This window comes from Rhinichthys klamathensis, unplaced genomic scaffold (genome assembly GCF_029890125.1).
Source record: "Rhinichthys klamathensis goyatoka isolate OS25496 unplaced genomic scaffold, OSU_Roscu_1.1 h1tg000578l_1, whole genome shotgun sequence".
Classification (NCBI taxonomy): domain Eukaryota; kingdom Metazoa; phylum Chordata; class Actinopteri; order Cypriniformes; family Leuciscidae; genus Rhinichthys; species Rhinichthys klamathensis.
Window position 1 is genome coordinate 747,861 of NW_026607042.1, and position 144,179 is coordinate 892,039.

The 144,179-nt window shown below is 43.5% G+C and overlaps 2 protein-coding genes and 1 long non-coding RNA gene across 3 annotated transcripts; 2 read left to right on the forward strand and 1 right to left on the reverse strand.

Annotated features, from left to right (window-relative positions):
- Window positions 1-8,116: 8,116 nt before the first annotated feature.
- gmppb (GDP-mannose pyrophosphorylase B) lies at window positions 8,117-23,630 on the forward strand. Its single transcript, XM_056239983.1, has 10 exons — window positions 8,117-8,302; window positions 8,826-9,014; window positions 9,110-9,190; window positions 9,276-9,324; window positions 9,405-9,547; window positions 12,258-12,416; window positions 14,522-14,600; window positions 18,173-18,300; window positions 18,917-19,099; window positions 22,832-23,630. The coding sequence occupies exons 2-10, from the start codon at window positions 8,886-8,888 to the stop codon at window positions 22,961-22,963; spliced, it is 1,083 nt and encodes a 360-aa protein (XP_056095958.1). The 5' UTR covers window positions 8,117-8,302; window positions 8,826-8,885; the 3' UTR covers window positions 22,964-23,630.
- Window positions 23,631-24,483: 853 nt separating this feature from the next.
- lmcd1 (LIM and cysteine-rich domains 1) lies at window positions 24,484-106,880 on the forward strand. The gene is made up of 6 exons (XM_056240013.1): window positions 24,484-24,687; window positions 45,318-45,406; window positions 56,704-56,959; window positions 82,407-82,727; window positions 106,092-106,307; window positions 106,454-106,880. Exons 1-6 carry the CDS (start codon window positions 24,661-24,663, stop codon window positions 106,580-106,582), a joined length of 1,038 nt encoding a protein of 345 aa, XP_056095988.1. The 5' UTR covers window positions 24,484-24,660; the 3' UTR covers window positions 106,583-106,880.
- A 722-nt stretch (window positions 106,881-107,602) lies between these two features.
- On the reverse strand, window positions 107,603-108,040 carry LOC130075399 (uncharacterized). Its single transcript, XR_008805484.1, has 2 exons — window positions 107,920-108,040; window positions 107,603-107,871 (listed from the first exon to the last, which is right to left on the reverse strand). It is a non-coding gene; the product is annotated as an uncharacterized LOC130075399 (long non-coding RNA).
- Window positions 108,041-144,179: the final 36,139 nt, after the last annotated feature.

A 144,179-nucleotide genomic window follows, 5' to 3' on the forward strand; every position in this document is an offset into this window, starting at 1 on the left:
TTCTTACGTTTCGCCTTCGAGGGTCTTGTTTATCAATACGCCGTTCTCCCGTTCGGCTTATCTCTGGCGCCCCGTACATTCACGAAGTGCATGGATACGGCGCTCGCCCCCCTGCGAAGCCAGGGGCTGCGCATTCTGAATTATCTGGACGACTGGCTGATTTTGGCCCAATCACAGACGGAGCTTCTGTCGCACCGCGCAGTTCTCCTCGACCATTTGGAAACGCTGGGCCTCTCTGTCAACTGGACAAAGAGCTCCCTTCATCCCAGTCAATCGATTTCCTTCCTAGGAATAGATTTGGACTCGGTCACGATGACGGCTCGCCTGTCTACACAGCGCGCGCGCAGTGTTCAGCGTCTAGCCGCCTCGTTCCAGATGGGCACCCGCAGGCCTCTGAAAACTTTTCAGAGGATGCTGGGTTACATGGCCTCAGCCTCCGCTGTACTTCAGCTGGGCCTTCTGCACATGCGTCCGCTTCAGTTCTGGTTGAACAGCCGTGTACCCCACCGCGCGTGGAACACGGGTCGCCAGCTGATCAGGGTTACGCAAACGTGTCTCACGGCGCTGCAGCCATGGACAGTAGCAGAATGGTTTCGTCTAGGCGTCACGATGGGGACCTTTTCCTGCCGAAAAGTCATCTCGACAGATGCATCCAACACGGGTTGGGGTGCAGTCTGCGAGGGCTCACCGGCCTTCGGCCACTGGTCGATTCAGGAAAGCCCATTACATATAAACTGTCTGGAAATGCTGGCGGTCGAGAACGCGCTCTCGCACTTTCTCCCGCGCATCCAGGGACACCACGTCCTGATCCGTTCGGACAATATGGCCGTGGTCTCCTATCTCAACCGTCAGGGCGGTGTCAGATCCAGAAATCTCTGTCGACTGACGCACCGCATTCTAGTTTGGTCTCAGAGCCGCCTGCTCTCGCTCAGAGCGACGCACGTGCCGGGCCATCTGAACGACGGTCCAGACATACTGTCCAGGAACCTCATCTCCACAGGAGAATGGTCCCTGAACTCACAGACGGTCCAGTTACTGTGGCGACTATTCGGCAGAGCAGAAGTAGACCTCTTCGCGTCAGAAGAGAACGCTCACTGCCCAATATATTTCTCGAAGAGTGAGGACGCGCTAGCCCAGGAATGGCCTCGCCGCCCGCTCTATGCATTCCCTCCGATCGCTCTGTTACCACAGGTAATTCAGAGGATCAGGGACACACGCCACTCGGTGCTCCTCATAGCCCCGCGTTGGGAGAGTCAGAATTGGGTTCCGGAGCTCACGCAGCTGTCACAGACAGCCCCGTGGCCCATCCCAGTCAGAGCAGATCTCCTCTCTCAAGCTCGCGGCACGATCTGGCACCCCCATCCACAGCGCTGGGCGCTGCATGCATGGGTGATCAACGACTATTCGTTGATTTGCCAGAGGGAGTAAGAAACACTGTCATACAGGCTAGAGCACCTTCCACGAGAAGGCTCTATGCGTCTAAATGGTCTGTGTTCTCAAAATGGTGCACCGACAAACAGCTGGACCCACGGTCGTGCGAGGTGCCATCTTTGCTTGTTTTCCTTCAAGAGATGCTGGACAAGGGCAGGTCCCCCTCCACTCTCAAGGTTTATGTGGCAGCCGTCGCGGCGTTCGCGGAACCCCGACGCGCTCAGTCATTGGGCAAAGACGAGTTAGTCATCCGCTTCCTCAGGGGAGCTAAGAGGATGAACCCTCCGCGGCCCCCGTCGGTTCCGGTTTGGGATCTTTCTATAGTCCTTGAAGCTATGAAAGCACCCCCGTTCGAACCGCTCGAGTCTGTGGATCTGAAATACCTCTCGCTCAAAACCGTTTTCCTGACGGCTCTGTCCTCAGTTAAACGCGTTGGGGATCTTCACGCGCTCTCATCCAGCGCCGCGTGTCTTGAGTTTGGACCGAATGATTCGATTGTCATTCTCAAACCTAGGCATGGCTATGTCCCGAAGGCGATTGGTACCCCGTTCAGGGCTCAGATTATCTCCCTATCGGCTCTGCCTTCATCCGATAGTGAGCGCGATGCCAATCTCCTTTGTCCGGTGCGGGCTCTGAGATTGTACACTACGCGCGCTGCCGCGTTCAGACGCGCTGAGCAGCTTTTCGTGTCGTTTGGGGGGCGCACCAAGGGTCTGGCCGCCTCAAAACAGACACTGTCTAGATGGATAGTGGACGCTATCGCCTCTGCTTACGCATCTAAATGCCTGCCCTGCCCTCTGGGCATCAGGGCGCACTCCACTAGAGGCATGGCCTCATCGTGGGCATGGTCCTGTGGAATTTCCATTCATGACATTTGTGTGGCCGCGGGATGGGCCTCCCCGTCCACTTTTGTCAGGTTTTATAACTTGGAAGTTCCCGCCTTGCAGGCAAAATTACTAGCTGTCTGACGAACAGCTCTCTAAGAAGCTGCTTTTCTGGAGGTCCCTCACAACCGGTTCGCCCCTTGTGCTCTCCTGTAATGCTTATACACTTCATGTGCCCGCTCTGCTGGCCCCATACATGCTTATGTGTACACTTCATGAGCCCGCTCTGCGGCCTCTTTGTACATTCACTCCACGTTAAGAAATTCCCCCGGTATATCCCTGGGTTTTTCATGAGTGGATTCGTAGCGCGCACGGCGTTGGCCAGGTGTTCCCGCAGCGTAAGCTAGCTTACGCAATACGAGAGAACCTCTCGTAAGAGAACGAATCGGTTACCTAACGTAACCTCGGTTCTCTCTAGAAGAGGGAACGAGTATTGCGTTCCCGGCCGTGCTTGCGCTACTAGCGTTTCGCTTCACGCTGAAATAAATCAACATATAAGCCTGGGAGAGCGCCTTATATACACCATGGCCACGCCCATTCTGGCGGGTCATGACGCAATGAGCGCGCGGGCGCCTCTCATTGGAAGCGGGTTCAGCCCCGCTCTCCCATAGGCTTAAGCAGTTCTCTCTGAGCGAACCAATGAGCTGCTAGCTAGCCCGCTCTAGGTCTGCCGCAGAGGAACTGCGTTGTGTATGGATACAAAATTATGAAATAATTTTTTGGCTTCAATATCTCAGCAAAGATGAATCTTTCCCGCAGCGTAAGCTAGCTTACGCAATACTCGTTCCCTCTTCTAGAGAGAACCGAGGTTACGTTAGGTAACCGATTCGTTTTCAGTCAGAACACATTCACACAGCAGGATTGTGAATCGCCGACAGGTCCAGATATTTAGCATGCCAAATATCTCACGGGCGTCGGCGACTCGTCGGCGATTCTCTCAGATCGCGTCTTTGCTCATTCACACTGCGTGATTGTCACTCGCGTGAACGAGCACCGATTTGCCTGTGATTTCGGGCATTTGTCGGCGATTTCTCAAAACCTGTCGGCGAGCCAAAATCGGGGCTAAAATCGTGCAGTCTGAACCCGGCATAACTCCAATAGAGTTTACAATGTCTTTAAATGCCAATCCCAATGCATCTTTTTCGTTATCAACATGTATATTAAAATTCCCACGATCAGGACTTTTATCTGCAGCCAGTACTAACTCTGATAGAAAATCAGCAAATTCTTTGATAAAGTCTGTATGGTGCCCTGGTAGCCTGTATACAGTAACCAGCACAAATCTCAAACGTGATTTATCATTTACACTATAGTGTTACATTAAGCACCAACACTTCAAAAGAATTATATTTGAAACTAGACTTCTTAGTAATTCTGAAAATATTACTATAAATTACAGCAACACCTCCCCCTTTTCCTTTCAGACGAAATGTTTATAACAGTAATCTTGGGGGGTGGGCTCATTTAATCGTCTGGTTTTAGCCAGGTTTCTGTCAAACAGCACATCTAGGTTATCGTCTGAAATCATATCATTAACAATAAGTGCTTTTGAAGAAAGGGATCAAATATTCAGCAACCCAGGCTTTATCATTTGTTCATCCGTATTATATCTGTTTTGTATTTGTTGAACATCATTTAAATTTTTACCCTTAAATGGGTTTGGGAGTTTTTTGTATTTCCTAATTCGGGGAACAGACACAGTCTCTATATGATGATATATAGGTGAAAGAGGCTCTATGAGATGGGATTTATCTGACCTCATTGATGTGAGACAGCTGGCAGACGGTCGGTTTAGCCAGTCTGTCTGCGTCCTGACCTGAGCCCCAGATTGTCATGTTTGAGCTCTAAGACTATGTGCCATATTACTAGAGAGAAGAGCAGCACCATCCCAGGAGGGATGAATACCATCTCTTTTCAACAGGACAGGTAAGCCCCAAAAACTTTTCCAATTGTCTATGAACCCTATATTATTTTGCGGAGACCACTTAGACAGTCAGCCATTGAGTGAGGACAGTCTACTAACTATCTTCACGTCCTGCTGCTAACAGATACACACACTGCGTCCAAAACTTACTTCATAACCCTTAAAACAGTATGTTCTATAATGCACTGTATATTAATTTTTCTAAATCTAGGAAAATTTAATGATTTTCCTTCTCAAATCATTCAATTGAGAATGAAAATGCTCATTTGATATCGATTACAGTTCATAATAAGTGCAGCTGAAGATGACCTCTGAATCAGTGCTTGTGCACGTCCAGATCCATCATCCCACAGTCAGTTTCGGTCGAATGCCTGAAATAAAGTCTGTGGTTATCACAGGCTCAAGATATTTTCATTTTTTAAGCCTTTATGTCTCTTGTAATAGATGATTGCTATTAAAGTGGTTGGGAACATTAAACTTAATCACAGAAAACAGGAAAACATCTCAGAGTCTCATTCCCTACACTGGGAACCATTGCTATATGTGTAACTCAGTAACTGATGCTATAGAAGCACCTCAAGGTGTGACGACTGTCTGAAACACATGTAAAATAAAGGATCTTTATGGGCATTAATGGTTCCCTGAAGAAACTTTAACATTCATGGAACCTTTCCATTCAACAAAAGGTTCTTTAGATTATTAACACATTCATTACACTAAGAAAAAATATTCTTTTAAGAACTGTTCAATGACAGGCTGTTAGTGGAAACTAACAGTTGTTATTTTATGGTATAGAGTCACAGCGATGCATCCGCTTATAGTGCTAGTGGCGCCCTCTTTCTTCAGCCACGCGGATTTAGACATTTCAACTTATTTTTTTATGTAGACATAACTACATTTTTGTAAATTGTCTAAATGTAAGTTTCTTTGTCCTCAACTATAGGCTGAAAGTTGAATGAACAAGTTTGATTGTTTTTCAACTCAAAAAAGCAGGTTGAATCAACTTGCACTATATTATTTTAATTATCACTAATGTCTGTGGTAAAAATGTGAAAAAATTTGAATGTTATTTTAAAATCATCTGCAGAGATTCATTAAATTAAACCAAAAATTTTAACTGAATAAGACAGCAATTTGCAAAATTTCTACAGTAATACTATGTTGAAATAAATTCCAGATATAAAAAATTAAATACTATCGTAGCTGAACACATACTCAACTTTAAGTTTAACTTTAAGCCATCTATACAAAAGATGAAACTTGGTAATAATTTTGTCGTAAACATAAATCATGTAACATAAACTGCAGTGAATTATAAACAGCAGAGAGTATCAGTGTGTGTAAAGAAACTTTACAGAAGAAAACATTGTATTTTTTCAGAGACAACCTGTGTTTTTTGTTTTATGAGGGACAAAGTGTGTTTGTTGGGTGAAACCTTTAGTGTTCTGGAGAATGAGTTGATCTGAGACATGAATGACGTGTTCTGGTAGTTTTAGTGCGTTATGAATGTGGAATTAACTGCGGTGACGCTGAAAGTTGGATCGGAGAACTGAGGGAAGAGTTTTGAAAAGTGACCTAAATATTGAGAAATCTGTCCTAGCAATTGTATAAAAAAAACTGCAATAAACTCAGAGATTTGAGTTAACTTAAACATTTGTTAAAAAAAAAAAAAACATTATTATGTTAGAAAATGTTCCAGTGGGGTCTGAGCCCTAACGAACAGCACATAAGAGAGAGAAGAAGAGCCTGAACACCTCTCGGTGAGTGAGACGTCCAGACAGGGCTTGAGCCAACATGTTGCTATGGAGGAAAAAACAGGATGGTTGGATGTCCAATTGTCCTATAAATGATTACTATTAAAATAAGCCGAAAAATATTTACTTCAGTGGCAAAAGCTGGATCTTTATTGTGTGTAATCCTGACCAGGACATCTGTAGTTCTGTAGTGTAGATCACAAGCTGTTCTCCGCTTCCCACTGATACGGCCTTAAAGGCAGGGTAGGCAGTTTGTTTCTAAAACACTTTTTCCCAAATTTGTTTAAACTGTCTTTATATACCAATACATATCTAAAATGTAAGTACTCTGAAAAGGAGAGTATAAAAATCGAGTGTCTGTGGTCCTCTCAGGGCTGCAATAAACACAGCTACTCTTTCATTCGGAATGAGTGCAATGATTGGCTGGGCGACTGTCACTCTCCCTCGCTACCATGGCAACCACCCCTGCTGCTACAGGAGCCGCCCACATGCGCGCACCCGGTTGACTCGCTCATTTCGAAAGAGGAGAGGCACGTACCGGCCGGAAGCTAGGAAGTCTCACAATTATGGCAGAGAAAGAGCAGTCAAATCCCCAGTAGCACCTGCACCTGCATATACAGTCAGCGCAGGCAAACAAGGCAAACACAGGTGATGTCACTTCCTGCACTGCGCTCCTCTCCGCTCGCGCTGGTGAACGCTCCTCCAGCTGAGCGGTCGGCATCACGCGTTCATGTGTTTTGGGGATGTGGCTTTGGGAGGGGATGTGGTTTCTCTGTTGGATACTTTCAAAATCCAGCAGTTTTCTGCTAGTCTCTCAAATTTACCTGCCTTTAGGGCCACCTTATTCTGTTCAGTTCTTTACGTAACGGTTTGACACTGTTTATGACCCTTTAAAAATGCTTGTTATTTGGCTACAGTCACAAGTGTAATGAGTATGAACATATTATTATCATTTCCACATCTCTCAAAAATATATATCCCAGTCTGGGACTTCAGATCATCCCTTCAGTGTTTCTGTGGGTTCAAAATCCTCTACCAAGATACGCCGCCCATCGGTACCGCCCGCCGCGGTGTTGAGTCCAGACTCCAGCCTATAGAGGGATGGAGACTGTGCAGAGACAGGACCGCCGCGGATCTCTGACTCGGGTCAGGGACATTATGGGCTAGAAAAGAAGAAAACATTTTATGTTGGTTTAGCCTATGTCTATTTGCAGTAGCCCATAGATTATAACACACTTTGGAACACTTTTTTATTACTTCAAATGATCTCATAATTTCGACTATGAATGCCATAAATTCGACTTAATATGTCATAGTTATAACTTTTTTTTAACTTGTGTTTCATAATTTCAATTTTGCAGGTTGCCCACTGAAACATCACATGCCAGATTAAACGTGAAGATGGACAAAGACACGCATAAAAACAAATACATAATGGTGCAACGTATAACATTTAACAGTTTATCTGGTTTAGATGATTTATGTTAGTATTGTGTGTGTCTGTGCTGCAATGACACCTAGTGGCGATGCAACATCGACCAAAAGAAAAAGTTTTCAGTGATTACAAAAATACGCCGTCAGATATAATTAAATTACTATGATTACATTTGAATACATGATTAAATTAGGGCATCACTGTGCCCTACTCACAAAACTCTTGAAATATTAACATAATTTAAAATATGAAGCGTTTTACATATTATATATATGTATGTATGTATGTATATATATATATATATATATAGATAGATATATATATATTGTCCTAAACTAATTTTATATAATTGTTATTATTTTTCTTCTGGCTTTTATTCACTTCTGCGCCACGTTGTTGTGAAATGATTGGTCCATGAGGCAGCGTGTGTCATTTCAATGGGGGAATACTACAGCCAATTTAAACTGTTAGTCCATTATTTTGTTTATAATTACCTTTATAACGTATTCTTTCGTAAAATAAATTAATTCGAAATACTCTTCAATCATTTAAATGATGTTGGTACGTCGTAAAATATACCGTACTAAGCGGAAACCTCCTGAGATTCCCCCGCAGTAACTGGTACGGTCCATTGACCCGTGACGTCACGCCGCAGTTCTAGCTCTGGCCCCGCCCTCAGGCTGGCTCGTCATCACTGACTGTACGGAACTGAACTCACTTCATTACAGAATATCATAGAGCCGTAAACTTGTCAGATAGACACACCATTACAGATTAATAGAGTTTATTTGTGGAAGTGAGTTTAAAATACATGTTTTGTTGATGTACTGAGCGTAATCATCAAGTAAGAGCAGCAGGTGTATCGTTTATTTGGGTGAGTTTATCATCAATCAAATGAAACATGACCTGTACAGTTTTACTTTATTGTAGTAATAATAATAATAGTAATAGTATTAATAATTTGTTAAATTGCATTATTTATATGTTATAATTTTTTTAATCGGTAAATATTATATGATTAGAAATACGTTTTTCAGACAAATATTATCATCATTTTTTAAATGAATGAGTCGCGGTCGCTATGAATCAAAAACAGCACACAAGTGTCCAGCATACACGGGAACTCCTTCAGTACTGTTAAAAAGCAGACTTTACTATTATTAAAAATTGTGGAAATATTAATAATAAAGAATGACTTGGTGTGTCCAGGCTCTGTATAAGATAGATGATTTTCAGGTATTACAGGTGTGCTGCGTCACGTGGGCGTGTTGTGTTGTGTTCATACAGGTGTCAAATACTTTCAGTGTACACTAGTGTCCGGATGCTTTTATAAATATTGATATAATGAGGACCCGTTAGAGCGGATAGTTCCTCATGTTTGTCTTTGTGTTTCTCAGGTATTGTCCCACATGATCGCTCCTGTCTGCTTTGACTGATCCCTGCTCTGCTGACCCATAATGAAAGCCCTGATTCTCGTCGGCGGCTACGGCACACGGTTACGCCCGCTCACACTCACCGTGCCCAAACCACTGGTGGAGTTCTGCAACAAACCCATCCTGCTCCATCAGGTGGAGGCGCTAGTCAAGGTATAGCCGACACACACCCCTCCATTCGGGAAGATCGAGCCTTTTCTGGAGCATTACATTCATATGATGTTGATTGCTGGTGTGTTTGTGTTCAGGCTGGAGTCCGTCATGTCATTCTGGCTGTGAGCTACATGTCTGATCTATTGGAGCGAGAGATGAGAGCTCAGGAGCAAAGGGTATTTAATGAACATCCGTGTTTATGATAGCCAGTCATATGTGGAGAATACCAAAGTAACACAATCTCATTTGTGATTTTGACAGCTTGGAATAAAAATCTCGCTTTCACATGAAAAGGAGCCTCTAGGCACTGGTAGGTGAACATGTTCTCATCGCTGTGATGGCACAATCCTCAGCCAGCGTGACGCTGTAAATGTGTGTGTGTTCTTTCAGCTGGTCCTCTGGCTTTGGCTCGAGAGCTGCTGACCGACAGCGAGGAGCCGTTCTTCGTCCTCAACAGCGACGTTATCTGCGACTTCCCCTTCGAGGACATGCTGAAGTTCCACCAGCAGTGTGGCAGAGAGGGCACGATTGTGGTGAGGAATCCATTTCACACACACACACACACACTCTGCTTATTACACACACACACTCTGCTTATTACACACACACACTCTGCTTATTACACACACACTCTGTTTACTACACACACACACTCTGCTTATTACACACACACACTCTGCTTATTACACACACACTCTGCTTATTACACACACACACTGCTTATTACACACACACACACACACACACACACACACACACACTCTGCTTATTACACACACACTCTGCTTATTACACACACACACTCTGCTTATTACACACACACACACACACACACTCTGCTTATTACACACACACACACACACACACACACACACACTCTGCTAATTACACACACACTCTGCTTATTACACACACACTCTGCTTATTACACACACACTCTGCTTATTACACACACACACTCTGCTTATTACACACACACACACTCTGCTTATTACACACACACTCTGCTTATTACACACACACACTGCTTATTACACACACTCTGCTTATTACACACACACACTGCTTATTACACACACACACACACACACACACTCTGCTTATTACACACACACTCTGCTTATTACACACACACACACACTGCTTATTACACACACACACACACACTCTGCTTATTACACACACACTCTGCTTATTACACACACACACACTCTGCTTATTACACACACACTCTGCTTATTACACACACACTCTGCTTATTACACACACACACTCTGCTTATTACACACACACACTCTGCTTATTACACACACACACTCTGCTTATTACACACACACACTCTGCTTATTACACACACACTCTGCTTATTACACACACACACTGCTTATTACACACACACACACACACACTCTGCTTATTACACACACACTCTGCTTATTACACACACACACTCTGCTTATTACACACACACACTCTGCTTATTACACACACACTCTGCTTACTACACACACACACTCTGCTTATTACACACACACACTCTGCTTATTACACACACACTCTGCTTATTACACACACACACTGCTTATTACACACACACACACACACACACACACACACACTCTGCTTATTACACACACACTCTGCTTATTACACACACACTCTGCTTATTACACACACACACTCTGCTTATTACACACACACACTCTGCTTATTACACACACACACTCTGCTTATTACACACACACACTCTGCTTATTACACACACACTCTGCTTATTACACACACACTCTGCTTATTACACACACACACTGCTTATTACACACACACACACACACACACACACACTGCTTATTACACACACACACACACACTCTGCTTATTACACACACACACACACTCTGCTTATTACACACACACACACACACACACTCTGCTTATTACACACACATACACTCTGCTTATTACACACACACACACTCTGCTTATTACACACACACACACTCTGCTTATTACACACACGCACTCTGCTTATTACACACACGCACACTCTGCTTACACACACGCACACTCTGCTTATTACACACACACACTCTGCTTATTACACACACACACACTCTGCTTACACACACGCACACTCTGCTTATTACACACGCACACTCTGCTTATTACACACACACACTCTGCTTATTACACACACACACACACTCTGCTTATTACACACACACACACACACTGCTTATTACACACACACACACTCTGCTTATTACACACACGCACACTCTGCTTACACACACGCACACTCTGCTTATTACACACGCACACTCTGCTTATTACACACACACACTCTGCTTATTACACACACACACACACTCTGCTTATTACACACACACACACACACTGCTTATTACACACACACACACTCTGCTTATTACACACACACACTCTGCTTATTACACACACACACACTCTGCTTATTACACACACACACACACACACACACACTCTGCTTATTACACACACACACACAGCATCACACAAACATGCCAAATATTATAAATGAAAGGATCACATTGTAAAAGATTTAATACTGTGTACATAAAGATCCGGCTTGTCCCGTAGATAATCTGCTTACGCGCTTTAACCTCACACACACACACACACACACACACAGCTTTAACCTCACGCACGAGCAGATCCGTTTCCTCTCTGGAGAAGCGTTCAGTCTTTCCGCTTGCAAATTCCTCCATGTAATAGCGAATCCGCCATGCGAGCGCAACTGGCTTTGAAAGGGAATGGGAGATGAGACTCTGATTGGTTTATTGCACGTTACGCCCAAAACACACCCATTTCTCATTAAGAGAATAGAGATAACACACACCCATTACTCATTAAGAGAATATGGATAACACTTTTAGACCAGCGCCGGGAGCGCCGACCATTTTTCCCGTCATTAAACTAGCAAAAGTGGATTCAGACACTGCGCTTTAGACCATGCGCTTAGATCTTAAAACAGGGCCCTTGGTCTCGCTGTCAGAGATTTGAATTTGACTTAAACCTGCATGAGAAGTTTCAGAGATTCTTTCAGTGAACAAGTACATTTTTAGATCCTAACGTGATATGTTGTAAATTTCTATCTCTCTGAATTCTTGCCTCAAACATCTTACATCTGTAAAGGAGTATAAAGGACGTTTCTCACCTGATGCTCTGTTACTCGCCCACATTAACATCTGGCTGATGTTTCAGGTGACGAAAGTGGAGGAACCGTCTAAGTATGGCGTGGTTGTTTATGAAGGGGACACTGGACGAATACATCGCTTCGTTGAGAAACCGCAAGTGTTTGTCTCCAACAAAATCAACGCTGGGATGTACATCTTCAGCCCTGCCATGCTGAGGAGGATCCAGGTCAGGACCCACTCTCACAACACCATCATCCCTTTAAACTGGCTTTTCAAAAACATTTTTTTTTTTTGGTAAAAACTGTGATCAATATATGTACTGCTTAAAGTAAATGAAGCATATTTTTAGTACTGTAAACTACATTATTTCGCATTGTTGCGACAATTTTCATCACCAACTCGTACTGCCTTTCATTTATAATGTGCCTAAAAGTAATTAAATTGCTTTGTTTAAAAAATAACTGTAATAAAGGGTCTAAACATGACATGAAAGCATTTAACTTTAGTAAAGTAATTTTCTTGATTGAAGATCGAGTTATGATCGTTATAAAAATTGCAAGGTCAAAAAAAGGTTTAAAATGAAACGCATACATGGATTACATACAATTATTTCTAATTCAAAATAACATCAATAACAAGCATTTAGAAAATGGTTAGGGTGAATTTGCATTAATCACTCTAAACTTCAGATGCAGCTTTTCTGCCACTTCTGCTGTGCAAAAGTGGAATTTGTTGATACTGATTTCACAATTGCCCTAATTGTGGCAGTTATTGATTAACTGTAAGAATTTGATATAAAAGATTAGATATTTAATACGGTTAGAAAAAATTACCCTTATAAAGATAAAAATGCCACTGGAAATCAACTTCTGAACTGAACATGGAGAGTTTGGGAAGCTTTGGGAGTCGGCTGTTCACGACAGGCCTAAACCAGCCAAGAAACACTCCAAATATCATGTAGTTATCGACAATATCAAGGTTGTTCGTCAATACATGTATTTTAAAATATTAGGGTGAAATGTGACATGTTTTGTGTGATGTCATGTGCTCTATATTTTCAGGGTTTAATAGCAGGAAAATCACTTCATAACTAGTTGAACATTGTGTTAAGCTATTAAATGGAGTGATTTGCGTTAAACAAAGCTAGGAGTTCAGATGTAATCCTCGGCTCCCTCCAACAATCAAGAGCTAATCTGATGCACAGTATTTACATTAATGTGTTGGGAAGAATCATTTATCCAAAAACGACATATACCGCATTCAACTATTTTTATTAGTGCATGCATTCCCTGGGACTTGAGCCCATACCCACTGCTAGCACCATGCCCTGCGGTTTGAGCCGAAGGAACACGGCATTAACGCCAGCTTCTAATGTGGGTCGGTTGCTGTGTCCGGAGAGCACTTGTGCAGTTTGCTGTGAAGGAGAAATGCTGTCCCCAGCACATAACTTTCTTTATTCTTTATTCTGTAAATCCATCCATTCTCACAGCGCGTGTCCTCGGTAGGTTCTGTAGGCGGGATGCTGGAGCTCTTCCCAGCGAACTATTGGCAGGGAAACACCCTGAATGGATGGCCAGTCCATCGCACGACATAAGCGCAATAATGTAGACCAAAGTTTCTTATCAAAAATGTTGTCAAACGTCAAATTTTTGGAAGAAATTATATTTTTGTAAATGTAATTAGGTACCTAGGTAGATAGCTAACCAGCTTGCAGTCTTGACATACAGGAAAAAGGCTCTAAAAGGGCATCTAGTACAATATTAAGTATTTGGGTAAGTAGTAGTTTTGAGATTAAATTAAAAATGAATCCTCAAACCCTTGAATAGGGCTGATTGATATCAGCCCATGACATCAACTTCTTACTTCAGCCTGGTGACCAAAGTTGCCAGTGCTGGTATTTTCCTCTATTCCTTTTAAGACGTGTGACTGCATAGGCCATTGTTGACCAATGAGAAATTGTGAACATTTCACACTCCTCAAGTTCGTCTAGCATACATCAGTGTAGCTCAAACAGTAGAGCATGTGCCAGCAAAACAGAAAATCGTGGAGTTGCATTCCCAGGGAGTGCGTGAACAAGACAAACATTACACAATGTAATGCTATGTAAGTTGCGGCGTCTGCCATTTGCATGAATCTAAATGTAAATGTAGACAGCTTCTCAAACTTCAGATTGGCTAGGTGGCCTGTAACAGATAAGCGCGATATCTCTGCTCAGGTCAGTTATGCCACTCATATATTTCAGGGAATAGGATTATTTTCTGCATACTTCAATAAAAACTTGTTTTAATTTATTGCTGAAGTTTCCAACATTTTCTGTATTTTGTACTTCAGTTGCGACCCACTTCCATTGAGAAGGAAATATTTCCAGTGATGGCAGAGGAGGGACAACTGTACGCCATGGAGCTGCAAGGTAAAGGATCACACACTCTTTCACCTGACACACCTACTTAGAGCCATCATACAAGCAATGATACATTTAAAGGCACAGTATGTAAGTTTTGCTGCTAGTTTTGCAGCCAATGGAAAGCAATCTGACGGGTCTCAGGTAGAAATCATGTTCGTGGATGAGCGTATTAAAGTTTTATGAACATAACTGTGGTAAGAAGCAGGGTGTATTTTACGTTGCTGGTTTTATTATTATCCACCGTTGCCGCAGCCGCTCCAGTCGTTTTGTTGTTTACGCATATTTTATGATTAAAGCTGCAGTCCGGCGTTTTTCCTCTTTGTCGCTATCTCTGTTCGAAATCTGCAATTGCAGTCATTCGCGGAATAATCAACTTTACGTGAGTTGTACTTCAACACCCTCGTCACGGCACAGCGCGGATGAACACCGAGCGTTTGAGGAGACTGTGAGGCTGTCAGTCTCCGCGCCGGTGTGGATACTGGCATTCAGAATCACAGATTATTCTTTTTGGAAGTATGACCAACATAATAATTTTCACCGGAAAATGTCATCTGAACAAGTAAGAAACATCCACTTTTGTTCTGGTTCTGACATTGCAGTAAATCGCGGTGATTAAATCTAATAATCGCTTATACGTTACAGTGTTTCCCCTACAATGTATTTAGCAGCGGCGCAGCGCCGCCACTGGATTTTCAGCGCCGCTGCAAAATCTTCACGTGATCAGTAATATCACGACATTCACTTACACACCTAAAAACCCTGAGACACGGCGACCGCCGGCGCTGCTAATGCGGTGGCTCTGAATCCACTTGTTGACAAGAAAGGAGGAAAGAGCCACATATGGAAATATTTTCGATTAGGCTAATGTCACGTTACCATAAGGGGCCGTTCACATAGCGCGTTTTTCTGCGCGTGCAAATTCGTTATTTCAAATTTAGGCGCGCGGGAAGCGTGCTCGTTTTTCCAGGCCGCCTCTGTTCATGGTTGCATAACAACGACAGACGCCACAGGAGAGCAAGCGCTTTTGGAAAGGAGTAGCGGCACTCTCCATGAGGACGAGGAAGTATCAGCAACGAATTTGATTTCTAGCCCTTGCATTAGCTTTACTACTAGATATATTCATGGAGATGAGAAATAAAAAGCCGCACTGTACAGCTTTCGAGCTTTCGATGTTGTTTCGAAGGCCGAAGCTGATCGGTTGGTTTTTGTCACATGGCCTGTTGAGATGAGATGTTACGATGTTTTCATCTCGCCACGCGCGCCTACAATAAAAAAAAAACGAATTTGCGCGCAAAAAACGCGAAATGTGAACGGCCCCTAAAGTGGACTCAGGTGCGGTTTTATCGGGGTAGTTTTACGAGTAGGAGTACATGAGCACATGAACATGAATTAATGTTTGTGAATGTTATTTAATACAAACACTTGATTGTTCATGTTTGTTCACTTCATTCATTGTGCATTAAATAATGTTAACATAAAACTTTTGATTTTAAAAATGTTAGAAAAATTAAGTGCTCACAGTTTGGGTGTGGCCTTTGCCATTAAGATAAAATGTTCAATAAATTCTAAATAATCTTTTTCTGGGTTGTGCCATTTCATTTCTCCCCTATCAATATCTACCTTATAGCTGAAAATTAAGAAAAAACTAAAACGTGAAAAATCCTGTCTAAAATTATAAAATGAAGGTTTCTGTTTGTGACCAGTTCAAGGTACGTGCTGCAATAATCATGCCTTGAATCTGTTGATGGTATGTCATATTTGTATGTCTCAAAATGTCCATTTCTATCCACAAAACTTGCCAGAAGTCATGGTTTCCGGCTTAAACCATGACTTCTGGCAAGTTTTGTGGTTGTTTAAAAAAAGAAAAATCTTCCGGAGGTACATGCCCCCGGACCCCCCCGCGCGCGACTTGGTAACATCCTCCGGCACGTGACAGCACCGCTGCTGGAAAAATTTCTAGGGGAAACACTTAAGTTTTTGTAAATTTTAATCCAAAAATCGTACATATAGTGCCTTTAACACCATATAGCATCCAAACGTCAGGTCCTTTATTTATGTGTTCATTCATATACCTGCCTCTGGCCCTGTCAGCCTTTCTAGTGGTGTAAACGTGGTCCAGAATATCACTGCCTCTGGGACATGTAGTTCTCGTTAGAGATTTGCTTTGCTAGAATCCCCAAGAGTAATTATAAGAGAGAGTGTGTTTCGTTGCTCCGTGTCTGTGACCAGTTCAGCGCTGCGCTCACACACGCGTCTGGAGGAATATACACATTCACGAGAATGAATGAGGAAAACTCCTGCGGCGAGTAGAAAGTCTTAAGGCCCGTTCACACCAAGGACGGTAACTATAAAGTTAATGATTAAGATCTAGTTATAAAAATCATTCTCAATATTAAAGAATAGCAGAGTTATATAGCACAGCTATAACGATAACTGCTCAGAGAAACAATATCGTTGGAAGAATCACTCTCAGAACGCTTTATCCAGCTGATGAACGATAAAACACTGACAGCCAATCAGAATCCATCCTGCTATAATGAGCTTGTGCATTTAAAGCAACAGACAAGAATGCTTAAAAATGAACAACGATATGATTATAGTTATCTTTATAGTTATCATTGTTGGTGTGAATGGGCCTGTAAGAAGAGCACCTCCAAATTAGGAGAGCACATCGACTGTACACCAGCTTTCATTTATGTTAAAACACACTCCAGCGCCTGACCGCCTCTTGTTTTGCCCGTTAACTTCCCGATGCGATCCGCTCTGAACAGCTGGAGCCAGGTAGATGAAGCACATCGTCGGGACTGGCTTTACTCACACAGGTTTCAGGGAAGCACAAAAGGCCTTATTTGTGCAGTTGAGGAGAAGACGTTCATCCGTTTTGCTATCAGAGATTCGCTAGATGGATACTTGGGAAGTATCCAGTTCGGAAGCCACGTTCCCCCACGCTTTCCCTGTTTGCATCCGATTATGCTATTAAACTGTCAAGTCAAGTCATCTTTATTTATATAGCCCTTATACAATACAGATTGTTTCAAAGCAGCTTTACAGAGATAACAGGAAAATAAAGCTACAAAGTTTGTTTCTACTGTACAGCAGATCTGGAAGAAAATAGCGTCACAGTCCAGCTTAAGTAAGTTCAGTGATGGTTCATTTCTGTTGTAAAAAAGTTATTTAGTTAATTTATTTATATATATATACAGTATATATTCTGGAGAAAACAGAAGAGATGTCATCGTCCAGCTCAGTTCAGTTCTCATATAATGCTGTCAATGCTGGCAGATCAATAATATTGTTGAATATTAAGTGTCCACAACTAAGCAAGACAAAAGCCAGGACAATTATCCAGTTCCTTCTGGTTGATATGATGTGCACCTCAGCACCACCGACTAGAATGTCCAACAAAATGTCGGAATAATCGAAACCCAGAAAAATATTGTCAGGTGTGCAGTTTGTCTTTGGAAGAACTGATCCGAAAAGAACGACTAAACACACTAAACAAACAAACAAAAACAGGAGAAGAATTGGAGAGCCAAGAACGGTTTTGTTGCTAACTAAGCTAACCGTCTGTGTTCCAGGTTTCTGGATGGACATCGGCCAGCCCAAAGACTTCCTGACAGGCATGTGCATGTTCCTCCAGTCCGTTCGGCAGCAGGCGCCCGAGAGGCTGCGCATGGGACCAGGCTTCCTCGGGAACGTCCTTGTGGTGCGACATATAACTGACACATACATTACTGGAGTTCTAATGTATAGTAACCATGAAAGCTTACATATGTTGTATTTCTCCCAACAAACTGTATTGTGCTTTTAAAGGAGTAGTTCACTTCAAAATGAAAATTCTGTCATCATTTACTCACCCTAAAGTTGTTTCAAATTTCTGCTGAACACAAAAGAAGATATTTGAAAGAATGTGGGTAACCAGACAGTTTATGGCCCCCATTGACTTATATAAGATATTTTTTCTGGTTACCCACATTCTTCCAAATATCTTCTTTTGTGTTCAGCAGAAGTTTGAAGCAACTTTAGGGTGAGTAAATGATGACAGAATTTTCATTTTGAAGTGAACTATTCCTTTAAGTATATTGCAAGCCAGGGGTGTCCAGTCCTGCTCCTGGAGGGCCACTGTCCTGCAGAGTTCAGCTCAATCCCCAATTAAACACACCTGAACTGCTAATCAAGCTCTTCCAGGCAGGTGTGTTGAGGCAAGCTGGAGCTGAACTTACAGGACCCTCCAGGAACAGCACTGGACGCCCCTGTTGGAAGCAGAATATGGTACATGTACTAAAACTATATGCCATTAACCTCCACCCAACTGGTTACAGGACCCAACTGCAGTGATCGGGGACAACTGCACCATCGGGCCTAATGTGACGATTGGCGCTGGGGTGGTTCTGGAGGACGGGGTGCGGGTGAAGCGCTGTACGGTTCTGAAGGGGGCGCACATACGCTCACACTCCTGGCTGGAGTCATGCATTGTGGGCTGGAGCTCATCGGTGGGACAGTGGGTGAGTTCACACTTTCAGCAAGAGAGCCACCAACTGGTTTTAGAAGTATTTTGCCCAATTTCAAGCACCGTCCTTCTCCCTGGGTCAGCTCAAGGCTTGGCTACATCTCTCAACAATACAAGAGTTTGGTGGCTACAGCCGGTCATCAGATGGGCACCCCCCTTCCTTGGTGTTTCGTCGATTTAAGCCCATAACACCTCGGAAGGGCTCGACAGTAGATCCAGCGTCCTGGATCTACCCCTACTGACCACCACCCAACTCTATGCCGTTTTTAGTCTTTCAACAGGTTTGCTCTGCCACCACACCTCCCGCTGTATCCAAATCCAAATTGATGCTGTTTCCGCCTGTTCAGTGACATTGCCTTTCAGCCGTTTCCTGGCCATCCCTTCAATCCCCTTCAATCCCCAACAATCCAAGGGTTCTCCAGAGAGACTGTCCAGCAAAACCTCTGCAGCCGAACTCTACTGGTAGATTCCAGGCCTTCCATCCTTTTTGCTGGCTCTCGAGGATAAGGCCTTGATATTTTTGGAGCTTACGCTCATGTACCTCCTCCCTCCTCTCTTCCCAGGGTACTGTTAACTCTATGAGCACCACCTGCTTGGTTACCTCTAGACCAGAAGACAATATCTGGTCTGAGGCTAGTGAGTGCTATCTCCTCTGGGAATTTGAGCTGCTTCTTCAGGTCTGCCGCATCTCCCAGTCATTTGCTGAGGCCAGGAACCAAATCGAAATGGTCCTGTCCTGTCCTGACGAAATGGATAAAGTGGTGCCCGTCGGAAAGTTGTTTACCCTTCTTCCTTGCCTGTTCCACACCATCCGCCAACTGAGACAGGATCTCATTGTGACGCCACTGGAATTTCCCGTCTGCCAAACTTGACCGGTATGCTGAACGTGCTCAAGATTGGCTGGCTTTCCACACAGCGTGCAGCTGGGGCTCTCTGCCATCCCCCAAATATGGAGGTTTGATGTAGTAGGCAGGACATCGTAGACAGAACACATCAAGAACTTTAATCGACGTCCTTCCATGGTCCAGATGTCCTGCCATGTCAGGGCCCTTTCTCGTTCGCCCTCCCACCTTGTCCAGCTGCCCTGTGTTTTCATGGCAACAGCCTTGACATGCCGGGTTGCCTCCTCTGCTTTAAGGACCTCCCTCTGCACCATGCCGCGACGTTCTTTTGGGTCAGCTTTTTTCCAGCTCGTTCTGGTGGAGCAACCCAGTCCAAGCCTGCCCAGAGCTACTGTCCCAACGATGTCAGCATTATGCAGTCGATCTTCAGGTACTGATTTTGCCGTGATGGTGAGGTCGTCCATAAATGCTCTTAAAGGTGCCTGCTGGATGCCACTTGCCAACACTGCGCCTCGACGCAACTTCTCTGCTTATTTAAAGAGAAGGTTCATCGCTGCCGAAAACGAAATCACAGAGATTGTGCAGCTAGTGACAATTCACACCTCTAGCCTCAGCCTCTAGCCTTTACCAGTGGTGGTAAAGTCTCCACAGGTGAAGCGCATGTTGAAGTTGTCATAGTAATGCTGGAAGAGCTTCTGGAAACGCTCTGGGACATGGTAGGTCTTCAACATCAAATCCACCAGCTTGTGGGGTATCCTCCTAAAAGCATTTGTTAAATCCAGCCTCAGAACTGCCAGGTCACCACGGTTCTTCTTCGCATCTTCAATAATCTTGGTGATTATGATGGTGTGCTTAAGACAGCCTGCTACCCCTGGAACTCCCCCCTTTTGGACGGACGTGTCTCTGCTTTACGGGTCCATAGTGACCGCAAAAGGGAGAACAGCCAGGAGGAGATGTGTTTTATGAGGTTCTCCATCTCCTCCAGGCTGTCCTCCCTTCTGGGGTCACTATGGACCTGACGAAGGTGCTCCTCCACCTCCTCCTTTGTTGCTTTCAACTCCCCTGATCTTACATCGCCCAGAAGTTTCGACAGATATTTGAAAGGATTCTTGGTTAAATCTGTCCTCTTCTTCATTAGTCGTTTCCTGTCCCTACGGTGACATTCAGCTCTTCGCAAGATCTTAATGCGCTCTCTCAAGTTGTCACAGATTTCCTCTATCATTCTCTCACTGTTGCTTCACGAAATGTCTTCCTCAGCCTCCGCAGATCCCCTTCTAAGGATTGCTATTTCCTTTTCATGGGTCTGCTTTTCTTTTGGCTGGGTGTTTGTTTTGGCCTTCAGCTCTTTCTTTCCGAAGCGATCAGCGCCTATGCTCCAAATAATGGAAGCCATAGCCTTGAGCTTTTTACCCACATCTCCTGTCAAGGCTGTTTCCAGAACCTCATCCACATCGTGATCAAACCTCTCCCACTCCTTCCTTGCCACTGCAGTTCACTGATTCCTTTCGGGCCACTCCTACACATATGTCCTGTCCAGGTCGTCTAATGTCCTGTGTACCCTCCATCTCTGTCTGGTGCTTTGTGTCTGACACGTTGGCGATGCCGTTCCTGCTCCCATCTTCATCATGTGCCTGGAGATTCCGGGGGCTGCGGTTTGCCTCCTGCCCCGGCCTCTCCTCGTCTCACCAGGTTTCCCTGTGCGTTGTACATTATGTTCATGTTACAAGCACTTCATCTTTGACTGATGTATCTTCAGACCCCTCTCATTTTTACATATCTTCCCACATCTGCAGACCCGGGATAAATCGTTTAACTGTTCCATAGTCGATTGTCCATCATGAGTGGTCATATCAATGGTCTGTCCTGTGGGCCGATCATCCTCCCCCGTTCTCGCTCGACCCTGGGGGTATCTTGTAATATACCTTTTCATAGCGATTAGCAATGGGTCCCTCCTCGTGAAGGTTGTGCTTCGGCCTGCCAAACCTCCACACCCCAGCTTTGGTCTTTCCCAAATGTCAGCCGTCTTTCCTAGCTGTCACCGTTCTTCCTCGGTCGCCAACTTGTCTTTCCAAGTAGTCACTGGGTCAACCAGAAAAAGATATGCAAAAACGATGTGATCATCGCAGCTGGCCCACCTTTACAGGTACTCTGCCCTGCCCCGTCTGTGAGCCAGTGGCATCGCTCTCTCCTCTCCTTCTCTCCTCCTTTCATGCACCATTTATCAAAGCACAAAAGAAAAAAAACAAATCAAGTCAGCTTAATTTCTATACTTTATACAAAACAGATCATTTCAAAGCAGCTTTACAGTGATAACAGGAAAATAATGATTCAGTGATGCAAAAAGAATTGCAAAAAGACAATAGTAAACAGTCATTTATTCAGTTTGGTTGTGAAATTATGAAATGAGTTCAATTCAGCTCTGTAGAAAACAGTGATGTCATCGTCCAGCTCAGTTCAGTTCTCAAACAGCAGCGCCAGTACAGGCAGATCAATGATACTGTTGAATATTAAGTGTCCCCAACTAAGCAAGGCGACAGTGACGAGAACCCAAACTCCATCAGTGGAGAATAAACCTCGGGAGAAACCAGACTCAGTCGCTCAGTTCTCCTGGCCACTAATCACTACTCGTCTCATAAAACATTGTGAATGATGATTAAAAAAAGAAAATGAGGGAAACAAGTATTAAACTATAGTCTATAAGCAATACTTTTAAGGATCAAATAAATGTATTATAAACATTTTATAATAAACACAAACATGGTAATGGGTGGTTATTACTGAGATGTTTTGAACCCTACTCTTGTTTTCCACCCTCTGTTGTACAGTAAGTAGGTTTTCTGTGTGGTTTGTGTGATGAGGTGTGGCTCTGTGCTTGTGTTGGGCAGGTGCGGATGGAGAACGTCACAGTTCTGGGCGAGGATGTGATTGTGAACGATGAACTCTACATCAACGGTGCCAATGTTCTGCCTCATAAATCCATCACAGACTCTGTTCCTGAACCGCGAATCATCATGTGAAACACCTTTCACGCCCCTCACGAAGTGCCCGAGTGTGTGTGTGTGTGTGTGTGTGTAAAAGGTTCAGGCTGAGAATGAGCATGATGGGAAAGGTATTGTTTGTGGAGTATCTGAAGTATGCAGTTACTGATTGTGCTGTTTCTCCAGGTAAATCTCATCTATAGTAGATGTTCTCCAACTAAAGGCTGCATCACACATTTCTGACCCGTAAAGTGCTGTTGTTATTTCCCTCTGCGTTGTGTCCTCTATTACTGACAATAAGACCAGGACTCCCCTCCCTTTGGTTCATCTTGTTGATTTTGAGATGCCATTAGGCTGTCTAGTAATTACGTTGGTATTTTTTTTTTCATTTTTTTTTTTTAATTTTTTTTTATAAAGGGAGCCATGTATTGCTTTCTGGATAAAACACTGTGCCTGTAGAAAGAATGACAAGTATGTTTATGTATCAGATAACGCAGTAGCTGATTACTGTGATGACTTCCAGTAGTATGTACTAAATTATGCAAATCACATTTTATTCATCACTCAAGATCATGCAGAAATGTGATGGATATCTCCTGTGCAGATGAACAAAGATGAAAACAGACTCATGAAGTGATGTCTCTGTACACAGATTAAGATTTTGATGTCTTTTCTATCAAAAAAAAATATAAACCCATGAAACATCTTTTTGGCGTTTTCTTTTGGAGTTGTTTTTACTTAAAAGCAATTTAAACCTTTTAACTTTTAAATGTTTGAAGTTGCTGCAGCTTTTGGGAATGTAAACAGAAAGAAGACCGCAATGATTCATGCATATGAAATGTAGATTAAACCATATGGAGATGTCTTGAATGTCCTAGCAACATAGGGCATTACAAATCACGTGGAAATCATAAATGTGTTCAGTTGAAACTATTATAAGAATTCTTTACTATTAAATTGTGAAATACCAAAACAACACCAGTATTATACAGTCATTTATAATTTAAAATAATAACATTGAACATGTATGTGCACATCAAAGTTCACAAAAAGTGGCTAATTCTTGTAAATACATTCCCTGAAACTAGTTTTCAGGTCCATGGCTCGATGCATTTGGCTTTTGCAGTTATTTGGAGTAATTCTTAGTATTTAGTGTTAATCATGATGTCTCATTCCTGCACGAGAGACCACGGGCATCTCTAGTTAGTTAAAAGCGTCTGAAATAAATCAGAAACACACACACACACACACACGGGCAGAAAACGCCAGGCGATGAAGAACCGGTCCATCTTTCTGACACTGAACGGACATGTGTGCGAGTGACCAGGAGGCAAGTTATTATATTGCATTTGAAATTATAGGAACTCTTGTTGAGTGCTTACAAGATACTGTATGTAAATTTATTAACGTGGATTTATTGCAATTGGATGCTGTGCAACGACACTTTTTTTAAGGACAACACACGAGCTAGAGTGCTGTTGTTACTCAGCACATCTCTTCTAATCTCATCAGCTCTGTAAACAAAGGTTGACACAGAGTAGACTCAGCACAGTTAGTTTCGTCTAATCTCGCATTCACGGGTGATGTAATGTCTCATATTCCTGCACAGAGGAAGCGGTCAGTCCGACAGAGGCTCTCAGTTCGTCAAACACACACACCTCACCAAACACTGACTGAACTCAGCGCTACTCCACAGAATTTAAGGCTTGAATAAATAAGACTTATTTTCTAGCACAATGGATATGATCGCGAGGGATCAGAAGGTAAGTTATCTCACTCTCAAACAATTCAGCGCAACTCGTCAATGCGCGTTGAGGTTTTAACTGTACAAAATGGTGTTTATTTTCATTGATGAATTCACATTTGTTGTATTGCTAACACCACATTTAAAACTTGAGCTTTCAGTTTTGACCTTTCTAAAGTGAAAAGAAACGCGTTTGCGCAGTAATTATGTTTGCTTTGGCCTCACACACTGGGTGGGGGCTTGATGTGATGTTGATTCCCGTGTACAGTAAGTTAACAGACATACGAAAACAATAAGTGCGCCGGGTGTGAAGTTTCGATAAGATTTTATTTAGGCTACTCAAAGTTTAGCATTAGGAACTAATATAAACGTCCCGTTTTTGGAATTCATTTTGCGCCAAAACGAGACGGCTGGAGCTGAGGTCCAAGATCAACTGAATGATTAATCATATTCATAATCATAACACATGCTTTTTTAGATTTTTATTTGCCGCTGAACAATTGTTTAGTTCTTGAGTTAATTGGCATCTGTAGTCCAGGACACTCACAAACTCTTTGAAAATGAGTATTTAGTATTTGAATACCAGCCAGTGTTGGCTGGGATACACGAATGAATGCATATGAACACTATCTGACTGCATAGGTCCATCATGAATGACTGGGATTTACTGTATCATCCTTTCTAATACCAGAGCTAAAGTAGGAGTGCAGCAGTTGTGTGGTAAAAGTGTGAATGTCATGACCCTCGTAGAGACTGGGAAAAGGTACATATTTCCATTTTAAAAAATCCTTTTGAAGAGGAATGTCGGAAGAATAACTAATGTTGAAATGTTTCTTCCCTCCATCAAATCAATTGCATGCCTGTAACTCAAGAAGTATTAAAGATATCTCAATATCCTTTTACATTCTGGTTCTTAACAAACTTTTCTTTTGGCATCTACATTTTGAAGCCCCTATGGTCTAATCCTAGAGATATGGGGATCTCAATGTGGCTCCATGAGTAAATTGCAGAAATATGCAGATACAGAAAACCACATGTTGCCACTTTTCATGCAGCTAATAGTTAGCTACTTATTGTTTTTAAAGAGGAATGTCTGAAGTAAAAAAAAAAATGTTGAAACTAAATGTACCTTTATTGACATAAAAGCAATAATGTCTTGATTTTTGATTGTCTATAGATTGTTATTAATAATAAAGAAAACATGGCATTTCAGCTGGTACGATACCTTTATTTCTCTTTTGGATTTCAGAAAGGTTGATCTATAAAGCTCCGGAAAGAATCAATTACTGTAATTACTAAATGCTAGAGCTCTTTAAAGCGGGCTGGATTCTGATTGGCTGTCAAGTGTTTTTATCGTTCATCAGCTGAAAAAAATCATGAGTCCAATGATATCTTTCCTCTGTGCCGTTATTGTTATTGTGCTGTGGACTCTGCTATTCTTATATTTAAAATGATTTTAAAACTATATCTTTATCGTTAATAAAATGAAATAAGATATCCCAGATGCCCCTTTATCCTTGAAAACTGATTCAAATATATGATCTTTTGAATGCAGGATTGAGAGCAAGTTACTGCACCTCCACCATTTCAGTGTATTTTTGGCACTCGGGTATGGTTTAGTGTAGTTGTTTTGCAAAGTGACCTACATTTGGGTTTTGACTACTGAAAATGTGTACAATTTAACAATTCATGCATGGAGCCACATTGAGATCTCCATATACGGCTTTAATAATGACGATTCTAAAAGAAATCTAAAAGGATATTTAGATATATGTAATACTTCTTAAATTACAGGCATGCAAACTTTGGGGGAAAAACTAACTTTCCCTATTTTTTTTTAACTGTTACCATTGGCCAGAATATTACCAAAATCAGAAATGTTATTCTGCTTTATACCATGCGCTATTTCCACCATCCTCAAACCCCAGAGTCCAGGCCGACCTTCTGCTTGACCTGCACTTCACAACAACACAACCACTTTCAGTACAACAACACCTGACATGTCTCATGTGCCATGAGGAAATGACTCAAGCAAGAAAGCTAGTGTACTTTCTACTTTTATTGACTGTAGTTTTGAACTATTTTGAAATAGTTTACCAAGCTACAAACTAGTCGTGATTCAATGATCTGTAGCTTCACCAGAACCTGAACTTGGTCTTGAAAGTGACCAAGTTGATGATGAAGCACGACAGGGAGAGCGCACTGTTGGAAATCTGTGTAGCCTCGGTTGATTCGGATGACTATACGTCCTCTTTTTCCCAGACTGTCCACATGAAAAACTGCTATTGTGAAAGCGGTCATGCGGACCTGGGTCCCGACCCGAGACTACCTGAAGGAGGAGTGCTGAGTTGAGCTGTGGTGCGAGTCACGTGACACGGACTCAGGTGCGCGCATGTTCAGGAAGCAAAGTAACCTGAGTACACGTTTTAGCCGATGATGACGTATTTAGTTAAAAAATGCATGCAAGAGATGATAGACTTGATGGTTTATCTTGGATAAACAAGCGAGAGTGAGCCTGGAGTGTTTATTATTATAATGAGGAATATTGTGACGTGTTCGTTCCCGGAAGAAACTCAAGACTACAATGGAGGCGTTTCAGGAGTTCAGAAACACTGACACTGATATAGAGAAGAACTCCCGCTGGAGGGACTTAGGAACTTAGCAGAGCTTTTTCATGATCAAACAGCAACATTACACACTAACGAATGTTAATAGCATAAAGGGTAATCTTAATCTTTTATAAATAGTATATTTATACTTATAAAACGGATAGTTCCGGTCCTTGATTCTGATTGGTTGAGCCAATCTGATTCAAAGCCGTTGTAAATTACTCAAACACACACCTGTGACCGCATTACATTAGTGACACACAAACACACACACACACACACACACACACACACACCTGTGACCGCATTACATTAGTGTTACACACACACACACACACACACACACACACACACCTGTGAGCGCATTACATTAGTGTTACACACACACACACACACACACACACACACACACACACACACACACACACACACCTGTGAGCGCATTACATTAGTGTTACACACACACACACCTGTGACCGCATTACATAAGTGTTACACACACACACACACACACACACACACACACCTGTGAGCGCATTACTTTAGTGTTACACACACACACCTGTGACCGCATTACATTAGTGTTACACACACACACACACACACACCTGTGAGCGCATTGCATTAGTGTTACACACACACACACACACACCTGTGAGCGCATAACATTAGTGTTACACACACACACACACACCTGTGAGCGCATTACATTAGTGTTACACACACACACACACACACACACCTGTGAGCGCATAACATTAATGTTACACACACACACACACACACACCTGTGAGCGCATTACATTAGTGTCACACACACACACACACCTGTTACTGCATTACATTAGTGTTACACACACACACACACACACACACCTGTGAGCGCATTACATTAGTGTTACACACACACACACACACACACTTGTGAGCGCATAACATTAATGTTACACACACACACACACACACACACTTGTGAGCGCATAACATTAATGTTACACACACACACACACCTGTGAGCGCATTACATTAATGTTACACACACACACACACACACACACACCTGTGAGCGCATTACTTTAATGTTACACACACACACACACACACACACACCTGTGAGCGCATTACTTTAATGTTACACACACACACACACACACACACACCTGTGAGCGCATTACATTAATGTTACACACACACACACACACCTGTGAGCGCATTACATTAATGTTACACACACACACACACACACCTGTGAGCGCATTACATTAGTGTTACTGTGCAACAGTAACTGCCGTTTGTGATGCTTTGTTGCTGCATGTGTTGCTTGGCAACCTCTTTAATGATAATGATAGCTAATGCATTAAATAATGCATTAACTAAATTTAGCAAACTTTTTTTTAGTTTTTATCATGAAAAAGTAAACGTGTACTCAATGTCCTCTTCTTTTGAAAAACACAATATGGTCACAAGGTCAAAAGGTTTTAAAGGCTTTGTTTGCATGGTTGCATGTTTTGTTGTGGTCTGTTTGTCTCTGTGTGCTGTTATTTCTGTCATATTAAGCTCTGTGATGAAAGATAAGCCATCTGAATCGAGTGAGAATTGAGCTGGACAGCTTGTTATTATGGATTGTGTTTCAAGCTATTGTTGAGTGATTTAAAGTGAATGGCTGAGGTGTTTGTCATCATCTGATCAGTGTTTCTGCAGCCGTGAGAAGGGAAGAACACTTTTATTCATGCCATCACTGTAAAAAAACCATTGTCCTGTATTACAGTAAAAAAAAGTGTAATAGTGTTTTATTTCAAAAGCATTTTTTAAATATTTTCTTTAAGTAGTAAGAACTTGTTCTTGAAATGTCCTTGAACTGTTTCATAAGATTCACCCAGAAGAGTTCCCAAATTATTCAGTTTTTTCACCATCAAACGTGTTTGTTTTGTATAATGTCCTTTTTTTTCCCTTTTAAAAAAATATATATTTCATTTGGATAGCTAGTTTGCTGAATACATGAATCGGTAGTCTTTAATGTTGTATCAGTAGTCTTTATTTAATGTTGTGTGAGAAATGTGATATGCTAATTGTGACAAAATTGTTTAATATGGTCAGAGACAATTTATATAGAGACATGCCACTTCCTCAATCCTCAATACAACTATATAGGGAAAACCCGTACCGCCAAAGATGGCGGTTGTATGCAAATGCCCCGCCCCTCCCGCTGGAAAGCCAATCGTCTGCTTTTAACAGTCAAGCCGGGAAACATGTAAGCCTATCGTCTGGTTCCACTGACGCATGCGCACAGTTGAGGTTTGCGACAGCGGAGACGAGAACCCTTGCGCATGCGTAGTAAACGTATAACCTGTGGGGAAAAAGACCTTTTAAACCTTATTTTGGGGCAAAGTCATCAAACTTTTTCAGCGATTTTTATCATATTTTACTGCTGTTTCTATACAAGCAGTTTTTATGTCCCGGTGACCAGTGAAAGTGCAGTTCTGACTCTCTGCCCATTCATTTAGATAGGAGCCTGGTCTTGTTAGTACGAAATAGCTGCCCGGAGGCGTTGCCAAGATGGCGGCCGAGTGGCATGACTTGCCTAAAAGGACTTTGATATGGTTGACCAGCATTAGCCTCACTCTTGTTACCTGTTAAAACTGCGTGATGTAAAGAATTAAACAAGTATAAATCAAAACTTTTATTTTTTAAACACATTTATTGTAAAAACTACAACCTAGGCAATGCAACTGAAAACCAAAGTGACACTGTTACGTCCTCTGATGGCATAGAGGTATGAGGAAGACGTAAAAAAATGGAAAACATAATGAAATGGAAAACACACTCCTATAGTTTTAGTCTCTGGGGAGGAAGTTACTGTGGGTGAATGACGCCAAGACAACAAATTACTGCAAGCAGGTGGTTCGCTTTATTTCCAACACGAACGTTATAATTTACATAAATGAAAACAAACAAATAAACTTAATTACAGCTATAGACACAACTTAAAAGAATTGAAAAAATATATAATTGAAATAAGCCACAAAGAGAAAGAATATGAGCGGTGCTAAACAAACAAAATAACAAAACAAAAAAACAGACTCTCTAAACTAACTGAAAATAAAAACAGAAATAAAAAATTCTTCAGCGCTTAACACGCCATAACTAAAGCTTCACTAACTAACCAAACAAAAGTTACACAGTTCCACACGCTCCTTCCCTAGTGTGTCTAACAATGGTAACCCATGTAAGATGTAGGTCACGTGACATACTTTCCTTTTCTCTTCTCTCCGGGCTGGTGCAGGCAAGAAGTCCTCTAGTAAGCAAACACAATCAAATAAGCACGCAAGCGAACCACCGCAAAGTCAGTATTTCTCAACAAGCATAAGCCAACAAACACACCAAACTCCTCCTCTTCCGTTCTTCAGAGTGCCTTAAATCCTGAACCACAGCCGATGATTGGTGGTCTCCGACCAATAGCAGCACCTACAAACTTAAAGATAGCAGAGAGCGGGAAAACAGAAAGAAACCAACAGCAGAAGGGAGAAATGCAGTAACCAATAAAAAAAGGGGAGGGACAAAAAATGCTAGCACGTAACAGACACATTTAATAGAAAAACTTGAAATAACTATAACTTCTTAAATGTGAACTACTTGGAAGCACTGAAGCACCCTTTCATTTATGGCACTCAGTCTGTTTGGATAGGAGTGTTTTAGCCCATCTTGACTCCTCTTTGCTCAAAGCCTCCAGATCTACAGAAATATCACAGCGAGAGCATCTCCTCTTCAGGACGTCTACAGGGTTCAGTTCTGGCCTCAGGCTGAGCTGTTCAACACTCATCTTTTACCTGAAGACATGCTTGTGTGGATTGAGATGTTGTGGATCTGAAAGGGGAAAGCTCTCATATGAAGGTTCTGGTGCTTGAAGCCCTAAAGCCGAGTCCCAGCTGAAGAAAAGCAGCCTAAAGCGTGATGATGCTCCTAAAGCCCGAGTCCCAGCTGAAGAACAGCAGCCTAAAGCGTGATGATGCTCCTAAAGCCCGAGTCCCAGCTGAAGAACAGCAGCCTAAAGCGTGATGATGCTCCTAATGCCCGAGTCCCAGCTGAAGAACAGCAGCCTAAAGCGTGATGATGCTCCTAAAGCCCGAGTCCCAGCTGAAGAACAGCAGCCTAAAGCGTGATGATGCTCCTAAAGCCCGAGTCCCAGCGGAAGAACAGAAGCCTAAAGCGTGATGATGCTCCTAATGCCCGAGTCCCAGCTGAAGAACAGCAGCCTAAAGCGTGATGATGCTCCTAAAGCCCGAGTCCCAGCTGAAGAACAGCAGCCTAAAGCGTGATGATGCTCCTAAAGCGTGATGATGCTCCTAATGCCCGAGTCCCAGCTGAAGAACAGCAGCCTAAAGTGTGACGATGCTCCTAAAGCCCGAGTCCCAGCTGAAGAACAGAAGCCTAAAGCGTGATGATGCTCCTAAAGCCCGAGTCCCAGCTGAAGAACAGCAGCCTAAAGCGTGATGATGCTCCTAAAGCCCGAGTCCCAGCTGAAGAACAGCAGCCTAAAGTGTGACGATGCTCCTAATGCCCGAGTCCCAGCTGAAGAACAGAAGCCTAAAGCGTGATGATGCTCCTAAAGCCCGAGTCCCAGCTGAAGAACAGCAGCCTAAAGCGTGATGATGCTCCTAAAGCCCGAGTCCCAGCTGAAGAACAGCAGCCTAAAGCGTGATGATGCTCCTAAAGCCCAAATCCCAGCTGAAGAACAGCAGCCTAAAGCGTGATGATGCTCCTAATGCCCGAGTCCCAGCTGAAGAACAGCAGCCTAAAGCGTGATGATGCTCCTAAAGCCAGAGTCCCAGCTGATGAACAGCAGCCTAAAGCGTGATGATGCTCCTAAAGCCCGAGTCCCAGCTGAAGAACAGCAGCCTAAAGTGTGACGATGCTCCTAAAGCCCGAGTCCCAGCTGAAGAACAGCAGCCTAAAGCGTGATGATGCTCCTAATGCCCGAGTCCCAGCTGAAGAACAGCAGCCTAAAGCATGATGATGCTTTTAATGCCCGAGTCCCAGCTGGAGAACAGCAGCCTAAAGCGTGATGATGCTCTTAACGCCCGAGTCCCAGCTGAAGAACAGCAGCCTAAAGCGTGATGATGCTCCTAAAGCCCGAGTCCCAGCTGAAGAACAGCAGCCTAAAGCGTGATGATGCTCCTAAAGCCCGAGTCCCAGCTGAAGAACAGCAGCCTAAAGCGTGATGATGCTCCTAAAGCCCGAGTCCCAGCTGAAGAACAGCAGCCTAAAGCGTGATGATGCTCCTAAAGCCCGAGTCCCAGCTGGAGAACAGCAGCCTAAAGCGTGATGATGCTCTTAATGCCCGAGTCCCAGCTGGAGAACAGCAGCCTAAAGCGTGATGATGCTCCTAAAGCCCGAGTCCCAGCTGGAGAACAGCAGCCTAAAGCGTGATGATGCTCCTGATGCCCGAGTCCCAGCTGAAGAACAGCAGCCTAAAGCGTGATGATGCTCCTAAAGCCCGAGTCCCAGCTGAAGAACAGCAGCCTAAAGCGTGATGATGCTCCTAATGCCCGAGTCCCAGCTGGAGAACAGCAGCCTAAAGCGTGATGATGCTCCTAAAGCCCGAGTCCCAGCTGGAGAACAGCAGCCTAAAGCGTGATGATGCTCCTAAAGCCCGAGTCCCAGCTGGAGAACAGCAGCCAAAAGCGTGATGATGCTCCTAAAGCCCGAGTCCCAGCTGGAGAACAGCAGCCTAAAGCGTGATGATGCTCCTAATGCCCGAGTCCCAGCTGAAGAACAGCAGCCTAAAGCGTGATGATGCTCCTAAAGCCCGAGTCCCAGCTGGAGAACAGCAGCCTAAAGCGTGATGATGCTCCTAATGCCCGAGTCCCAGCTGAAGAACAGCAGCCTAAAGCGTGATGATGCTCCTAAAGCCAGAGTCCCAGCTGGAGAACAGCAGCCTAAAGCGTGATGATGCTCCTAATGCCCGAGTCCCAGCTGGAGAACAGCAGCCTAAAGCGTGATGATGCTCCTAAAGCCCGAGTCCCAGCTGGAGAACAGCAGCCTAAAGCGTGATGATGCTCCTAATGCCCGAGTCCCAGCTGGAGAACAGCAGCCTAAAGCGTGATGATGCTCCTAATGCCCGAGTCCCAGCTGAAGAACAGCAGCCTAAAGCGTGATGATGCTCCTAATGCCCGAGTCCCAGCTGAAGAACAGCAGCCTAAAGCGTGATGATGCTCCTAATGCCCGAGTCCCAGCTGGAGAACAGCAGCCTAAAGCGTGATGATGCTCCTAAAGCCCGAGTCCCAGCTGGAGAACAGCAGCCTAAAGCGTGATGATGCTCCTAAAGCCCGAGTCCCAGCTGGAGAACAGCAGCCTAAAGCATGATGATGCTCCTAATGCCCGAGTCCCAGCTGGAGAACAGCAGCCTAAAGCGTGATGATGCTCCTAAAGCCCGAGTCCCAGCTGGAGAACAGCAGCCTAAAGCATGATGATGCTCCTAAAGCCCGAGTCCCAGCTGGAGAACAGCAGCCAAAAGCATGATGATGCTCCTAAAGCCCGAGTCCCAGCTGGAGAACAGCAGTAAAGCATGATGATGCTCCTAAAGCCCGAGTCCCAGCTGGAGAACAGCAGCCTAAAGCGTGATGATGCTCCTAAAGCCCGAGTCCCAGCTGAAGAACAGCAGCCTAAAGCGTGATGATGCTCCTAAAGCCCGAGTCCCAGCTGGAGAACAGCAGCCTAAAGCGTGATGATGCTCCTAAAGCCCGAGTCCCAGCTGGAGAACAGCAGCCTAAAGCATGATGATGCTCCTAAAGCCCGAGTCCCAGCTGGAGAACAGCAGCCTAAAGCGTGATGATGCTCCTAAAGCCCGAGTCCCAGCTGAAGAACAGCAGCCTAAAGCGTGATGATGCTCCTAAAGCCCGAGTCCCAGCTGAAGAACAGCAGCCTAAAGTGTGATGATGCTCCTAAAGCCCGAGTCCCAGCTGGAGAACAGCAGCCTAAAGCGTGATGATGCTCCTAAAGCCCGAGTCCCAGCTGAAGAACAGAAGCCTAAAGCGTGATGATGCTCCTAAAGCCCGAGTCCCAGCGGAAGAACAGCAGCCTAAAGCGTGATGATGCTCCTAATGCCCGAGTCCCAGCTGAAGAACAGCAGCCTAAAGCGTGATGATGCTCCTAAAGCCCGAGTCCCAGCTGAAGAACAGAAGCCTAAAGCGTGATGATGCTCCTAAAGCCCGAGTCCCAGCTGGAGAACAGCAGCCTAAAGCGTGATGATGCTCCTAAAGCCCGAGTCCCAGCTGGAGAACAGCAGCCTAAAGCGTGATGATGCTCCTAAAGCCCGAGTCCCAGCGGAAGAACAGCAGCCTAAAGCGTGATGATGCTCCTAAAGCCCGAGTCCCAACTGAAGAACAGCAGCCTAAAGCGTGATGATGCTCCTAAAGCCCGAGTCCCAGCTGAAGAACAGCAGCCTAAAGCGTGATGATGCTCCTAAAGCCCGAGTCCCAGCTGGAGAACAGCAGCCTAAAGCGTGATGATGCTCTTAATGCCCGAGTCCCAGCTGGAGAACAGCAGCCTAAAGCGTGATGATGCTCCTAAAGCCTGAGTCCCAGCTGGAGAACAGCAGCCTAAAGCGTGATGATGCTCCTAAAGCCAGAGTCCCAACTGAAGAACAGAAGCCTAAAGCGTGATGATGCTCCTAAAGCCTGAGTCCCAGCTGGAGAACAGCAGCCTAAAGCGTGATGATGCTCCTAAAGCCCGAGTCCCAGCTGAAGAACAGCAGCCTAAAGCGTGATGATGCTCCTCCACAGTTATGCTGTTCTTCTACTGGTGTGCCAAACATACCTTTCACAAAGACCGTAACACATTTTTACACATGGTTTTGGGAGACTGGATATACGTTTCTGCTAAGTTTACCTGGGCTTGGATGTGTTTAGTCTTCCCACACAGCCCCAGAGCCAGACAGACGGAGAATATGGGAGATGTGTGTCCTGTACCAAACAATCAACTCTTTTAATGTTGCCTGTTGACAGCCTCCCTGACCAGTTTTCTCTTTGGTACATCAAATGTCTTTTGAATTTTTCGTAGCCTTCACCTGAGTGACAACTTTCAACAATGACGTTGATCGCAAGCTCTTCGTTGCCCATGGCTCTTGTAGTAGCAGCAACAAGATGTCAGATCAATCTCACAAAAACAGGTTTATTTGGAGTTAATTCAGCTGAAGACAGGTATTTCACATGAGCTTGACGATTAGTTCATTCTGAACACAGCCACAAACCCAGTTATAAAATGGTGCACACTTATGCAGTTAGGTTGGTTTAAGTTTTTATTTTTATCTTTTTTCTCTGAAATGTTACTGGTTTTTAGTGGCATTGCATAGGGTTTAATCTCTACATTAAAAGTGCAAAATTTCTAATATGATTTTTCTTTGTTTCATTTTTTTATATCATGTTTAACCCTCTGGGGTCTGAGGTGTTTTCGGGGTCCTTGAGATGTTTTGGCATGCTCTGACATTTCTGCTTTTTTCAGTTGCTTATAAACATATTAATGGCACAGGTGAAATTACACTCTATATAGCACACACAGGGCTACCATAATATGTGAGCAACATGCATGTACATGTTTGTATTTTTGAGAGAATATTGTTTATGCGTGGTTATTGAAAAAACTAAAAAATAAAGTTTCTAATATAAGGCCACAAATAACATACTAAATATCTGTCCACAAGACTTTTGACTAGTGGATGTTGTCGCCTAGAGTTTTTGCTTCAAATTGATCTGTATAATCATTCTGCCTAATCATTCACATAAAACAATAGATTGTTTTAAATTGTGAAAAACATTTTTTTGTTTGCAAAGGCAATATGCGGATGGGCGGAACGGCCCAACCCCCTCATGAATAATTAGGCAGTTCTCACCTGAGCAGACTGCATACTAATGAGCCTTTCATTCAGGGGTGTCACACAAGAAAGAATGCAAGGACAATATATATATAAATAAATAAATATTTATACACACACACACACACACACACACATATACACTACCGTTCAAAAGTTTGGGGTCAGTGAGAATTTTATTTTTATTTTTTGGAGGAAAGAAATCAATACTTTTATTTATCAAGGAATAATTAATTTGATCGAAAGTGACAGTAAAGACATTTATAATGTTACAAAAGTCTTTTGAACTTCCTATTCATCAAAGAATCCTAAAAAAAAAAAAAAACTGTACAACTGACAGACCAACAACTGTTTCAACATTGATAATAATAATAAATGTTTCTTGAGCATCAAATCCTCATATTATACTGATTTGTGAAGGATCATTTGACACTGAAGACACTGACACTGGTGATGCTGAAAATTCAGCTTTGATCACAGGAATAAATTACACTTTACTATATATTCACACAGAAAACAGCTGATTTACACTGGAATAATATTTAATACTATAACTGATTTTTGTTGTATTTTTAATCAAATAAGCGCAGCCATGGTTAGCAGAAGATAATTCTTTTAAAAGTATTTAAAATCGTACCGACCCCAAACTTTTGAACGGTAGTGTATATATATATATATATATATATATATATACAAACAATCAAAATATAAATGAAAGCCAAAAGCACATTTTTAGTCACACCTTTTAGCCATCCACATACCATTTTTAGCCATCCACCGCAGTAAAAATAAACCAGTCGCATTTCAAAGTCGTTCGCGAAATGACCGCCAGGTGGCGCAAAGGGACATTTAGCAAAACGTAAGTGGGGCTAATGTCTGTAGCCTAAGGATGAAATACTACAAGTTATGGTAATTTCCAAATAAGCCTACAACAAACATTTATAGCCTACTCCGTAATTGTTGGTCATACAGATAAGATATAATCTTTTAAAACTGTAAAAGGCTAAAGTATAGGCCTACACTCACAGGCTAAAGACAAAACGTTTTCTCGCTCATGTGAGAAACAGACGTTTGGGTATTTTTCAGTGAGAAAATTCATAGCCGAGCGGTAGAACTTACGGTTCATCATCAAGATGACACGGGTTCAAATCCCGCTTAAACATGGTCTGTTGTAAGTTTTATATTTATTTAGATTTGTCTAGCTCTAAAACTCTGTTACACCATACAGTTTTTTTGCTTATATTTATAAAATAGAATTATCATGGATTTCCATTACACTAAGGAACAAAATAGTATCCAACAGAACGACTTTGCATCTGTATAATAATAGGCTACCAATCGTAATTTCAAAAGCAGTTCTGTAAAAAATAAATTATATATAGCCTATATATATATATATATACTATTTTTTTTTTTTTTTCAGGACTGCCAACTCTCACGCATTGAGCGTGAGACTCACGCAATTGACCCAAATCTCACGCTCTCACGCCACACCCCCGATTTCTTACGCTGAAGTGTCAACCCGGTCGGTCAAATTCCTAAAAGATATACACTCACCGGCCACTTTATTAGGTACCCCATGCTAGTAACGGGTTGGACCCCCTTTTGCCTTCAGAACTGCCTCAATTCTTCGTGGCATAGATTCAACAAGGTGCTGGAAGCATTCCTCAGGGAGTTTGGTCCATATTGACATGATGGCATCACACAGTTGCCGCAGATTTGTCGGCTGCACATCCATGATGCGAATCTCCCGTTCCACCACATCCCAAAGATGCTCTATTGGGTTGAGATCTGGTGACTGTGGAGGCCATTTTAGTACAGTGAACTCATTGTCATGTTCAAGAAACCAATTTGAAATGATTAGAGCTTTGTGACATGGTGGAAGTAGCCATCAGAGGATGGGTACATGGTGGCCATAAAGGGATGGACATGGTCAGAAACAATGCTCAGGTAGGCCGTGGCATTTAAACGATGCCCAATTGGCACTAAGGGGCCTAAAGTGTGCCAGGAAAACATCCCCCACACCATTACACCACCACCACCAGCCTGCACAGTGGTAACAAGGCATGATGGTTCCATGTTCTCATTCTGTTTACGCCAAATTCTGACTCTAACATCTGAATGTCTCAACAGAAATCGAGACTCATCAGACCAGGCAACATTTTTCCAGTCTTCAACTGTTCAATTTTGGTGAGCTCTTGCAAATTGTAGCCTCTTTTTCCTATTTGTAGTGGAGATGAGTGGTACCCGGTGGAGTCTTCTGCTGTTGTAGCCCATCCGCCTCAAGGTTGTGCGTGTTGTGGCTTCACAAATGCTTTGCTGCATACCTCGGTTGTAACGAGTGGTTATTTCAGTCACTGTTGCCCTTCTATCAGCTCGAACCAGTCTGGCCATTCTCCTCTGACCTCTGGCATCAACAAGGCATTTCCGCCCACAGAACTGCCGCTCACTGGATGTTTTTTCTTTTTCGGACCATTCTCTGTAAACCCTAGAGATGGTTGTGCGTGAAAATCCCAGTAGATTAGCAGTTTCTGAAATACTCAGACCAGCCCTTCTGGCACCAACAATCATGCCACGTTCAAAGTCACTCAAATCAACTTTCTTCCCCATACTGATGCTCGGTTTGAACTGCAGGAGATTGTCTTGACCATGTCTACATGCCTAAATGCACTGAGTTGCCGCCATGTGATTGGCTGCTTAGAAATTAAGTGTTAACGAGCAGTTGGACAGGTGTACCTAATAAAGTGGCCGGTGAGTGTAGTTTATCTATAGATCTACCTGTTGAGCCACTCGTGATCGACTAGTTATACCGCAAATTAGTTAAAATATCCCGTAATCTATCTAGAGCGAGCGTGCATGCGAGACAGATATTGTGCTCCAAACCATGCGCGCGCATGGCAGAGAGGTCTGATACTGGGATTTCCTTCTCGTCTAAACATCCCTGCTTCTGCTGAATTATTTTAATCCCCTCACCCCTCCCTCCACAGCTAATCAATGCTATAGGCTACTTCACCAATATCAAATATATAAAATAGAGATATGCAACAGGCACGTTTAAACGACAAACAATAAAATCAAAACCAGCGTTTCAGTTGTTCATTAGTTCCAGTGGCCCTAATGCATGCACGGCTTTTCAAAATTTCACAAAGCGTGTTGAGATTATTTTGAATGAAATATTGAAGTTTATAATTAAGTGTTTTGGCACACCACGCCGAGTGGCCCTATGCATTTTTCTAAAGTCGGGTTTTATTCTGGCATGGTGAGTTAGTGTTCGACAAACGCGGCGGCGCGTTCATTTAGATTAATTTATTTTTCTCATTATTACAGCTAAAATAACTTAATAGGCGACTCCGTAATCAGTTGCTGGACAAATGTGTTAATGTTCCTCTTTCATATGGAGAGTGTCGGATAGCCAGCCTGATGAGCAGGCAAAATTATTGTAAGGATAAATCTGTGTCTAAATGTAGGCCCCATATCTTATTAAATTATAAATATTGTAGTTTATTTATTGTAGCCTATTTAAAGTTTTTTTCACACAAAATTTCAATTGAAGTTATTGTAAGGTGAATTCAACAAGGCATGCTGTGTCTTTGAAGCAACAATTAAAGGCTAAATAATTTTTTCGTGATTTGTATGGCTGACACGCAGCGACATATACAGTATTATCAGCTGTATGGTGTGTTTTTACCCTGAAATGTTTAATTTCGAGAGAGACCCAGCGCGCGCAGCGAGGGAAACTAAATAAACTTGTTAAAAAGAGATCCAGCGCGAGAGAGGCAAAGAAAAACGCATGTTTTTAATTTAATTATGTTTCTTTGGACAATTTTCGTTTTGTACTGTTTTAATTGTTTAATTTAGATTAGCCTAGTGTTTCTTATTTTGCATCGCAAAAGAAATAAACTCTAATCCCGATGCAACCCTGTTTTAAATTTAAAAAAACTGTCCCGACACTTTATTTAAACCTTGAAATGTTCGAACTTGGTTTCAAACTTAAGTAATTTTAGTGTTCTTTTACATTACACAATAATTTAGCAGACTAAAGACGAGCTTCTTCATTTTCATTTTCTGATGCAATCGGCTGACAATCTTCCTTCAGTTTTTGTCATTTGTGCAGCGGCTGCGGTTCTACAGGAATGTAGCAAATTTATGTTGTAATGATAATTAAACAAAACTCTTGACTTTAAATAAGTAAACAGTTATAAACAGTTACTTATTTAAGCATCAAGGTGGTAAAATATAAACGCTGTAGGACAACATCGGTTAACAACATGTACATTGAGATTCGATCTCGGCTCGATTGAAGCTCCTCGAAGCTCGTGTTGTTGTGTTGATCACTGAGCTACCGTCTGTACGCTGTTAAAGTTGTAAAGCCTCATTGATGTAGCCTAAATGTTTTTATTGCAATGTTTTATGTTGAAATGTTTTCATTATTTATTCAATTACATTTCAGTAGCCTAATTTCAGTATTGTGATTATGAATTATTTTAACTACGTTTCACTTGTTGAATTCATCTGCTACCAGCTTTCAATCGCTCTGAATCAGCCGCGGTGCGGCAGCAGATTACGCATTAGAGAGAATAAACCGGAATAAACGAACACTTTTCAGAGTCTATGATTGTTGCGCCTCTTAGCGGTAAAAGGCAGCAAATACACCACACATTTTACCGCCGTGGTGGAACGGCTGATGTGGGCATTGTCATGGCTTGCCTCGACATTTGCGTTTGAATAGCGCGCGTCCTCCGTGGGCGTGTCGGATTAATGAAGTGTAATGAGCTGGGAAAAAAAATACTGACAGCACTCTCTTTTCATACAGATTGCATAAACTGAGAATATTTGTTTTTTATATAAATTACTTCATTTAAAAGAAGAGAATTCAAGCTTCATAAAGAAAAATCTCTCGTGCCTGTGTGACAAGTAATCGCGGAGTTACAGTTAATCTTAGGACGCGTTTCAGAATGGACTTCACTGACAGAGAGAACGCAGAACTCGCATCATGTTTGTTTATCTTTATTTGGTGAAAAGCACAACACTTTGTTTTTATTGTGAGTATCCACAAAAAAAAAAGAAACTTAACAGGATCTAATGATGTATCACACTTACCGGTATATGTAAGATCAAAATCTACCGAGTATTTTGAGTCTCTTTTGCACTGATAAGAAAAAAAGCGAGACAATCGCGCCGGCGCGATAGCCGACCCCAGGGGGTTAATGTCCACTGGACATTGTTACGTTTTTTTTTTTTTTTTTTTACTATTTCAATACACATGCTGAAAGAGTGAGAGTAAAAACTAGGTTTGTTTAGTTTATTTGGGCAGTTCTATCCAGCCAAGCCGGATCATTTGTTTGGATGACCAAAGGAAAATCGGGGACGTTTTGAGTAATCCTGCTTAAGCCTTCGTGCAAAATGGAAATACTCATGTGAATTTGTAACACTTACAGTTGTAATTGAAATTATTCAACCCCCATTCAAAATCTGGTTTATTGGCAAAATTTACAGTCTTTCAAAAGAATGGTAATCGCCCTTCACAAACAAGGAACAGGATATAAAAAGATAGCGAAGTCATTAAATGTTCCTAGAGACACCGTTGGAAGCATAGTTCGCAAGTTCAAAGTTAAAGGAACAGTGGTTACACTACCTGGACGGGGCAGAAAAAGGAAACTATCAACGGTTGCAACCAGGTTGCAACGGTTGCAACCAGAGGAGGCAGGTTCAGAAAAACCCTCGAGTGACTGCAAAAGACCTGCAGCAAGACTTGTTTGCAACAGACACTGAGGTTTCAGCTTGCACAGTAAGGCGTGTACTAAACACATGCCAGAACTCCAAGACGTACACCACTACTGACCCAAAAGCACAAGAAAAGTGCTCAAAATCATATAAATGAGCCACAGAAGTTTTGGGATTCTGTTCTGTGGAGTGATGAAACTAAACTGGATCTTTTCGGCCCTATGGATCAGCTGGAGATAGAAGAATGAAGCATATGCTGAAATGAACACTGTTAAACAGTTAAGCATGGTGGGGCTTGGTAATGCTCTGCGGCTGCTTCGCATCCTCTGGCACTGGAAACCTGCAGCGTGTGGAAGGCAAGATGGTTTTATTGAAGTATCAGGAAATCCTAGGAGAAATCGTCATGCCGTCAGTGAGGAAGCTGAAGCTTGCGTGTCATTTGACCGTCCGACAACGATCCCAAGCATACCTCAAATTCCACCAAGGCTTGGTTGCAGAAGAAGTCCTGGAAGATCCTACAGTGGCCATCACAGTCACCTGACTTGAACCCCTTAGAAAATCTCTGGTGGGATTTAAAGGCGGCGGTTGCAGAACGCAAACCCAAGAATATTACTGAACTGGAGGCCATTGTTAATGAGGAATGTCAAGTTAAGTCAAGTCACCTTCATTTATAGAGCTTTTAACAATATGGACTGTTTCAAAGCAGCTTTACAGTGATAATAGGAAATTAAAGTAACAGAGATTGTTTTGGCTTTACAGCAGCTCTAGAATAAAGTTATTGTCCAGCTAAAGTTAGTTTTGATTGATTCACTTCCGTCGCAACTTTCATTAGTTATTAACTTAGGGGCCGCTAACACGACACCGCTCTAACAGAAAACCCTTAACACGCTCTGACCGCTCATCCGCACAACAGCAGTGCCTGGGGCTTGAGAACGCAAACCTTGAAATGGGTTCCACGGTGCAAGCCTTGAAGAAAAAGAAAAAAATATATATACATATGTATTTTTTTTTTTATCTCTGCGCAAGCTTTAAAAACGCAAACCTGTGAAAACGCTGACGGCGTGCACATGCGTATGACGTGTTTAGTCTATAGATATGCGCGTTTGAATATATATGTGCGCAGGCGTGTAGTCTTTCTCTACAAATTGACCTCAACAAATTACTTGTCTGGCCTTAAAAATTTATGAAACAGATTTATTTATCGCTTCCACGTAGCCATGTGAACCGGAACTATTTTGGCAATGATTATCTGTACAGAGGTAAAGGGAAGGAGGCCTTCACAGGGAGAGACTAGTGACACTTTAGGACTGCGTTGTCGTCGCGTCCAGACGCAGGTCCTTCATCAGATCTGGAGTGTGTGTGTGTGTGTGTGTGTGTGTGTGTGTGTGTGTGTGTGTGTGTGTGTGTGTGTGTGTGTGTGTGTGTGTGTGTGTGTGTGTGTGTGTGTGTGTGTGTGTGTGTGTGTGTGTGTGTGTGTGTGTGTGTGTGTGTGTGTGTGTGTGTGAGTGTGTCCAGGCGCAGGTCCTTCATCAGATCTGGATACGGCCTGGATCCGGCGGACTGCGGTAAACCTCGGGATAAACAGAGAGACAAATATTAGCGTAGATGCCATTCTTCTTATGATGTAACGAGTACATCAGGATTTATGGGAAGTGTTCCCGGTTCCGGCTGACCTAACCTATGCAGCCTAACATTGAATTATAGAAGTCGATAATGTGTTATGTGTATGCTAGTTCAAAGAGATGTGTTTTTAGTCTAGCTTTGAACTGATAGAGTGTGTCTGCTTCCCGGACAATGTTAGGAAGACTGTTCCAGAGTTTTGGTGCTAAAAAGGAAAAGGATCTACCGCCAGCAGTCGATTTTAAATATTCTAGGTGTTATCAACTTTGAGATCGCAATAGACGTGAAGGACTATAATGCGTTAAGAGCTCGCTCAAGTACTGGGTAGCTAAACCATTTAGTGCTTTGTAAGTAATCAGCAATATTTTAAAATGTATACAATGTTTAATAGGGAGCCAATGCAGTGTTAATAGAACCGGGCTAATATGGTCATACTTCCTGGTTCTGGTAAGAACTCAAGCTGCTGCATTTTGGACCAGCTGTAGTTTGTTTATTAAGCGTGCAGGGCAACCACCCATAAGAGCATTACAATAATCTAGCCTTGATGTCATGAACGCATAAACTAATTGTTCCGCATTTGTCATTGAGAGCATATGACGTAATTTAGATATATTTTTAAGATGGAAGAATGCGGTTTTACAGATACTAGAAACATGACTTTCAAATGAAAGATTGCTATCAAAGAGCACACCCAGGTTCCTAACCGACGACAAAGACCTGACAGAGCAGCCATCAAGTGTTAGACAGTATTCTAGGTTATTACGTTAAGTAGTAGGAAATTACTAGTCATCCAGTTTTTTCAGCTATGCATTCCGTTAATTTTGTGAATTGGTGAGTTTCGTCAGGGCGTGAAGAAATATAGAGCTGAGTATCATCAGCATAACAGTGAAAACTAATGCCATGCTTCCTAATGATATCTCCTAATGGTAGCATGTACAGAGTGAACAGCAACGGTCCTAGTACTGAGCCTTGTGGTACGCCATACTGAACTTGTGATCGATAAGACATCTCTTCATTTACTGCTACAAACTGATAACGGTCAGATAAGTATGATTTAAACCATGCTAATGCAATTCCACTAATGCCAACATAGTTTTCTAGTCTATTTAAAAGAATATTGTGGTCAATAGTATCAAATGCAGCACTCAGATCGAGTAACACTAATAGAGAGATACAACCACGATCGGATGATAAGAGCAAATCATTTGTGACTCTGATGAGAGCTGTCTCAGTACTGAATGGTAAATGGTACGGTCTAAATCCTCGCAGATATCATTTCTTTCTAAAAAGGAACATAGTTGTGAGGATACTGCCTTTTCTAGTATGTTTGACAGAAAAGGTAGATTTGAGATCGGCCTCTAATTGACTAATTCTGTTGGATCAAGTTGCATTTTTTAACAAGAAGTTTAATCATAGCCAGCTTAAAAGTTTTTGTTACATATCCTAATGACAAAGATGAATTAATGATATTAAGAAGAGGATCTATGACCTCTGGAAGTATTTCTTCAATAGCCTAGTTAACAGGGTATAGGGTTAACAGGCTAGCGAGATACTAGCATGTTGTGCTAGCGATTACGGTTTAGATAAAAGCTAGCGATGTCAGATTAATGTGATCGCCCATTTAGATGTATTAAATATAGTTATTTTTTAAACAAATTAAATTGAAAATTAATCTTAACCTCAGAATCATTTACATTTTAATTAATATGTGTTTCATGAGATGTCTCTGCAGTGAGTTAAGTAATTTGCTATTCTGTGAATAACTGCTATTCTGTAAATACTTTGTCCTTTTCCTCTGACCTTTCTCTCTTTCTTCTTTTTTCCCAGATGTCGGTGGGGCCACTGCCAGCAGGAAAGGGTGCAGCATGTCTGACATGTAAAGGGATCTGCTCTGGATTCCAGCCACATTCCTGGAGGTAATTTATTCTCTTGACTAAAGATGAAAAAAGAGAGGAAAGGGCTTCCACGCCTGCCTCAGTTCTCTGGATGTGTATGTGGAAAACTGGATTAATGAGTGTGAGTTATGAGTGCTTCTGTGTGAATTTCCATGGGCTCAATGTTTTCAGAATGTCACGACTTTGGTGTTTGCCTAATTAATCTGTCTATATTAATTATATGATAAATATATAATACTATAAACACTGTCATTTTTTATATCAAAAATCAAATCTACTTTACTGCTATGGGGGGACTTACCTGGGGCCTGTACCAGTGACTAGCTGAACAAAACCATGGTTACAAGATTGGTTTTGATTTGACAAAACCAAACACATCCAAGCCGGCTTAAGTGGTACGACTACACTGCTGCTACTACAAAATTTTCCTGGTTAACTCAGGATTTGGCTTTTTCATCAAACAGCTTCATCACATGACCACTGTCTGCTAATAGGATTAGCGTGATTTCACGTGTGGTCAAGACTTCGTCTTCGGGTCGCTTGAGAGACACTGTTTCATTAAGGTCCCTGGCCAGAGAGGATTGTCACCGCTATGATATTAAATCTGGTCTCTCCCAAAACTTTGCGCTTCTAAACTGCCGTTCACTTCTTCAATGATTTAATTACTAGTTACTAATTACTACTAATAGTTCTGCCCCACTGGGGGTCCGGCGAGGTGTCCCTCAAGGGTCTATCCTTGGTCCGGTCCTATTTACCATTTACATAAACACCATAATGGCAAAATACACCTCTATGCAGACGACACAGTACTATATTGTTCCCCCCCCACCCCCCCACCCTAGCTCAAGCTTATCATTCACTACAGCAATCTTTTAATTTATTGCAGGCTACCTTAATTGATCTTAGACTGGTTTTAAACGCTGGTAAAACTAAAGTGATGCAGTTCACAAAGTCTCGCACAGTACCCGCATCAACCGCCCTAGCCATTTCCACACTGGATGGGAAGTGTGTTGAAAATGTTTCATCTTATAAATATCTTGGTCTGTGGATTGATGAAAAGCTAACCTTTAAAGTTCATATTGATAAATTAGTGAGAAAGCTGAGAGTAAAGCTTGGTTTTTATTTTAGAAATAAATCCTGTTTTACTCTCCAAGCTAGGAGGAAATTGATCAGTGCCACTTTCTTACCAGTCTTGGACTATGGGGATGTTATTTATATGCATGCTGCCTCTACCACGCTGCACACACTTGACACAGTCTACCATGGTGCATTACGGTTTATTACGAACGCCAAGTCACGCACTCATCACTGTCGTCTTTATGAGGCGACTGGTTTTAGCTCTTTAGGTCGGCGTAGATGGTTCCACTGGCACATTTTTATTTATAAAGTCATTAACGGTAATTTTCCCAGCTATCTTTACTAGTCTGTTGACCTGGAATTACTCCATTTACAATCTCCGCTCCGTTAACATTCTGGCTCTAAATATCCCACGCATAACAACTGAATTTGGTAAGACTGCTTTTAGTTATGCTGCTCCTTGGTGTTGAAATTTGCTCCAAAAAGTATTGAAGCTTTCTGTTTTTATCCCATTTGAACATTTTAAACAATTACTTAAATGTTCCAAATTTGAACAATGCACATGTTTTCAATTACCACTTTAAGTCATTCTTAAATTGTTTTCCATGTACTGTAAATTTGTTTTGTTTGTTGTGTTTATGTGATTCTGTGTAACTTGTGTAATTGTTGCCCCAGGGCTCCCTTGTAAAAGAGATTTGAATATCTCAATGGGACATCACCTGGTAAAATAAAGGATAAATAAAAATAATAATACTGATACTCAATTGGATATGTTGCTCCTCATGGAAACCTGGCAGTTACTAAATGACTACTTTCATCTAAACCTCTTTACTCCCTCTGGATATAAATGTTTATCAAAGCCACGTCTCTGTGGTAGGGGTGGTAGTATATGCAATGCTATGAAAATTGTCATGACTAAATTTCCTAATGTGACATCTTTTAAACACATGGCTTTTAAATTGCTTGCTCACACCTCTCTAATTTAGTATATCTGTCATGATTCTGCCATCATGTCCGTGATTTTCTAGTATTGCGGCAGGATCATGACAGACCCATGTTCTGCGTGCAAGCACATGGCCTTGTGTTTTGGTCATGTGCTTGTGTTGTCTCGTCTCTTAACCCCACCCCTTGTTATCCTGATTTAGTCATTATTGCTTTATCTGTGTCACCTGTCATGTCATGATTAGTCTCCCTATTTTATCCCCTTGTGTTTCGCTGGCTTTGGTCAGTTCATTGCCAAACGTTACTTGTGAGTATCCTGTCAAGTCTAGTCATTATTAGTAGCCTAGTCATTGTTAGTATTGAAAGACGTATTGTTTGTTTCTTGTTCAGTCTTTTTCTAGTACTGCCTTGTCAGTCTTATATCCCTTGTTTCGTCTGTTTTGCCCCCTCGTGGGTTTTTGTTTTCTGTTTTTATCCTTAATAAATCCTTTGAGTCATCTGCTGTCTGCGCATGGGTTCTCCTTCCATCCACATAACAATATCGTCCTCCTAAGTCTCTGTCAAATTTTTTCTCTGAACTTAATGAATTACTCACTCTGGCCTATGCTGTATCCACTTATGTTATCCTGTTCAGTGATTTCAATATCCTCTGTCTGATCTAATACCAGTGACCTTACATTAACTTTGGATAATTTCAGTCTTGTACAACATGTCAACTTTCCTACTCACTGCCGTGGTCACACACTTGATCTTGTTTGCACTTCAGGAATTAATAATGTCTCTGGCTCACAAACTGGTATTTCTGATCATAAGCTGATAACAGTTAGATTTGCTTTCCCTCTTCCTGAACCTCTTCACAAAACTATTATTAATTATCGCAACGTTAAATCTGTTGATCCTCTGTCATTCTCAGACTCCATTAAAGCTACAATATGTTGGGGGGTTTTCGCCGCTAGGGGTCGCTAACCTCTTACATCTTGAGATGCTACAAAGGCTTGGATTGATGACGCAGTGAATAGGCAGAATCATGGAACTTGTTGTCATGCCGATGGATCTAATAATGTTTAAGGATGAGTGAATACATTCATGTTTTTAACATGACTGTGGTGTGAAGCAGGGTGCGATTTCTAATGAGAGAGTCCCGCAGATATAAAGGAATGAGGACATTTTATTCTACCGAACTACACGCAAGTGCTGAATTACTACTCACACAGTCAGTTTATTTGACGAATTAAACTTGTGAGGAAACGCAGCGCTGTTTCACTTGGTCCAATGTTACACTATCATACTAAACAGCATTCGAGCGTGTTGAAAGTTATAATGTGTTAGTTTGTTTGCTGTATGAGACTAGCAGTAAGCTAGATCAACATTAGAATAACATACTGATCATATTCTAACATTTCATCATATTGAGCTATATAACATTTATTTGTTTTATGTACATTTGCTCACCTGTCTAATAAACTACATGCGAGATCGGCGTCTCTGTGAAGTCTAAGTTTGACGCGAAGCTCTCGGCATCTCAAAAACGCCACGCTGATATTGATCCTCGTTTTATTTCTCCGTTTGTCCCAAAGTCTGCCTGCCATGATCCATAATGTTTGAATGAAACAACAACAGTATGAGCGTGCCGCTAGACGTTACGCAGTTTTTGGATATTTTGAGACAAAATTCTTACATATTGTACCTTTAATGCATCTTCTCTGTCTTACTCTGATTTCTCTTGTCCTTCTGCTGTTTTTTTTTAACTTACAACTATGATAACTAAGCTGGTACCTTCATCTCATGCATCACCCTGGTATACACCTGAGCTACAACTGCTTAAATAAATTTGCAGAAGTCTCGAGCACCGATATAGGAAACGTGGCCTGGAAGAGCATTATCAAGATTTCTGTGCTCACCAGCTGAAATACAAGTCTGTTCTTAATGCCACACGTACAGCATACTACTACTCCATAATTTACACTGCTGAAAGTCGATCTAAGTCGACATTATTTTCAACTGTTAACAAACTTATTAACCCTTCAACGTTTTTTGAAAATAAAATCAAACCTATTAATGAAAGATTTTCATCAAACTCATCAGAAGTTTCGTCTAACTGGTCCTTACCCAAGCCCATAAAGCACATCCTCTAGCTTTACTCTCACCAACCCATCCTCTCTTAGTAATTGCTCAAACTAGCTCATCTACTTGTCAGTTAGATCCAGCACCTACCTCCTAAGCTGCCTATCTGTTATCTCATCTCCTATTGCTCATTTGATCACCTGTTCTATTTCTTTCAGGTCTGTCCCACTATCATTAAAACGGCTGCGGTCACTCACTCCTATTTTAAAGAAACCAGGGCTAGATTCTTCTGCTATGAATAATTTTATACCTATATCTAATCTTCCTTTCATTTTTAAGCTGCTTGAAAAGGTAGTTACCTCGCAGTTACATGCTCATCTCTATGCTGACAATCTTCTCGATCCCTATCAATCTGACTTTCGGTCAGGCCACAGCACTGAAACGGCGTTGGTAAAAATGACTAATGACCACTTAATATCTGCTGATTCTGTTGTCTTACTGTTCTCATAATGCTTGACTTAACAGCAGCTTTTGACACTGTAGGTAGTGCTTTATCTTGGTTTATATCATATCTTGCTGAAAGACAATTTTTTATTACTGTCCATAACTTCAAATCTTCTGTGTTCTCTCTCAAGGTGTCCCTCAAGGCTCTGTTCTTGGACCACTTCTGTTCAATATTTATGTGTTACCTCTTGGTCACATTATCCGTAGTCATGGTCTCAGCTAACACTGTTATCTTCTATCTCTGCTTGGCCACAGCTCGCTCCATCTCTGCTGTTCCTCTGGACATATTGAATACCTGTATTGCGGAAATTAAAATCTGGTTATATCTGGTTATATCTACTCTTTCGAAAGAGTAGGGGTGTAACCCCGGCATCCTGGCCAAATTTGCCCAGTGGCCTCTGTCCATCGTGGCCTCCTAATCATCCCCATATATATATACACTGATTGGCTTCATCACTCTGTCTCCTCTCCACCAGTAAGCTGGTGTGTGGTGAGCGTTCTGGCGCAATATGGCTGCCGTCGCATCATCCAAGTGGATGCTGCACATTGGTGGTGGTTGAGGAGATTCCCCCCTTCCATGTGAAGCGCTTTGAGTGCCTAGAAAAGCGCTATATAAATGTAATGAATTATTATTATTATTATTATTATTATAGCAACTTCCTAAAATTTAATAATGACGAAACTGAGGTTACTGTTTTTGGACCACCATCCCTTTTAAAAAAGTCTGAAATGAGTTTATCTATTGATGGGGCCACATCAATTCCATCTCATACTGTTAGAAATCTGGGTGTAATATTTGATTTGTCGCTTACATTACAATCTTATATAAGTTCTATTACCAAGATGGCGTTCTACCACCTTTGCAATGTTGCCCGACTGCGACCTGCTCTCAAGCACTAAAGATACTGAAATGAATTCATGCTTTGATAACCTCTTGTCTCGACTACTGTAACTCGCTTCTTGGGCTGCTTGCCTGCTAAAACAATCCCTAGACTACAATATGTTCATAATTCTGCTGCCAGAGTCATCAATCAAGTCAAGAAATCTGATCACATTACCCCTTTGCTCTATAATCTTCTTTAGTTACCCATTCCTCTCCGCATTCAGTATAAAATTATCTTGTTAACTTTTAAATGTCTTAATTGACTTGCTCCCAATTATTTATCTGAACTTCTGCACTATTATTCACCTCCTCACTCTCTCTAATCCTCTTCTCATCATCTGACTTAAAACTGCTTACTGTACCTGTTAAAAGTCCGTGCCCTGACATAGACTACGTTACCCATAATGCATGCGTTCGTTGTAGTTCCTACACAGCAGGGGGAGGCGCACTGCCTGAACATATCATGCCTTTCTCCTGCCATTGCCCTTCAACAGGATGTACAGCGTCTATGGCAACTAGATGCTCCCCTTCATAGACCTGGTAAGGAGGTCACACGCTCAAAGGAGGACAGAGAGGCCATGGCCATGTTAGAGGCAAAGACCATCAGAGTACCTGTAGATGGTGTAGAGCGATATGCCACCCCCCTGCTCAGGAAGAAGGACTTCCCACAGATGCATGTCTCCTCTGAAGTAGTTAAAGGCCTTCTGAGGTCCACTGAGCGTAAGCTAACTAGGAATCCTGACCTGGCACTCACATATAATCAAGAGATCAAGAGGTTGATAGATTCTGGTTATGTTGTAAAGCTGACTCCCGAAGAGATTCATAGCTCTGCTGAATCTTGGTATGTACCACACCACATTGTACATCATAACAACAAAGCTCGGGTGGTCTTTAACTGCTCCTTTGAGTTCCAGGGGACCGTTCTTAACCAGTACCTCCTGCCGGGACCTACCATGGGGCCTATGCTGGGTGTACTCCTGCGTTTCCGCCAGTATCCTGTAGCAGTGAGCGGAGACATAAAGGCCATGTTTCATCAGATCCGCCTGCTCCCTGAAGACTGCCCACTGCTGCGGTTCTTATGGAGAGACTGTGAAACAGAGAGGCCCCCAGTGGAGAGTCCTGCCCTTTGGGACAACGTGTAGCCCCTGCTGTGCTACCTTTGCCCTTCAGAGCCACGTAAGGGGGCACCGAGACACCTATAAAGACGTCTACGACTCTGTCCACACAGCTTTCTACGTGGACAACTGTCTGCAGTCCCTTTTTGACCCACAAGAGGCCAAGTTGCTCATTGACAGAATGAGAGAGCTGCTTATCCAAGGTGGATTTGAGATACGCCAGTGGGCAAGCAACATCCCTGAGGTGGTCGCTCATCTGCCAGGTACGGCCAGGTCAGATAGTTGTGAACTATGGCTAAACCTTAAAAGCCTTGATCCTCAGGAGTCAACACTGGGTCTCAGCTGGCACTGCACTACTGACATCCTGGGATACAAGCACCGCCCTGTCTCCTACACAACTGTGACGCTGCGCAATGTTTACAAAGTACTGGCCAGTCAGTATGACCCATTGGGTTATATCTGCCCCTACACGACAAGAGCAAAGCTCATTGTGCAGGCTCTGTGGAGCACAGAGAGAGGATGGGATGAGCCCATAGAAGGAAACCTGCTTCGGTCCTGGCTCGAATAGGAAAAGGAATTGTCTTATCTCCAGTATATCACCATTCCCCGATGTTACGCTCCTCCTCACAACAGCAACAGTGCGACATATGAGGCTCACATCTTCTGTGACGCCTCAGAGAAGGCGTATGGAGCTGTGGCCTATCTCAGAGTCATAGAGCAGCAGGCTCACATCTCCACCTCCTTCATCATGTCACGCTCCAGAGTAGCGCCCCGTAAGCAGGTGTCGATACCCCGACTGGAGCTGTGTGCTGCGCTCACTGGAGCCCAACTGGCCAAGGTACTCCAAACTGAGCTTTCACTACCCCTTCACTCAGTCTACCTGTGGACAGATTCCACGACAGTGCTTCAGTGGATCCAGTCCAGTTCCTGCAGGTACAAAGTTTTTGTGGGGACTCGGATCTGTGAGATACAGGAGCTGACCTCTCCGGAACAGTGGGGGTATGTGAACTCTGATGATAATCCAGCCGATGACATCACAAGAGGGAAACCACTGTCAGAGCTCACGGTCTCCAGCCGATGGTCACAGGGCCCACACTTTCTCACACAGACTCCTGACACCTGGCCGAAGTCCCCGACAGAGTTCCCAGAATGTAGCAGTGAAGAACTCAGAAAGACCGCCTTCTGTGGCCTTACAAATGTATCATCAAGTCTGCCAGATCCAACACAGTACACATCTTTAGATGATTTGATTCTGGCCACTCACCAATCCCTGCAAGGGGCGGCTACCACCTCCTACACTGCAAGTGAGCGCCTGAAGGCAGAGACCCAGTTCCTTTAATCTGCGCAGAAGGACAGCTTCCCAGAGGAGTTCCAAGCCTTACAAGCAGGTAACGCTGTTCGCTCGAGCAGTCGTCTCAGCGCCCTTTCCCCTGAGTATGACAGCCTCAGTGGACTAGTCAGAGTGGGAGGCCGCCTGCGTCAAGCTACAGATGTAGATCCTGACAGCATCCACCCAGTTGTGTTATCACCCGATCACCCTCTGACTCAGCTCATTATAAAGCACTATGATATTCAGCTGTTTCACCCCGGTACAGAGAGACTCTATGCAGAGTTACGCCGCATCTACTGGATCCTCAGAGGTCGCCAGGCCATTAAGAAACATCAGTACCGGTGTGTGGACTGCAGGAGATGGCGTGCCTCACCCTCCACACCAAAGATGGCTGACCTTCCCTTATCTCGGTTGAGACTCTACAAACCGCCCTTCTGGTCTACAGGCGTAGACTGTTTCGGACCATACCTGATTAAGATTGGGCGTAGGAGAGAGAAACGCTGGGGAATCATCTACAAATGCCTCACCACTAGATGCATTCACTTAGATCTCATCCCTAGCCTTGATACTGACTCTTTCTTAATGTCATTACGCAGGTTTATTGCACGCCGGGGGAAGCCGTACGAGCTGTGGTCTGACCGGGGCACCAATTTCAGGGGCGGCCATAAAGAACTACAGAGTGCCTTTGAGAGCATGGCACCAAAGTTGCAACAGCAACTGGCTAATCAGACTATCAACTTCCACTTCAACCCACCATACTCTCCTCATTTCGGGGGAGCTTGGGAGAGGGAAATCCGATCCGTTAAGTCAGCCTTGCAAGGTGTCCTGAAAGACCAAGTTGTGGCAGAGGAAGTGCTCCTAACAGCTCTCATAGAAGTTGAAGGACTCCTTAATTCTAAACCACTCGGATATGCTTCATCTGATGTGGCTGACCCGGACCCCATCACGCCAAACCTGCTGCTAATGGGGCGGCGCGACGCTGCCTTACCACAGGCAGTATACGGCCCTCATGATGCTCTTTCCAACAGAAGATGGAAACACAGTCAGGTGATCAGTGATCATTTCTGGAAACGCTTTGTCCAGAACTACCTCCCAGGGCTTCAGCTGAGACATAAATGGAGGAAATCCACTGATAATGCTACTGTGGGACAAATTGTGATGATCATTGACTCCAACCTTCCCAGAGGACTTTGGCTTGTTGGGACCATCACCAAGGTTTTCCCAGGGACAGATGGTGTTGTTCGAGCTGCGGAGGTGAAGGTTAAAGACAGTATCTACATTCGCCCGGTAACCAAACTAGTGGAACTCCCTGAAATGCCTGAGGATTCAAGCGGCATTCCTTCAAACTAGTTGACTTTTGAATGAGTGTATTTGCTAGGCAAATACAGGGGCGGCTGTTAAAAGTCCGTGCCCTGACATAGACTACGTTACCCATAATGCATGCGTTCGTTGTAGTTCCGATCGCTCGTGGTTACGCTAGGCGCTTTCACTTTGGTGTAGTCCAGTCAGTACCATGAGAGCAGTATTCACGATGCAGAGAATTGCCATCCTTTGTTTATCCTGCGCGAATCTTGTGTGTATGAGTGCTGTGTGCGTCCTTACGATGTAAGTACGGATTTTGCATGAATGACTCGTTTATTGCAGAGCTATTAGCCCAGATGGCGAAGTTGTTATACTCGTGTTATTCACTACTGCTATACGGCTGTTGCCGTTACGGCGCTCCATATGCGCTACGGCGCTCCATATGCGCTCATAAAGTAGCCATTTACTGTATATACTTTAGTTATTGCCTTGTAAATAACCGTAAATATTATATTTAATGTATAGTTCGCCTATTTTGGCACTTTTCACCATGTGGAGATTTATGGCATCTATGCAAGTTAATTTATAGTGTTAGAGCTCCCACTAGTGGATTTTGGTCGTACTGCGGGTCATTTCTTTATGCAACTATATGTAACCATAGCCTACATGTTTATTAATATACATTTTATTGTATTTTCTGTTTCACACATACACACACACACACCTACAAACACACCTATTTTGTCATATTGATACCTGTAAACCATCATCATCTCCATGTACCTGACTTCTCCTCAATAAAAACTAAAACTGCATCATTGGATTTGCCTATTCCTTCTGATCGAGGAAGACTCAGTTGACGAGCAATCCATAATCAGCCTCAGACGCACACGGTCTCTTACAGTACCTTCGTTTTTGTCGTTCAATCCTTCAGTGCTGTGCCTCCGAAACTCCGGAATACTCTTCCTCTAACTTTTGGTGACACTTCTACTATATCCTCATTCAAATCTCAACTAAAAACCTATCTTTTCTTACAGTATTTCCAACCCTCCTCTGTTTAGTATTCTGTTGTTTTGGTACTGTATATTTGTATATGTACTATGTGATGTATACTAATGCTCGATGCTGTGTTTTTGTTATCTTCTTGAACAGGGACCTTGAGCTTGGGAAAGGCGCTTTATAAATAAAACGCATTATTATTATTGACAAGGCACTGCCTATAGCTGGTACAGTGCCGGCTCCCACTTTATATTAAGTGGCTTTAAAGGGGCACTTGGCAACTATTTCAACTTAATAAAACCGTTTAGAAATCATGAATGGTTCAATAACCTGTCCTGGAGAAAATGGTGACTTTCCCCGCTCCCCCCAGCGTTCCCAGGCGGAAAACCAACCTTGCAACATCGGGACTAACGTCCCGGTAAGTTGGAAATAGGAAGTCTTGTGAGAAGCGAGAACGAGCGAGAAACACGAACTGCTTTATGGCAATTCGACATAATTCTATGATACTGTGTATGATGTATTACCCACTCGGTAGACATAGCTCCACTAGATAAAGTTGGCCGGCTCCGATAATAACAAATGCACATAAGCAGCGGTAGAAAGCGGGAGGAAGTGAGCCGCAAGTGAGTTTTTTTATGACAGTGTTGTGAAAATATATGCCCCACAGCTGTAGGGGGAGCTGATGAGAAAACATGTGACAACAAAAGTGAAAATCAGCGAAGAAATGATTAGAGTTGCCAAGTTCCCGTTTAAGTACTATGTACTTACATTGAAATAAATAATTTGATACAACGGACTTAGTGTACATACATGTTTTTACATTTACTTATATTTTTACAGCTGTAATTATTTCATGTAATTACATTTGTAATTAGACTGTTGACCCTTCCCTTCCACCTTTAACCCTACCCATCCCACACACACCTGTCCCTAACCTTACCCCATCACACCTCAATAGCAGCAAAAGTGTTTTACAATACAACATGATATGTTGAATAATACATTGTACTTATTTTCGATGTAAGTACATAGTACTTAAAGCTATTTAATATAAAGTGGGAACACAGTCCTAATAAACTACAATCTATCTTAATTTTTGCAGAAAAGCTTGCATACAGTGCCACTGCGGTCAGGAGGAGCATGTGTCCAGCTCCGACAGCGAAGACGACCGCATGGTGGGAAGATTGCTGGCAGAGTCCCGCTATGCCCATCTCACCGCTAAGGTTAAGGGAGGAGACGGAATGAGGATCTACAAACGCAACCGCATGATTGTCACCAACCCAGTGGTCTCCCGTAAAGACCCAACATTCAACACAGTCACCTATGACTGGGTCCCACCAGGCCTCACCCAGAAACTGGTAAGAGAACCATGAAAGCTCAAACAAATCAATGCATCCTTTATATTTAGTAGTTTATCATGGTTGCGGTAAGGCGGTGGTACTAGCTGTAATGTGAAATGAGCGTAGTTCATTGTTCTGGTGACATGCTCCTGGTGAATACAGACGAGCTACTGATGGTACCAGTAATGAGCAAGACAACCAGGGTTTAGTTGGAAAATATTCCTTGTGTTGGTATTTTACCAGCTTCTAAAATGTCTAAGCCCTGAACCACAAGGTGAAAAACAAAAATCACAAGCTGTGCTTTAGTTTTGTCTTGTGAGAATAAAATTAGGCTCCTGGAATTACCATGAAATTAGAATCTTTAACTTTTTCAGCAAACTGCACAACAGTATACTTCTACCACAGTCCATCTTTTACCTCAACTCCTCCTTTCTGACACCCAGTGTCAGCAAGAACATAACAGAGCTTACACCAATGAAAACCCTCTTTTGGCAAATAACTTTTTTTTAAATAACTACTGTCAAGATTTACTGAATTAGCGCTGAAAAGGCATGGACATAGTTATTTTTTGTTTTGTTGTTATTGCATATGCATTTGTAGGCGTTTCCCTTTCAGACATTTATGGGAGGAGAGTTTTTAATATACCACTCAATGTGATTTACTAAGGTTTGCGCTAGTCAATTTACTGGTATTTGCACCATTATTTAAAATCAGAAAAAAGCAGTCTGAGCCCATTTTGTCCTGCTGTGCTGGGTGCTGTAGGAGGAGGCACCGCAGACAGCGAGTGTAGAGGGGAGAGAAGTTTCTCCACTCATGGTCATTTATTAGGAATGCCTCTGCTTATCTGCGACCCTATGCTAATTTGCGCTGCTCTTGGTAGATTGCTTTGGTCATAATGGACATTAGCTGGCAATTCCTGAGGCCTCCCTTTGTGTTTTGATCTGAAAAAAACAACAAATCTTCTGGAAGCAAGACATGAAACAAATTGCCTGCTAACAATTATGTGGTGCCGACCTTGATCCCAACTATCAGTAAGCATGACATCTAATCTTAATTAAATAATGTATATTTGAGTGAGTTTGTCAACTGACCAGTCTGAAGGATTTGTGAGATACTGATAACTAGAGCCTCCTGCTGTATTATCAACACAGGGAATTTGATTAACAAAAAAATAAATTCCCTAACAAAACTACTAAAAGAATACTATGAATGTGTAAGGAAGTAAAGAGCATATTTTAAATTTAAGTGACCTGAATTCAGTTGGATGTTACTATAGAGTTACATTATATTATGAAAGATTCTCAAAGACAAAGTAAGATAAACCTTATAATCATTCAGTGTATTTGTTGAATTCAGATTTTTTATAAACTGGCATCAGGTAGAAATCTGCATTAGAGTTTCTGGAAAGAGGTTTGATCAAGCTATGTTTCCGTTCTGCGGCGATGTCTTCCACTGGTTTTGCTGGGCCACACTGCAGTGGAAGAAAAGAGTTGGATTGGTTTCTCAGTCCGTACAACTAGTGGTCAACCAACAGTAAGTTTTTCAAAACATGAATAAAAAGGAATTAAACACTATAACCAACAGTGTTGTATCCACTTGTATGTTGTTGTATGTGGTATCCACTTTTATAAAACATCCTTTCCTAATACCTTTGTCTTTTTCTGGTTATTTTACTATGGTATGCAGGGGTGAAAAGAGTACTGAAAAATAACAGTGAAAGTAAAAAAGTACCATTACTTTTCAAAAAATGCTACATTTACTCAAGTTGTTATGCTGATAATATAATTTGCATTAAATATGTAAGTATTTCTGGGGAAACTTTTTCAAAGGAAAATAAAAATACACACACAAAAGCACATCTCTTTGCAGGGCAAATAAACTACTATATTGGCAGCATTCACAACTGACTGGAACAAAACATTTTGCTGACTGAAAAATATTCTTGTGCAAGTGCAGATTGTATGAAATGAATCAAACAAAAAACACTGTTTATTAACGAGCTGTAGTTTTATCACCACACATGGGTCATCAATAACGTGCATACTGAATTTGGTCCTCCAATTATAGTACATTAAGTCATGGTAAGCTATTTTTCCTTTTTTCTTAAGAGTTTTAGAGTGTGACAGTGCAGATCGCACCTCTCTCTATATGTTCGTCTAAGCAGACAGCCGAAGTCCAAAGTAGCCTATACTTGTCTGTGTTTCGCTCCATCTCGGACCGCGTGCATAGAAAGCCGCCTGGGGAACCGCGTCTCTTTCGCAGCTCAATGCGCTGTTAACTCTTTTTTTTATATCGAGCACGCCGGTCAGGAGACTGTATATTACGACAGTCATGTTACACGATTTAACTGATTTGGATGTTACGTAGAAAGGGCGACAGCGCACCGCTATAAAGGAAAGGAACGGAATGCATCATCGGGTTTTCACAATCGCTGCCTGTAAGACAAAATCAGAAACTAAACTAAAACACAGCCCTAGTCATTAAATCATTTTGAGAGCCCCTGGTGGTTCGGGGCCCTACTGCTTTGTGTATAGGGAGGACAGGCACTGATTGTACTCAATACCCGCAACCTGGCACCAAATTTTAGGCCCTGTAGATAAAGCCTACAGATCATCTAGTAAGCAGAACCTTAACGTGTTTTACCTATTTACCTTTACGTGTTCTAAGAAAGAATGAAATGCTGATATCGCGATTGAATTAATACTTGAAGGATGCGCTTCCGTAGCAGCTACAGTATGATTAACCGGCATCTAAACCTGCCGGTTTATATCCAAACCTAAATGTGGTTAAGGTTTTGTATGTGCAATAGATTTGATAGGAGTCAGGAGACCGATTACTCTCTCCCTATCCAATCACGTTGATGCATATAAATAAAATTGTACATAAAATGTACTCAAGTTAAAGTAAAAATACACCATTTTAAACTATTTTAAAAGGACTATTTCTGATTTTTTTTTTAAAGAACTACCTGGGAGTATTTGTAATTCATTACTGCACACCCCTGGTGGTACTGTAGGCTGTATTGATTTTAAATAACTGAAAGAATTTGATGAAGTATCATGAAACTGTAATGCGATCAAGACTTCACAGCAGTGCAGTTAAACAACAATCATCGACTATCTCAAAGGTTATTTATTCTAAGCATTAGCGTTTCTTGTCAGTCTGATGTTTTACAGGAATTTGGCTGGTGTTTGGTGAAACATCCCATGGTAAAAATAACCCTCTCCATGAGCTAAAGGTATCATTATGAGCTTTATCATCTCCCTGGGCACATACCTCACATTTGACTTAATGGAAAGAGCCGCATATACATTTGTCCCACTGATCTCACATGCCTTTAAGGGATCATTTCAATCGCAAGGTACTGTAGGAGGGGTGGAATGAAGGATGCCAGATTAGGTCGGGGATTTGTCCGGTTTATTTTGATAGCAGAATGCGCTGGCGTTTTCTACCACCTCCAGGGAGTACAGCATTTCTTACACAAACTTTAGTCCAGCAGTGGACCATTCAGAGTAGGCCAGGGCTCTGGAAATAAGCCCTATACTTTATTGTCCACAATTGGCTGCCAGGAAGCATGCCGCCTGTGCGCCTACTAAAGCCCTTTCATGTTTCGTTTTTCTCTTAGGTTTTCTTCAGCCTTCTAAACATTCCTGTTTTTACATAAAAAATCTAGCCTTTTGGAGAGTTTTGTATGGGGCATATTGTTGCATATTTCCAGATAAATAGATTTTGATCCACAAGTACATTTAAAGAGAATGAAGTACGAGCCAGAGCCCCCTGCAAAAGCAGAGACATTGGGATAAAAAGCCTGAGCCCACCGCAAACCTTAAGCCACAGTGAGCCATGTCTGATCAGGTGTGTGAGCCAGCCCTTATGTCTTTTATGGAGCTTTTTCCTGAAGCCACGTTCATCCCATTCGTCCCGTTACGAGCCTGTTACGGATCCTGATCAGGTGCGTTCCAGTAAGCGTAAGTGGAGTATGAGGGAACGGAGTGTAGTCCAGCTCATACTCCCGGGCCGAAGTGAGTGTGCAGAACTCAGCCCTCGTTGTGATGTGCGGAATGGGAAAGGACAGTGCGATATATGTACATGCTATGATAAAAATCAATCTGTGCGATGAACAAATTAACCTCAGTAGCACGTGTCCGATACAGTTTTTGCATGTGTGTGAAACAAAGCCGATTGTTTGTGTGATGTGGGCGTTTGTTGTGTGCTTGTTTGTGAGGTTAATCTAGGACTGCACGATCAAATGAAATTGAACTGAAACCGTGATTTGGCTTATTGCGATTCTGAAATTGCAAGGTTTTAATTAAATAAATATATGTGCAGCGTGTTTCATGGTGAAGCCATCTGTCATGAATCACCAGACACAGAGGGATCCAAGTGCAGCGTAGGTTTATTTACAGGGTAGTCAGACAGGCAAGGGTCACAGACAGCAGACACAGCATAGGAGACAAGGCTAAATCGTGGTCCAAATACCGGGCAAGAGATCAGAGGCAGGCAGCAGACGATACGAAGTCCAGGAACACAGGCAGAAGGTCGGGAAACACAGGCAGGATATCAGGCATGGAAATGCTCTAAAGCAGACTAGGAATCAAGACTAGGAAACACTAGAAATAGACCACGACAGTGACATACAGTCATACAATACTACGCAAAGAGTGATAGTGACAGTGAGGTATAAATGTGTGTGGAGCTGCGTGTGGAACTAGATCCAGGTGTGAGAGTGATCAGTGGAAACAGGTGTGTGAGTAATCAGTCCAGGGTGTGTGCGTGAACAGTCCAAGGGAAGGCAGTGCAGAGGTGGAGCGACCTCTCGTGGCACTCGAGGGCAATCCAGCCGAACATCGTCACACCATCAGAGCGGATCGATCGGTTCGCAGTAAATGCTGCTCCATCGCTGCGAGTTTGAGTCACTTGTAAGCAATGCGCCACACATCTTTCCAAACTTGTAATAAGATGAGTTTATAAACTTGTCTAACAAAAGAGAACATTTAATGACCTGTTTTTGCTCCAAACTTTATTTATAATGTCAGTCAAGTGTTCGAAATGACTTCCTTTTGTAATCTAATGTGGCTTTCTATCATATGAAGCAGAAATGCTATTATTTTATAGTATTTTTTTTAGGGATAAAGGCTCTGTCGATTAGCATTGCATTACAAATATACTATATTCGGCTACACTTTATAATAAGTATACAGTAATAAAGTATTTATAAATAATTTGCAAACTATTAGTTTATCAATTAATTCATAGTTAATGTATTGTAGTCTCTATAGTTTTAATATATTAATAGGCTATATACAAATAGTGAGTTTTTCATTCATTGTCACTGTAAAATTGTTTAATTAGCTCATATGTAAATAATTAGATCATGTTTTTTTATGCTTTAACAACTTATTAACTGTTAATAGTTTTCACTTTAGATTAGGTCATATAAAATGTGAAAATGCCATTGATTAAGTGGCTTAAAACAACCTTTATTAGACAAGAATTGCATTAGTATTAAGTGTTCCTTAAAAAAAGTATAGCCAAGTCTAGTCAAGTCACCTTCATTTATATAGCGCATTTAACAATATGGACTGTTTCAAAGCAGCTTTACAGTGATAATAGGAAATTACAGTAACAGAGATAGTTTAGGCTTCACAGCAGCTCTAGAATAAAGTTATTGTCCAGCTAAAGTTAGTTTTGATTGATTCACTTCCGTTCTAAAGATCATTAGTTATTAACTTAGGGGCCGCTAACACGACACCGCTCTAACAGAAAACCCTTAACGCGCTCCGGCCGCTCATCCGCACAACAGCAGTGCCTGGGGCTCGAGAACACAAACCATGAAATAGGTTCCAAGGTGCAAGCCTTGAAATTTGTTTTTAAAAAATTATCATCTCCGAGTAAACTTAAAAAAACGTGAATCTGTGAAAACGCTGACAGCTTGCACATGCATATTACGTGTTTAGTCTATAGGTATGCGCGTTTGAATATATACTGTATGTGCGCATGTGTGTAGTCTTTCTTTACAAATTGACCTCACCAAATTACTTGTCTGTACAGAGGTAAAGGGAAGGAGGCCTTCACAGGGAGAGACTAGTTGACACTTCAGGACTGCGTTGTCGTCACGTCCAGGCACAGGTCCTTCATCAGATCTGGAGTGTGTGTGTGTGTGTGTGTCCAGACGCAGGTCCTTCATCAGATCTGGAGTGTGTGTGTGTGTGTGTGTCCAGACCCAGGTCCTTCATCAGATCTGGATCCGGTCTGGATCCGGCGGACTGCGGTAAACCTCGGGATAAAAAAAGAGACTAATATTAGCGTAGACGCCATCCATTCTTCTTATGATGCAACGAGTACATCAGGATTTATGGGAAGTGTTCCCGGTTCTGGCTGACCTAATCTATGCAGCCTAACATTGAATTATAGAAGTCTATAGTGTGTTATGTGAATGCTAGGCCAAAGAGATGTGTTTTTAGTCTAGCTTTGAACTGACAGAGTGTGTCTGCTTCCCGGACAATGTTAGGAAGACTGTTTCAAAATTTTGGTGCTAAATAGGAAGGGATCTACCGCCAGCAGTCGATTTTGATATTCTAGGTATTATCAACTGGCCGGAGTTTTGAGATCGCAATAGACGTGAAGGACTATAATGCGTTAAGATTTCGCGTTAATCTTAACCTATAACCTAACCTATAATGCGTTAAGAGCTCGAGCTGCTGCGTTTTGGACCAGCTGTAGTTTGTTTATTAAGCGTGGAGGGCAACCACCCAGTAGAGCATTACAACAATCTAGCCTGAATTGTGCTATGAACTAACTGAACTAACTGTTCTGCATTTGTCAATGAGAGCATATGTCGTAATTTAGATATATTTTTAATATGGAAGAATGCGGTTTTACAGATACTAGAAATGTGACTTTCAAATGAATGATTGGTATCAAAGAGCACACCCAGGTTCCTAACCGACGGCGAAGACTTAATAGAGCAGCCATCAAGTGTTAGACAGTATTCTAGGTTATTACGTGGGGACGTTTTTGTCCAATAATTAGAATCTCTGTTTTTCCAGAGTTAAGTAGTAGGGAATTACTAGTCATCCAGTTTTTTATATCAGCTATGCATTCCGTTAATTGGTAAGTTTCGTCAGGGCATGAAGAAATATAGAGCTGAGTATCATCAGCATAACAGTGAAAACTAATGGCATGCTTCCTAATGATATCTCCTAATAGTAGCTTGTACAGAGTGAAGAGCAACAGTCCTAGTACTGAGGCTTGTGGTACTCCATACTGAACTTGTGATCGATAAGACATCTCTTCATTTACTGCTACAAACTGATAACAGACAGATAAGTATGATCGAATAACACTAATAGAGAGATACAACCACGATCGGATGATGAGCAAATAATTTGTGGCTCTAATGAGAGCGGTCTCGGTACTATGGTACGGTCTAAATCATTTCTTTCTAAAAAGGAACATAGTGAGGATACTGCCTTTTCTAGTATCTTTGACAGAAAAGGTAGATTCAAGATCAGCCTGTAATTGACTAATTCTGTAGGATCAAGTTGCATTTTTTTAACAAGTGGTTTAATAATCTTATAAGTTTTTGGTATGTATCCTTATGACAAAGATGAATTAATGATATTAAGAAGAGTTTGGGGAACAGACACAGTCAAGTCAAGTCACCTTACCTTTATTTATATTGTGCTTTTTACAATACAGATTGTATCAAAGCAGCTCCACAGTGATAACATAATAATACAAGAAGTTTGTTTCTAGAAGAAAATTGTGTCATCATCCACCTCAGCAATCTCAGTAAGGCAGATCAATAATATTGTTGAATATTAAATGTCCCCAACTAAGCAAGCCAAAAGCCAAGGCAACAGTCTCTGTATGATATCATCCAGGTGAAAGAGTCTCTATGTGATGGGATTTATCTGACTTCTGTGATGACACTGCTAACAGACGGTCGGTTTAGCCAGTCTCTCTGCGTCCTGACCTGAGCCCCAGATTGTCATGTTTCAGCTCTGACTATGTGCCATATTACTAGAGAGAAGAGCAGCACCATCCCAGGAGGGATGAATACCATCTCTTTCCAACAGGTCAGGTTTGCCCCAAAAACAATTGTCTATGAACCCTATATTATTTTGCGGACACCACTTAGACAGTCAGTCATTGAGTGAGGACAGTCTACTAAGTATCTCATCACTCCGGCGAACAGGAAGGGGGCCAGAGCAAATTACAGTGTCTGATAGTGTATTACAGTGTATATGTATATAGAGAGAGAGTTTCCCATAGTCTACAAGGTATTTGAGGCGGCCGCCCCGTCGCCGGGAGTCCATTCGCATATCACCCGCATATCAGTCCAGCTCTATCAGTTCAACTCTATTTGTATTAATTTTGCAAAAAAAAAAACCCCACACAAGAACAATATGTATGTATGTGGGAATACGTTCGAAGGAGCGTTCCTATTCCCTCATTACATTTTGTGGAGTTATCAGGGATATTAGGATTAAATTTATGGAATTTAACTGGAGTAATATATGTCCTGAGGAGCCATTTATATTGAAGCAGTCTGCACCTATTATTGGTAGATTCAGTTTGAGCCAGAGGACAGGATTTCTCCCATTCTTCTATGGAGATGTCCACTTGTTGATCTTTCTTCCATGCTAAAAGATAAGACTGAGAATTTTCTTTTGATCCAATCAATAGCATTTTATAGAATAGGGAAAGAGTTCTCCTGTAATCCATATGCTTTAAAAATAATTTGTTTAGGGTAGAAAGTGGGGGTTCCAAATATGTTCTTATACAAGAATATACATAACTCCTGATTTGCAAATATTTGAAGAAAAAAAATTCTGAGGGAGATTGTATTTTGTGACTAACTGTTGAAAAGTAATTTGTGAACCTCCTACATATAAGTCCTTTAATGTATGCAGCCCTTTTAGCATCCAGTTTTTAAACCCCATATCATTCCGCCCAGGTATAAAATCTTTATTCCTCCAAATTGGTGAAAATACGGAAGTTGTTATTGTCTCCTCCAAAAAAGAATGAGCCTCATACCAAACTAGCATGGTATTTCTGAGAAAGGGGTTAAGAGTGTCTTTTTTTAATGTTTTGATTTGCGCTGAATATATATATATATATATATATATATATATATGAGTATAATGGGATACTCATATATCCATTCTTTTCAATATCAATCCAGTCTGGATTATTAGTTTTTGAAAAATAAAACATGGCTGTTCGCAGCTGTGCTGCCAAGTAATATAATTTAATATTTGGCAATTGAAGTGCCCCTCATATATGAGAGGGAAGAGAATGATTTTATTTTGTTAAATTTGAACATCTGAATTTCGCTTAAATAATATATATAGGTATTTACATTAACTGTAGAAAGTCATATTCATATATCATCCTAGTTCAGGTTTCTATGCACTGGCAAACGGACAAGATAGTACCTTCTTTTAAGTGTGATAAAAATAAACCAGACCATTAGAACAAGCTATACTGTATAGATCTATTTATGTGGTACTTTTCAAATCCAGAATAAAATCCTCCGGTTCTGAGACGGTCTTGAAAATTCGCCGCTGATCTGCATGGGTTACTATCTGATGCGCTGGATAAAGCATGCGGTACCGAACATCCATAGAACTCAGCAGGGCTTTCACCGCGTCGAAGCGTCACTGCTGTTGAAGGGTCTCAGCCGACGGATCCGGAAACAGATTAAATCCCTGGTCTCCGTAGTTTATCTCTATAAGTTTCCTTAGTGTCTTTTCGCGATCTTTATAGTTCAGAAACTTCATGACAATTGTTCTGGGAACAGAAGGACGGTTCGGATTGATCTGGCCCACCCGATGGGCACGTTCCATGATAGGAGAAAAGGTGTCGGCCAAAACTTTGGGAAGCCAGTCCTCCAGAAAAGCACACATATCTGCACCTTCTACTTTTTCAGGTAGGCCGACGTCCTCGATCTTCCAGGTCTTGGATCTTGTTACTTGGTCTCTACCGTCTCCTCAAGCCTCTTAGTTTTCTGCTGGAGTGTTGCGAAATTCTGTCCTCAGCTTCTCCAATTCTATTAGAGTGAAATAGCAACTCCGTTTTGATACATTTAATGGCTTCCAACATATCAGTGGATTGTTTAGCCAAATCACCCTTTAGCGATTGAATGGCCGAAAGAATAGCATCTGTAGGCACATTCCCATGAGCTTTATTTGGCTCGCTAGCCGCTTGTTTGCCAGCTTGATCCGTGGGTTCAGAGTCATTTTGAGATTGCGATTTCAGTTGTTGGCCTGATTTTATATTCTTTAGTGGCATAATCTCTCGTAGATCACATTCCTTAACTTTAAACACCTATCAGTGTTAATTTTGTTAACGAAGACGACGACGAAAAATGTTCGTTAACGACAATTTTTTCTGTGACTAAGACGAGACGTTGACAAGCTAAACTAATATCTGATGATTAAAACTATGACGAAATGTATGCCGTTTAATTGTTAACAAGACGAGACAGGACTAGATGTTAATTTAGAAATATCGGACATTCAAAATACATGATGTCTTCATATCATCATAGGCTGTCTTTCATGTGCTTCCCTTCTCCTTGAGGGCGTATCTCAGGCAGGCAGCCGCAGCTGATGTCACGGGTACGGGTAGTCTAGGTTACCAAAACTCAAACTTGTGAGCTCGCTGCAACAATGGCTTCAGCATTAGGAAGGAAAAGAAGAATCGACATATGGAAGCATTTCATTTACAATTCATCTGAAGGGAAGACATTATGCAATGACACAGTCACAGAACACGGAGAAAAGCCCTGTGGCTATAAATTATGCGGAAAGAATACAACAAACTTAAAAGGGCATCTGAAAGCACATCAACCTGCTGTTTATGCATCCTCCGTCACGGTAAGTAAACTAACTGTGTAAAATCGTATGTAAAAACTTTTCTTAAGGTTAGTTCAGTGTTACTGAGTGTGTCAACATAGCTAAATTAGGTAGAAATGTTGACTTAGCCAAGAAGCGATATTTTTCTTGCAAAAGACGTTTTAGCTTTCTGTTAATTAAGTTAGCTATCTTGTGATAGCTAACGTTAATACAATTCAATTTACATGTATTTGTATAGCGCTTTTCTCAATGCTTTTTAAATCTGCTTTACAGAAGATGCATGTCTTAATTTAATAATACACGTCATGCATCTTCCGTAAAGCTGTTTTGAAACCATATGTATTATGAAAAGAGCTATACAAATACATGCAAATTGAATTAACGTTAGATACATTTGAACTAATGTTAGCTAATACAAGTTAGCTAACTTAGTGTTATCTTAGAGTGATTTGTTATTATAGGTGACTGTGTGAAATTAACGGCCATTTCAGAAGATAGTTCAACTTAAAGATAACAGAAATCTATAATTAATATTAGCCTATGTTTAATTTCAGTTATTTTGTAGCTTTTAGGATGTTTTTAGTGAGTAATTGCAAATCCAATCTTCTTTCTTTTCAACCAGGTACAGTTTCTCCAGCCTGAGCTGATTAGCGCTAATGTGACCATGCCCACACCCGCACGAGCTGTTCATATGCAAATGATCCACGCGGTGGAACACAGAGCTGTTACCGCCCTCATCACCTCAAAACAAAGAATCAGTGACTTCAGTACTGCTCTGCTTTTCATCGAGTTGTTTACCTTAGATTTACCTCAGAAGTATTAGAAGAATACGATTTGATTATGAGAACGATTTTTAAGGTAAGATACTAATAGTAGTATGTTATTGTTGCATAAACTTTACATTGTAGCTACTAGTTAAACTGGTGCCAGACTAAAATGTACGTTATGAAATGTGATTGTAAAAACATGAAGCCTAATGCTAAATGTATATAGGCCTACATGTAGCATACGAGAATGTTTTTATGTTCGATAATTAAACACAGCACGATATAACAGTAGGCTCGTATGAGTGTTCATGGTGAAAATTATAATGTTTAGACCTGTGTTTACCGGTAAATACTGTGTTTGTGGATATCTGCTCACACGTAATATGGTAAGAATAATGTTTCATAGTTTGGAGTGGCTCGATCGCATCAGTAAATGTCCTCTGCACGCGCTGTGAGTTTGAAAAGATAAACGCACCAAACATTAGGCTCATTTCAAAACGTCGTAACGTATGGAAACGTTTGAAGTAACATATGATAATCCATATATTTTTTTCTCTAGTGTAGTGTTACTGAAGTGTTCCTTTTTAACGATTTATAGGCTGCCTGCTATCTGGGCTATTGTTAATATTTTATATAGCCCCCCCTACACATATATGCCTACAAGGCACAACAAACTTGGTGTTCATATATATATATATATACACTCACCTAAAGGATTATTAGGAACACCATACTAATGCTGTGTTTGACCCCCTTTCGCCTTCAGAACTGCCTTAATTCTACGTGGCATTGATTCAACAAGGTGCTGAAAGCATTCTTTAGAAATGTTGGCCCATGTTGATAGGATAGCATCTTGCAGTTGATGGAGATTTGTGGGATGCACATCCAGGGCACAAAGCTCCCGTTCCACCACATCCCAAAGATTCTCTATTGGGTTGAGATCTGGTGACTGTGGGGGCCATTTTAGTACAGTGAACTCATTGTCATGTTCAAGAAACCAATTTGAAATGATTCGAGCTTTGTGACATGGTGCATTATCCTGCTGGAAGTAGCCATCAGAGGATGGGTACATGGTGGCCATAAAGGGATGGACATGGTCAGAAACAATGCTCAGGTAGGCCGTGGCATTTAAACGATACCCAATTGGCACTAAGGGGCCTAAAGTGTGCCAAGAAAACTTCCCCCACACCATTACACCACCACCACCAGCCTGCACAGTGGTAACAAGGCATGATGGATCCATGTTCTCATTCTGTTTACGCCAAATTCTGACTCTACCATCTGAATGTCTCAACAGAAATCATATTGTAGCCTCTTTTTCCTATTTGTAGTGGAGATGAGTGGTACCCGGTGGGGTCTTCTGCTGTTGAAGCCCATCCGCCTCAAGGTTGTGCGTGTTGTGGCTTCACAAATGCTTTGCTGCATACCTCGGTTGTAACGAGTGGTTATTTCAGTCAAAGTTGCTCTTTTATCAGCTTGAATCAGTCGGCCCATTCTCCTCTGACCTCTAGCATCAACAAGGCATTTTCGCCCACAGGACTGCCACATACTGGATGTTTTTCCCTTTTCACACCATTCTTTGTAAACCCTAGAAATGGTTGTGCGTGAAAATCCCAGTAACTGAGCAGATTGTGAAATACTCAGACCGGCCCGTCTGGCACCAACAACCATGCCGTGCTCAAAATTGCTTAAATCACCTTTCTTTCCCATTCTGACATTCAGTTTGGAGTTCAGGAGATTGTCTTGACCAGGACCACACCCGTAAATGCATTGAAGCAACTGCCATGTGATTGGTTGATTAGATAATTGCATTAATGAGAAATTGAACAGGTGTTCCTAATAATCCTTTAGGTGAGTGTATATATATATATATATATATATATATATAGTTCACTGTACTAAAATGGCCCCCATCGTCACCAGATCTCAACCCAATAGAGCATCTTTGGGATGTGGTGGAACGGGAGCTTTGTGCCCCCACAAATCTCCATCAACTGCAAGATGCTATCCTATCAATATGGGCCAACATTTCTAAAGAATGCTTACAGAACCTTGTTGAATCAATGCCACGTAGAATTAAGGCAGTTCTGAAGGCGAAAGGGGGTCAAACACAGTATCAGTATGGTGTTCCTAATAATCCTTTAGGTGAGTGTATATAGTGTTTGTATTAAGTAAATTTAATCATTTTAACCAGAAAAATCTAAAATGTATTCCCAAAATCGTGCAGCCCTATAGTTTCTCTTGATATCAGCATCTTCACAGGTGTTTTTTTTTCTAAAAAAATATTTTTAAAGGGACCAGATGCCACTGATGAGTCCTGCTGACTTAAACATTCACATGAGTCTCTGTACATGAACATGGTAAAGTGAAAAATCAAACACCTTGGAGATGACGGGTATGTAGCCTACTATGTTTTAGGAATGGCACAAATGTGTGTGACTGACCAAGTCTCTGTCTTTAGATCAGTGTGTTTACTAATGTGCTTTTTTGTCATTTGTTGTGTATCTTTGGATTATGTTGTGTTGTAAATAAATCCAAACAATCTAAAAGCCATTCTTTTTTAAGTCTCTCCTCATTCTTTGTGCAAGGCTCCTCATAATGATATCACCTAATAGGGCCATTAGGGGAGGGTCTTTGTCTTTCTCAGGTGTGAAACCCATCAATATTAAGGGGTGGTTAACGGCTCCCTGCATAAAGCTTTCTTACACAAAACCTGTCAAAACAAATTTTAAATCAATATATTGTCTTATCTGAATGAGTAGTCAGGATGATTTTCACATAGTTTTGAAGCAAATATTCTAGGCTATGTGATACAATTTTCAAAAGTCTTGTGAAGAAATAATTAGTATGGGTTTTATGACCTTATTTCAGTGACAAACCACGCATAAACGTCATTATCTCAAAACTAAAAACTTTTACATACATGCTGCTGACATATTACTGTAGCAGAGTTTGTGCTGAATACAGTGTAATCAGACTCTAGCCATGAAAATGTCACAAGTATCAGAAAAAAAGCATAAATGTCAGAGCATGTCAGACCACCTCCAGGGCCCAGAAAACACCTCAGACCCCAGAGGGTTAATAAAAGGCTCTCTTAGCCTGTAATTTTTTTGTTTAAGATTTCAAATGTTATTTTGCTTCCAAATGTGTACAGCCCACATTTGTACAGGTTTTTATCACATTATGTTTAAAAATACTGTACTTGAATGAACAGAACAATAGTTTAAAGTACTGTCCTCTTGAATGCACTGGCAGAGTGATATGTCAGACTCAGGAATATGTTCATCAGCCAATGCACTGACTGCGTTTGAACGTGTGTTCATTCGTTGCACTTTTATTTGAAGTTTCAAATAAATGCTGTTTTCCACAACAGCTAAAGAATTTTTTTTTACTTGATTCTTGAACTAGTATAATAACACTTATCTAACCTTAATGTATGATCCTACCTTATAAATTAGCAGACAGCACAGCATATAGGCTAACTAACTAAGGAAAAGGGATATGTAAAATTGCACAAGTGCTACTGCTAAGAGTACAATTTTTTTAAACAGCCTGTTACCTTGATTCAAATTTCTCAGAATTGTATTGGTCTAAAGTGAGAAGAAAAATGACTATTTTTGACTAAAGACTACATATAAAATGGCTACCAAAAGTAATGTTGGTAATTGCAGTTTGACTAAAAGTACTGACTAAAAGTTGACAAAAATGCAATTACTTTTCGTTGGCTAAAACTAGACTAAAACTATGAAAGACAAAAATGACAAAAATGTGACTAAGAGTAGAATGCATTTTCGTCTGAAGATGAAGACTTAGACAAAATCAAAAACACTGACACCTATTGGTAGGCCTTGGTCTTTTTCAGGGTTCTTTTTGAGAGAAAGTTAGCGACAGCTCAAAGCAGCGCGGATTATCGGCTACACGTTGGTGGCAACATGACCACAAATATTTCCCAATCTCCTGAATCTTCCGCTCAGTCTGGCTGTTGGACAGAGTTGTATCCAGATGTCAGAATCACTGACACTCCCAAGAGCTGGAAGAAGGCACGCCATACCTGTGAGAATGAACGAGGCCCTCAAACTGAAACGATATCCTCAGGAATTCCGAAGTGACGGAAGATATGTTGGAACAGCCCCTCTGGCTGTTGGTAGTATCCTTAGTGGGGTCAGTTTACAAGCTTTCGATAAGCGATCAACCGACTACCAGGATGCAGGTGTAGGTGTCCGATTGAGGAAGATCTGACAAAAAGTCCACTCCCAAATGTGACCAGGGCCTCCGTGGTATGGGTACCAGTTTCCCTTCAGGCAGGTGGTGTGGAACCTTCGACATGGCACAGACTGAGCATCCTCTGGCGTATTGGGAGACATCAATGGTCATACTAGGCCACCAGTAACGATTACTGAGGAGCAAGAGGGTCTGTTGGCTGCCTGGGTGTCCAGAGCCCGTGAGGTGTGGATTGAGTCCATGAGGGGCAGACGAATGGATGTTGGCACGTAGATCCGCCCCTCGGACCTCCAGGGCAGAGCTGGTTCGTTGGGAGTAGTTTCTGGAATATGATCAATTTCTTTGAAAAAAAGGCACATGGATGGAGCCTCGGAGCTTCCCCCTGCCGCTGAGATAGTACAGCTCCTACCTGTTACTGGCCTTCTGCTCCGGGATGGACAGTGGATAAATCCTTCCTTTAGGTGGAGTAGAACCAGGCAGCAGATCAATGGCACAGTCACATGGCCAATGAGGTGGTAATTTGGTTGCCAACTGCTTACTGAAGACATCCTGGAACTCAGGACATATTTCTTGCCGTGTTGTTACCTCTGGACTCTCAACAGTTGTGGAATTAAAGAAGACAGGTTCTGAAGATGTGGTAACTTTCTTGATGACAGTTCTCTCCCCATTTCAGGATTTTTCCCCTGGTCCAGCATACCGTAGGTGAGTGATGAAGCATCCAAGGGCGTCCCAGGATGACGTCAGCAGTAGATCCTTCCAGCACCAGAAAAAGATCTTTTCTTCATGAAGATTTCCTATGCGGAGCGTTACTCCGCATTGGACATATGGACAGTGTCAACTTGCATGGGTTCTAAGTGCTGGAGTTGCGCTAACTCATTCATTGCGCTTTCATCATAAATGGCCCTTTGTTGACGAATGGTGGAATTAAGTCCTTGACGGTAAGCTGTTATTAATGCAGCTTCATTCCAACCACCTGTAGCTGCTAATGTGCGGAATTTCAAAGTATAATCTGCAACAGGAAGTTTACCTTGATGTAAACTGAAAAGTTGATCATGCCCTGACAATGGGCTCACCGTTTGGCCAAAAACCTCCTTGAACTGGTTGGTAAAAGCTGTCAAGGAATTCATCATGGGTCCACTTGCTTCCCAGATGGAATTAGCCCATTGCAACGCTCTGCCGGATAGACATGAGATGATGTACGCTCTCATCAGAGTCACAAATGATTTGCTCTTATCATCCGATCGTGGTTGTATCTCTCTATTAGTGTTACTTGATCTTAGTGCTGCATTTGATACTATTGACCACAACATTCTTTTAAATAGACTTGAAAATTATGTTGGCATTAGTGGAGTTGCACTAGCATGGTTTAAATCATACTTATCTGACCGTTATCAGTTTGTAGCAGTAAATGAAGATATGTCTTATCGATCACAAGTTCAGTATGGCGTACCACAAGGCTCAGTACTAGGACCGTTGCTGTTCACTCTGTACATGCTACCATTAGGAGATATCATTAGGGAACATGGAATTAGTTTTCACTGTTATGCCGATGATACTCAGCTGTATATTTCTTCACGTCCCGACGAAACTTACCAATTCACAAAATTAACGGAATGCATAGCCGATATAAAAAATTGGATGACTAGTAATTTCCTACTACTAAATTCTGAAAAAACAGAGATTCTAATTATTGGACAAAAAACTTCCACACGTAATAACCTAGAATACTGTTGGCTGCTCTGTTAAGTCTTCGTCGTCGGTTAGGAACCTGGGTGTGCTCTTTGATACCAATCTCTCATTTGAAAGTCACGTGTCTAGTATCTGTAAAACCGCATTTTTCCATCTTAAAAACATATCTAAATTACGCCATATGCTCTCATTAACAAATGCAGAACAATTAGTTCATGCGTTCATGACATCAAGGCTAGATTATTGTAATGCTCTACTGGGTGGTTGCCCTGCACGCTTAATAAATAAACTACAGCTAGTTCAAAACGCAGCAGCTCGAGTTCTTACCAGAACCAGGAAATATGACCATATTAGCCCGGTTCTGTCAACACTGCATTGGCTGCCTATTAAACATCGTATAAATTTTAAAATATTGTTGATTACTTACAAAGCACTAAATGGCTTAGCTCCGCAGTACTTGAGTGAGCTTTTAAAACATTATAGTCCTTCACGTCTATTGCGATCTCAAAATTCCGGCCAGTTGATAATACCTAGAATATCAAAATCGACTGCTGGCGGTAGATCCTTTTCCTATTTAGCACCAAAACTTTGGAATAGTCTTCCTACCATTGTCCGGGAAGCAGACACACTCTGTCAGTTCAAAGCTAGACTAAAAACACATCTCTTTGACCTAGCATACACATAATACATTATAGACTTCGATAATTCAATGTTAGGCTGCATAGATTAGGTCAGCCGGAACTGGGAACACTTCCCTTAAATCCAGATGTACTCGTTACATCATAAGAAGAATGGCATCTACGCTAACTTTAGTGTCTTTGTTTATCCCGAGGTTTTCCTGCAGCCTGCCGGATCGAGGCCGTATCCAGAACTGACGAAGGAGATTCGCTTGGACCCGATGACAATGCAGTGCTGAAGTGTCAACTATCCTCTCCCTATGGAGGATCCCTTTCCCACTCTACAGATAAAGCGTTGTTGAAATCCGGTTCGCGTACCTCGAAGTGATAAAATAAAATTCTCTAACAAATTTATAGGCAAGACAAGTAGTTTGTTTAGGCATGGTTTGTTGGGAAATTACAAACCTGCGCGCACATATCCAAACGAATATAACTATAGAATCAATTTTGAATGCGCATGTGAACGCCATCAGGTCACAGGTTCGCGTTTAAAGTCTGTTTAGAGAGAACGCCGTTGTCTTAGTGGCCCCTAATGTAATAACAAATGATAATTTTGCGGGAAGTGAATCAATCAAAACCAACTTTAGCTGGAAATAACATTTTTCAAAAATCGCTATAAAGCCAAAACAATCTCTGTTACCGTAAATTGGATGTTTATCTCTGTAAAGCTGCTTTGAAACAATCTCCATTGTTAAAAGCGCTATATAAATGAAGATGACTTGACTTGACTTGCTATCTTTGCTTGATCCTTTGGATATAACTGTGGTTGCATCTCAAAGAAGAGTGAGCAATGGAGAAGAAACCCGCTGCACTCATCCACCTCACAGAGGCAGACAACAAAGTTGAGGTGACTGGTGGTAGAAGTGTTTGTCTGACCGCTTTGTACCAAATCAGAGAATGGGTCAGGAGATGGATTCTGGACATCATTAGCTTCTGCTACTTGTTGCATTGTTAGGTCTGGTCTTCTGTCCCAATAACAGATACTCCCTTTTTGTTTCAGTTTTTTTTTTTTTTTTTTTGTCTGGTGTCATCTGTGTTGTTGTTTTCCTGTTCTCCTGAGTTTCTATGCCCTGTGATCGTTTGGATTGTTGGATTAAAGTCTGTTTGTTTTTATATTCTCCTGCTTCGTGTGGTTTGTGCAGAATGTAACAACTATATTGCCTCTGTTTTATATCAGTGTTCCAATATTACCATCTAAAAGAGAAAAGTCTTTAATGCATTTAACTATTACATGTCTCATATCAAACCCTCAGACACACCGCCTGCACACAGAAGGTAGGGAGATAAGTTGGGCACTCAATTATTTGAGAATTTAGGGGCAAATGGGGTTTCGCTTAGAAAGCCTATCGACTTCGAGTATACAAAAACGAGCCAATGGCAAATAAATGCCATGGGTCTGTGGAATTTGCATTGCGTAACTCCGCCTCACCTCGTGGGTATTTAAGGAGAACGCTGGCAGCAAATAGGCATGTTTTCGCTTAGGAGCCAAGAGCATCTCTTCACTCCACAGCCATTTCTGACTTCACTCTACGAGACGAGCCACTCTCTCCGGTGTTGGTGTGACGGCGATCTGCAGCGAGTTCACATTGCCTGCTGATCTGTGCAGTGATCTGCCAATGAGTGTGTGTCTCCCTGCTCGCTTCAACATCGCGGAGTTTTTTTCTCCTCTCATAAAAGAGCTCGCACGCGGCACGTCTTTTTAAAGACGGCTCGCCCGTGCATTTCTGGTTGCGGTCGACTCATTTACGATTTTGATGGGCACATTCTCTGCTCTGCGTGCTTGGGCTTGATCACGCTAGAGCAGCGTTTGTGGATGACTCACGTTCTCCCCGCGGGAACGTGACCATCGCGTCATTACGGTCGAGACTCAATGATCTCGTTAGAGAGAGAGTCCCTTCATCCACACTCCATGTGAGGTGCTACTTCGGCTGGTGGCCAGGGTGACCTGAGGGTGTGAGTGTGGAACAAATCCGCCGACTGTTTGTCCGTGGACCACGCCCCCCTCTTCAGTGACGCAACCCGCGAGTGTTCAGGGGATTCCCCGGGTCTATTTTCGGATGCCCCGCGGGTTTCCCTTGACGCTCCAGAATCGGATCTGTTGTCCATCGCAGCATCACAGGGCGGGCTAGAATCTTCAGGAAGTGAAGATTCGACAGTGCTGCCACTTTCGGGTGTGCATATGGCATTTGTCTAGTCAGATCCTGAGATGACGGCCATGCTTTCCCGGGCCGCTGCGAGCATCGGACTAGAGTGGAACCTTCACCCTGTCCGAGCGCTCGCTGCTGGACGATTGGTTTTGGGTGTGGCCGCTGACTCCTGTCGGCGTCCACTCCAATGCCTTTCTTCCCGGATGTGCATCAGGAGATCTCGAAATCCTCGAAGACCCCCATGTCTTCCAGCGATCCCTCGTTGATCTCCTCCGCCCTTCCTTCCCTCGACGGGGCCGCTGCCCATGGGTACACTGGGGTCCCCCCGGTTGAACGCTCTGTTGCGATGCTACTGTGTCCTCAGAGTGCTTCCTCTCGGCGCGATCCTAAGCACCCGTCCAAAGCCTGTAGTTTTTCGTCTACACTTGTGGCGAATTCCTATAGCGCTACAGGACAGGCAGCCGCCTCACTGCATGCCATGGCCATTCTGCTGGTCAACCAGACCCAGATGCTCACGGACATGCACGAGGGCGGGACTGACCCAGGGCTCTTCAATGAGCTGCGCGCCGCCACTGACCTTGCTCTCCGAGCGACGAAAGTGGCCGTACGCTCCCTGGGTCAGGTGATGTCCACCATTCTGTGGCTGAACCTGTCTGATGTGCAGGATGTCGGGCGGACCCATCTGCTTGACACCCCCATATCCCAGGTCGGCCTCTTCGGCGGTGCGGTTGAGGGCTTTGCCCAACAGTTCTCAACCGCCCTCGAGCAGACTGAGGCTTATTCTGCCCCGACGGCCCCGCCGTCCGAGCAGATCCCTCGGTCTGCCCACCGCCGAAGGCGCCCTCCTGCAGGGGGACGCCACAGCCCTCTCCAGCCCCGCCCCCCGCTATACGCCGGGTTAAGCGGCACTCTTGAGATGGGCTGCTCAGAGATGGGACTCAGTTCTTTCCAGGAGCTGGTAGCAGGGCCACTCCTTTCCCTGGTGGAGGGCCGGGGAAGAATCCTTATTCCAGAAAGAACTGACTCTCCCATCTCTGAGCACACAGAGTTCTCGGACGACACGGTGCGCCACCCCCGGGCCGTGCACCCCTCGTCCTCCTCTGTCCCAGAGCCGGATGACAGTGCGCGCCGTCCCCGGACCGTGCCGCTCTCATTCTCCTCTGTCGCCAGACCCCTGGCAGAGCAGACCCCCGTGGAACGTTCGTCCTTCCCTGGTCTCCTCTGTCAGGACGCGGTCTATGACTGTACCCCCACACCGGGCCGCTATGCCGTCCACGTCTGGGTCAGCCATACCGCCTCGCTGCTCCACCGACGGGAAGTCTGTGGTTCGAATGACCCCGCTGGTACAGTCCTTGGGAGCCTGGCTAGAGCTTCCCAACCTGTCCCGCTGGGTCGCGCGAACGATCAGGCTCGGCTACGCGATTCAGTTCGCGCGGTCTCCTCCCCGCTTCAGGGGAGTCCGCTCCACTATGGTCGGTGGCAAGGCCCCTATCATGAGAGCGGAGGTTGCTACCCTGCTGGCGAAGGGTGCGATCGAGACTGTCCCTCCAGCCGAAATGAGGACCGGCTTCTACAGCCCGTACTTCATTGTCCCGAAGAAAACCGGTGGGTTACGGCCAATCCTGGACCTGCGCGTTCTGAACCGCTCCCTTCACAGGCTGCCGTTCAAGATGCTCACCGCCAAACGCGTTTTCGAATGTGTGCGGCACCAGGATTGGTTTGCAGCGATCGACCTGAAGGACGCCTACTTTCATGTCTCCATCCTCCCTCGACACAGACTGTTCCTGCGGTTTGCTTTCGAGGGGCAGGCATATCAGTACGCAGTTCTCCCATTCGGGCTAGCCCTGTCTCCTCACGTCTTCACGAAGGTCGTTGAGGCAGCCCTTGTTCCCCTCCGGGAACACGGGGTTCGCATTCTGAATTATCTCGATGACTGGCTAATCCTAGCTCACTCTTGAGATCAGCTTTGCGAACACAGGGACTTGGTGCTCCGCCATGTAGCCCGTCTGGGCCTTCGGGTCAACTGGGAGAAGAGCAAACTTTGCCCCGTGCAGAGGATCTCTTTTTTCGGTACGGAGATCGACTCGGTCGCCATGTCCGCGCAGCTTACGAGCGAGCGCGCGCAGTCACTGCTGATTTGCCTCAGACAGTTCGAGGGCAAGAGTGCGGTTCCACTGAAACTTTTTCAGAGGCTCCTGGGGCATATGGCATCCGCAGCCGTGGCAACACCGCTCGGATTGCTTCATATGAGACGCTTCAGCTTTGGCTTCGCGACCGAGTCCCGAGGTGGGCATGGCAACACGGCACTCTCCGAGTACCAGTTACTCCGACCTGCTGTCAGACCTTCACCCCGTGGTCGAACCTCAGTTTTCTACGGGCCGGAGTGCCCCTGGAACGAGCTTCCCGGCATATTGTTGTAACAACAGATGCCTCTACCACGGGCTGGGGTGCCATGTGCAATGGGCGTGCTGCCGCGGGCTCCTGGACAGGACCCCACCGCCTATGGCACGTCAATTGCCTCGAGTTGCTGGCTGTACAGCTCGCCCTGCGCCGCTTCCGAGCCGTGCTCAGGGGCCAGCATGTACTAGTCCGTTCAGACAATACCGCGACCGTAGCTTACATCAACCGTCAAGGTGGTCTGCGCTCCCGCCGTATGTCGCAACTCGCCCGCCACCTCCTCTTATGGAGTCAGAAGCATCTGAGGTCGCTTCGTGCCATTTATATCCCCGGAGCCCTGAACTGTGCAGCCGACGAGCTCTCACGGCTTCAGCCCCTCCCGGGAGATTGGCGACTCCATCCCCAGTCGGTTCAGCTGATTTGGGACCAGTTCGGGGACGCACAGATAGATCTGTTTGCCTCTCACGACTCAACCCATTGCGCCCTGTATTATTCCCTGACCGAGGGCACGCTCGGCACAGATGCACTGGCGCACAGCTGGCCGCGCGCCATACTGGCCCACCCGGACCTGGTTCTCCGAACTCATACTCCTCGCGACAGCACCTCCTTGGCCGATTCCCCTGAGGAAGGACCTCCTTTCTCAGGGACGGGGCACCCTATGGCACCCTCGTCCCGATCTTTGGAACCTCCACGTGTGGCTCCTGGACGGGACGAGGCAGGTTTGAGTACCCTACCACCAGCGGTGGTGGCTACCATCACTTCCGCTAGAGCGTCGTCCACGAGACACGTCTATGCGTTGAAGTGGAACCTCTTCGTCAACTGGTGCTCTTCTCACCGAGAAGACCCCCGGAGATGTTCGATCAGTGTCGTGCTTTCCTTTCTTCAAGAAGGGTTGGAGCGAAGGCTGTCTCCCTCCACCCTCAAGGTCTATGTCGCCGCCATTGCCGCACATCATGACCCAATAGAAGGTAAGTCAGTGGGGAAGCACGACCTGATCGTCAGGTTCCTGAGAGGAGCAAGGAGACTGAATCCTCCTCGCCCTCCTCTCGTACCCTCTTGGGACCTCGCAGTGGTCTTAACTGCCCTGCGCAGTGCTCCCTTTGAGCCTTTGCAGTCTGTCGAGCTTAACTTCCTGTCAATGAAGACAGCGCTTCTGACTGCATTGGCCTCCATCAAGAGGGTAAGGGACCTGCACGCATTCTCCGTTGACGAAGCGTGCTTGGAATTCGGGCCGGCTTACTCTCACGTGATCCTGAGACCCCGGCCTGGATATGTGCCCAAGGTTCCTACCACTCCCTTCCGGGACCAGGTGGTGAACCTGCAAGCGCTGCCCCCGGAGGAGGCAGACCCAGCCTTGGCACTGCTCTGTCCATTACGTGCTCGTCGCATCTATGTACACAGAACGCAGTGTTTCAGGACCTCAGACCAGCTCTTTGTCTGTTATGGTGGGAAGCTGAAGGGAAAGGCTCTCTCCAAGCAAAGGTTGTCTCACTGGATAGTGGACGCCATTGCTTTGGCATACCAGCAGCAAGGTCGACCGTGCCCCCTTGGTGTGACCGCACACTCCACCCGGAGTGTGGCGTCCTCTTGGGCTCTAGCGCATGGCGCCTCGCTAACAGACATCTGCAGAGCTGCAGGCTGGGCGACACCTAACACATTCGCCAGATTCTACAATCTCCGAGTGGAGCCAGTGTCCTCTCATGTACTCGCTTCAACCAGCTAGTGCCGGACCCGCTCAGGTGTCTTCGCTTGCTCGCCGTTCCACTCCGCGGACTGGATACGTGCGATATTCTCCTCAGGTGAGCTTCCCCGAAAGCCCTGAGTTCCTCCAGCACTGCTGACGCTGGCGCCAGTGTCTATTGCCTGTGCGTCGGCTAGGTGCCTTCCGTGTGCATGGTACCTCCTCTGAGCTACCCCCACATGTGTATTTCCACTGTAAGCCTCTCTGAGCATGTGTCTTTCCCTTGGCAAGCCACCTTGCCACCCCTGGGGTTGAAATATTCCACCTGCGGCTGGACACCCCAGTGATTCCCCATATGCATCCCTCGGGTCATATGTGTATTCTTAAGTCCCCCCCTCTGGGTTGGCAGTAATTGCATATTCCCCCAAATCTGGGATATGCTCCCCAGTGTACCTTGGTATTCCTGTGCTAAATAGGAGTCCTTCGTCCGTGCTAGTCTCACGACAGGGATCTCAGATTTACGCAGGGCACTGGAAGACAGCTGAGAAGGTGGCGTGATTAGACTGGTATCCCCATTCGTCGTCATCCGACGGAACTCGGAGTGACAACGAAAGGGAATGTCTCGGTTACGGATGTAACCCTCGTTCCCTGAGTAGGGAACGGAGACGTTCCGTCTTCCTGCCACTTTCCGCTGTACCGCGGGGATCGCCTGAGCTCAGTCTTGGCTCCTCAGCGAAGAAACATGCCTATTTGCTGCCAGCGTTCTCCTTAAATACCCACGAGGTGAGGCGGAGTTACGCAATGCAAATTCCGCAGACCCATGGCATTTCTTTGCCATTGGCTCGTTTTTGTATACTCGAAGTCGATAGGCTTTCTAAGCGAAACCCCATTCGTCGTCATCCGACGGAACGTCTCCGTTCCCTACTCAGGGAACGAGGGTTACATCCGTAACCGAGACGTTTTACATCATTCCTTACATTGTTTTTTGCTATGCTCTTACATAATTCTGTCTTTCTGTCAGGCGATGCAGTACATGGAGCTTCTCCCTGAAGAAAGACGACCCGTGGCTGGCACAGAAGGATCGTTATATCGCCACAGGCAACTGTTCAGACAGCTACCTTCCTATGATCACGACCCTGCATACTGCCACAGCCTGTCCGAGGTGGAGCTGAAAGCTATGGCTCAGTTTGTGAAATACTATAAGGAGGAATCCTTAGGAGTGGGAGAAGTTGCCTTGCCTGGAGAAAAAGGTACAGCCAAGAAGAATGAAAATGCCCCCGAGGAACAGCCAGATGATGAGAGCAGCACTAATGGAACAGCACAGTCTCCTCTCAGTGAATATGTAAGTTAGTGAAGGATTTGCAGATGGGTAACAGGGTAAACTAACCGGAGACATCATGTGTGCTAACATGAATAACAATCTTACAGTATTTACGTTTAGCATTAGCTAGCACTTTTAAATTTGGTAATAAGCCATTTCATGTCAACTGAGGCTTTTGGCAACTGCTCACCCTTACAAAAAATAAGTATACTTCAAGTTAATTTTAAGTATACTTACTTACACCGTGTCCTAACTACACTCAACGTGCGATAAAAGGTATTTTTTCCATGTTAATCAGAGTTTTTGTCCTAACCAGCCGTGATTCTAGTTTAGAAACGGTTTCTATTTTTCTGCGACGTCGCGGCTGGAACAAAGTGCGGCAATGATAATCTCAGGTACTGTTTATGTGCTTTATTTAATGTTATACTACAGGGCCGTTGAATGCTTGAATCTGATTGGTTGAGGAACGTTCTAAGGTGTGCAATTATTTTCAGGGAAACGCACGGCTAAAGTAGTTCCAGGCAGGTCTTGACCACATTACCGTTCCATATCACTTCGCGTAGTCAACTGTCATAACGGAAAATATAATACAATTCATAACAAGAAAAAACATGCAGCCCATGCGCTTGATCTGCCATTTTCGATGTCTAACTTCACAATCAATGGCGTTTCCACAGCGCGTTTTCGTTCAGAGCAAGCTAACTGAAAGCAGCAGAACCGGAGGAACAGAGCAGTGAGAGGCGCTTGTCACTGCCCCGGCAAGTTTAAAAGCCTGCATTGCAAATCCTCGTCGCCAGTAAAGTCCAAAATAGATCGTAAAAGGAAACGTGACCGGAGATTACAAAAAACACCAGTTAATGTCGGGATAGCTTTTTCCAGGTGGATAGAGCTAATGCAGGAGAAAGATTTCAAAAGAGACGCTTGAAGTCCTGCTTTCTTCTCGACAGGTAAGTCAATGTTACAGTCTTAATTACAAGCTTTTTTTCATTGTTTGGTTGTGTACTTTATTTTATAGACAGATGAACATTTATAGTTAAAAGTTGATGATGATATCTAACAATGCACGTACTTCAGAAAATATAACGAATAAAGAAGGCATAACTACTTATGACAATAGTTCATGTTTTTCACAGTCAGTAATTCATACTGTAACATTCGTTTGTTCGTTGTGTCAAGATGCTGTTTGTTTGAAATAACAAACCTGTTCACCCGAAGGAACACTCGACGAAGTGCTATTAGAAGACATCCTGTCATAGCTTTTTGGTACATAATGGCTACCGTAGATGCAACACGCATTTGAAAAAGCGAGGCGCTGGAGAGCACAATTCGATTGAATGCAAAATACATTTTCACCGCTAGATGGGAGAAATTCCTACACAATGTCCCTTTAATTATGTACTTATCCATTTTCTTGCGAGTTCCGTCAAGATTACTTTCTGGTGCTGTGCACTCGCCGTGAGAGCCCGCCCCGCCTACACGCTGTTCTGATAGGCTGTGGGTTTTGATTGTCGCGTCACTTCTGGTGTGGACAGGCAAATCGCTGGTCGCTGGAATCTTATCGCATCATGTCTGGTTAGGACACGGTGTTATACTAATATCAATGTACTAGAAGTATACTTGTAAGTAAGTAAGTAAAAAAATATTATAAAGCGCTTTTTACAGACAGGGTCACAAAGTGCTTTACAATATGCATAGACAATAAAACATAGTAGAAAAAAACAGTCAAAGAATAACATAAAATAGAATAAAAAATACAACAGATAAAATTATCAAAGTGTTAAAGTAGTTAACCGAGTACACAACTAGTTTACCACTTTTCGGTTTTCGTTTGTACTGCACAACTATACTACAAGTGAACTTATAGGTTTACTAATAGTTTAGTCAAATACTTGTTGCACATTTTTTTTTTTGTTTATGAAAGTAAACTTTGAAGTATACTCTCAGTTAACTACTAGTTTAGTAGTTTTATACTGCAAGTATACTTGTAAGTTGTAGCGACTACGAGAATGAACCAAACACAATTGAAGCTTTTAGGTGATTGTTCATACATAATCACACAAAAGAGGCTTCACATTCCAGATTCAAATCACCAAACCCAGAGCCATAAATCACCCCTAGGCTCCAGAGAGTCCGCAACCAAAAATACTTTTTATTGTTTAACTAAAGGAAAAACGTAGACAACGATCTTATTAATTATTAATTCTAGGAAATATAATATCTTCCTGGCCAAGAAAGACTAATTCCCAGCTAACAGCTAAATTAAGAAATAATTCAATGGTAAAAGCATAGGTAGGTTAGATCGCAGTTCAAGACAATAAATTTGTAAGCACATAACACAAGTAATGCTTCTCTTTTCAAATACAAACAATACTTTATTGATTATAAGCCTATGACTAACACATAAAACTAATATCTAACACACACACACATTCATACGAGTTGCAGAAAGAAAGAGAGTGAGGAAGAATGAGTTTTAGGAGTCAGATGGTGAGATCCCAAGTTTCTATATGCACTTAAAAGACATGACCTGAACGAACCATCAACCATCGATTTAACCCTTCGACCGTTTCTTATGCAGGTTATTCAATTTTATATTAATGCACCAGTTCAGTTAAGAGTCTGAAGGCTACTTGCTTGTCTTCGGGTTTGCTTTGGGGATTCCCTTTTGTCGGTGTAAAGGGGTTTCCCGGGTCCGTTGCTTGGCGGTCTCCTTGTGCCTGCTAGATCTTGGGCAGCCAATCACGTGGTGTGTTGGCGGATGGATGAAAGTCTTTGAAGTTGGAAGCGCGTTGCAGTCGAAACGTTTAAATGAAACTTTGCAGCAAAACTTAACTAGGAACCGAAACTTTTAACGGAAAAGAAAAAAAAAAGGAAAGTGAGACGAGTTAGATGGCTTGAATGAAGCTGTTTTAAACCCTGATCTTGATTTGGGTCATTTGTCTCTATGCGTCTACATGGTTACTATAACCATCGTCTGCTCCACCCGACTTGTTCTGCCGAGACTTTTTCTGAGAGAGAGAGCGCGAGAGAGAGCAAAAGAGAGCGCTTCTGTGTTCGGGTCTAAGATTTTAAACTCAAAGTTTGTAGAAACACATATATTGTAGAAACAACATAGAATTATGTAGTTGCATGATGTTTGATTATAAGTCCATCGAGAATTGTTCTGGGATGAGTTTTATGGATTTTGATATGTAAAGTGTGTTAGTGTGTAAAGTTTATGGGGTTTAAGCCATTCCAGTCTGAGGTCATGGATAGTTCCTGCTGAAGTCTGTTTTGTTCATCTCTCATGGGACCTTGGTCCTTAAGAAAGACGTAGTTGTCAGGTTGAGTGCAGGTAGCTGAAGACGAGGACAGAAGGTTCTGCAGTATAGTTGATTTATTTACAAAACTTAACTTCAGGAACATACAGGAACAAAATAACAAACTCCAGAACTTCAGTAATACAAACACACACACAACCATACACGGACGACGACCAACAAACACTGAGGGAAAACACAGGGCTTAAATTAACAGGGACTAATGGGATAATTAACTGAACACAGGTGAAGAAACTGAACACAAACGAGGAGCGGGAAAAACTAACAGGACTGAACCAAAATCAAAGACATTTTCAAGATCACAGAACATAAAAAACAAGATCACAGAACATAACTAAACACATAGAAAACGTGACAGTAGTCTATTAGTCGAAGGGGTCAGGTGACCTCTTGTTAGGGCCTCGTTTCACCATTTCTGAACAGATCTGTCTTGCCAAATTATAAAAACGTTGACAACGTTCTTCCTTTAGTTAAACAATAAAAAGTATTTTTGGTTGAGGACTCTCTGGGGCCCAGGGGTGATTTATGGCTCTGGGTTTGGTGATTTGAATCTGGAATGTGAAGCCTCTTTTGTGTGATTATGTATGAACAATCACCTAAAAGCTTCAATTGTGTTTGGTTCATTCTCGCAGTCGCTACAAAGTTTTCTTTAAGTTAATTTAAAGGGATAGTTCACTTCAAAATGAAAATTGTCATAATTTACTCTCCCTCAAGTTGTTTCAAACCTGTATCAATTTATTTCTTCTGCTGAACACAAAGGAAGATATTTTGAAGAATGTCAGTAACCAAACAGTTAACTGGACCCGTTGACCTCCACAGTAGGAAAAAAAAATACTATAGAAGTCAATGGGTCCAGTTAACTGTCTGGTTACTGACATTCTTCAAAATATCTTCCTTTGTGCTCAGCAGAAGAAAGAAACTCAAACAGGTTTGAAACAACTTGAGGGAGAGTAGGCTATATGATGACAATTTTCATTTTGAAGTGAACTATCCCTTTAACATCATACTTAGTTTTACTATATGGTATTTATTTAGCACTACCGTGTACTACCATGTTCCTATTTTGGTATTAATTTTTTTTTTTTTTAAAGTGTTTTTATTAAACATCTTATCAAACATAAGATACACTTTACAATACATTTTCTTTTTATGTTAACCAACCCACCCAAGAACAATCCCACCTGTTGCACCAATACACATTCATTTAAAAAAAAAAAAAAAAAAAAAAATAATCATTAACATGTTGTAGAGAAGAAGGCACAAGTATGTTATTCCTCTGAAATTTAGATTAGAGAGGGATCAAGCTTCCTAATTTGGTCCAGAACCGGTTGCCAGATATCAAAAAATTAATGGGCACAGCCTGCTGTAACGTACCTTATTTTGGTAACGCTTCCTTTTACAGTACAGTACTTACGTGCAGGGTTCTAAATTAACACCCGCCAACCCGCCAAATGCGGGTTAAAATTCATTTTGGCGGGTGTTAATAAAAACTTACTAGCCAGTTTGGCCGGTGATGCATAAGGCTCTATTCTCGGTAATTTATCCCCCTGGCAGTACTTCCTACATTTCCCATGAACACTGTGCCGTAATGCTACGTGATGACGTTTCATACGCCCATTGGCTGCGCGTAGAACCAGCGCGAGAAATGATCATGGAAATTGGAAACGAACGCGTCCGTCCACCAGTACGCGTCCGTCCACCAGAAAACACAAGGAAGATGAAGAACGAGCCAGAGCAGGGAGCATAGACTGAAATAGGAGGGAGCTAGTAAAGTAAAGTAAAAAGTTAAGATTAAACTAAATGCGGCGGTGGTTGGGACAGACTTCTGGGTTTAAATTTAAATGTCGTTTAACGAGAGATACGTTATTTTTTTAAGTTTAAGGTTTTTGTCATTTCTGAACAAGCTTATACATTAGGCAATATACACAACAAGCTTACTATATATCTTAAGGTTTTCTTTTAGTTGAAAACATTAGACACCAAAAAATATTAACAACAAAAGCATTTAAGCTCAAGCAGCGCAAACGGGGAAAAGACTCAAAAGAAAAAAAAGAAAAGCAGACTGCGCAGTTATCGTAGAACGTAGCTACATGATCGAGTCAGCATATGATTATCGTGTTTATATTGTTTCACGTTCATGTTAAGAAAAACAATAATATCCACATGCTCGAGTGAGAAAACGCGCTGCGCTGACACAGACGTTGCAGAGACACGTGTGTGTGTGTGTGCAAAGTGAAGTAACAGCATGCGTTTTTCTGTTCTTAAACCTGTCTCCCTCAACAAAACTTAAAGGAAGCATATGTCTCAAAATCATTTTACTACCAGAAGATATCGGGGTACAGCTGCTGACCTGCAGTCGTTAATGCAGTGATGGACAGTTGCTTCCTCAGTCGACTGCTGTTTCTTTGGATTTCATGTGATTTCTCATTGTGGTGGAGATATTATGATAACTCAGTTTAATTAATAATTGATTAAACGTAATTCCATTTTGTAATAGGCTATCATTTTCATCCAAGTAATTCCAAACTTCCAAAAGTGGACAAATACAATCCACTTGTTAAACGCTCCACCCAGTGCATTTAATTATAACTGCGAAAAAAAATTTGAATAGTATTTTATTTTTTGAATAATAATTACAGATCGAAAATTCGAATATTCGTGCACATCCCTAATAGATAGATAGATAGATCCCAAACTTGAAATTAAATGTTTGCAATTTCTGTGTTATATTGTACTTTATATGTGTTTTTCATGCCAACAATGTTAATAAAATGATCAAATGCATTCAGTGGCACTCATAATTTCTCTTATATTCACCGGAAAAAAATTGGCTAGTGGAAATTCTAAATTGCTGGTAACTTTAGAAAGTTACCAGCCACGTTGGCTGGTGACAAAAAAAGTTAATTTAGAACCCTGCTTACGTGTACTCACAGTGTACTCAGAGGTTAAATTGGGGCGGAGCGCTCCGCCTCCTCGGGTCCACAACACACCCTGCCGGAGCTCAGCTCCGTCTCCTTCAGCACCAAATATGTACATTTTGTTGAGTGTATATATTGAAAGTTATGAAATAATTGGCTAATATTAACTCTAATTTGGTGCTGCAATGATTCGCCCATCGCAACGATAACTGACCTTCTCGTCTGAGCTGCTTCAGCACTCACCAATTCCAATCAAAGCAAGTGGGATTTATGTCCAATCAAAGCAAGTGGGATTTATGTTCACAGAAGCGCAAGCCGAGCGCGAATCCCAACGCGACGCTTCACGCTTCAGTTAACGGGCACACCGTGCGAGATAAGATGCAAGTAGCTAATCTAAACAGCTGTTTGTCGATAGAAGTTTTAAATGATCGACAGAAATAATCAGTTTGATCAAAGACAGTGGACACTATAATTTAACAACACAAGCACCCTATTAAATATATTGCCATTATTATTGTAATATTTGTATAAAGTTACCTCGAATGTGTTCGACTTTTCACTGTTTGTATCACTCCGCTTGTCTGTGTTTGCGCAACTTGCATCATTAAGCCAGAAGGCGGCGACAAGTGACTGTCTTTATGAGTGAGCAATTGAACCATTGATTAAATGAACAGATTAGTCCAAAAATATTGATTAATTTAGGAAAGAAAAAGTAGCTGAAACTGATCTTTGATGCTCATACTAATTGCTCATATGCCTCTGGGCACAGAATGATTGCATTGGCGTTTGTTCAAAATGTAACATCTACAAAATAATCCTTGAATCATTTCTTATTTAAGGACATTCCCGTTTCGAATATGTGATTGTGTATTGTCAACAATCTGCATAAACATTCTTGCTTTTCCATTTTATAGTGTGGATCACATTGCGACATTTAAAGTGATTCTCATCTTAAAGAATCTGTTATCTGATCAAATAGGCCTACTTCATGCTACCACTGACATGCTTTTAAAGCTACTGTTGTCCATTTTTTTGGCCTTCAAAACACCTTAAAATGGACATGTCGAGATCAGGAAAACCAAAATTTTCTTGGGGGGGCATGCCCCCAAACCCCCCTAGCAAGATCATTTTTGGGAACTTTTATTTAGAAAAACCCCCGTACAGCCCTGTGTGTCGGTGTGATTAAATCATTCTTTTAAATCAACATAAGTTTCTTGTTTTAAAAGATATTTGCCAAACAATATTTTCAAACATATTCAAATTCATACATTTTCCAAGGGTGAAATCCGTTGCCTGTCTGTTAACATTAAAGGTAAAAAAAATGTTTTTAAAAAGTGAATTGTAAAGTATTTATCTTTGTTTAAATAAGTACTCAACCCTACCTTACACATTAATACAGGAAAAAGAGCCTTTGGTGTAAATACACATTAAGTCATTTTACAGCGCGATTTTGAATGATGACCATTCACCGTAAATAAGGGCTCCCCCTCCCTATAAAAGCCAATTTAACCACTGAGTGTACTTACCTAGAAAGTACTGGCTAATATAAGGTAAGTACATGGGTTAGGGGTAGGTTTAGGGGTAGGTTCAGGGTTAGTACCTAGTTATTACCCAGTAATTATAATTACTATAATAAGTACATAGTAAGTACATGGGTAACAGGACTGTAAAAGGAAGCGTTACCCTTATTTTTTCCATGGTCAGACTGTATAAAAGATCAATGAGCCACATTTTGAAAGTTGGAGGGGACTTGTCTTTCCATTTAAGCAGTATCCGCCGTCGAGCTAAAAGAGTAGTAAATGCTATGAGGCTTTTGTTGTTTTGATTTAAGTGAAGATGCTAAATACAGAGATCATGGCATCAGGCTCTATGACTGTCCCCAATGTGTCGGAAATAAATTTAAATATAGGCTTCCAAAAATCTTCAAGTTTTGGACAGAGCCAAAACATGTGAGACAGAGTGCCTGGTTCAGCTTCACATCATCACAGTGAGGATCTATGTCTGATTTCAATTTTGCCTGTTTAACTTTAGACCAATGCAATCTATGAACAACTTTAAATTGAATCACTCGATGTCTTTGACATATTGAAGATGAATGAATGTTTTTCAATATAAATTCCCATACATCCTCAGAGATTCCTATAGCCAGTTCCTCTTCCCACAATCTTTTCACGTGACCCAGAGGTCCCAAATTATTCATTGCACTATAGATTTTACCAATGGCCCCCTTGGAGTATGGATTCACTTTTAGAACAGTCAGGTGGTAATGAGGGGAAGTGACTAACAGATGATGCGACAAAACTGCGAAGTTGAAGATATTTAAAGAAGAGCGTGTTGGGAATTTGGAATTTAGTTTTCACTTGCTGAAAGGTTGCAAAAGTGCCTTCAATATACATATCCTTTAGTACCCTAAGACCATTTACAGACCAGGCATCAAAAGAATCATCTATAATAGGAGTAAACATGTGATTTCTTACTATGGGAGCATAGACTGATACATCGTTAAGTGAAAAATGTCTTCTAAACTGTCCCCATATTTTGAAGGAGTGCTTAACCACTGGATTCAGAGAGTATTTATAAATTGATTGAGGTGATGGCAATGTTGAGCAGAGCAATGCATGCAAAGAAGCAGGATGGCATGACAAATTCTCAAGGGACAGCCACTTAGGACCACCAGTATGCGAATTAAACCAATATAACTGAACGAGCATTGGCTGCCCAATAATAGTACTGAAAACTGGGTAATGATAGTCCTCCATGCTCTCGATGTTGCTGCAGAACACTTCTACGGATGCGTGCATTTTTCCCATTCCATATTAAAGCTGATATCAGCTTGTCTATCAGTAGGAAAAATGATTTGGTTAAAAATATCGGGATACACTGGAACAAATATAGAAATCTAGGTAGGATGTTCATCTTGACGGTGTTTATTCTGCCTCCTAGTGATAACGGTAATGTACCCCAACGCTCAAAGTCTTGTTTTATAGAATCTATTAATGGAATAAAATTTGTTTTATAGAGGTTCTTGTAATTATTAGTAACCCATATCCTAAATACTTAAATTAGTCTTTACTCAATTTAAATGGTAAGGAGTTAAATGTGATAAGTCTGGCTGCAGTGTTAATCGGCATAAGCTCACTTTTTTGCATGTTTATTTTATATCCTGATATTTTCCCAAAACTACCAAGTAATGACAGTAGACGAGGCTGGGTCTCAATCATAGAGTATTATCGGACCGTATTGCCTCTGCCAGGGGCTCAATTATAATGGGCAACCCTGCCTAGTCCCACGGCCCAATTGGAAAAAGGATGATATATTATTGTTTGTCCGAATTGCTGCTACAGGAGAGGAATATAAAACATTAATCCATGAAATGAATTTAGCACCAAAGCCAAATTTCTTCAAAGTATAGAAGAGGTAGTCCCACTCCACCCGATCAAATGCTTTTCAGCATCAAGTGACAGAAGCACCTCAAGTATATCGGGTGGAGTGGGATAATGGAGGATATTCAAAATTCTGCGTATATTGTAGAATGAATATCGATTTTTGATAAAGCCAGTCTGATCATCAGACACTATTGAAGGTATAACAATCTCTAATCGACATGCTAAATGTTTGGCAAATATTTTACTATCAACGTTTAACAATGAAATGGGTCGATATGAGCTACAATCTAATTTACTTTTACCCTTTTTATGAATTAGAGAAATAACTGCTTGTCTCATGGTTTCTGGTAACGACCCTGAGATGAAGGACTCATCATAGACAGCAAGCAAGATAGGGGAAAGTTCTGAGGAGAATTTCTTGAAAAATTCGCTCGGAAAGCCATCTGGCCCCGGCGATTTTCCACTTTGCATGGTGGCAATTGCTTTCAATATTTCGGCCTTTGAAAATGGTCTTTCCAAATCTGAGGCATATTGTTCATCAATAGTGGGTAGAGTAAATTTGCTAAAGAATGAATCGAACAGTACCTCATTTCTACTGGATTCAGATGTATATAATTGCGAATAATACTCCATAAACCTATTATTAATCTCTAATGGATCAGTTAATTTTTTGTCGTGTTCATTAATAATTTCGAGGATTGACGGGTCGACACTTTGTTGCCGTAGTTGATGAGCTAAGATTTTTCCTATTTTTTCGCCGTGTTCATAAGACTTGTGTCTGGATTTATTCAAAAGGTTCTCAATAAGTTTCGTTGATAACAGATTGAATTCTGTCTGAAGAGCCAATCGTTCCTTAAATAAATCAACTGATGGCGAGTGTGAGAGAACCCCATCGATTTGCAGGATATCACTTTCTATCTTTTTAAGCCTTTCCTGTTGTTTTTTCTTTACACGGGCACTATATGATATGATTTGGCATATGTTTGCAATATACCAATCTCATTAGGGGTGTTGCTCATGGACACCTTGACACTTGGTCAGGTGGAACCGGGGATTGAACCACCAACCTTCCGGTTTGTAGACAACCTACATGAACCACTGAGCCACTGTCGCCCCACACAGGTAACGATAAAGGCAAATTAAATATAAAAATAAAGGAAGAGTGGTGCTTTTTATCTTCTAGCAGACCTTAAGACTGAAAAAAGGCCTTAAAAGAAATTAACTTAACTCTAATCCCAAATCAACAAGCCTCATTGTTGTCTTTTGCATTATTGTTTACCAAATTTAAGTTTGTGCACTCACCAAAAAAAAACGGACAAAAAGGAAAAAAAGGAAAAAAGCGAAGCTAAGCCACCTCACGCAGAATGTTGTCCTTGATATGCCATGGCCTCCGCTGCGTCTTGAAACTGCTTATTCGTCCCGTTATACGTAATCCGAAATCGGGCTGGATGTAGGAGACCATAGCGGACCCCCCATCTCGTCCTCGAAGTAGTTTGCGGACCTCGTTAAGCGTCGACCTGGCGCGGGGTACACTCGGTGGATAATCAGGAAAGATGAGAATGGTTGAGCCGTTGTGTTGATTCCCGTGCGAGGCGGAGGATTTTGACACAATCTTGATAGTAGTGTAATTTTGCTATAATCGCTCTTGGTTTGCCATTCATCCGTTTCGCCTGTAAAGTGCGGTGGGATCTGTCAATCAGCACGTCTTTATCCATTTTAAGGACTTTTTTAATCAGCCTTGAAAAAGAAGCAGGGGTGCTGGAGCCATCTTCCTCAGCTACATTCAAAATACGGATATTTGACCTCCGCATTCGGCCTTCCATGTCCAAACATTTCTCCTGTAGATTTTGAACATTTTCCTCCAGCTTGCGCACAGAGTTTTGTAGCTCCGTGATATCATCCGAGCATCCTGAGAGTCATCTTTCCATGTCCGACACGGTTGTTCTAATCACTTCCAGGTCTGACCGAAAAGCCGATTTGTTGTTAGCTATCTCCTGTCTAACTGCTTGTAGCTCCGATCTAACTCCATCAAACTCTTTAGCCATGATTGACTTTAACTCGGTTTGGAAGAGCGTGGTCATCTCCGTTTTTATAGAGGACATTAACTCTTCCTTCATCTCCGTCATCATATCAATCTGTTCTCCAGTTTGTTGAGCTTGTTCAGCAATCTCGGGTGTTGTGTTAGCTTTGTTGCTAACGCTAGGTGTGTCGGTGCTCGTCTTGTTAGCAGAGGCCTTGCCCGTATATTTGTATTTATGCAGGTTGCTCGCCATTTTCATTTATTAGGGAATAAATCGTCTTCGAAGATGCAGGGCAGTCTAAGATAGTCTTTTTGTGTCACACAGTTGACCAAAGCACCATTTAAAAGGGTAAAAAATATAGTTTTGTGCAGAGCTCTCTAAACCTGGAACCTACTCCATTGCCTGCTCGCTAGCGCCCCCGTATTAATTTTTTTAACTTGAAATATACCTTTAACTGTACTTTAACACTTTCCCTGCCAGTGTTTTTGTTTTTTAATTGCCAGCCATCGCTAGCATTTTTGATCATTTTCACAAGTTTCATGGCCCCCAGAATATTTTGTTGTATAAATATATGAACATGCAATTTATCAAAAGAAAGAATAGACCCTCTGCTTTTGAATTCTAGCTTAATGCTTTCTTTTTTATCAACGTTTGAATGTGGGTAAGTATCATTAAAAAGCAACATTTTAAACAAAAAGCTGAGCAAATCTAAGTTGTCAAAGACTACGTCTGGATCAGATTGCGAATGATGGTCAAACCATAGATGGAGAAGATCGAGTCCATTAACAGCTACAAAGCTTCACAGTCGTTTCCTCTTATTGGGTTCGACATTTCATTCAGTAATGTGTGATCGCGTTATTTCACATGTGTATAAGCAATGAATGCTTCTTCGCCTGTGTTTTGAACCGGAGATTCTGTGCGAGAAGATGCGTAACTTTTTTGTAAGGGCAGGGTTGTCCAACAATCCTTGTCCTGGAGGGCCAACGTCCTGTAGAGTTCAGCTCCAACAATCCCAACAATATTGTAATTTTCCAGGAGACCTCCAATGGAGTAGGACTGGACACCCCTGGGCGAGGAGATTGTGGAAATCTGCAGCATAAAGGCCCTGATATTCTCATGGCAAAGTTATTTTTCGTTCTTCACTTTGTGGTAAAAGGCCGTTTGAAATATGTGAGCAGCAGTATACTGTTAGCGAAGATCCTGACCCCACCCACGCTGCTGAGAGTGACGTTTAGATGAAAGTGTACATTTCCTTTCAAGATAAACACACATTAAAAAATGACAGTGGTTAAGAAAGCATCAGATCACAGTGATGTGGATTTACAAGCCAGTGTGAACTTCTCCGGAAAGTTTCAAAATTACAAAACAAACAAAACAATTGCTTTAAATTACTTCACACCAGTTTGTTCTTCGATTTTGCTTGAAGTATATCAGGGCCCCAAGGTTTCTTCAGCTGCATAATGAAGTTCCCAAAAACTAGAAGTCACACATCCAACTCCCTTAGAAAGTTTCCCAGCTGACCTCAAGGGTTACAAGAACATTAAGCTGTTTGGGAATTGTGACCGTAATCGCATGAAATCCAACAGAAGATAAAGATGAATACTTCAAGCTATTAGAAATGAGCTGTTCTCCCAGCCTAACTGGTCGTGGACCAACTGGAAGTTGTTGGAGAGAGCAGTAAGTGTTGTCCTCTGAATCCTGGTATCAGTCAAGCTTAAGGTGCCCAGCTGTTTGGGTGGTGAAGGCTGGAATAAAATCTACTTTGTTTACATCTGACCTGCAATATCATCGTCCCACAAAAAGAGAGAGAGGTGTGCTAGAAAAGGTGCAGTCAGGAAGCAGGTTAGTAGGATTGCATTGAATTCTGTGTCTGATGTTGGGAGTGTTGTAGGAATTTATTGAAAGCACAAGCTAAGAGAGAAAGAGAGAGGTAGAATTGGAAAGGTAGAAGGAAAAAGAATGTCATTGGGTCTCCACTAATAATTGTGTGGATTATTTCGGATTTGCATAAAACAAGATTCACAACACGTGCGTATGCACATTAATCTCATTTTAATATCAATGAATTTGGAGTATTGTAAATGAGCGGCTGCGTGCACAAGGGGTTGTGGTTGTCTCCGGTAGGCAGTGAAGGAAGTGCGTACAGCCACAGATCTAGCCCTCCACGGCACTAAACAGATGGCCCACACTATTGGCCGGTCAATGGTGGCGACGAAGAGCCATCTGTGGCTGAAGTTACTGGGAATTAAGGAGAAAGACAAATTTTCTCATTGATGCCCCGGTCTCACCCTCTGGACTCTTTTTAACTGTCTGTGAGATGGTTAACATGCTTCCACTCCAATTGGAAACCCTTCCAACAGAGTCTGTTAGTGACGGGCTGGAGAGGGATAATGACTGCTGGAAGATTGCACTGATCTCACAGTGGCGGGCCCATCCGCGATAGATGTCTTCAACACGTTCCAGTTCTCTGTGGAGGAGTAAGATAAGTACGATGTCTACGACTACTGTACATCGAAGAAAAAGGTTTTTTGTAATAGGATGCAGAAAGAAGGTGAGACTATTGAATAGTACGTGACAGATTTACGTCTGAAAAGCCAGTTGTGCAACTTTGAGAGTTTGTCTGATTTGATGATCAGGGATCAAATTAGCATTCTGGATAAGAAAGTAAGAAGACAGTTACTCAGTTACTCGCATCTGCCAAGCGTCAGAGAGCGAATTTGCAACTCAAAGCAGCAAAGAAAAACAGTGCAAACCGAGACGAAAGGACAGTAAGGACTATAACAGATGTGGTAACAACCATGCACCACAGAAATGCCTGGCTTTTGGCAAAGACTGTCACAACAAGTGTGGTGAGAAATTTTGCAAGATTCTGCTTGACTAAAAAGAAAGTTTGAGTTGAAAAGAGCAAAGGACAACAGTGACAGCAATGAGGATGAGCAGTTCGAATCGTATTTTTGAATGTCGTACGTTGAATCATTATTGCTGTAACATTCTAACGCTGTTTTTAAACTGTCCAATCACAATGATTTATTATTGCTACGAACGGCTCTTATTGGACAAGGTCCTACGTACACACACTAGCCCTACTTGCTATGCCAGACCTTATTATACTGTACGCAGCCACCAAAAATATATCCGTTTTTTAAAAGAAAAAAAAGCAGAAGATTCGGAAACTTCGTAAACAACGCAAGTACAACCCGGACTATATTAAATATGGATTTACTGCGTTGGACGAAACACCACAGTGTGTCGAGTGTGGTGAGGTCTTAGCAAAGAGTCCATGAAGCCATCCAAACTTGAACATCACCTACAGACTAAACATCCAACATGTGTGGGTAAACCTGTGGATTACTTTGTACGAAAGCGAGACCTACTTAAAAAACAGCAAAGTAGTATTGTGTCGCTCACGACAGCTTCAGAAAGCACCCTGAAGGCAAGTTATCTGGCAGCTGGCCATATCAACTGTGCCAAGAAAAAGGAATCGCTTAGCGTGAAACTTTGCGTGTTACGTTCATATTCTTAGTTTCCTTGCCTGTCTAGTATAGCCTACATCCCCAATAAGGTGTGAGTTTGGTCTTTTATATTCACTGTATTAGTCCATCAAGCGTTAAGTGTCCTGACCGCAGGGGAATCCTGAAGAATGAGGTATTGAGGGAATCCCCAGTTCCCTTTCGTATGGGAACTCCTACGTCTCGTCGGAGCAGTTTCCAACGAATTGGGATCACGCTAGGGAGACCAATTGCCTTCGAGTGAATTAAAACGAGCCAATAAATATTGGCATGTGGGATTTGCATTCCGCGTCCCGCCTATCAATGCGGGTATAAAAGCGGAAGCGAACGCACATACCATTGCTTTTAGCTTCGGAGCCGAACTAAGTGTCCTCTGAGTGATGAGCTTCAAGATTACATTTTTTTCACGCTCAACGAGTCTGCTGTTTCCTTGAAGACCTCTCTGTGTTCGTGTGACGGCGCTTCAGCGATCTTCGCGATCTCCCGGTTGCCAGCTGTTGCTGGACGCGATCTGCCTTTATCAAAAGAGCTGTTGTCACAGCTGGTAATCGGTTGAGTTCACGCAGCGGGCTTGCAGTTTCCCTGCTGTGTTGCCGCGTTTGATCCCTGTGTGCTTCAGCACAATAAAGAGAGCGTTTTTTCTTTGAAAGAGGAACACAAGTGAAGTTCGCGTTCTTTTCAGGATGACGTTTCACCCGTGTGTTTCTGGATGCGGTCAACTTCTGCCTCCGGCTGATGGTCACGATCGCTGTCTCACGTGCTTGGGCCTCGCGCACGCTGAGGCAGCGCTCATGGATGAGTCATGTTCTCACTGCGGGAACATGACCGTCGTGGTGTTGAGACTAAGACTGCGATCCCTCACCAGAGGGGGAGTCCCTTTGGAGATTCCCCGATCTAGTTCTTCTTCTGGTTCACTCCAGAAGAAGGCTACTTCGGCTAATCCCACTGGTGGTCTGAGGGTTACAGTGCGAAATGATCTGCCGGGTGAAAGACCCCTCGGACATCCCACTCCTCTTCAGCCGTACCACTGGGGTCTTCGGAGGAGCGCGCTGGTCATCACGTGTGACTCCGGTCGTTTCCTTCACGGCCCTTCCGGAGGACCAGATGTCGATCGCGGCATCGGAGGGAGATGAGTCGGGCTCTGGGAATGACGACTCGGCTGCGTTGCCCCCTTCGGGTGTGGTAACGTTGTCCGAGCCGGACCCGGAGATGTTCTTCTTGCCGGGCGGGCGAGAAGGTCGGGCTCGTGTGGAACCCTCCACCGCGTCCCGAGCCTTCCCGGCTCGATGATTGGTTTCTTGGAGCGGCCCGTGCTGGTCCTCAGCGCCCCACTCCGGTGCCTTTCTTCCCGGAGGTGCATGAGGAGGTGACGAAGTCTTGGTCGAACCCCCTGGCAGCTAGACTGAGATTGACTCCCTCCTCCTCCCTCACCACCCTCGATGGCGGGGCAGCTTTGGGATACGAAGGCATCCCCCCAGTGTAGCGCGCGGTGGCGATGCAGCTGTGTCCCACCTCCGCTTCCTCCTGGCGGGGTAACCCTTCGCTCCCCTCCCGCGCTTGTAGGTTCTCTTCCAGTCTGACTGGAAAGGCCTACACTGCGTGTGCAGAGGCTGCCTCTGCCCTGCATGCCATGGCGCTCTTGCAGGTCCACCAGGCCCAGGCGCTCTGTGACATGCAGGAGGGTGGTACTGACCCAGGGGTGCTTCAAGAGCTGCGCACGGCGACGGACCTTGCCCTACGGGCGACGAAAGTCACCGCGCGTTCCCTGGGTCGGGCGATGTCCACTCTCGTGGTCCAGGAGCGACATCTCTGGCTTACCCTGTCGGATATGAAGGACTCGGACAAGAACAAGTTCTTTGCTTCTCCCATATCCCAGGGTGGCCTCTTCGGCGATGTGGTGGAGAATTTTGCCCAACAGTTTTCCGCCGCCCAGAAGCAGTCGGAGGTTATAAAGCACATCATGCCTCGGAAGCGGGCTATGGCTGCCCCACCCCCGTCGGTCGCGCCTCCGGCTGCTCGTCGCCGAGGGCGCCCTCCTGCCGCCGCCTCCGCCCCTGCTCAGCCCAAGCAGCAGCCAGCTAAGCTAAAGGGTGCCGGCCGCAAGAAGGATGCCCACCCCGCTCAGGCCTCGACCAAACCCCCCGGCAAGAGGAGAGGTAAGCGACCCTGAGACGGGCCACCCAGAGGATGCGGTTTCTGCTCATCAGGAGGGTGCCTCTGCACCTCTCCTTCCCCCGGAGGAGGGCCGGGTGGAGAATCTTCTTTTTCCTTTTGTTTCTGTACCCAAATTCTCAATAAAAGAGCAGTTTCCGTTTCCTCTGGGTCTCCCACGGTCGAGACTGGCAGTCAAGAACGACGCTCAATTGCCTCGTCACTCTCAGTCTCCTCCGTCCAAAAGGGCCAGAATGACAGTGTGCGCCGCCACGTTGCCTCGCCGCTCTCATTCCCCTCGCCCCAGCCCCAGCGCCTCGGCCTCGTCACTCTCGTCTGTCGTTGGGCAAGGAGGTGCGGAACCCAGGACTCGACGCCCCCCAGCCTCGCTCCTCGTTTCCCCTCCGACCTTCGCCTCGGGACAGTCAGCAGTCGAACGCCCCAGAGAAAGATGGGCCTTCCCTGCTGTTTGCCCCCCGGTGGAGGCAGGTAAGTGTTGCACCACACACACAGACCCCACCTTCGGCCGCAGCAATGCCTCCGAGGGCGGGTCTCTGCCTTCCACCTCGCTGCCCCTCCGCGGGTACGCCGGTGGTCCGAGTGGGCTCGTTGGTTCAGTCTCTCGAAGCCCGGCTAGCGCTTCCGAGACCGTCCAGGTGGCTCGTTCGTACCATCCGGTTCGGCTATGCAATTCAGTTTGCCCGCCGGCCTCCCAGGTACAGGGGTGTCCTCTTCACCCAAGTGCGGAGTGGCAACGCCCCTGTCCTGAGGAAAGAGATCGTTGCCCTGCTGGCGAAGGACGCGATCGAGCCGGCCCCTCCAGCCGAGATGAGGTCTGGGTTCTACAGCCCTTACTTCATTGTACCCAAGAAAAGCGGTGGGTTACGACCAATCCTGGATCTGCGTGTTTTGAATCGGGCCCTTCACAAGCTCCCGTTCAAGATGCTTAAGCAGAAACGCATCTTCGAGTGCATCCGTCCCCAGGATTGGTTTGCAGTGATCGACCTGAAGGACGCGTACTTTCATGTCTCGATTCTGCCTCGACACAGACCGTTTCTTCAGTTTGCGTTCAAAGGGGTCGGGCATATCAGTACAAGGTCCTACCCTTCGGCTTGGCCCTGTCGCCCCGCGTCTTCACGAAAGTCGTGGAGGCGGCCATTGTTCCCTTGAGAGAACATGGCGTTCGCATTCTCAACTATCTCGACGACTGGCTGATAATAGCTCACTCGCGAGATCTGTTGTGCGATCACAGGGACCTGGTGCTCCGGCACCTCAGCCGGTTGGGACTTCAGGTCAACCGGGACAAGAGCAAACTCTGCCCCACGCAGAGGATCTCTTATCTCGGTATGGAGCTGTACTCGGTCAGTCAGACTGCGCGCCTCACCGAGGAGCGCGTCCAGTCAGTGCTCAACTGCCTCAGGTCTTTTCGAGGCAGGTCAGCGGTCCCACTGAAGCAATTTCAGAGGCTCCTGGGGCATATGGCAGCCGCAGTAACGCCGCTCGGCCTGTTGCATATGAGACCGCTTCAGCGCTGGCTTCACGATCGAGTCCCGAGATGGGCGTGGCAGAGCGGCACGTTCCGGGTCAACATTACCCCGCACTGTCGCCAAACCTTCAGTCCTTGGTCGGACCCTGCCTTTCTACGGGCCAGAGTGCCCTTAGTCCAGGTGTCCAGGCATGCTGTGGTTTTCACGGATGCCTCTGCCAACGGATGGGGGGCCACGTACAACGGGCATGCAGTCTCAGGTCTGTGGACGGGGCCTCAGCTGCATTGGCACATCAATTGCCTAGAGTTGCAAGCAGTACGCTTAGCCTTGTGCCGCCTCAAGGGGCTGCTTCTGCACAGGCATGTACTGGTCCGTATGGACAGCACTGCGACCGTGGCGTACATCAAACATCAAGGTGGTCTATGCTCCCGTCATATGTCGCGACTCGCCCGCCATCTCCTCCTATGGAGTCAGAAGCATCTGAGGTCGCTTCGGGCCATTCATATCCCTGGTGTGCTCAACCGTGCAGCCGACGAGCTCTCACGGCAGCCGCCCCTTCCGGGAGAATGGCGACTCCATCCCCAGGTGGTTCAGCTGATATGGGGAATCTTTGGAGCCGCTCAGATAGATCTGTTTGCCTCTCCGGACACGACCCATTGCCAGTTGTTCTATTCCCTGACCGGAGGATCTCTCGGCACGGATGCAAATCCCGCATGCCAATATTTATTGGCTCGTTTTAATTCACTCGAAGGCAATTGGTCTCCCTAGCGTGATCCCAATTCGTTGGAAACTCCTCCGACGAGACGTCTCCGTTCCCTACTCAGGGAACGAGGGTTACCATACGTAACCGAGACGTTTTGCATCACATCACCGCAATATAAAGTTAAGAAAACTAAACAACCGAGAGAAATATGCCTATACTACCTCAGATTTAACATTTTATTTGAACATCAGCATCGGGGAACAACATTATGATCACGCTCATGGTAGAGAAAGCTGCTCACATGTGCAAAACTAACTGTGAGGACTTAACCCATTTCAACATTAATCTTTATTGAAAGTGGGTCATACATGTTTATTTATTTATTTATTTGACATGGAAATACAATTACATTGGACGAACCATATGCATTTGTTTAAGTGTTTTAGCACAAATGCTAATTTTCAACACCTGTCCACGGGAGGCTTTTGGAAATAAAATACAATAACAAGACTAGTAAGCAAAATAATACTAAAAATACTAACAGAAAAGGATAGCTAAAATATACCATATAATTACAGAGAAAAGAAAAAACAAATTGCATACATAAATTATAAAGCAGAAGCATCAGAGTCAGAGAATATCATTAGTTATTCATGTGAGCACTGCTGTTTAGTTTTTAGCCATTGTTTAAGTCCTCTGTTAAAAGCTTTGCCATCGGTGTCTAGTTTTAAATCAGTAGGCAAAGCATTCCAGAGTTTTGGCCCCTTTACTGAGAAGCCAGACTGACTAAAGGAGGTCTTACACTTTGGGACTAAACAGTCACCTCTGATAGTGGCTCGTGTGTTCGCCCCCCTGAGAGCTTTGGCGTCTACTGATTAATATAGAAAACTGCGGTAAAACATGATGTAGTCGAAATGTAAAATAATTTTCAAATTTGGTGCCTTCTTGACCGAGAAAAGACAGAAAATAACTTTAGGGCGCATTTGTATGTAAGACAACAACTCCCACAATGCACCACATTGCACAGCTCCGCAAGCCACTCCCACTAATCCAGAACCTCGCAAACATCAGAGAAATCACTCTTTCGTCTACAAGGCTAACGTTAGCTGCCACCAGAGTTAGAAATTCATTTCACACAAAATTTCTAGTTAGTTGGCTGTGGCGAGCAGGACGAGGGCGAGGGACGTGAGAGGACGGCGCGAGGCCGGTGGTGTGACTGATAATGAACGACACCTGTGAGACGCACCAGTCTCGCATCTCTCACCGAGGAGCGGAAGCATAAAAGGAGGAGCGATGACAGGGCAGATCGAGAGAGGAACAGGCCTGATTTGATGTTGTGTTTTGTTTCTGTTGTGTGTGGCTGCTGGCTTATACTTTTGTTTTGTATTTGTTTATTTTACTATTAAAATGTTTAAATGTTCGCCGGTTCCCGCCTCCTTCTTCCCACAACAACGAACCCCGTTACATTGGCAAACTCATTAGTGAATTACTCCTCGTTTGTATTTCTTTCTATATGGTGAATTATTGCATGATACCTGGATGTTCAGTCAGAACTATGTGGTGCGAAACTAAGATGGTTCACATCACAACACAAACGTCCGTGTGCTCGTCTGATTCAGAGATTTCGTCCAGGAGAAATTTCCATCGTTGAAATTCTCTGCAGCAGACGGACTCTATCTGTGTCCGTAGCGCACAGCGAGAGCACAGGCACCAGCAGTCCGCCCAGCTCGACCCAGTCCGGCTCCTCGTCCGCCTCCTGTTCCTCCATCAGCCTCAGCTGCTCTTCACTATATTGCGGCTCGTAAAGATAGCCACGAACATCGGATTCGAGCAGCAGAATTTCAAAATCCTCTTCTTCCATATCATGTTTAGTTTCTTCCGTTTGTCGTAACTTCCTATCTCCACAGCGCTTGTTAGCTTAGCTTCCAAACAAGATGGCTGATATTGCTTTCTGTATGTGCATGCAAGTGAAGTCCCACCCACTGATCTGTAATAGGTCTGTAGCGTGAGTGGGTCCCACACCCTGAATAAATGATGAGCTAGTGTTTGTAGTCTCAACCCTTATACAAAGAAATGGGACTTCCTGCTTTTTATGACGCAAAATGACGATTTTTACGTCATAAAAAGCAGGAAGTGGAACACTTAAATCCTTATTTCTCCCATCTCAGGGGAAAATAAGGGAATAAACCATGACCATTCAAAAATATGACTGGGTTTCTAAAGATACAAAGCTTAATGCAAATGGGTGAAGTGTCCCTTTAAATGCAAACACAGCTTTTGTGTCTTTATCAGCTTTTCCATAGCTATACTGGCCCTGATAATCATCACAAATACGGACCGCTTGCTCCATTTCTGTAAACCCGTTTTTGTGAATGAATGACTCTCTCTTTCGTCGTCAACAGCCGCTTGCACCCCCTGCTGGTGAGCAGACTAACGGATAATTATCAATCGGCAACATAGACAGTAAAAGAAATGGACAGAGCGATCTCATTGGAACTCAGTTGAGACAGTTGAAGCCCACTTTTAGCGATTTTTGAGAACTTCCGTTCCTGACGCGCAGACTCAGACCGACTCAAACTAAACTCAAAGACGTCAAACACACTTGATGACGTGTGCAACCTGTCTGACAGACGTGAATCTTCTAGTAGCTGTGCGTGAAAATTGCCAATGTTAATCTTGCAGAGACGGGGAACTTGAGCAAAGAGTCCTTTATCGTGAGTGAGCAGGAGTAAGTATTCCGTTGCTTTTATGGACTCATTATCTATGGGCTTCTCTCTTGACGGGACGTCCCCCCGATTGCCTGCGAGCTTCTCCTCCTGTCTGTACGGTCATTTCTGTACAGCGCGACAGAGAGTCGAGTGGTTATGACGCAATCGTTAGCCTATTTTTACTAAAACTGTTTCTACGGGGCCATAATGTAACATAGAAGGTAATGGAGCCATTTATACATTGTCGTGTTTCTTTAGAAATAAATAATGGACAAATGGAGTCTTTAAACGCCTCAGATGTAAAGTTATTCACTGTCAAAGTGACGCCAAAATGAATGGTAGTCAATGGAAATGCTAACGCAAGTGAAGTTCTGCTACAAGATGGCGGTACCCGGCCGGCTTCAACTTCCGGTCGATGGATTACCCCCTTGATCGGCAATCCACTGATATTCCTGCCGTTCCCGGATGTCAAATGTTGAATTTTCTGTTGAATTTGAACCACTGAATTTGCAAAGCGAAATAAAATGGACCGAAAATTGCCTGTCGAATATTATAGGTTGTATTTTTAAACAGAATGAATATTTCGAAAGTGAAATCTGAAAGGTGAATATGGATTATTGAATTTTTAAAAATGAAAATTTGTGTGAAATGTTTTGAATTGAAATATTCACCGCTTAAATATACAACCATGTTGAATTTCAGCCCATAAAAATGCAATGCATTAAAATGCAAGCAGGGTTAATGCAATCCATATTTTTCAAGTAGTGCAATTCAACAAGCTTTTTTGTTTCAAAAACATTTGTCATTATTTTACTTCCATTTGCACTTAATAAATAACAATGGTGAAGAACCACTGATAAAGGGCATTTTAAGGTATGTGCAGGCGACAATCTTTCTATTTTTGACGGCTTTCATGTGTGCACAAATTTGGTGACAAACAATCATGACCACTTGCTATAGTCAGTGAACACTTTGTATCGAAGACAATTGCTGTATTAATATTCAGTGTTGTAAGTGAAAGCTAATTAATGAAATAAAATGACATTTATCAACTGTGACCATTTTGTTGGTCATCTGTGTTAGTAAGTAAATAAATAACTAGTATTATTTTCCCCATTTTGACATTCTTTGTTAACCTGTCTCCTTCACACCTGATGCATATGCTGTCCGTGTGTCTCGCAGCACTGCAGCGGCTGTGGACAGCGGGCCGCTCTGGACAGGCCTGTGGTGTATGCGGACAGGGCGGGCTACACGAGGCTCTGGCATCCCACCTGCTTCATGTGCTGTGAGTGTGGCGAGGCGCTGGTGGACCTCATTTACTTCTGGAAGGAAGGAGCCCTGATGTGTGGACGCCATTACTGCCAGAGCATCAGACCTCGCTGCCTGGGCTGCGATGAGGTGAAACAAACACTTTCATCTTAAAGAAAATACAATGAAAGAAAATAAGGAAAACTGAACATGATATAGGCTATTCTTTAGCTTGAGATGTGTATGTGAAATATGCACCTATGAATTCTCTGTCTGTCTCTTTCTTTCTTCCGCAGCTGATCTTCTCAGAAATGTTCCTTCAGGAGGCCAATGGCCATGTCTGGCATAAGGAGCACTTGTGCTGTTGGCTGTGTGGACAGAGTATCAGAGTTCAGTGTGGCTGTGACAAACGGCCATCAAAATAGTTCACAAAATACTCCAAAATATCACCCTGGCAAATAGGCAATGAACACTTACATCCAACAAGAAAAACCATCATCGATCATCGTCTAAATCATTGATATCAACAAAATATTATTTTATTAAAAGTCTAGAACCTATTAAAGGGGTCATGAACTGAGAAATTAAATCTTTTGACATATAATTGTGCTATAACAACATACTGTATGTTTCAGAATTCAAAACTTCCACATTGGTCCAAAAACAGCTTTTTTTGAAACCAAGCTGCCACTTCAAGGTTTTATTATATAATGAACACACAGATCAAGCCCTACTTCGTCATCATCTCCTCTTTGACCAACCCACTGGTGCTCTATATAACAACAGAAAGAACAACAGGATCACTGGACTAAAAATAACATTACTGTACCTTCCAAAGCATTTTAATGTTAGGAAGGTGGCCGTTTATTAAGGTCTCAGTAGAGCGTTGGCATCAGTTAGAGCTTTGTTTGTTACGATTCTTTGGAAAATGAGTTTGACGCAGGCTTTGCGAACAGACTTTATGGAAAGATTTGAACCAAACAGTAATGCGGCAACATGTAAGTTAATTGTAATGTCTAATCTATCAGTGATTTCTGATTTCAGACTCCTGTTTAGTCATTATGTCGGTAAACCAAGCCAGTGACAAACGCCAAAACTCCAGTTATAATCAGTGATGCTTGTCTACACTGCATAATAAATCTCATTTACATAGTTTGAACTCTGTAAGTTATATTGAAAGCATTTCATGAAAGTGCAGAAATCGTGTTGAAATTTGTGAGATTGTTGCATTTGTGCGCTCAACAGACTGTGATCGGCTACAATGCAGCAACCTTTTGAGGAGTAGATCTAAATATAATGCTATAATCAACACTTTTTAGTTATTAGTTATTTCAGAAGCTGTAAAAGTAAAAACGTAGTTAAAGTTTTCAAAAGAGTTCCACATGTATAATACTTATTATGTTATCCAATCATAGCAGTGGACTTTACATTGAAGGCTTAAGAGACACCCATTTAAATGAGGCCTTTTATTTTTAAACGATGACTTAATTATAACGTATTTGATGTGAAAATCCTACTAACATTATAAGTGCACATCAGGAAAATTAAATTAAATAATAATATAAAATGCAGTTCATGACCCCTTCAATAGCACTAATCTACAAACTGATGGAGATACATTAATAACTGACAAAGATTTTTTGGCTGAATGACAAAGGACTAGTTTCTCAAAATATCTTTATAATTTCAATCTCCATGGCTAGTATCAGGCTGCCTTCCATGGCTAGCATTTGGCTATTTTTTCTACAAAGATATTATGCACCAGAAAACCATAGAGATTGATGGGATGCTTAGTCACTGATGTCAACTAGTACAAATCCCTAAGCTGATACATATGCTTATTTTGATATCCAAACTATGCATATTGATATTGTTACTTGCATTTTATTATTTGCATTTAGTATTAATACGATTAGTATAATGGTGTTTCAGTGCTAAAAACAAATCTAAGATTTTAAGAATAGTCATCATTTTAGGAGATAATCTCATATTAGGCCTTTTACGAGAATAAATAGTAATGTTTTGAGATTAGCTCAATTTTTCAAGATTAAATTTGACAATTTTACAAGTAAATAAAAAGTGAAGTGCTGTCATCTGATGCTGTGGTAATTCAGATTTCTTTTGGCTACATATTCATTGTGCCACAGCTTAAACATGTAAATAATACAGTAAATTTCACTTTATTATTTTAAAAGGAATAAAAAGATTACAGATTTTAAAAATGAACTCCTAGATGGGTCACATCAGTCTCAGACATACTGTAGATCAGGGATGGACAAACTCGAACCTGGAGGGCCGCTGTCCAGCCCTGATCAAACTTACCCCCCTGTAGCTTTCTAGTGATCCTGAAGACACTGGTTAACTGTTTAAGTGAGTTTACCCATATCCGTTTAGATCAGGGTCTCTCAACTCTGGCCACTGACATCCACTGTCCTGCAGAGTTTAGCTCAAACCCTGATCAAACACACCTGAACCAGCTAATCAATGTCTTCAGGATCACTAGAATGTTACAGGGTTGGAGATAAACTCTGCAGGAAAAGTGTATCTTGAGGGCCGGAGTTGAGAATCCCTGGTCTAGATGGTCAGTTTGATAGGTTGTGTCAATGAATAATTCAGCTTTAAATTCTGTCATTATTACTCAAGCTGATTCAGGCATGTCTACACCAGACGTGACTAAAGACAATAGAGCCTATTATAATCAGTGATGCTGTCTACACTGGACGCAGTGCAGTGACTCAACAAACCCGACAATAAACTGATGCCCTGTTCTGTTTGCGACAAGGACAAATGGATTTGCAATGGAGGCTTTTCACGTCTAGTGTGGACAGTTTCCAGCTGACGTGACAACGGTTGCGTCCAGTGTAGACACGGTGTGTATCAAACATAACACATTTTTATTGTATTGTATAAGTTTTCACAACATGTTTTCAAAACACGGATGATTTTAAGGACCGTGTCACCTCATTTCAGAAATCAAGAAATATATTATTGGCATGTCTATGACAGCATACTGCAGAAATCTGGATTTAAAATGGCAAATCTCTACAGTAATGTATGAATTCTGGTCACACCCTTTATTTTAATATTGTGATTTACCAAACTATGACATAACACTTTTCAGGGTTTGGTCTAAGTCAGTGAGTCTCAGTTCCTGTCCTGGGGAAATGTGTTTGTGTTCCTCATCTGATCGGATCATGTGTGAATAAGAGGGACATCTGAAATGTGCAGTGCTGTGGCTCCTCAGGACGGGAATAGAGATGCACAGGATTTAGTTGACATTCAGCGGTGATGCAACTGTTGCAAAGAAAAAAGAGGTTTGAGTGCTGCACTGTCATTCTCCACACTCGTTGTTTCTGAGGGCATATGCTTCTGCACTCATGAATTTTGCAAGTAGCTGTCACAGACAAAATCCAGAGCACGTCAAGCTTAGATTACATAGCTAAGAGTTTGTGAAGGGAGTTTCTACAAATATTTACTGCACTGAGGAAATATTTGTAAGAGCTTTTTATTGCAAGTCTGTTTGTAAATATTAGATCACTTCGAGGTTTATGCTTTGGATTGAATCCATAGGTGAGTGGAAATGAGTGTTTAATAATTTAATGTAAGGTTTTCAAACAAAAGTAATTGTGTTTGAGTTAAAATGATCAACAATCAGTATAAGAAAATCCTTTAGCTATGAGCGAGGAACGGGAAAGCTTCAGAGGAGCGATGAGTGAGGAGCGATGAGTGAGGAATGAGGAGTGAGGAAACTTCAGAGGAACGATGAGTGAGGAAGCTTTAGAGGAGCGATGAGCAAGGAACGAGGAGTGAGGAAGTTTCAGAGGAACGATGAGTGAGGAGCGATGAACGAGGACTGAGGAAGCTTCAGAGGAGCGATGAGTGTGGAGCGATGAACGAGGATTGAGGAAGCTTCAGAGGAGTGATGAGTGAGGAAGCTTCAGAGGAGCGATGAGTGTGGAGCGAAGAACGAGGAGTGAGGAAGCTTCAGAGGAGCGATGAGTGAGGAAAGTAGTGAGGAAGCATCAGAGGAGCGATGAGTGAGGAGCGAGGAGTGAGGAACCTTCAGAGGAGCGATGAGTGAGGAAGCTTCAGAGGAGCGAGGAACGAGGAGTGTGGAAACTTCAGAGGAGCGAGGAAAGAGGAGTGAGGAAGCTTCAGAGGAGTGATGAGTGAGGAAAGAGGAGTGAGGAAGCTTCAGTGGAGCGATGAGTGAGAAAGCTTCAGAGGAGCGATGAACGAGGAGTGAGGAAATAGGAGTTAGGAAGCTTCAGAGGAGCGAGGAACGAGGAGTGAGGAAGCTTCAGAGGAGAGAGGAACGAGGAGTGAGGAACGAGGAGTGAGGAAGCTTCAGAGGAGAGAGGAACGAGGAGTGAGGAAGCTTCAGAGGAGAGAGGAACGAGGAGTGAGGAAGCTTCAGAGGAGCGAGGAACGAGGAGTGAGGAAGCTTCAGAGGAGAGAGGAACGAGGAGTGAGGAAGCTTCAGAGGAGAGAGGAACGAGGAGTGAGGAAGCTTCAGAGGAGAGAGGAGCGATGAGTGAGGAACGAGGAGTGAGGAAGCTTCAGTGGAGCGATGAGTGAGGAAGCTTCAGAGGAGCGATGAGTGAGGAACGAGGAGTGAGGAAGCTTCAGAGGAGCGATGAGTGAGGAACGAGGAGTGAGGAAGCTTCAGAGGAGCGATGAGTGAGGAAAGAGGAGTGAGGAAGCTTCAGAGGAGCGATGAGTAAGGAACGAGCAGTGATGAAGCTTCAGAGGAGTGATGAGTGAGGAACGAGGAGTGAGAAAGCTTCAGAGGAGCGATGAGTGAGGAAAGAGGAGTGAGGAAGCTTCAGAGGAGTGATGAGTGAGGAACGAGGAGTGAGGAAGCTTCAGGAGCGATGAGTGAGGAAAGAGGAGTGAGGAAGCTTCAGAGGAGTGATGAGTGAGGAACGAGGAGTGAGGAAGCTTCAGGAGCGATGAGTGAGGAAGCTTCAGAGGAGCGATGAGTGAGGAACGAGGAGTGAGGATGCTTCAGTGGAGCGATGAGTGAGAAAGCTTCAGAGGAGCGATGAGTGAGGAACGAGGAGTTAGGAAGCTTCAGAGGAGCGAGGAACGAGGAGTGAGGAAGCTTCAGAGGAGCGATGAGTGAGGAAAGAAGAGTGAGGAAGCTTCAGAGGAGCGATGAGTAAGGAAAGAGGAGTGAGGAAGCTTCAGAGGAGCGATGAGTGAGGAAAGAGGAGTGAGGAAGCTTCAGAGGAGCGATGAGTGAGGAACGAGGAGTGAGGAAACTTCAGAGGAGCGATGAGTGAGGAAGCTTTAGAGGAGCGATGAGCAAGGAACGAGGAGTGAGGAAGCTTCAGAGGAACGATGAGTGAGCTGCGATGAACGAGGACTGAGGAAGCTTCAGAGGAGCGATGAGTGTGGAGCGATGAACGAGGATTGAGGAAGCTTCAGAGGAGCGATGAGTGAGGAAGCTTCAGAGGAGCGATGAGTGTGGAGCGATGAACGAGGAGTGAGGAAGCTTCAGAGGAGCGATGAGTGAGGAAAGTAGTGAGGAAGCATCAGAGGAGCGATGAGTGAGGAAGCTTCAGAGGAGCGATGAGTGTGGAGCGATGAACGAGGAGTGAGGAAGCTTCAGAGGAGCGATGAGTGAGGAAAGTAGTGAGGAAGCATCAGAGGAGCGATGAGTGAGGAGCGAGGAGTGAGGAACCTTCAGAGGAGCGATGAGCGAGGAACGAGGAGTGAGGAAACTTCAGAGGAGCGAGGAAAGAGGAGTGAGGAAGCTTCAGAGGAGTGATGAGTGAGGAAAGAGGAGTGAGGAAGCTTAAGAGGATTGATGAGCGAGAAAAGAGGAGCGAGGAAGCTTCAGAGGAGCGATGAGTGAGGAAAGAGGAGTGAGGAAGCTTCAGAGGTGCGAGGAAAGAGGAGTGAGGAAGCTTCAGAGGAGCGATGAGTGAGGAAAGAGGAGTGAGGAAGCTTCAGAGGAGCGATGAGTGAGGAAAGAGGAGTGAGGAAGCTTCAGAGGAGCGATGAGTGAGGAAAGAGGAGTGAGGAAGCTTCAGAGGAGCGATGAATGAGGAAAGAGGAGTGAGGAAGTTTTAGAGGAGCGAGGAATGAGTGAGGAAGCTTCAGAGGACCGATGAGTGAGGAGCGATGAACGAGGAGGGAGGAAGCTTCAGAGGAGCGATGAACGAGAAATGACGAAGCTTTAGAAGAGCGACGAACGAAGATTGAGGAAGCTTCAGAGGAGCGATGAGTGAGGAACGAGGAGTAAGGAAGCTTCAGAGGAGCGATTAATGAGGAACGAGGAGTGAGAAAGCTTCAGAGGAGCGATGAGCGAGGAACGAGGAGTGAGAAAGCTTCAGAGGACCGATGGGCGAGGAAAGAGAAGTGAGGAAGCTTCAGAGGACCGATGAGCGAGGAACGAGGAGTGAGGAAGCTTTTAGAGGAGCGATGAGTGAGGAAAGAGGAGTGAGGAAGCTTCAGAGGAACGATGAGTGAGGAAAGAGGAGTGAGGAAGCTTCAGAGGAGCGATGAGTGAGGAAGCTTCAGAGGAGCGATGAACGAAGAGTGAAGAAGCTTTAGAAGAGCGATGAACGAGGAGTTGAGGAAGCTTCAGAGGAGCGATGAGTGAGGAACGAGGAGTAAGGAAGCTTCAGAGGAGCGATTAGTGAGGAACGAGGAGTGAGAAAGCTTCAGAGGAGCGATGAGGAAGGAACGAGGAGTGAGAAAGCTTCAGAGGACCGATGAGTGAGGAAAGAGGAGTGAGGAAGCTTCAGAGGAGCAATGAGCAAGAAACGAGGAGTGAGGAAGCTTCAGAGGAGCGATGAGCGAGGAAAGAGGAGTGAGGAAGCTTCAGAGGACCGATGGGCGAGGAAAGAGAAGTGAGGAAGCTTTAGAGGACCGATGAGCGAGGAACGAGGAGTGAGGAAGCTTTTAGAGGAGTGAGGAAAGAGGAGTGAGGAAGCTTCAGAGGAACGATGAGTGAGGAAAGAGGAGTGAGGAAGCTTCAGAGGAGCGATGAGTGAGGAACGAGGAGTGAGGAAGCTTCAAAGGAGCGATGAGTGAGGAAAGAGGAGTGAGAAAGCTTCAAAGGAGCGATGAGTGAGGAACGAGGAGTGAGGAAGCTTCAGAAGAGCGATGAGTGAGGAAAGAGGAGTGAGGAAGCTTCAGAGGAGCGATGAGCGAGAAACGAGGAGTGATGAAGCTTAAGAGGAGCATGAGCGAGGAAAGAGGAGTGAGGAAGCTTCAGCGGAGCGATGAGAGCTTCAGAGGAGCGATGAGTGAGGAGAGGAGTGAGGAAGCTTCAGAGGAGCGATGAAAGAGGAGTGAGGAAGCTTCAGAGGAGCGAGGAACGAGGAGTGAGGAAGCTTCAGAGGAGCGATGAGTGAGGAAGCTTCAGAGGAGCGATGAGCGAGGAACGAGGAGTGAGGAACCTTCAGAGGAGCGATGAGCGAGGAAAGAGGAGTGGGGAAGCTTCAGAGGACCGATGAGTGAGGGACGAGGAGTGAGGAAGCTTTAGAAGAGCGATGAGTGAGGAAAGAGGAGTGAGGAAGCTTCAGAGGATTGATGAGTGAGGAAAGAGGAGTGAGGAAGCTTCAGAGGAGCGATGAGTGAGGAAGCTTCAGAGGAGCGATGAACGAGGAGTGAGGAAGCTTCAGAGGAGCGATGAGCGAGGAAAGAGGAGTGAGAAAGCTTCAGAGGAGCAATGAGTGAGGAAGCTTCAGAGAAGCGATGAGCGATGAAAGAGGAGTGGGGAAGCTTCAGAGGACCGATGAGTGAGGGACGAGGAGTGAGGAAGCTTTAGAAGAGCGATGAGTGAGGAAAGAGGAGTGAGGAAGCTTCAGAGAAGCAATGAGTGAGGAAAGAGGAGTGAGGAAGCTTCAGAGGAGCGATGAGCGAGGAAAGAGGAGTGAGGAAGCTTCAGAGGATTGATGAGTGAGGAAAGAGGAGTGAGGAAGCTTCAGAGGAGCGATGAGCGAGGAAAGAGGAGTGAGAAAGCTTCAGAGGAGCAATGAGTGAGGAAGCTTCAGAGAAGCGATGAGCGATGAACGAGGAGTGAGGAAGCTTCAGGAGCGATGAGCGAGGAACGAGGAGTGAAGATGCTTCAGAGGAGCGATGAACGAGGAGTGAGGAAGCTTCAGAGGAGCGATGAACGAGGAGTGAGGAAGCTTCAGAGGAGCGATGAACGAGAAATGACGAAGCTTTAGAAGAGCGACGAACGAAGATTGAGGAAGCTTCAGAGGAGCGATGAGTGAGGAACGAGGAGTAAGGAAGCTTCAGAGGAGCGATTAATGAGGAACGAGGAGTGAGAAAGCTTCAGAGGAGCGATGAGCGAGGAACGAGGAGTGAGAAAGCTTCAGAGGACCGATGGGCGAGGAAAGAGAAGTGAGGAAGCTTCAGAGGACCGATGAGCGAGGAACGAGGAGTGAGGAAGCTTTTAGAGGAGCGATGAGTGAGGAAAGAGGAGTGAGGAAGCTTCAGAGGAACGATGAGTGAGGAAAGAGGAGTGAGGAAGCTTCAGAGGAGCGATGAGTGAGGAAGCTTCAGAGGAGCGATGAACGAAGAGTGAAGAAGCTTTAGAAGAGCGATGAACGAGGAGTTGAGGAAGCTTCAGAGGAGCGATGAGTGAGGAACGAGGAGTAAGGAAGCTTCAGAGGAGCGATTAGTGAGGAACGAGGAGTGAGAAAGCTTCAGAGGAGCGATGAGGAAGGAACGAGGAGTGAGAAAGCTTCAGAGGACCGATGAGTGAGGAAAGAGGAGTGAGGAAGCTTCAGAGGAGCAATGAGCAAGGAACGAGGAGTGAGGAAGCTTCAGAGGAGCGATGAGCGAGGAAAGAGGAGTGAGGAAGCTTCAGAGGACCGATGGGCGAGGAAAGAGAAGTGAGGAAGCTTTAGAGGACCGATGAGCGAGGAACGAGGAGTGAGGAAGCTTTTAGAGGAGTGAGGAAAGAGGAGTGAGGAAGCTTCAGAGGAACGATGAGTGAGGAAAGAGGAGTGAGGAAGCTTCAGAGGAGCGATGAGTGAGGAACGAGGAGTGAGGAAGCTTCAAAGGAGCGATGAGTGAGGAAAGAGGAGTGAGAAAGCTTCAAAGGAGCGATGAGTGAGGAACGAGGAGTGAGGAAGCTTCAGAAGAGCGATGAGTGAGGAAAGAGGAGTGAGGAAGCTTCAGAGGAGCGATGAGCGAGAAACGAGGAGTGATGAAGCTTAAGAGGAGCATGAGCGAGGAAAGAGGAGTGAGGAAGCTTCAGCGGAGCGATGAGATCTTCAGAGGAGCGATGAGTGAGGAGAGGAGTGAGGAAGCTTCAGAGGAGCGATGAAAGAGGAGTGAGGAAGCTTCAGAGGAGCGAGGAACGAGGAGTGAGGAAGCTTCAGAGGAGCGATGAGTGAGGAAGCTTCAGAGGAGCGATGAGCGAGGAACGAGGAGTGAGGAACCTTCAGAGGAGCGATGAGCGAGGAAAGAGGAGTGGGGAAGCTTCAGAGGACCGATGAGTGAGGGACGAGGAGTGAGGAAGCTTTAGAAGAGCGATGAGTGAGGAAAGAGGAGTGAGTAAGGTTCAGATAAGCAATGAGTGAGGAAAGAGGAGTGAGGAAGCTTCAGAGGAGCGATGAGTGAGGAAAGAGGAAAGAGGAGTGAGGAAGCTTCAGAGGAGCGATGAGCGAGGAAAGAGGAGTGAGGAAGCTTCAGAGGATTGATGAGTGAGGAAAGAGGAGTGAGGAAGCTTCAGAGGAGCGATGAGTGAGGAAGCTTCAGAGGAGCGATGAACGAGGAGTGAGGAAGCTTCAGAGGAGCGATGAGCGAGGAAAGAGGAGTGAGAAAGCTTCAGAGGAGCAATGAGTGAGGAAGCTTCAGAGAAGCGATGAGCGATGAACGAGGAGTGAGGAAGCTTCAGGAGCGATGAGCGAGGAACGAGGAGTGAAGATGCTTCAGAGGAGCGATGAACGAGGAGTGAGGAAGCTTCAGAGGAGCGATGAACGAGGAGTGAGGAAGCTTCAGAGGAGCGATGAGTGAGGAAGCTTCAGAGGAGCGATGAGTGAGGAAGCTTCAGAGGAGCGATGAGCGAGGAAGCTTCAGAGGCGCGATGAGCGAGGAAACTTCAGAGGAGCGATGAGTAAGGAAGTTTCAGCGGAGCGATGAGCGAGGAACCTTCAGAGGAGCGATGAGTGAGAAAGTTTCAGAGGAGCGATGAACGAGGAAGCTTCAGAGGAGCGATGAATGAGGAGTGATGAATGAGGAGTGAGGAAGCTTCAGAGGAGCGATGAATGAGGAGTGAGGAAGCTTCAGAGGAGCGATGAGTGAGGAAAGAGGAGTGAGGAAGCTTCAGAAGAGCGATGAGTAAGGAACGAGGAGTGAGGAAGCTTCAGAGGAGCGATGAGTGAGGAAAGAGGAGTGAGGAAGCTTCAGAGGAGCGATGAGTGAGGAACGAGGAGTGAGGAAGCTTCAGAGGAGCGATGAGTGAGGGAAGAGAAGTGAGGAAGCTTCAGAGGATCGATGAATGAGGAGTGAGGAAGCTTCAGAGGAACAAGGAGTGAGAAAGCTTCAGAGGAGCGATGAGCGAGGAAAGAGGAGTGAGGAAGCTTCAGAGGAGCGATGAGTGAGGAACGAGGAGTAAGGAAGCTTCAGAGGAGCGATGAGTGAGGGAAGAGGAGTGAGGAAGCTTCAGAGGAGCGATGAGTGAGGAACGAGGAGTAAGGAAGCTTCAGAGGAGCGATGAATGAGGAAAGAGGAGTGAGGAAGCTTCAGAGGAGCGAGGAACGAGGAGTGAGGAAGCTTCAGAGGAGCGAGGAACGAGGAGTGAGGAAGCTTCAGAGGAGCGATGAGTGAGGAAAGAGGAGAGAGGAGAGAGGAAGCTTCAGAGGAGCGATGAGCGAGGAAAGAGGAGTGAGGAAGCTTCAGAGGAGCGATGAGTGAGGAAAGAGGAGAGAGGAAGCTTCAGAGGAGCGATGAGTGAGGAAAGAGGAGTGAGGAAGCTTCAGAGGAGCGATGACCGAGGAAAGATGAGTGAGGAAGCTTCAGAGGAGTGATGAACGAGGAGTGAGGATGCTTCAGATGAGCGATGAGTGAGGAACAGGGAGTGAGGAAGCTTCAGAGGAGTTATGAGTGAGGAACGAAGAGTGAGGAAGTTTCAGAGGAGCGATGAGTGAGGAAAGAGGAGTGAGGAAGCTTCAGAGGAGCGATGAGTTAGGAACGAGGAGTGAGGAAGCTTCAGAGGAACGATGAGTGAGGAACGAGGAGTTAGGAAGCTTTTTAGGGTTTCTTCCCACCAGCCTTCATGGTAACCAGTCTGTCCTCCATAATATAATATGAAAGAAAAATGTAACTGATAATCAATGGTATGCACACACTGCAAAATTTGCCTTTACAAATGTAATTTTACAATTCATTTTTGATTTTGACACAAGGTCTTGAAGTTCTCATGTTGTTTTTTTAGTCTAGTTAGATTGACATGTTGTGATATTGTAGCCTAAATGAGTTGTGTAGAGTAGTATCTGTCACAAAATGAGTTTGAGTAATTGTTTTTGTGAAGTTCCGAAACAATTTCAGGAGGGTGAACCCATCTAATCTTTCAATAAACTGCCGGAGCATATAAGCAGCCGCTCACCATACATCAGCTGTTTTGGCATCCCTCCACCTTCCCAACATAATTCAGGCATCTTGCTACCATACTCATCATCCAAGCATTAGTAGTCCCACGGGATTATCTAGGCTTGAGTTGAAGCTGCTTCCTCAACCCTCCACTGCAGACAGCAAGTCAAATACATTTAACCTTATTATCTTAAGATTATATGGGCAAATGAACTTGTGATGTCATGCAAATGAAGATAATTAACAACACGCACCTGAACTAAATGACGAAATCAAAACAGTGTAAACTAAAAGTACGTTTACACGACAACGATATGCTGGAAAAAAAAGAGACGTTTTTCCTCTGAGTTTTCTGCGTACAGACGACACCATTGTCATAACGATCCCCATTCACAGGGATCCGCGAAAACGACTGAAAACACTGTATTCTGCTGCCAGGCCACTAGATGGCGATGAAACACTATAGACTGAACACGAATTGCACATGTGAATGACGTCATCGTCTTCACAGATTCGAGTTTTTGCTGTTTACACGGAGACCCTTTTCAAAAACGTACACTTTGAAACCCATTTACAAAACATTCCATTTTCAGGCACCTAAAGCGCCATTGTCATGTAAACAAACGGCCAAAACGCACAAAAAGTTATACGTTTTTAGTTGAAAACGGTGTTGTGTAAACAGCCCCTGAAAAAAGTCCAAAAGGTGTGTGACTGACAGGCCATTTCGAAATGATGTTTGTCCAGTCCAGTTCTTTGAGCCCTTTTTTTGTCTATGTTTTTTAATTATATTCCAATCTTTCTGCTCAATGAAAAGAATGAAGAGGTTCTGCGGGACTCCTGATAAACCCTTCCTCATCACATGTGCTGCTGGACCCCTGACGATGATATGTTATTGTTACACAGAATGTTATTGCTGTGCCATAAAGTACAATTTGTTTTGTAATTGTCTTCTAGAGTAAATAAATTTTACGTGTGTACTTAAGTAAGCAACAGATACACTTACTGTATCAAGTGTTGTTTCTCTATTAATTACTTATTAGTATAAAATAATTCAAGAAAATAATGTTCTTAATATTGTTTTCTGTATATTATCTTAATATTAATTGTCTTTAATATTTCGTATTTTGATGATGTCATGGTTGTCACAGGATCAGCCACACCGTCAACACCAGGGGTGCTTCTCAATATCCCTCCTCGTCTCCTCGATCCTCTGTCCTCCATCCTATGACCCGGAAACCGATCGAGCTCAGCCATCTTGAAGGACATCTCAATTCTCTAATTGCAACGCCAGGATCGAGGAGTGAGGAGGCTTCCAGAGGAGCTATGAGCGAGGATGCACAGTTGCATGCTTTGCGGAAGTGTTTTATCGACTAAACGTGACGCACGTATAAATTGTCCTCCCCCTTCACGTCGGTCACAATCATTTTAATTTATACTTGACCTTTGCAGTTTATATAAACCACACATCTCACATATTTCAACAGGGTATCTTGCTTTATTATTATTTATTACTAATTTCTTAAATAACCAAACTTCTACAACATAAGGGCAGATCCTTTGAGCGCTGCTGAGGACGCAGTGAAGTGACGCTCGAGTGATCAATTATTCCAAAGTAAATAAATAAAAAAAAACTTTCATTCGATTCCTCCGTCCTCATTTTCTTTCCTTGCAGCCTTCCCTCGCATCCTGCCGGGGGTGGAGCTGAGACGCGAGAAAAGGAAGCGAGGAAAGGAAACGAGGATGCACAAATAAGAATTGAGAAGCACCCCTGATCACCCAGCTCCGCTCATCCGCTCATCCGATCACAATCACCCGATTACTGACTCACAGCACCCGCATCCCATCATCACCTGCACTATATCTGCAGTCACCATCCTCACTCCAGTTGTCTGGTCTCATCTGAACAATAGACACTTGCCTGACTCCTTTCCTGTTATACATGCCTGCATTCAGCCTCTTCAGCCACTCTCCGTCAGCTCATCTGAGTCCGGTTCACCTACCTGTAAACACATCAAGAGTCCTGTTATAAGTCAGCTAAGTTACCGAGATGGTTCTCAATGCAGTACATGAAATCCACGGGGAGGAGTCGGATCGAGATCCAACTCCTCCCACCTTACATATACCTAAACCTACCCATCTCCGCCCCCTGATCCCTAAACCCACCCTTAATCCTACCCATCTCCACCCCTTGGATCTTGATCCGACTCCTCCCCGTGGATCTCATGTACTGCATTGAGGTGCTACTGAAGTTACCTACAAACTGTCTGACTGCAGTTATACTCACCCTTGACACTCTCCTACTCACGCTTCTGGTTCCTGCAAATAAAACATCTGTGTTCCACTACTTACCTGCGTTGTTTCTTCCTGTATAATGATAGAAGACCAGACCACCATGCACCGAAAACAAGTGAACATGCACTGCCTGAGTACTGCTGAGGAACCCCGGTGTCGAGGGCACGCTTTCTGCTGAAACAAAAGTAGAAAATCACAATAGATTCATTCATTAATAGTCATATGTGTTAGTGCAAGTCTAAGAAAGTTTGCACTAACAAGCTTTTTTACTTACCAGTTGGTACATCAATGTCTAATGGACCAGGTTGAGCAGTGGAGGATGTCTTTATGAATACTGCATTTCCTAAAAAATATAAATAAATATTACAACAATACAAAACATAATATGAACAAAAGTTTGCATTTTAAATTTGAAAAGTTACCCAACACTGCCTGGCTGTGGATATTCATGGCTATCTGGTATTGAAAGCCTTTTTTATGTTCCTCAATCATTATTTGTTTTTGTGAATATTGTAATGGTGATGATTTTGCTCATGATAAACGGATGGTGAGAAGTAAAGCCATGGTAAAGCCATGTTTAAGAAGTAATTTTTTTTCTTTTTTTTTTCTTCATTTTTGCAAAAAGCTGTTCTGCTACTTGGCTGTTGACTTTTCCAGCAAGTTGCGGGACCAGGCCAAGCTTCCGCAGGGCATCACGGGCATCCTTTATGTTATCCTCATGGAATCGATCATACAGAGCATTATGCTCTGCTGAACCAGTTATTGGATGGCCATCACAGTCTGGGACAACTTTCTTGCAGTTCAACCAAGGAAGAGCGACACCGTCAGTTTTCCATCTTTGTATTGTGCTGTGTTTTCTGGAATTGGGGCCTTTAACCGGCCTTCAAATGGTTTGGTCCTCTCAACCTTTCTGGTTCTCTCAGATTCGCGTGTGTTGCTAGTCTACGTGTGAAGTCATAAATAAGAACATTTGGCATGTGTTTCCAAGATAGCAGTATGTCTGTGAGGTCACGTGGGCTTTCAGCTCTAATGTTACACTTTATACTGTATACAATGCCGCACGGCAACATAATCGCAGCACAATCGCCTGAAATGGAAACAAAATGCAGAAATGATCAGATTGTAAAAAGACAAACTTTGTTTTTTCCAACAAAAAAGTTTTTCATCCTCACTTATGTGTGTATGTGAAATAACTTCAAGAGGTGTTGCTTTCTGAAAAGTTATTTCACCCTGGGAAAAACAATAACAATAAAAGTACCCTACACATACAGTACACTATGTGAAATTTAGCCTACCTGACGCAGCCCAAATTTTTTTAAAAACCTTGTCATACGTCTGCCTTGACTATTTTATTGGACAATCTCAGGAGGAGGTCAGTTCGCGATCCAGAGGAATCCAATCCACACTCCCTGCGTAATGTCCTAAACACTTGAACCTGTCAAATAAAATCAAAAATGTGTGAGGAGCTGCATGTTTTCAGGTAAAATAATTGCCTGTAAATCACTCTTAAAAAGACAAAGATAAATATAGCTGAAAGTAGCCATTATCAGGGCCAAGCGCAAAGACGACAGCAAACATGTCTGGGAGTGTCAGACCAACTGCAACAATGAGCAATTAAAGACATTTTAAGATGATTTTAGGCAAAATGGCTGGAAAAAAAATCATATATACAGTCACTAATAATATGATTTACTGGTTTGTCACTTTTGACCAATAGTTGGCGCATCAACCCCCTGTTGATGTTTGGAATTCCATCTTCTCAGTACACCGGACTTTCCTGAACAGCTCACATAAGTGCCATTTTGCAATGTACTTGTGTTGGCATGATCTCTTTGTCCTTGCACAAGGACAGTGCCATGAATTATTTTTTGTGTCATACGACACCATGACTCTTTCTATATGACTGTAATATGAAACAGTCTGCGCATAAACGGATATGTATTTTTTGAACAGAGGGATTCCTATTTGCGAGTATACAGACAGAGGTATATGGTTGGCGTTGCCAAACCACAGGCTGTTCACCATCTCATTAACTATTTCCTCAATAAGGACAGGAGAGGAGACGCAGGATGTGCAGTAAGTTGATGATTTAAGATGTATGCAATGATGTGCTTCCAACCTACTTCTCCATGCCAACTACATTCATCTGGCACTCAGCAGATTCGCAGAAAACGTGTTGATTTTACCCCCAGACTTTATTTTGAACGTGCAGAGGGGTAGTGGTCCCGTGAAAAGATTTGTGAACAGTATAAACTGGTGGAAGTAGTGAGAGCTGGGATGGTGGAAGTAGTGGGGGCTGGGATGGTGGAAGTAGTGGGGGCTGGGATGGTGGAAGTAGTTGGAGCTGGGATGGTGGAAGTAGTGGGAGCTGGGATGGTGGAAGTAGTGGGGGGTGGGATGGTGGAAGTAGTGGGAGCTGGAATGGTGGAAGTAGTGGGGGCTGGAATGGTGGAAGTAGTGGGGGCTGGGATGGTGGAAGTAGTTGTAGTTGGGATGGTGGAAGTAGTGGGAGCTGTGATGCTGGTAGTAGTGGGGGCTGGGATGGTGGAAGAAGTGGGAGCTGTGATGGTAGAAGTAGTAAAGATAGAGACAAGTTTGCAGGTTCAATTCTATTTCGGTGAAGTAAGCACTTACGGCTGGAGCGGGTGGTTCTGAACAAGCGGCGTTGCTGCTGGGATGTGTCTCTCCTCTGAACAGGCAGCACACAAGAAGGCCAAGGCAGAAGAATCTTCTATTTAAATAGACAAAGCCTTTGATACAAGAACGAACATGATCCTTTCGTATAATGGAGAATCGGCTTACGGCTGGACTGGGTTGCTCCACACAGGCACTAGGGCTGGGATGTGTCTCTCCTCCGACCAGGCAGCACCCAAGAAGGCAGTGGCAGGAGAATCTTAAATAGACGGAGCATTTGATACAAGAACAAACATGATCCTTTCGTATAATGGGGACTCAGGCTTACGGCTGGGCTGGGTGGTTCCCACGGCAACACTAAGGCTGGGGTGTGTCTCTCCTCCGAACAGGCAGCACACACGAAGGCGGTGGCAGAGGAACGTTCTATTTAGATAGACGAGACAAGTTAAACAGGACAATCACACTCCGCTCTCATATCACAGGACCTGGTGGACGAAATGGAACATGCACATTCAACCTGAGGGCTTTGCTCCGCAAACACTGGGCAAGGACGTGAACTGGAGAGTACTGGCGGTTAGTCTTTGACTAACAGGCATGTCATGCTTCCTAAAGATATTGCTTAAAGAGTTCCCAAGACCCATCTCATGTCAGAGACAGAATGGAGGAACCTGGGTGTTCAGCAGAGTCAAGGATGGGTGCATTACATGATCCATCAGCCTGAACCACATATCTTGCTCTTCAGACGCCCCTTACCCACAGTCCAATCCCATTGACCCCAAAACCACTGGGATTCTGTAGTATGGACACATTTTGAAGATGTCTGAGAGATGCTGGGTGCACCCCAGATCAGATGGTGTTGATATCATTTGTGCTGCTTCTGACTTCTGCATTCATTGTAGACTCTTCTGTGGGTCAGATTATTAAATTGCCTAATCTCTGCTTAGGAAGGCAAACGTGTACATCCACACACTGCAACTTCACGTCAAGTCCAATACTGTGTGACACTTCAATTCAGGCACCGCAATCCACTCTCAAATCTTTGTGCAATAAGGCCAGCACTCACCCAATGTTCAATCCCTCCACTGTTGCGCTGGATCAACACTCAGAAGCTGAAGGGATGCAGAGGACTTCACACCGCATGGAACACAGCGTCTTCAACACTCTTTCACACTCAGAAGAAGATATCAGGGTTTCACAGATGAATCAGTTCACACTCTTGGTGGTAATTATATTTATGGTCAATACACTTCACAATTCCTTATTCAGTTCAATACACAGCATGCATTCACACGGATCCGGTGTTTCATTACTTATCTTTTTCTCTCGAGTGATGACATTCTCCAATCTTGACTCAATCTCCAAAATACATTCACTTCACATCCAATTCACGTTCCAGCTTGTACTCCCACAATCACCGTTGCACCCCTTTCCAGTCAGATCCTCACAGCCGCTCCAAAGATCCCAGCAAATCCAAGCCACTGCCAAAAGAATCGATTGCTCCCGGGGGAGTACCACACCCGAATGCCTTTTCCTTTTCCTTTTAACTGCTTCTCTAGGCCGTGTTTCCCAATCACAAATCCCCACACCAAACGCCCGCACCTAGTACCGCTAAGCTAATCAGCTGCCACTGTCATGGCAACTGACAACAAGCAAACCAGCACGGTGTGTCAGTGAAATCGTCCCGGGGGGGAAACACACTCCTAGCGGAAATTGGTTCCGCTGGATTTGTCACCTTGTGACACAAACCTGTATTTCGCAGAAGAAATGCACCAAATCGGAGGCGCTGAGAACTCTCCAGAAGAGGATGCATCACCAAATCACTGTAAAATCAACATGACATCATGACTTTGCGTAAACATACACGCCACTTTCAAGTCAAGTGGCGTGTTATCTATACGCATTTTGAGCTATCCGCGTGTATGTCCACGCCGAAACGAACCGTCATCTTTTGCGTGTATGTCTACGCCGTTAAATGTCCGAGTGATTCCGCGTGTATGTGTACGCCGTTAAATGTCCGAGCGAAACGAAGCAAAATTCATATCTACATCTGTGGAGCAATATTTTTTTTTCCTAGGATGGTAGGGGAAGACTCATAAATAGTATTAACCCCAGTGACGGGTAGGTTTAGGGACGGGTTGGGGTAGGTCATATATTTATATATATACAGTAATGTAACGTTAAGTCAACGGCGTTGATAAACACGCTGAAAAGCGATTATGCGTGCTTGATAGCACGCCAAAAATGGAAATACGAATTGGCGTGTCATACATACGCCATTTCATGAGATCAGTCTGGTAAAATGTAGGCTACCGCGATATTGCCGGAACTTGAATGGCGCAAAATAAGTTTAAAATGTATAAGAACTAAGTATAATAATATGCTTTTTACTTTTTAAGAACTTTAAAAATTAATTACCTTTGTACTTTTACTAAGGTAATTTTGAAAATGGCCTAATTATAATTTTACTGGAGTAATATTTTATTGGGGCATCTGTACTTGATTTGTGTACTTCTACCACCACTACAATGTTAAAAAAAAAACTGGATTATTGTAGTGACTACTGTGTATGACTGTCCATTAGTAGTTACTTCATAGTTATTTTTCTTGAACCTTAATTAGTAGATAATTAGTAGTAGTTCTTCAGGAGGTATGACATAATTCATTAGTTATTGATTAACTAACTGTTGCTTAACACAATCATAAAATTCTATTACATACTGATTAGTTAGCACATCTTGCTTAGTAGTTAACAGCAGTGAAGAAGTAGTTAATGAATTACCTACTAGTTCTTCAATAATTCCTTATTAGTTATGCAGTAAATAAGATACAGTATTCTAAAGTGTTACCAATACATCCAAACAATCAAAAAGCCATTCTTTTTTTAAATCTCTACTCATTCTTTGTGCAAGGCTCCTCATAATGATAGGGCCTGAAAGCACCTGATAGGGCCATTAGGGGAGGGTCTTTGTCTTACTCAGGTGTGAAACACATCAATATTCATGATGATTCACACCGCTTCGCATAAAGCTTTCTTACACAAAACATGTCTAACAAATTTAAATCAATATATTGTCTTATCTGAATGAGTATGTAGGATGATTTTCACAGTTTTGAAGCAAATATTCTAGGCTACGTGATACAATTTTCAAAAATTTGTGAATAAATAATCAGTATGGGTTTCATGACCATTATTTCAGGGACAAAGAAGAGCTTGCCTTCACTAAATTTAAACCTATGTTGCAGCTCATGAAAAAGAACGGAGTTGCGATTAACATGACGTATGCAAATGACAAATCATGTGCCAATATCATCAGGGTGATAGCAGAATCTATCCGTGAGAACACCGCAGTTAAACTATCGTCAGCTCAGTACATCACTTTTATTATTGACAGAGACACTGACCTGTCTCTGTCAAATAGTGTGTATGTCCGCGTCCTGCTTGATGAATGAGCCCACGAACATCCTCGTCGGACATGTTGAGGTAGAACACGCCAATGCTGATGGAGAGGATGTTTTTTAATTATTTATATATTTTTATTAATATTAATAATACATAGCTTATTTAGCAATATATGATTCAAATCATAATAAATACTTTGCTTGTTTCATTAATGGATGAATCAGTGTTTTTTTAACGAATCTCTTTAATGAATGATTCAATAAGAAATACATTTAAGTCAGTTGTCACCACCTAGTGGTGTAACAATGTAATCGATACAATTGTTATTTGAAGCTCCATGTTACTTTCAAAAGGTGCTTTTCTCTATTTTGATCGCTTCTGTAAACGTCAGTGTTTATATCCAAACTATCTTTAATTCTAGTTCCAATTCAAGTTCTTCTGTAATAAGAATATTTGTAACACAGAAATAACAATACTGTGTAGTTGAATATACTCTCTAGGTCAGCAGCAGCACCAATGCATAATGTTCCACTGTGATTTTTGTCAAAGGTTTAATAGACATGTTTAAAAGGCGAAAAGTTGTCATTTAGGAATGATATTGCAATCTTAGCTCTAGTCTCAGCCTCAGACGTCACGCCCACGGAACGTTGGCTAAACGTCTGATGCATATGGTACACTTAACTGGAAACACTTCAGGAGTGTCGAAGTCGTCATCTGATTGGTTGAATTTTATCGGATTTCCGGGGGGGCGCGAGTGTCGCGTTTATTTTCGGTCTGCCGGGAAACAAAGTGCAGACGTGTGATTGCGGAAGAAAAACTGTTGTGTTTACATGAGTGACAATGAGCATTTATCAAGATCAGCTAAACTAGGATTCTCAAAAGTATGCGAGGTTCACGGCATAGACTCTTGAAGAGATGTCCAGGAGTTTTGTTTGAGGCACTTAGTGGAGACAAAAAGAGATATTTTAGCCTGTTTGCCGACGGGATTTGGGAAGAGTATTATTTTCCAAGCCTGGCCGACCCTTTGTCAGCATTTATAAGGATTCCCAGCAGATCCAACTTTACTAGTTGTGTGTCCCCTCCTATCTATTACATAGCTGTCAACCCTCCCGTTTTTTCCGGGTTTCTCACGTATTTTAGCTCTTTTCCCGCTGTCTTCCCGTTTTATTATTTTCCCGTAAAATATCCCGTATTTTTACGCTCTGATTGTGTGAGACGTACATGCTCGGGCAGATTCGGCTTGAAGTCGTTCATTCTCGGATGCGGCGCCGCGCGCGCTGTTACAAAAAAAGCTGTGCACACAGCCAAGCGAAATGGGGTCTTGCCGGTCTTGCGCACCCAACGCGTAATCTTTGCCGCGCTCGTGCGGACGCGTCAAGTATAAACAATTATACTCCGTGTCAGCGCGCGCTTTGATCGGTAAAGGAGCACAGACCTCTCCCTAATCATCTCCAGCAGCCCCCGAAGCACCACGTACCGTTTCCCTCGTAAGCTGATATTAGTATTTAAACATTCTCTGATAAAAAATGTTTAAAAAATGACACACTTTCTCTAATACACACACACACTGTCTCTTTCTCTCTCACTCATTTGTAGTTATAAACTCTTTAGACTTTTAATGATTAGTGCTTCATTTTTAAAGTTTGTGGTGGGTAAGAATCGTGTAAAAAAATTCCCTTATTTTGGGGATGGATTCCGGGAAATCTCCCTTATATTCAATGTTCAATGTTGACAGCTATGATCTATTATGGAAGATCAAGTGAAGTACCTAACTGTGAAGGGGATATCAGCCGCGTTTGCGGGCAAACATGAAACAACAGACGCTGACATCGCAGCTGGCCGATTCAGTATTGTGTTCGGTTTTCTTCTCCTCCTTTGATTTTCTATGCTGACTGACTTGTTGCACGCCGGTCTGTTGTTGTGGGGACATTTCCACGTGACGCTGAACGAAACGAACTGTAATTGGTTGTTTGACATGTCGGTCAAACGGCCTTATGGCCGCATGACCGCTTTCTTGGGCCTTGGCCAAAGAAAGCTGCTATGAGTTCCAGACCTTCAGCCGTCAGTCTGAAGGTCTGGCTACGCGAGACTATCTTAGCTCTAGTAATTGGATTTATTCATTAAATGTAATTGATTAATTATTAATGCTGTTAGCCCTGTGTAAACAGTTTTTAAACTAAATAAAAGAAATCTGTTAATATATAATTTGAAGTTGTGGTAAATTATTTTTGCTGGTGCTCCTAACTTTTTGAAGTTGCCTATGTAGAGAAAGCAGCAAGTATGATGAAACAAAAAGCAGACTTGGATGCCAGTCTACACATCTTACAGGTTGAACGTGCAGCAGCAGTCGCTTCAGCTGAAGCATTTGAGGAAGCAGAAGATGAGCGTGAAAGTATGTAAAAATAATTCCTGACATGCAGCCAGTCAATGTTGTTCAGCGTACCTGTGAGTATGTACAACAGCACTCAAGAGAATCTTTCACAGAACTCCCATTTAATGATGAGTCATTAGAAACCAAAGTTAAGCCACCATTACCTCCAGCAAAAGTTGACTATCACTGATGGCACCACATAATTCAGATGTAAACAATCTATGTTTTACAAATCAAAAGATAGGTTCTGTAAAAAAAAAAGAAGCAAAAAAATTAGAATGAGGTGAAACGAACATCATTTAATCATTCTTCACAATATGTACCAGAGACACAAGTTTCATCAGATCTAACCAAATATCTGATCAGATGTGAAATGGTCAGTTCTGGTCTTCTGAAATTTGATGACTGCCCAGAGAACGTCTCAGGTTACGACTGTAACCATAGTTCCCTGAGAAGGGGAACGAGACGATGCGTCATCGACGCTTGGGGAACGCCCCCAGCGTGAATGCGTGTGAGCATCAATGTCAACTAGTCCAATGGAAAGAATGAGCGTCACGGGCGGGTGACGTCATGACCAGGAAGGCATAAGAGCACATCCAGTGAAACGCGGCATTAGCTTCAAAAAGTCGAAGCAAGCCGATCACAGGGATGCAGGAAGTATGGCAGGGTGACGCATCGTCTCGTTCCCCTTCTCAGGGAACTATGGTTACAGTCGTAACCTGAGACGTTCCCTTTCGAGGGAACTCGCGATGCGTCATCGACGCTTTGGGAACGAGAATACCCAAAATGCCAGAATTCCAAGTACCTGAGTGTCAGTCTGTTGAAACTAAGCACTAAGCACCTGAGAACCTGGGGCAGCATCCAGGTCCAAACTGTAAAACCTGACGAATGTGAGCGGTGAGGACCAGCCTGCCGCATCACATACGTCTTGAAGAGAAACTCCAAATAATAAGGCTTTAGAGGCCGCCATACCCCTCGTAGAGTGAGCTCTGACCACCAAAGGACACGGCTGGTCAGAGTACTCGTATGCAAGTGAAATAGCCTCAACTATCCACTTACTAACCGTCTGTTTAGAAGCAGGAAGACCCTTCTTAGGTGATCCAAAGCAAATAAATAACTGGTCGGACTTCCTCATAGACGATGTCCGATGAACATAAGTATCCAGTGCTCGCACTGGACACAAGAGGTTCAGCCTTTCCTGGTCCGCAGATGTAAAAGGAGGAGGACAGAAAGCCTGCAGCACGATAGGCCTCGGAATCAAGGTCGGCACCTTAGGGACGTATCCCTGTTTTGGATATAAGAATGCCTTGACCATCCCCGGTGCAAACTCAAGGCAAGTGGGGGAAACCGAAAGGGCCTGAAGGTCTCCAACTCTCTTAAGGGACGAAATAGCTAGCAGAAAGATAGTCTTAAGGGTAAGAAATTTCTCTGAAACCGAATCTAAGGGCTCGAATGGAGCCCTAGACAGGCCTTCTAGTACTATTGCCAAATCCCAAGCTGGCACCCTGGTGCGAGATGCAGGCCTCAGCCTCAATGTGCCACGAAGGAAACGTGTAATCAGGGGGTCTCGACCCAACGATGTACCCCCCACCAGGGCGTGGTAAGCCGCAATGGCCGCCACGTAAACCTTAAGTGTGGAAGGACATAAACCTGACGTAAAGCGCTCCTGCAAGAACTCGAGTACTGTGTTCACAGAACAGTTAACCGGATCCCACTGATGTCGGTGACACCATACAGAAAAAACTTTCCATTTCAGCGCATATAGTTTCCTAGTAGCTGGAGCTCTGGAGCTTAGAATGGTCTCAACAACCTCAGTTGAGAGACCACTCTCTATGAGTTGGGCCCCCTCAGAGGCCAAACCCACAGATTCCAAATCTCTGGTCGGGGGTGAAATATTGTGCCCCCGGCCTGAGACAGAAGGTCTCTCCTGATCGGGATCTCCAAGGGAGGACCGTCTAGGAGATGGATCAGGTCCGCAAACCAGATCCGACTCGGCCAGCGTGGTGCTACTAGCAGTAGGCTTATACCGTACTGGCGGACTCGCTCCAGAACTCCTGGGAGCAGAGCAACAGGGGGAAATGCGTCCAGCCCCAGGGGGGCTGGACGCATCCCATAGCATCCCATACCAGGGGGGCTGGGTGAGTAAGGGAGAACCAAAGTGGACAGTGCGTCGTATGCTGAGACGCAAACAGATCCACCTCTGCTTGGCCGTAAAACTCCCAAATTTTCTCCACCGCCTCGGGGTGGAGTCTCCAGTCCCCTGGCCTCAGCTCCTGCCTCGACAGGATGTCTGCCCCAATATTCTGGTCCCCAGGAATATACACTGCCCTCAGGGAGAGTACCTTCCCCAGAGACCACAGGAGGATCTGGTGTGCCAGCTTGCAAAGCGGACGCGACCGCAGACCCCCCTGACGGTTCAGATAAGAGACCACCGATGTGTTGTCTGTACGGACGAGCACATGATGGCCCCTCAGGTCTGGGAGGAATTGCTTCAACGCATTGAAGACAGCCACCATCTCCAGGCAATTTATGTGCCAAGAAAGATGATGACCCCTCCACCGACCCTGAACCGAGCGGCCTTCCATTACCGCTCCCCAGCCGGTGAGGGAAGCATCTGTCGAGATCGCAACTCGATGGCAAAGAGCTCCCAACACCGGACCCTGGGTTAAGAACCAGTGTTTCCTCCATATAACCAAGGCACGAAGGCACCGCCGCGTGATCTTGATCATACGAAGTGGGTTTCCCCTCGGGGAGAACCCTCTGGTCCTGAGCCACCACTGCAAAGGTCTCATGTACAGCAGGCCAAAAGGTATCACGTTGGACGCTGCTGCCAAGAGACCCAACAGTCTCTCGAACTGTTTTACAGTGCGTGACTGGCCTAGCCTCAGCTCTTCTGTGGCTGCCAGGATAACAGCTACACGAACGGGCGATAGAGTGGCCCGCATCGTCACTGAATCCCATACCACACCAAGGAAAGTGGTTCTCTGTACTGGAGAAAGAACACTCTTCTTGGCATTGAGCCTCAACCCCAACATCTGCATATGAGCGAGAACGACACCTCGGTGCCGAACCGCCAACTGCTCTGATTCCGCTAGAATCAGCCAGTCGTCGATGTAGTTCAGAATACGTATGCCCTGAAGCCTGAGTGGGGCTAAAGCTGCATCTACGCATTTCGTGAACGTGCGGGGTGATAGAGCTAGACCGAAAGGAAGTACCCGATACTGGTATTCTTTGCCCCCGAAAGAAAACCTTAGGAACTTCCTGTGCTGAGGGAGGATGGAGACATGGAAGTAGGCGTCCTTCAGATCTATCGTGACAAACCAGTCCTCGGATCTGATTTGAGTCACGATCTGTTTGAGTGTCAGCATCTTGAACTTGAGTTTCTGTACTGAACGATTCAACAGACGAAGATCTAAAATGGGACGCAACCCTCCATCCTTTTTCGGAACAATGAAATAACGGCTGTAAAAACCCGACTCTCTGTCGGGTGAGTACACCTGTTCTATAGCTTCCTTTGCTAACAGGGCCTTTACCTCTTGCTCCATTACCAGAGCCTGCTCGGGATGCACTACTGTGAACAACACCCCGTTGTAGCGAGGAGGACGAGAACCGAACTGGATTCTGTATCCTTTCTCTACAATCTGCAGGACCCAACGAGAAATATTTGGCAGTAGCTTCCACGCTACCAGAAAATCTACTAAGGGAACCAGCCTCTCGAGGCTGGTCTCTGGTGTTAACGAGACAGCCAGTTCTGGAGCCTGAAACATAATGGCAGGAACTACCTGAACTGGCTGCTCTAAACCCCCCTCAGAGGGCGCGAAACCGATGCAGTGCCGCAGCATAGCATCAGCAACTCGCTGGAGACCGCTGCGCCCCGAAGCACCAAGGGTGGCGGGGTTGGCAGAACGGTCCCGTGAGGACCCCAAAGTGGAACGGGCACCGTATTCTGAGGTGTACACCGCTCTACTTCGGTCGGGGCCGTCCTCACAGGTCTGACACCATTGACGTCAGGACCTCTTTTTATGAGCCGAAGTCTTCTTCGCCTGAAGAACGGTCCTCAGATCCGGCTTCGACTTAGAAGACTTCGACTGAGAGTGTTGCGTCTGTTTCCAGTGTTTATGTGGAGGTGCACGAAACGAAACACTCTCTTTTTGTTGCGCACGATATGAGGAGGTCGACGGCTGGGGCTGCTCACGCCCAGCAGCCCCAGGGGGCTGGACACGGCGAGGGAGAAACTTTTTAAACGCCTCCGCTTGCTTCTTTGACTCTTGAAATCTCTCGACGACCGCATTGACTGCGTCGCCGAAGAGACCAGAAGGCTCAAGCGGAGCATCTAATAAAAAAGCCCGATCTTTTTCTTTTATTTCGGCCAAATTTAACCAAAGATGCCTCTCAGTAGCTACAAGGGCTGCCATAGACCGCCCAATTGCTCTGGCGGTCTCCTTAGTAGCCCTGAGAGACAGATCGGTGGCCCAACGAAGTTCTCGAACCTCGTCAGGACCCACTCCCTCACTCCTATCCAGATCCCCCAGCAGGTCAGCTTGGTAAGCCTGAAGCACTGCCATAGTGTGCAGGCATGCTCCAGCTTGACCTGCTGCCGTATAAGCTTTGCCCACTAACACCGAAGTTGCTTTAAGCGGTCTAGTGGGCAAAGCTGAGGCCTTCAGAGACAATGCTGGACCAGGTGACAGATAGCTCGCGAGCATCTGTTCAGCCTGGGGCATCGCCTCATAACCGTACTCTTTCAGCCCTCTTATACCTGAATATAAATGAACTTGAGGGCTGAAAAGACGTGACGAGTACGGTTTATCCCATGATTTAGATAACTCATTATGTAGATCAGGAAAAAAGGGAAGGCCCCGTGGTGGAGGTGATGTAGCTGAAGAAAGGAAACGCTCGTCTAATTTGCTTTTGGGACGAGCACCCCTCTTCTCAGCTGGCCATTCAATATTTAATTTTTCTACAGCCCTAGACATCACATCCACCAGCTCCTCATATGCTGGGGACACAGGTGGCGAATCTCTTTCCCCAGTGTGTGTGCTTAAACTGTCCATACTCATCGCATCAACCTCCTCAGAGGAAGAGCAATGAAGTAATGGAGGGCTCTCTCCCCGGGCGGAAGAAGCCGCAGAGCGGGCTTCCGACACCGGGGGGAGAGCACTGGATCCTCCGGGTAAGGAAGGAGAAAAGGCCCTCGGACCCGTCTCCAACCCCTCCGAAAGATCCTTTTGCGATCCCCAGGAATGCATTCTCCGTGCTGCCTCGGCAGCAGCGGGTCCTGCACCCTGAGGATCGCGAACCTGACCACTCTCGTCAAAGAGTGACAGGCGAGAACGGAGCATGCGAAGCGGAAGCATCTCGCAATGCTGGCACTCAGCCCCCTCGAAGGCTGAGACCGCATGCTCCATTCCCAAACAAATAACACAAAGCTCGTGTGTGTCCCCACCCGTTAAATAACGCGGGCAGGGAGAAGCACACTGCTTGTACATTTGTTTCGCCATAACTCTTCCAATATAAATGCAACAGACAACAATAAATAGACAGAGACAGAGTAACACAGATCGCTTGCTGAGACACAGAAGCTAATGCCGCGTTTCACCGGATGTGCTCTTATGCCTTCCTGGGCATGACGTCACCCGCCCGTGACGCTCATTCTTTCCATTGGACTAGTTGACATTGATGCTCAGACGCATTCACGCTGGGGGTGTTCCCAAAGCGTCGATGACGCATCCCGAGTTCCCTCGAAAGGGAACTACTGGGCGTGGAAAGCCTCTTGTTAATTCAACTAGAGAACTGAATCTAACAGCCAGAGGGGAGTTGGATTTGATGGTAAAATGGCTAGGAAAAGACTCCTCTGAACAGGTCAAAAGAATAAGGTCTGTGCATGTTCGTAATGCAATAGCAGCAATCAGTATGGCTTGGCAGCATTTAGAGGAGTGCTATGGAGCACCTGAAGTAATTGAAAACGAACTTCTAAAGAAAATTGAGAATCTACCGAAACTGTCAAACAAAGACAACCAAAAATTGAGAGAGTTAGGAGATATCCTTCTCGAACTGGAATGTGCTAAAGCTGACGGGTATCTTCCAGGCCTTGCTTATCTTGACACTCCACGGGGGGTTAATCCAATTGTAGAAAAATTGCCCACAAGCCTCCAATACAAATGGATAGTTCAGGGGTCCAAATACAGGGAGGATTATCAGGTAGCATTCCCACCCTTTGCCTTTTTCTCACAGTTTGTGAGAAATCAAGCTAAAATAAGAAATGACCCCAGTTTTTCATTTTCCACTTCTAGTAATAAACCAGCATCAAGCAGAGTCGAACCTAACAAATTCAGCGGAAGGAGTTACTGTACATCGAACAGAGGTCTCATCTCAGACGTTTGACCTGCAGGCAAAACAGTATCAGAAACGTATCAGAAAATACACGTAACAAATACAACGAACAAGCACAGGACAGCAAACACAGGAAGACTAAATAGGAAGGCAAATAAGGCGGGTAACGAGGATAACAGGTGGGACAAATAAACCAATAATCAGATAACAAGGGGGAGGGACCAGACAATAACAAGAGCACATGGCCCAACATAACAAAACACTCAAGTGCATAACCAAGACAGGACAGACATGTGACACTACCCCCTCCCTACGGAGCGGCTACCAGACGCTCCATAAAACCGGGGCGGGAGCGGAAGGAAACACCAGGGCGGGACGGGAGGGACCGACCAGGGCGGGACGGGAGGGACCGACCAGGGCGGGACGGGAGGGACCGACCAGGCGGGACGGGAGGGACAGACCAGGGCGAGACGGGAGGGACAGACCAGGGCGAGACGGGAGGGACAGACCAGGGCGGGACGGGAGGGACAGACCAGGGCGGGACGGGAGGGACAGACCAGGGCGGGACGGGAGGGACAGACCAGGGCGGGACGGGAGGGACAGACCAGGGCGGGACGGGAGGGACGGGAGAGACAGACCAGGGCGGGGCGGGACGGGAGGGACAGACCAGGGCAAAACAGAGAGTCCATCGGGCGGCCAGGGCGGTGAAGACCCCTCGGGCGGCCAGGGCAGTGAAGACCCCTCGGGCGGCCAAGGAACAGCAGACACCGGCTCAGGAACAGCCACAAGAACTGTAACAGTCACAAGAACAGACACAAACACAGAAACAAACACTGGCTCTGGAACAGACACTGGCTCCGGCCCTGGAACAGACACTGGCTCCGGCCCTGGAACAGACACTGGCTCCGGCCCTGGAACAGGAGACACGGGCATGTCCAGGATCCGAGCCAGACGCTCCAGATAGTCCAGGTCCATGAAGGCAGACGGCACTGGCTCTGCCTCCGGCTCTGGAACGGGCACTGGCTCTGCCTCCGGCTCTGGAACGGGCAATGGCTCTGCCTCCGGCTCTGGAACGGGCAATGGCTCTGCCTCCGGCTCTGGAACGGGCACTGGCTCTGCCTCCGGCTCTGGAACAGCAGACACTGGCTCCGGCTCTGGAACAGGAGACACTGGCTCCGGCTCTGGAACAGCAGACACAGGCATGTCCAGGATCCGAGCCAGACGCTCCAGATAGTCCAGGTCCATGAAGGCAGACGGAACGTGAACAGTCTCTGACTGGGCAGACGGGACGTGAACAGTCTCTGACTGGGCAGACGGGACGTGAACAGTCTCTGACTGGGCAGACGGGACGTGAACAGTCTGACTGGGCAGACGGACGTGGGTGAACAGTCTCTGACTGGGCAGACGGGACGTGAACAGTCTCTGACTGGGCAGACGGGACGTGAACAGTCTCTGACTGGGCAGACGGGACGTGAACAGTCTCTGACTGGGCAGACGGGACGTGAACAGTCTCTGACTGGGCAGACGGGACGTGAACAGTCTCTCACTGGGCAGACGGGACGTGGGTGAACAGTCTCTGACTGGGCAGACGGGACGTGGGTGAACAGTCTCTGACTGGGCAGACGGGACGTGAACAGTCTCTGACTGGGCAGACGGGACGTGAACAGTCTCTGACTGGGCAGACGGGACGTGAACAGTACGTGAACAGTCTCTGACTGGGCAGACGGGACGTGAACAGTCTCTGACTGGGCAGACGGGACGTGAACAGTCTCTGACTGGGCAGACGGGACGTGAACAGTCTCTCGCTGGGCAGACGTGACGTGAACAGTCTCTGACTGGGCAGACGGGACGTGAACAGTCTCTGACTGGTCAGACGGGACGTGAACAGTCTCTCGCTGGGCAGACGTGACGTGAACAGTCTCTGACTGGGCAGACGGGACGTGAACAGTCTCTGACTGGGCAGACGGGACGTGAACAGTCTCTGACTGGGCAGACGGGACGTGAACAGTCTCTGACTGGGCAGACGGGACGTGAACAGTCTCTCGCTGGGCAGACGTGACGTGAACAGTCTCTCGCTGGGCAGACGTGACGTGAACAGTCTCCGAATGGACAGGCGCAGGTCTCCTCCTCCTCCTCCGTCCCTTCTGACGGATATGCGCAGACTCGGGGCTGGCTAAAACCATCGACGGAGTACCAACACTGGACGGATCCAGTGACGATGATTTTCTTCCCGAAGAGACCAGTGGAGAAGACTCTGCTGCCCTCCTCTCCTCATTCCTTTGAGCACACAGGGAGAAATATTTTAAAAGAGAAATCCCATTCTCCCTTTCTGCAGGACAAAGTTCGCTCCGCTGAATCCACATAATGGCTCGTTCGTTCTGTCACGGTGCGTGGTGTGGAATAAATCCGTGGATTCAAGTGCAGAGTACGAAGTATTTAATAAGGACCAAAACATAAAATAAACAAATGAGACCTACAACGTACAAACTTAATCCAGAACAAACAAGGCAGGGCAGGAACAGAACTCAACACAACAAATACACGTAACAAATACAACGAACGAGCACAGGACAGCAAACACAGGAAGACTAAATAGGAAGGCAAATAAAGCGGGTAACGAGGATAACAGGTGGTTTATCAATAAACCAATAATCAGATAACAAGGGGGAGGGACCAGACAATAACAAGAGCACATGGCCCAACATAACAAAACACTCAAGTGCATAACCAAGACAGGACAGACATGTGACACCTTTTGACTCTTCTTGCTATTCATTTGGAGTTATGAGTCTTTTGTGAATTCTTCTCTTAGAAACAACAATTTTATAAATTCCTTCCAAGTGTCAAGGACTGAACAAAAAGGCTACCTTTGTTCCAAATGCTGTAACTTTTGTTTACTTTATGCAATTTGACTCTCCTTGCTATAGTTTGGGAGTTTTTTGTGTGTGTCACATAGAAAAAACAACTCTAAAAATGGCTTCAGGGCTTAAGGGGTTAACTTACTATACATATTATTTACTCCTCCTGGTGTTAAACCAGCTAGACAGAAGTCCATATTTGACCTACTGAACATATTTCTGGCGAGAGACTATTTGATCTTGAACTTTCTGTACACACTCAATGACTCCTTCTGGTGTTACACCAACATAGTGTCGGCCCAGATCCGGCCCACATCTGGTACATGTGGATTCCACAGTTATGCTGCTATGTTGCTGTCTGGGACATCAGGCATGCTATAGTCCATATGAGACATACTGAATATATTTAGGGGTAAAGAGTTCTTGATCTTGAACTTTCTACACATACTGATTTACTTCTGAGGTTACATCAGCCATACAGAAGTCCATATTTGACCCACTGAACATATTTCTGGCCGAAGGGTCTTCAAAAAGTAACACTCTATATTCTAATAGATTCTTTCTGATGTTACCTCATATGGTCAATATGTATAAATGGTCCATATTTGACCAACTGAACATATGAGCAAAGAGTCCTCAAAAGGCAATGCAACAGCACATGTGTAATCTCTTCAATCCACAACGGAATGAGTGAGTTCTTCTTTGCATTGTACTGCAACAAGTGCATATCTTATATGTTATTCAATGTATCTTCAATGCCCACCGTTAGATGGGCAATACTTTGCAACAAGCACAACTGTTTTGTCTTCAGTGCACAATGGAATGAGTTAGTTATTCTATGCATTGTAAAGCAATAAGCTCATTAATCTTTTTTCATCAGTACACAAATGTTTTGTTTGTTTTTGTATGCATTGCAATAAAGCAAGTAGGCTACATAGCTTATATGTTTATCCTTAATGCCCAACGTTAGATCGTGTGTGCAATGCAATGCAACAGCGCATATGTTCTCTTCGTGCACAACGGAATAAGGCAGTTGTTCTATGCATTGTTATGCAACAGCTCATGCTGTTTCTCCCAATCAGTGTTAGCTGTAGAGAGCAATGCAATGCAAAACACATTCGTCTTTTCTTTTCATTGCACAGAGCGATTAGTTAATTCAATACAATGCCATGCAATGCACGTCGGAATAAGTTAATTATTGTATGCATTGTAATTAAAGCAACAGTTCATATAATGTTTTTTCGTCAGTACACAAACAAATAAGTTAGTTGTTGGATGCAATGTAATGCGAAAGCACATGTTATGGGTTTATTTTTTCATTGCACAGAGGAATAAGTCAGATATTTTATGCAATAAAATGTAAAAGCACAAGCTTTATCTTTTAGTGCACTGTGGAATGAGTTAATTATTGTATGCATTTCAATTATTCTATGTAAATGTTATTTTGTATGTTATTATCCAATGCACAACGTTAGCTTGTGCAGTGTAATGCAACAGCACATATGTTGTCTTCATTACACATCGGAATGAGGTAGTTCTTCTATGCATTGTAATTAATAAGTTAGTTGTATGCAACGCAATGCGAAAGCACATGTTATTTGGTTTGTTCGTTGCACAGAGGAACAAGTTAGATCTTTAATGCATGAGTAATTTCTGATTATGCATTGCAATGCAACAAGCGCACAGCCTTATATGCTCCTATGAGCATATTTAACTAATGAGCATATTTGTGGCAGAAGAATTCTCAATTAAGAACTTTCTATACATTCTTATTGACTTATATTAAATCAGCCATACAGTACTAATCATATTTCTGACCAAAGGGACCCTAAAAGGTATCAATATTCTCATAGACTCCATAGAGTTCTATTCTATTTTTTTTTTTTTATTAAAAAAACTTCATGACTGCGTTAGATGAAACTGAAAGGGGTCATAGCACTTGCATATCGTTGTCCTACTGTTAGTTTAACTGCTTATTTTGTTCTCTTTTTGTAATCACTTTGGATAGAAGCGTCTGCTAAATGAATGAATGTAAATGAATAAATGTAGTAACCAATAATGAATAAATAATTCAATAATGCGAAAGCTCGTATGTTATTGTCTTTTCATTACACAGAGGAATATGTTCATTACACAGAGGAATATGTTAAACCTTTTATGCAATGCAATAGCACATGTGTAATCTCTTACCAATCTCGCACCACGGAATGAGTCATTTCTGGTATGAGCTGCAATGCAACAAGCGCACAGCCTTAGATGTTACTCTTCAATGCACACCTTTAGATCTTGTGTGCAATGCAACAGCGTATTTTTTGCAATGCAAAAACCTCATGTTAGTTTGTTAGTTAGTTTAGTTAGCTTTTGTTAGTCAAAAGTTAGTTGCAGCATGCAATGCAATGCAAAATCACATATGTGTTTCTTATTGCTCAGAGGAAAAAGTTAGATCGTGTTTGCAATGCAATGCAACAGCGAATGAGTTTTTGTTTTGTAATGCAAAATCTAATGCAATGATTTCACTTCAATGCACAAATGAATAAGTTTAAAAGCACATGTATTTCTTATTGCACAGAGGAATAAGTTAGATCGTGTTTGCAATGCAATGCAACAGCGAATGAGGATTTTTTTTTTTGTTATGCAAAAAGCTAATGCAATGATTTCACTTCAATACATAAAGTAATGTTAGTTGCAGCATACAATGCAACAATGCAATGCAACACATGCAATGCAAAATCCCATGTGTTTCTTATTGCACAGAGGAATAAGTTATCGTGTGTGCAATACAATGCAATAGCAAAAATGTTCTCTCTTCAATGCACAACGAAATGAGTTATTTCTGGTATGGATTGCAATGCAAGTATTAAGTTAGAACGTGTGTAAAATGCAATGCAACAGCACTAATTCAAGCTCTCCAAATTCAAGCTCTTCAAATTCAAGCTCTTCAATGCACAACGGACTGAGTCATTTCTCTTTTTGCAGATTAATGCAAGATTTCACTTCAATACACAAATGAATAAAAAAGTTAGTTCCAGCATGCAATGCAATGCAAAAGCACATTTGTGTTTCTTATTGCACAGAGGAATAAGTTCGATCGTGTTTGCAATGCAATGCAACAGAACAAATTCAATGCACATTCAAGGTCTTCAAATTCAAGCTCTTCAATGCACAACGAAATGAGTTATTTGTGGTATTCAATGCAACAAGCTACTGATGAAACATCAGAAAGAGTCTATGAGAATGTACAGAAAATTCAAGTTCAAGGATTCTTTGGCCAGAAATATGTTCAAAAGGTCATATTTGAACTACTGGATGGCTGAAGAAACATCAGAACAAGTCTATATTTTTAGAAAGTTCAATGTAGCGCTTTGGCCAGAAATGTGTTCAGTAGGTCAAATGTAGACATATATGGTTTATGTAGCATGAAAAGGAGTCTATGAGAACGAGCAGCCTCTGATAATACTTTGGAAAGATTTTTTTTTACTACAAGAAATATGTTAAGTAGGTCAAATATGGACCACTGTCTGGCTGAAGAAACATCAGGAGTCTATGAGTATGTATAGAAAGTTCAAGATTAAGAACTCTTTGTCCAGAAATGTGTTCATAAGATAAAATATGGTCTAATATATGGTTGAAGTAACATCAAAAGAAGTCTATAAGTATAAATAGTAAGTTAGCCTTTGATAAGACTTTGGCCAGAAATATGTTAAGTGGGTCAAATATGGACCACTGTCTGGGTGATGAAACATCAGAAGGAGTCTATGAGTATTTATAGAAAGTTCAAGTTCAAATTCAAAGACTCTTTGGCCAGAAATATGTTAAGTAGGTCAAATATGGACCACTGTCTGGCTGAAGAAACATCAGGAGTCTATGAGAATGTATAAAAAGATCAAGATTAAGGACTCTTTGTCCAGAAATGTGTTCATATGCTAAAATATGGTCTAATAAATAGTTAAAGTAACATCAAAAGAAGTCTATAAGTATAAATAGTAAGTTAGCATTTGAAAAGACTTTGGCCAGAAATATGTTAAGTAGGTCAAATATGGACCGCTCTCCTGCTGATGAAACATCAAGAGGAGTCTACATTTATAGAAAGTTCAAGTTCAAAGACTCTTTGGCCAGAAATAGTTTAAGTAGGTCAAATATGGACCACTGTCTGGCTGATGAAACATCAGAAGGAGTCTATGAGTATTTATGGTAAGTTCAAGTTCAAATTCAAAAACTCTTTGTCCAGAAATATGTTAAGTAGGTCTAATATGGACCACTGTCTGGCTGATGAAACATCAGAAGGAATTAATGAGTATGTATAGAAAGATCAAGTTCAAGGATTCTCCGGCAAGATATATGTACAAAAAGCCATATTTGAACTACTGATGAAACTTCAGAGGGAGTCTATGATTATGTATAGAAAGTTCAAGATTAAGGAGTCTTTGTCCAGAAATGTGTTCATAAGGTCAAATATGGTCTAATCTGTGGTTGAAGTAACATCAAACGAAGTCTACGAGTATGCATAGTAAGTTAGCCTTTTAAGACTTTGGCCAGAAATATGTTAAGTAGGTCAAATATGGACCACTGTCTGGCTGATGAAACATCAAGAAGGAGTCTATGAGTATTTATAGAAAGTTCAAGTTCAAAGACTCTTTGGCCAGAAATATGTTAAGTAGGTCAAATATGGACCACTCTCTTGCTGATGAAACATCAGAAGGAGTCTATGAATACCGGTATGTATAGAAAGATCAAGTTCAAGGATTCTCTGGCAAGATATATGTACAAAAAGCCATATTTGAACTACTGATGAAACATCAGAAGGAGTCTATGAGTATGTATAGAAAGTTCAAAATTAAGGACTTTTTGTCCAGAAATGTGTTCACAAGATCGAATATGGTCTAAAATATGGTTGAAGTAATATCAAGTCCATAAGTATAAATAGTAAGTTAGCCTTTGATAAGACTTTGGCCAGAAATATGTTAAGTAGGTCAAATATGTGACCAGTGTCTGGATGATGAAACATCAGAAGGAGTCTATGAGTATTTATAGATAGTCCAAGTTCAAAGACTTTTTGGCCAGAAATATGTTAAGTGGGTCAAATATGGACCACTCTTCTGGCTGATGAAACCTCAGAAGGAGTTTATGAGTATGTATAGAAAGTTAGAGATTAAGGAGTCTTTTTGTCCAGAAATGTGTTCATAAGGTAAAATATAGTCTAATCTATGGTTGAAGTAACATCAAACGAAGTCTACGAGTATGCATAGTAAGTTAGCCTTTGATAAGACCTTGGCCAGAAATATGTTAAGTAGGTCAAATAAGGACCACTGTCTGGCTGATGAAACATCAGAAGGAGTCTATGAGTATTTATAGAAAGTTCAAGATTAAGGCCTCTTTGTCCAGAAATTTGTTCATAAGATAAAATATGGTCTAATATATGGTTGAAGTAATATCAAAAGAAGTCTATAGGTATAAATAGTAAGTTAGCCTTTAATAATATATAGACCACTCTTCTGCTGATGAAACATCAGAAGGAGTCTATGAGTATTTATAGAAAGTCCAAGTTCAAAGACTCTTTGGCCAGAAATATGTTAAGTAGGTCAAATATGGACCACTCTCCTGCTGATGAAACATCAGGAGGAGTCTATATTTATAGAAAGTTCAAGTTCAAGTTCAAAGACTCTTTGGCCAGAAATAGTTTAAGTAGGTCAAAATGGACCACTGTCTGGCTGATGAAATATCAGAAGGAGTCTGTGAGTATTTATAGAAAGTTCAAGTTCAAATTCAAAAACTCTTTGTCCAGAAATATGTAAAGTAGGTCTAATATGGACCACTGTCTGGCTGATGAAACATCAGAAGGAATTAATGAGTATGTATAGAAAGATCAAGTTCAAGGATTCTCCGGCAAGATATATGTGTAAAAAGTCATATTTGAACTACTGATGAAACTTCAGAAGGAGTCTATGATTATGTATAGAAAGTTCAAGATTAAGGAGTCTTTGTCCAGAAATGTAAGGTCAATTATATGGGTCAATATTTGACCCATATAAGGTCAAATATGGTCTAATCTATGGTTGAAGTAACATCAAACGAAGTCTACGAGTATGCATAGTAAGTTAGCCTTTTAAGACTTTGGCCAGAAATATGTTAAATAGGTCAAATATGGACCACTGTTTGGCTGATGAAACATCAGAAAGGAGTCTATGAGTATTTATAGAAAGTCCAAGGTCAAAGACTCTTCAGTCAGAAATATGTTAAGTAGGTAAAATATGGACCACTGTCTGGCTGATAAAACATAAGAAGGAATCTGTGAGTATGTATACAAAGTTCAAGATTAAGGACTATTTGTCCAGAAATGTGTTCATAAGGTCAAATATGGTCTAATAAAATGGTTGAAGTAACATCAAAAGAAGTCTGTAAGTATAAATAGTTTGTTAGCCTTTGATAAGACTTTGGCCAGAAATATGTTAAGTAGGTCAAATATGTGACCAGTGTCTGGATGATGAAACATCAGAAGGAGTCTATGCGTATGTATAGAAAGTTCAGATTAAGGACTCTTTGTCCAGAAATGTTCTAATAAGATAAAATATAGT

Coding starts and splice junctions, on each gene's coding strand:
- gmppb (XM_056239983.1), top strand. CDS start 8,886: ATGAAAGCCCTGATTCTCGTCGGCGGCTACGGCACACGGTTACGCCCG. Junction 9,325..9,404: donor AAAGGAGCCTCTAGGCACTG/GTAGGTGAACAT, acceptor GTGTTCTTTCAG/CTGGTCCTCTGGCTTTGGCT. Junction 9,548..12,257: donor GCAGAGAGGGCACGATTGTG/GTGAGGAATCCA, acceptor CTGATGTTTCAG/GTGACGAAAGTGGAGGAACC.
- lmcd1 (XM_056240013.1), top strand. CDS start 24,661: ATGGATATGATCGCGAGGGATCAGAAG. Junction 24,688..45,317: donor TGATCGCGAGGGATCAGAAG/GTAAGTTATCTC, acceptor CTTTTTTCCCAG/ATGTCGGTGGGGCCACTGCC. Junction 56,960..82,406: donor CAGGCCTCACCCAGAAACTG/GTAAGAGAACCA, acceptor TCTTTCTGTCAG/GCGATGCAGTACATGGAGCT.